At 33.6% G+C, this 121,896-nt stretch overlaps 8 protein-coding genes and 3 long non-coding RNA genes across 14 annotated transcripts in view; 5 read left to right on the top strand and 6 right to left on the bottom strand.

The window, feature by feature from the left end:
• The first annotated feature begins 3,567 nt into the window (after positions 1-3,567).
• LOC128180371 (cysteine-rich venom protein latisemin-like) lies at positions 3,568-15,771 on the top strand. 3 transcript variants are annotated; one of them, XM_052848431.1, is made up of 12 exons: positions 3,568-3,709; positions 5,937-5,999; positions 7,212-7,255; positions 7,702-7,780; positions 8,014-8,105; positions 8,294-8,387; positions 8,854-8,996; positions 9,844-9,929; positions 10,743-10,825; positions 13,533-13,637; positions 14,159-14,278; positions 15,048-15,771. In XM_052848431.1, the coding sequence occupies exons 2-12, from the start codon at positions 5,957-5,959 to the stop codon at positions 15,161-15,163; spliced, it is 1,005 nt and encodes a 334-aa protein (XP_052704391.1). In that variant the 5' UTR covers positions 3,568-3,709; positions 5,937-5,956; the 3' UTR covers positions 15,164-15,771. The 3 variants fall into 3 exon arrangements, with proteins under 3 accessions (XP_052704391.1, XP_052704392.1, XP_052704390.1); XM_052848432.1 differs by having other exon boundaries at positions 3,596-3,709; positions 5,885-5,999; XM_052848430.1 differs by lacking the exon at positions 3,568-3,709 and having other exon boundaries at positions 5,834-5,999.
• Positions 15,772-15,908: 137 nt separating this feature from the next.
• LOC128180368 (leukocyte elastase inhibitor-like) lies at positions 15,909-17,630 on the bottom strand. Its single transcript, XM_052848426.1, has one exon. The coding sequence runs from the start codon at positions 17,452-17,454 to the stop codon at positions 16,330-16,332; it is 1,125 nt and encodes a 374-aa protein (XP_052704386.1). The 5' UTR covers positions 17,455-17,630; the 3' UTR covers positions 15,909-16,329.
• A 6,080-nt stretch (positions 17,631-23,710) lies between these two features.
• Positions 23,711-25,618, bottom strand: LOC128180370 (leukocyte elastase inhibitor-like). The gene has a single exon (XM_052848429.1). The coding sequence runs from the start codon at positions 25,491-25,493 to the stop codon at positions 24,369-24,371; it is 1,125 nt and encodes a 374-aa protein (XP_052704389.1). The 5' UTR covers positions 25,494-25,618; the 3' UTR covers positions 23,711-24,368.
• Positions 25,619-28,423: 2,805 nt separating this feature from the next.
• On the bottom strand, positions 28,424-30,494 carry LOC128180369 (leukocyte elastase inhibitor-like). Its single transcript, XM_052848427.1, has one exon. The coding sequence runs from the start codon at positions 30,198-30,200 to the stop codon at positions 29,076-29,078; it is 1,125 nt and encodes a 374-aa protein (XP_052704387.1). The 5' UTR covers positions 30,201-30,494; the 3' UTR covers positions 28,424-29,075.
• Positions 30,495-34,864: 4,370 nt separating this feature from the next.
• On the top strand, positions 34,865-37,356 carry LOC128181833 (uncharacterized). The gene is made up of 3 exons (XM_052850374.1): positions 34,865-35,025; positions 36,164-36,248; positions 36,914-37,356. The coding sequence occupies exons 1-3, from the start codon at positions 35,002-35,004 to the stop codon at positions 37,300-37,302; spliced, it is 498 nt and encodes a 165-aa protein (XP_052706334.1). The 5' UTR covers positions 34,865-35,001; the 3' UTR covers positions 37,303-37,356.
• Positions 37,357-42,105: 4,749 nt separating this feature from the next.
• On the top strand, positions 42,106-46,667 carry LOC128181428 (uncharacterized). Its single transcript, XR_008243318.1, has 3 exons — positions 42,106-42,165; positions 42,642-42,697; positions 46,519-46,667. It is a non-coding gene; the product is annotated as an uncharacterized LOC128181428 (long non-coding RNA).
• Positions 46,668-46,698: 31 nt separating this feature from the next.
• On the top strand, positions 46,699-49,026 carry LOC128181426 (uncharacterized). The gene is made up of 3 exons (XR_008243317.1): positions 46,699-47,174; positions 47,287-47,405; positions 48,983-49,026. It is a non-coding gene; the product is annotated as an uncharacterized LOC128181426 (long non-coding RNA).
• An 18,825-nt stretch (positions 49,027-67,851) lies between these two features.
• Positions 67,852-71,710, bottom strand: LOC128181850 (uncharacterized). The gene is made up of 3 exons (XR_008243372.1): positions 71,475-71,710; positions 68,879-68,956; positions 67,852-68,187 (listed from the first exon to the last, which is right to left on the bottom strand). It is a non-coding gene; the product is annotated as an uncharacterized LOC128181850 (long non-coding RNA).
• A 4,098-nt stretch (positions 71,711-75,808) lies between these two features.
• Positions 75,809-94,075, bottom strand: LOC128181406 (uncharacterized). 2 transcript variants are annotated; one of them, XM_052849802.1, is made up of 3 exons: positions 93,955-94,075; positions 77,638-77,761; positions 75,809-76,319 (listed from the first exon to the last, which is right to left on the bottom strand). In XM_052849802.1, the coding sequence occupies exons 1-3, from the start codon at positions 93,973-93,975 to the stop codon at positions 75,928-75,930; spliced, it is 537 nt and encodes a 178-aa protein (XP_052705762.1). In that variant the 5' UTR covers positions 93,976-94,075; the 3' UTR covers positions 75,809-75,927. The 2 variants fall into 2 exon arrangements, with proteins under 2 accessions (XP_052705762.1, XP_052705763.1); XM_052849803.1 differs by lacking the exon at positions 93,955-94,075 and adding an exon at positions 79,426-79,547.
• Positions 94,076-99,468: 5,393 nt separating this feature from the next.
• On the top strand, positions 99,469-116,049 carry LOC128180908 (cysteine-rich venom protein Mr30-like). Its single transcript, XM_052849100.1, has 13 exons — positions 99,469-99,599; positions 102,701-102,756; positions 103,119-103,197; positions 104,093-104,184; positions 104,879-104,969; positions 107,620-107,759; positions 110,675-110,766; positions 111,329-111,411; positions 112,836-112,940; positions 113,084-113,203; positions 115,229-115,426; positions 115,550-115,596; positions 115,691-116,049. The coding sequence occupies exons 1-13, from the start codon at positions 99,551-99,553 to the stop codon at positions 115,715-115,717; spliced, it is 1,179 nt and encodes a 392-aa protein (XP_052705060.1). The 5' UTR covers positions 99,469-99,550; the 3' UTR covers positions 115,718-116,049.
• A 4,159-nt stretch (positions 116,050-120,208) lies between these two features.
• The window catches only part of LOC128180906 (uncharacterized), a 4,723-nt gene continuing 3,035 nt past the window's right edge, over positions 120,209-121,896 (bottom strand). The window contains exon 4 of the mRNA XM_052849098.1: positions 120,209-121,896. This exon is cut by the window's right edge and continues 316 nt beyond it. The gene's annotated coding sequence lies outside the window, so the exon portion shown is untranslated.

Genomic DNA, 121,896 nt, shown 5'->3' with positions numbered 1-121,896 from the left:
TGGCTAAAGTGAATTGTATTTAAAAAAAACCTGTCCCGTGCTACATGTACGATAACGGTCCTGGTAAGTCACATCAAATGGCATTTCCTTTAGCATGTTTCTGACAGCACTTACATGTAGTTTCTATCGTCCAGGTGCAAAGGGCGTGGACACATTATTTTGGTTTTGATCGTGTTCTGATTATAATGTGAGCTCTCTGATTTGAGATAGATTCCAACATACCGATTAAGAGTTTTAGGGCATCACGGAAAAATATTTAGTAATTACAGAAGGATTCTCATGGTCTTGAATGTAATATCTGAATTAATTAACGAATAAGTACAGTACCCGCAACGTTATTTTTTACAATCCTATCCTTTCGTGTTGTGTATCAATCCTATCGTATCGTGCGTGTATACTGTTCTATCGTGCGTTAATTCTATCCTATCGTGCGTCTTTACTGTTCTATCGTGCGTTAACCTATCCTATCGTGCGTTAATCCTATCAGGTTTATCGTTTAATTTCAACAATTCTTCCGTTTATCCTATCGTGTTAATCGTTTCGTGCCTTTTCATAAGGAAGTAAATTTATTACTAAGTTGCAACTCGTTCGGTGCGCCGTATACGAATATTTATCGAACAATAATTGTAAAATCCTATCCAATATTCCGTCAGAAAACTAATTTTAATTTTTTTTAGATCAAAATTAACCAATTTTATATGTAAATCATATCTGTTAACATTGAAAAAAAAAACGAAGTTCTTAGGAACAAAGTAACATATTTACCTGTATATCGAATATATTAAATCGTACACAGAGTGTATACCTGCGTAAACATTCATTTAACTTTTATGCAATATAATTTTGTTGCATCATATTTTACAGAAACAAAACTATTTCGAGTTGTATTTTGAACCCGTTATTTTCCGTGTGACATTTGATTTCAGGCTGAAATGTTCTCGGCAATCAGCTAGGGTGTGTGGTAATGAAAACAATGTTAACAAATCGTACGCGGAATGTGTATCTGCGTAAAGATTTATTTAACTTGTCTGCAATAATTCGTTTTTAATGCATCATTTTCTTATACAGAAAGAAATGTACTTATGATAGATTTTATAATTACTTTATACAAGAGTTGGATTTATATAATTAAACCCGCTATTTTCTGAGTGATTTAATCTCGGGCTGAAATATTTGCGGCGATCGGCTAGGGTGTTCGGTAATGAAAACAATTTTAACGATACAAAAAATTTATTGATCATTAAAGCTCATAATTTTAGTTGAAAAAAAAATTAACTGGTCATTTTTATACATTCTATAAATGATGCAGCGATGATTAACAACTCGGCAATTGTAACTAAAAAGAAATTCCACGTAAATCTTTATTTGCGATCATACGTTTATCATGAACATCGTTTATCCTTTCCTATCGTGTATCAATCCTATCATATCGTGCGTGTATACTGTTCTATCGTGCGTTAATCCAATCCTTTCGTGCGTGTATACTGTTCTATCGTGCGTTAATGCTATCCTATCGTGCGTGAATCCTATCCTATCGTTTATCTTGTAAAAAAATAACGTTGCGGGTACAGTAATCATTGTTTTAGTATAATTATAAGGTCAACATTTTGGTCGGGGCGTGGTCAAATCCAAAAAAGCCCAAAGGATATTATGACAGATTTGATCACGCTCTGACCGAAATTATCACCTAAAAGGCTTATGATATTCAAAGAATGATTCCCTATTACTTATATGTTTATAATTTTCAGCAATTGTGCGATTAAATATTAAAATTATGACATGTTAATGTGATTTTCATTTTTTTAATAAGGAAAACTCCGCTTGCGCCACAAAAATATTTGAATTTATTGGACTCTATAATACAAAATCTATTCGTAGTATTATCACAGACAAAGACACTGAAAATGTAAATATCAAGTTATCTTGTTTTTATGCAAATAAAGGAATTATCTTGGCGTGTAATGATAGCCTTATCACTCTCTATTTTCCCGCGTTTTGAATGATGGTATGTTTTGGCCTATGATTATACTGTCTACATGTGCTGCCCCTAGTCTCCATTAAATCGGGGAACCTGTTACACCTGGTACTTTTAAGATCCTTATATACAATGGATAACCCATTGTCAGTGCCATAGAACACAAAACATACTTTCTTAACTTTCATATATAGCATGAAATCTGATTTTCAACTAATTTCTAGTTTGTCTTCTAATTCAGTATGTTTCACCTTGACCTTTGTTTACTTTCAGTTCTCGTGTTTCTGTGTCTTCGTGATTTTGTAAAGTTTCTTGGACGTCTATGAATTCTTTCGATTATTAAGGTGCTTAAAGATAAATATTTACAATTTAACTGTCTTGTCTGTGATAACATTACGAATCAATTTTGAATCTGAAACCCAGTCGCTTCATAAAACATGAGTGACACAAAATAGGCGTGTCTATAGCATAACCGAAAAACGCCGCGTAGAAATACATAGCATGGGCATCATAAAAAAAAATAGTGGTTATAAAATAATGTTGTTTTAATGTGTACAAATTGGAAATAATATAACTATAAGGAATCATTCTTTGAATATTGTGAGGTGATAATTTCGGTTGGAGGGTGGTAAAATCCATCATAAAGCCCTTTTATTAGATTTGAACATGCCCGCCCGAAATTATCACCTCATAATACTCAAAGAATGATTCCTTATTCCTTAATTAAATGAAATTTCCTATCGTTATCATTTTCTGGTCAATGGTCTTGGAGTTCTCAAACTTGTCAAACAAAAAAAATTGAACGAGCTATCTCTCTCGATAAATTTATGAGATGGTAAGTCACTGAAAATACACAAATAAACCATTTTTTTGCATAGAAATTGATTATAAATAGTCTGATCTGAAACCATGTCCAGATCTCTTTTAAAAGATAAAAAAAATCTTCTGTAATGTGTCAATATTTTTATTGCAATTGTTCGAAGTTTAACCACTTTGACAGAAATTGCAGCAATTAAAAAGAGGGAGTAAAAAAGTAGCCATATCAAAACCAAATTTTGTGAATATTATGGTGACTTTTTGTACATTATGCGAAACGAATTTTGTTTGAAATTGTTTCAGATTTTGTGTCATTGAACATTATATGAAATATGGTGTCGAAATGTAATGAAAATGAAGCATTATATTAAAATTTTATATACACCTGTTATGCCTATACTTCTGGGTAAGATGATATATTTTATAATAAAAATTCGAGTTTAATAAAAAATAAAACCTGAAGTAAGAGATACTATAAAACATAATGTATAAAAAAGTCATAAATGCTTTCAAGAAAGTACCATGCATGTTATACATAATAATAATGTACATATACATAATAGTACTTTATAACTTCATGAGATGTGCAATAAAAAGAGAGAGAAAGAGATGATGTAAACATGTAGTTATTTTCTTACAAGTTGAGTTTCCTGCTCAGTTTAGTAGAGTACACCACAACCAATCTGTTGAACATAGAAATGTGAGAGATTTCTCGTCATTAACATAACAACAATAGATAAAAGTGATCACTACCGTGTGGCTTGTTTGGGGATAATCCATTGAGCGGAAATAGCAACTTTGTTGATGTGACGCCCAAATCGAGTTCAACAAAAATACATATACTTAACATACATATACAATGCTCGTCTTAACATCATAACTTGCATCGAGAGGTCTCAGAGGATCCGGAAAATAATCGTAAGTATTCTTTTTCCCCTTATTTTCTTAATTTGAATATGAGAGAGAGAGAGAGAGAGCGAGAGAGAGGGGAGAGAGAGAGAGAGCGAGAGAGAGAGAGAGAGAGAGAGAGAGAGAGAGAGATTGATTACATGATAAGTAATTTTATTGGTGGGGTTTCCGAAGAGTTTAATTTTTATTAACGCTGATAAAGTTAACTAAAACCTAAATATTTTTTTCTTTTATATAACTGATGATAACTATCTCAACGTTTGCCTTCTTTACTTCCTCCTCCTGACTAAAAGCATCGCCTATAAAGTTTTTTTTTTAAGTTTTCTACATATATCAAGCGACCGGAGATTACTAAGTGTATATAACTAATAGATAATATAATAACCAGCTATTTTTGTTTTGACGATGAAAGCAACGAGAAACGGAACAATGACCAGTGAACTGATATATCTAGAACTCTCCCATTTTGACCTTTGTTGATCAGCTGCTAATAGAGATTCAATGTAAACGGATGTGTGTGAGGGAGACTGGCTTCTTATTTCTATCGTTATACGTGCCCTAATCCGACTGTGTGCTCTTATCATTATACAGGCCAGTTTACTTTGCGAAGGGTTAAACAATTTACCAGCAGTTCAAAGAGATATTTAATATGAAGGTATAGATGACCATCCACATTTTTGGAGAATTGTGTAAAATAATTATACATAATCAGCAATGTTTTGTTACATGTAGATTTATAACAATTTCAAAAAACAAATTTATTTGGCAATATCAGGTTATTATATCGGGAAAATCAATTTATTTTTTAGACTTACCATACATCTATCCTTAAAGGATCAATTGTATATAACAAAAGAATTGACCTATATATCATTCTATTGAAAACCTTAACACAATATCCTTTTATAAATAAGGACATTTCATGTCTCATAAAAGTGTTCTAATCATACCAATATTTCATTAAAAAATATGTTTGTATCTCACCTTAATAAACCGATTAGTTATAATGGCCAAAACGTATGTAACAACATTTATAACGTATTCATACTTTTTTGAAAATTGACATTTAAATAACATACACAAAAATAAAACAAAAAGTCAGAGATGTTATTGCAGTTTCAATAGGCTAGCTATACTTCTTAATGCAGGCACGTAGCATCGTTTTTGAAAGTGGGGGGGGGGGGGGGCAGTCTCATCCAAAAAATCTTGTTAGCAAAAAAAAACAAAAAAAAAACTAGGTTGAATTGACTGGGGGGGGGGGGGGGGGGGGGGGGCTGGCGTAGTATATCTATAACTTCAATTTCCTTATTTTCATACCAATTCCTTACATACATGTACTACCAAAAAAGGGGGGGGCAACTCCATGATTATTTATTTTTTATATGTAAATTTTAAAAAAATTAGTTGCTACGAGAAAAAGTGGGGGGAGGAGGGGGAAGCCCCCCCCCCCCCCCCCCCCCCCCCCCACCCCTAATGCTACGTGCCTGCAATGGTCGTGTAAACCCAATCATTTTTTAGAGTCAACGGTTCCGTCCTGCTCAGAGGTGAACGTTTAAATATGAGATCGTATATTTGTTAACGACTCCCATTGATAGTACTTCCATTATAACGTACATGTAATACCTTCGCCCTTTCAAGGCCAGCTCAATAATTCAATGGTCAAGCCATTTGGAGCGACTATTTTTATTATTTTGTTGTTTCTCGTGATAATATAAGTTAAAGGAAGTCTATGTGGATTTTGAATTTACGTTATTTAGATTACCTACGGTAATTTGAATAGTGAACCGATCACAAAAGCTGAAATGCTGCTTTCTGCTTTAAAACGTACGATTTTAGCGTGTATTATTATTTATTTCATTTCATTATTTGTCAACAGGGTTAAATAATAAAAATGAATGAATATTTACATTACCGTAATGAATTACAAGGATTTCAGAGACACACTAATCAAAATTAACTAGTTTCTCCGCATGATACATTACACACATGCATCTGAATTCATGAAAATATCAATTTTTTATATCAGTCTGTCTGCTTCCGAAAATAAAACCCCGCACACACCAAAAAAACAACAAAAACAATTGCTAAGTAAAATCAATATGACACGGAAGGATGGCTTCAAGTTGATTCCTAAGTAGATGTTAAAAAATGCCAGTTATTTTCAATTGGGGCTTTACTTTCCAGACAGGAACTACATGTTTTTGGTTATTTCTATTTCGACGAATTAATGTCATAGGGGGCAGCTGTTGGACCAATATGAAAGAAATCCTTACCCCAGTCATTCTTTTGACTTACACAGGTAAGATTAATTATTGACTTACATGTATATAATAGGTAAGAATACCAATTCATTGTATTGATATCATACAGGAACATGTAGATTCTGTATTCAATGGTTGGTGACATAATGTTCATGGATTTGTTATTTGTTTTGGGAGGAAGTACTTATCGATGTATTAGTCGACTTAATGAAAAAAAAATGTGGTGACGAAACACAGTATCATACAGTGTTATAAAAAGTAAAATCATGACATGAACTTTAGGAAACAAATTAATTCATAATTAATGATTAGACAATTTAAAGTATAGCAGATTAAAACAACAGCAAAATAAGATACATGTAACTTACGACGGATAATCGTTTTTCAAACGTGTTTCATTGCATATATTAAATAAATATTTTTAATAGTTTACACATCAGAGTGATCACAAAACAATAGTATTTAAAGAAGAGGAATGGGTCCAAAAACTGTGCTTAAATGAATTTGAAAAAAACCCACCAAAACACTATATCCAAGTAATTTTTACATAATCCAAATTATACATACATTTATAATATATATAGATTAGTAAGGTTGAGAGATATGTTAGGTTGTGGTTTTAATAAATATATTATGATTTCAAAACCGAACAATAGAGATTGTTATGCATGATTTTAATAGAGCAAGACCACTTAATGTCACTCGGAGATGAATATTCCAAACATCAAAGTTTGTCACTGATTCATCATAAAGAACCGTGGAACATTTTGTTTATTGCTTGCAATTTCATGACAGTCACAAGGCATATATTTGTTTATTTTATTTAATTACAAAAGTTCTAGATTGAAACGATGGCTGTTGATATCATCTCCGGTGATTTGTAATGTCTATTAAATTTGATTTATTGACTTTAGAATGATTATTTCAACTTTTATGTTGTTTGTGTTTATTAATAATAAAACAACATATTTTTCATAAGGCAAAATATTTAAAATCTCTCTCTCTCTCTCTCTCTCTCTCTCTCTCTCTCTCTCTCTCTCTCATTTAGACACGTAGGTTACATGTCAATCACATTCATAATATTCCCTGACCCAACCATAAACCAACACTAATTATACCAAAGCATCACACATATCACACATAATTAGAGCCCGATGTCTGCGTACGCGGGGGACACTCTGACCACCTGGACAAGATGAAAACGTCCTACAAAATACCGTTTGTTATGAAGCACCTGTCTCTACTTGTAGGTGTTTTGTTCTTTCCTTGCTCTGGTCATCGCATCGAAAGATCTGTGAGTCTTGTGTTTATCTTTTTTCCAACTTTATTCTTTTATTTGGTGGTTTGTGTATCTCTATTCATTGACTTGTTTATTCTGTATTGATGTGTATAGGAACTTCTGCATACTTAAGTAACGCACACTTTCAATCGCCCATCTTCGCAAGCCAAGGGTTTCTGATCCGCACCGCGGATCAGAAACCCTGGGCTAGCGAAGATGTCAATCGCCATACATTGAACTTGCAAAATCTAATTAATCAGTAAAAAAACTTTTAGTTTCTTGACCAGTGACCATCTACTCAAGTTGTAAAATATATTTTAAAAAATTATGAAATATTATTATTTTCCAAAATTATTTTATTATATATTAATTGTTCTTATCATGAATTATTAAAAAGTCGAAATTATTATTGCTTGAATGGCTATTGCTGTTTGTTTTTATGCTGAACAATTTGTTTTCAGACTAGTTGTGCTCAGAAGTACCAGGTAATTCCAAATCATTCTGCGTGTTTACAAAAGACTGCCATTGCTACTGATTCCGGTAAAGTCTGTTTGTCTGTCTGTCTGTCTCTCCTTCTCTCTTTCCCTCTCTTTCTGTCATCTTATTGTGTCTGTATACATGTCTCTCCTTCTCTCTTTCCCTCTCTTTCTGTCAACTTATTGTGTGTGTATACAGATATATCGAGAAAACATAAAGAAATCAAGAACTGTAACTCTTACAAATTATGTTGACTGTCAAGCAAAAAGATAAATGTTGACTCTTCTTACCTGCAGGTATTTCTGATGAGGACAAAAATGTAATAGTCAGTAAACATAACGAGTACAGATCAGGTGTAAACCCGCGTGCTGTTGCCATGGCAAAAATGGTGAGTAAGAGTCACAAAACACAGCCCCCCAACCGTTAAAATCGAACGTGATTTGTAATACTTGGAGTTGTAAGTTTGACCCATTAAATTTTCAATTACTAGTACTTAAATTTTGTACATCTACATTCATTGTAAATACCTTTATATGTTAACTTATATCAAGATGGTTCGTATGATTTTAATTTAAGTCTTGGGATGATGAAATAGCCATGATCGCTCAGAAGTACGCTGACGCCTGTAAGGGTCTCGTTCATGATGGAGGTCGACAGCGGAGTATTCCGGGTGAGTGAATCGAACGCAACTTTCCGTGTCGTGTTGCCTACTCGGGATGAGTAAATCGAACGCAGTTTCCTATGTATTCCTATTAGTAAGCTAATCATTTTATCGTGAGAAAACAAAATAAACTGTTTATATGTTACTTAATGTTGTCAAAATTTAATGAAGATATTATGATTGTTACTGATTTAATCAACAAAGGCACTAGTACTGTTCTCTTTAGTTTCTTTTGACATCTGCATGTCGAGAAAAAACAACGTTGTTATAATCATATTGAGTCTATTCAATTGAAAACGTTACCAGTTCAAAATTGACTGCATGTATAATACACTTATAAATTTAGACTCACAAATACAATTAAATGGTTTGACACGTATACATTATCAGCTCAGGTAAAGGACAAGTGATGATACAAAAATTAATGTTAAACATGGTTTAGAGGAAAATTGATCTTCGTCCTTTCTACATCAAGGTCGTTTCTCTGTGGGTCAGAACCTGGCCAGTGCGTCCTACGACCTGGCTTGGGCAGGCGTGATCAAGCTGTGGTATGATGAGGTCAAGGACTTCACCCTGGGGGGAAACAATGACTTAAAGAAAGTGGGCCACTATACCCAGGTATAACAAAAATGTGTATGTTTATAATTGAAGGACTGGGTACGTTGTATAGACAGTATTGCCAAACCAATTGCAAGTAGCTGCCTTTCATAAAAACTTTAAAACTAATGGCAATGTATGCATTACAATGTGTTTTTGTCTACTCGGAATTTGCTATGTTAGGTTATAAATTGAAAACTAAAACGTATAATGATAAACAGATAGTAGAATCGAAAATATTAAAATTTATCAAAGTGGCAATGATTTTTTTTTCATTTACATAATCAGGATCGTAGCATCGGGGGGGGGGGGGGGGGGGGGGGCCTGCCCCCCCCCCCCACCACTTTGTCTCGCAGCAACAAATTTTTAAAAATTTACATATAAAAAAGTGAATTATCATGGAGTTGCCCCCCCCCCCCCCACTTTTTTTGGAAGTATTTGGTTTTTTTTGTTTTTTTTGCTTGTCAAGAATTTTTGGATGAGTCTGCCCCCCCCCCCCCCCACTCTCAAAAACGATGCTACGTGCCTGATAATATATATACAAGATGTTTAATAAATATTAAAAACATAGTACGTTAAATGCTTCAACATATTTCAAATTGTGTCCCTATATAATTTTAATGTAATTCTCAAAGTACGTTGCAGAGAATATTTGCTATACCAATTACATCATTTATTTAAAAAAGAAAACAGTTACGTAACCATTTTGCGAAATCATATTTCATAATATTAAAATTTCCCAAAAAAAATATAATTATATTAGTTTGTCAAGTTATTTAATTTAAACGATGACGATGGCTTACCTTTATAAATTGATTAAGCATCCACATATAACTTACATGTTTTAACAATTATGGTATATTTCTAGGTTGTCTGGGCGACTTCCATAAAGATAGGTTGTGGGTTTGCCGTCTGTGGCTCAACGAGGAGTTACGTGTGTAATTACGGACCCGGGTCAGTAACCTCAACACAAACTTATAAGTTCTGGCGTTATCTCTGCCCATAATATTGTTTTTCTGTGTGGTTGTCTGTCTTCCTGCTTTGATGGCATTGATATTTACACGTTGTGTCGCTCGAATTGTCAAGTCGTATATAAAAAGTCTAAACATTCGGTACATATAATTCAATAACCATATCCTTTTTTTTCTTACTCAATGTAGTACTGCTTGCCCATTTGTACGTAATTTCTTAAATAATTCGATCTAAAATATCTCTTTTGTTTACCAAATTCTCATATGACGGCAATAATTGTCTGCTCAAAAAACACTTTTCTCACACAGACAGCATTAATTTTCTTTCTACCAGAAAAAAAAATACTCCCATACTAGGATGTAGGCATCTTGAACAAAATTCTATGATACACTGCCCCCCCCCCCCTGCTTTTAATTAAATTAGATATACATGTAGTCAATTTTGTCCCAAAGTTACATGTATCCTGTACACATGACTATTTTCTTTACTGTCTCATACCTTCATACATGTAACAGTGCTAGCGTCCAAATATTGCTTGTGCGTCTGTTAGTTTGAATATATATCATTTACTCTATCAATGAAAAAAATATATAATTTATTTCCCAAAATCGTTTTATAGTTTGACAGTTCATCCCAGATAGGTTAGCACTATTTTTGTTTTGTAAAATTATATGTATGAACATAAACTTGCGTATTATTAGAGAGCAGGCGATGATAAATTTAAATTGTTTCGTTTTTATTCATGGCATGTTTTATACATTAAAAAAGAACAGCTAAATTCTTCTGATTTTGCAGAGGTAATCTGGACATAAATAACCCGTATGAATCGGGATCGTCATGCAGCAAATGTCCAAACAGCTGTAATGATAATCTATGTGGTAAGATATTACGTAAATTACACATTAGAAACGCAACGTAAATTAATTTGTTCGTGTGTATCTTTCAATTCTTTTTCCAACCTTAAACTAACAATATGAACAGTGATATCTTTTTACACACATATTTAATCAAGCATTAATTTTAAGGAGGTTGGGTGGTCAACATATTAAACATCAAATCTTTCTTAAAGTTTTGAATATGATTTTTTTCTAAGCCATCAAGTACTTTTTGTAAAGAGAAATTCCAAATATTTTACTTTATAAAAAATTAATATATTTCCGATAATTATCATACAAAGCTCTTTTTCTAAAGGAGATTTGTATAGTCTTAAAACGGCCTCGACTATCCAGCTCTCTTAAGGGCTTTAGATGAATCATTGATTAGAAATTTCAGTTTAACTGATTTAGAATAAAACAGTTATCTTTCGAAATGATAATTAAAATGAATATAATGAGCCAGGATCCTTCGTAAGGTGGTATGGGACACCGCCATATTGTGACGTACTTCCTATCGAAATAATTTTTAATCATTCTCTTTCTATACACTGTGCCGAGTTTTTGTTTTCACCACTTTTCGCTTATACTCTGTCCCAAGATATTTTGGAATCACATTTGGCTTAATTGCTTGATATTTATAAATAGCTCAGGATTCAAACGATGTTCATTCAAAAGTATGAAAAATTTCCAAGATTTCTCAGTCAAAACGCCCCTGTTAGCTTATCAGGTTTCAATACAATGCTAAAAAGTGTGATGTCTACGGAGATTTTGTATTGCAGCAAGCCCAGATGATAACGTTGAAATATTGCGCGATGTATTCCGAGTGTATTCCGAATGGAGAAAAGATGTAAACATTCCCCATTATAAATCTCCGTAAGGAATCTGTTTTCGTTCCTGTGAATTTTTCCAAGTGAAAGATGATAATGTGTCAATGAAATTATCTTGGAAAATATCCCTTTCAACTATTTCAACTGCACTTCTTTCACAGGTAAGTGTATTTTTATTACAAATCGTCCAAATGTGCTGCATGAATATCTTGGGACAGACAATAATAGCTCGCTTTGCTCGCCGGCGCTGCGCGCCGGCGAGCGAAGCGAGCTCTAAGAACCAGTGTGCGCGGGAAAAAGAACGAGCTAAACCTATAGTTCATCAAACAAAATTTTTTGTCTACGTCCCATAATGCTCTCTAATGTTTTCACCCGTGATGCTATGCCAAACATGGCCGACTTTTAACTTGTATTTTACAGTGGCTTAAAGTTTGAAGACACGTTTTGAGTACCGCATATGCTATGGCGAGACTCAAAAGATTTGTTACATTCTTCCATACCTCCGTATTGAGTCGAGAAACGTAAACAAAGACGATCAAAGTCATGGATGACGTCACAGTGCACTCTCGCTATATTTCCCGCGATAAATTTAGAGGTGGATCAAACATCTGTAATGCGTGTACTAGCTATTCCAGAATAGACTGCGATACCTGCCTCATTGACGGATGATTTGTTTTTAATTTTTTTTGATATAGAGATTTTATGTATATATAATTATATTAGCAAGAGCCATACTTAACTGTCATAACGATCCATTTTTAAGCTAATTGTGCATGCATGAGTAGGGAGGAAATAAACAATAGGACATTTTGAAATATATATAAATAAAAAGGATTAAAATGAAAAAATAAACAGTTAAAAAAAATTATGTAGATATTGCATATAGTCAGACCATTAAATTTAAATGTGGGAAATTACACACCTATAAACATGCAGGTACCGCTCTCTCTCTCTCTCTCTCTCTCTCTCTCTCTCTCTCTCTCTCTCTCTCTCTCTCTCTCTCTGGGAAGGGGCTTGCGCTATATGTATCATAACCATTAAAATTAGTACATTTGGCATACTTGTTGTAGAGCAATACTCTCTCAAAAATTCTTTGACGTTCGTTGATACCTAAATAAAACTTTAAGTTGACAATGATGCAAGGTACATGTATGTGTAATTCTTGCTTCGCTCGCCATAACGGTAGCATTAGTATTATTTCGGTAATAATAAATACCTTTGTGCTTAATCTACATTCATCTTCAATATGAAAAATGTCCAGATTATCTGTTTTGAAACGCCCCCTCTAACGCTTCAGGTTTCAATACACATCCCAAAATAAAAAGTCTACGGGGATTTTGCATTGCATCAGCCATTAATAAGCCCGGATGATAACGTTGAATAATTGCGCGAGGTATCCCGAGTACTTCCAAATGGAGAAAAGATGTAAACATTTCCCATCATAAATCTCCGTAAGAAATTTGTTTTCGTTCTTGTGAAATTTTATGAGTTAAAAGGGATAATTTGTCAATGAAGATATCTAGGATATTTTCCATTTCATTGATTTCAACTGTACTTCTTTCACAGGTATGTGTATTTTTTTTTTAAATCATCAAAAAGTGACGGAAGCAATTACTTGGGACAGACTATAACAATTGGTACCTATCAGCGTAGCGTAACGGGTTAGAGCGTTAGCTACTAAGCTATTAGTCATGAGTTCGAATCGCACTGGGGCTTTTATAATTTTCTTAAAGCATACTTCTGGGTCAAATTATGTTACATTTGAAAATTCTAAAACAGTGAATTATACATTATGATTATAATGTACGTTAATACAAATTAATATCAACAGGTGTCCCATACCACCTTATATTGAGTGTTAATCATATCTGGACTATTTTCAGATTGTCAAGGCAAGGCATGTGAGAATGGAGGAACTATGGACTTTAATGCGTGCGCATGCACCTGTAAAACACCAACCACTACTTATGTCGGTCCGTCCTGCCAGTGTAAGTACAGACTGAGTAAGAAATTACAAATCTCGCGCCACGTGAGATTTCGTCAGATATTGTACTTCTGGAAACAAGCGGCCATAATACAGCGGCGTGTTATCTGAATTTTTTTTTTAATTCTGCAATACTTAATTGTACCTAATTGCTTTATACGTACATGTACGTGCCTGTTTATATTTTTTTTTAGAAGTGTCTGACCATATTCTTGATATCCTAGGGCTATTGGCTTCTGTCAGTGTACACGTAGAGAATGCAAATTGCTTTTGATGTTTATATTCCGTGTTCAATTTCTTTTTAATGTAAAAAAAAAACATTACCTAAATACATTTAATTATTTAGAGATACAAGCTCAAATATTATGATTTATAGGTTTATAAAAAAAAATGTAAGGGCAATTTAAACTGGACGGAACAAAAGGCAATCATTTCCTTGAATACTAGCATGTTGTATTATTTCCATAATCAGCTCAGTCTGTAATAATAATAATGATAAATTTTCGTTGTTGTTCTTTTTTTCAGTGAACTGTACCGGTCAAAAGGACCGTTCCTACGTCTGCGGCCCTCAGTTCACCCCAGCAATGTGTGACAGGTTCACTAATGTCCCCCAGGACTGTCCCACCATGTGTAAAGTGTGCCCATGTAAGTCCCTGACAAACACTTTTACATATTGCAAAGCGTGCCCATGTAAGTCCCTGACAAACACTTTTACATATTGCAAAGCGTGCCCATGTAAGTCCCTGATAAACACTTTTATATTAAATGCATTGTATTATGTACCCAAGTAAGTCCTTGATAAACGCTTTCATATTATAATTCACTTGTATATACTAGAATACACGTATACTGTAAACCAACTTTTAAGGTGGTATGGGACACCTCAATATTGTGACGTGTTTACTCTCGAAACAATAAAATCAAGTATATTAATTTTATGAATATTTCCTTTTCCGAAATTGTTACTTAACAGCTTAGCGCAATTGGTTATAGCGTTTATTACAAATCTGTAAGTCATAAGTTCGATTACCGCTGGGGCTTTAATAAGTTTTAACTTTCTAAGAAAAAATTGAAAACTTATTTCTTGGTTAAATATTGTGAAATTTGAAAATTCTAAATCTGTGAAAGTATATTGATATTTCTTTTCTTTTGTCCACATTAATATCGACAGGTGTCCCATTTCACCTTAAACGCGTACAAGAATTTTACGCGACGTTCTCGAGTATCTCGTCATTACAAAATAATTCTCACCGCGACAGTGATATTTGTTTTATGGAACGATGTGGAATAGAATGGAAGCTTTTTTTTAAATAAGGTTTTATAAGTTTTGGTATGGAATGGTTACGGTGATACTGTATGGTTTTATGACACGCTCTGGTATAGAATTGTGACAATAAGTACAATTTGTTTACAGATGCTGGGATCGGATTCGCGGCACCTGACGGGGGACAAGAACCAGTCAAGTCAAATACACGGTTATCGATCTTAACAACGATGATTGTATTGATTTCATTTCGATTAATTTTCTGAAAATGAATGTAAATGTTTACGTTTGTTCATATCGTGTTATGTTTTTGTGTCAGACATTTTTGTATGAAATAACTGATACAGTTTTTTAAGGGGGAGGGGTCACTATAAATACCTCTGGACCACACTTGTCAAGATTCATCGGTAAAAGAAGCAATGGGATAAAATTGAAGAATAAATAATAATAATAATAATAATAACCTAACAGATTCTTACCCTTACACCATAAATCCTGATTCTATAGGGGGGGGGGGGGGGTTATCTCACAATTATATAGAGGCCCCCTTGTTCACCAAAACTATGTGCATATATGTACGTTATTTGTCTGCTTACAGACAGTAAACTATAAAAAATCAACTTTAACTCAAATTTGTACCCATAATACATGGCCCCTGGTAAATAGGGTCTTAACTTTTTAATGTTTATTTTGCTTTGTATCTGTAGTTTTATCAGAAAATTAAAATGTTGAAATCTTTACGACCGACACACCAAATCTGTTGGTCGGGTCACCCTTAAATCTTAATTTATGTTACTTTGCTGCTCAATGTAACGTCATGTATCTTTATAAATGTACAATATATTATGACAATAAAGAAAAAGAACAATTATTATTCTATTGTTCTGCTTATATTTAGCCAATATTTAAACGTCCTTATATTTTTCTGTTTCCAATTACATGGTTTTATACACATTCGATACACACAATCATAAAATACTGTTTTTTGCTGTAGCGTAGCCTCAAAACTTTTCATCCATGGCTTGCTATTCAACCCTGAATGAAATATTTAAACTATTAAACAATGCCAATTTTGTTTACATTCAAGAATTGCAGTTACACGTACCATCTAAAATATCCCAAAAGTATTAATCATTGGTTACTGTATGTGTTTACAGTTTACTTCAGGAAATAGAGTTGTCGAACTTTGCCTAAATCCAAAGATTATTTTAGAAGTGAGATAATAAACAAATTGATATTTCTCAGCCTTTTATAGCACTGAATATTATGAATAATTCATAGTACAAAATATATGTGAAAACAATTATAACAAATTAAATGTACATGTCAAACATTGAAAGCTATAAGCAATTTATACAAGATCATGTATTATTACAATAAATTTTGATAATAGAATTTAGTTCGTAAAAATTATGGTTTACATTTCATGATATTAGTTGGTTGGTTTCAAGAAGCGACCGATAAACAATACAGTTCCGGTCGAATTGTCTCTGATCAGGAAGAGGAAGGGGTGGTCCGCTTTAAATACTTTTGGTTCTGGCGGCATGCAATGCAGCTCCATCATTACTGCTGTAGTAGCGGCAGCTTCCGTGCTCTCCTCGTTGACCTCAACAAACGCTTTGTGAATGACGTCAGATACATGAGTGCCATCTGGCGGGTTTTTCATCATGGCGCCGAAGTCGGCTTTTCTTGAAAAGATATCGGTGATTCCCATCCCACCAAGAACTTTATCCAGTTGAAACGAGCTTTCTAGTTTGAATTTCGGTATGGATACAATGACATCCTCACGGTACATTTCCTTTGTTAGTTCCCGAAACGTGTCAGCCGACAAGCTTGATTCCAATGACGACAACCCGTCAACCTTGTTCGGAAGAATAATTAGCATACTCAGTTCTCCCCCTTTGTATGGAAGATCCAGAACTTGGCAATCCAGTGATTTGGACATACCAATTAGCCACTTTTCCTTTTCCATATTCATCATTTCAACCGTGCCCGACTCTGTCTCGGATATTCGAAATGGTTCGCTCTTTGTATTCGAGGCCTTGAATGCATTTTCCCAATCCCCTTTGAAGTAAATAGCATTGGTTAGAACAATTAACGAAAGGGAGTTAATTCCTCCCTCTGGAATCAAATCTTTGATTTTATTGTTGGTCTGGTCTTCAACCCAGGTGTTGATTCGTTTTCTCGACCCTTCCGGGTTTCCCACAAAATCCAACAATTCTATTTCGCTGTTGTAATAGTCCAGCGATTCCTTTTTATACGACTCTTTAATCTCCAGACCGAGTTTGGAAAATATCCGGTTGGCTATTGCGAGCTTTGCCCCGTCCTTGGTCTTTACCGTCAGGGTGGCGTGTAGCTTTTGATACGCCTGGTGCAGGTTAGGAACTCCCGCTACTCCCAATACCTGTTTTATCTGCTCCTCGGATTCCCCTTTGGCGCCCAACACCGTTAACATAAGAGCCGCCGATACACTGTAGGGTGACATAAACAGATTCCCATCCCCTTCGCATAGAACTGGATAAAGTTTAAAAGCGAAGTTTGTGACTGCACTCTCCATGACTGATCTTGAAAAGATCAAGTTGAAATTAGAAAATCTTGTAGAGCCGATAAATTCTTTCACTTCCTGTCTCTTTCCGTGTTTATCTCCGTTCTGGCGTGATTCCGTGGGATTATGCGGATTTTGCAAAGTGCACAGATCGTCTGCCACTTTTATCAGGTCGATACCACTATATTTTGTGACGTCGGCATAAATTTGCATACTAAATTAGGCATCTGTTTACTTTTATCGACAAACCAATCATGTGAATGAGTTGCAAGGCATTGTGTGCTACTACAAGTTTCAGTATATGCAAAGCGTATTGAAAATATATACCATTTTGAATTGTCCTTTGGAAACTCATTTTGAATTATTTTTCAGAATTTACGAACGTTATATAGACAATTATGTCTGAACTTCAATTTCTATGCTCACATTTAAAAAATATTGCATATGAGGACTTATATCAACCTATTTAAATACCCCATTGACATTGTTCAAAAGAGGTACGTCCTATTGAATTAAAAGCAGCGAGTACTGTTTGTTTCATGCGTATCCCCATATTTGGGACAACATTAGTAGAACGCGCGTTGATATTTTCTTCAGGGACATTCATCAGAACGCTTAACGAACAAACTACTTTATGCTGCATATAGCTTGCGCTTCTGCGTTTGTATATTTGTGCGTTTCTACTTCCGCGGCTATTCACGTATGTTAAAAATGTACAGTTACCTGTATTTATTTCTAGTGCATAATGATAAAGTCACCAATACAAAAATGTGATGGGTTTTTTTTTTATCAACATATGTTTGTACTTGTATGCGTATGTTTGTCAGTCCTTTGATACTGATCATTTTTGAAGCAACAATTAATCAACTAAAACAACAGTATTTTTTAATGTTAGCATGGAACAAAGTTAATGGTACGTAATCTTTCCTTTTTTACCTTCTTAAGTAAAAATCAAGACGTACAAACATTCCGGCAAGCAATTAAATATTGTGTATAAAACAGACAAATACCACGTGCGTTTGTTGAATCGAAAACACGTTATAGACCGTCATGCATTGCAACTCATTCACTGGATTGGAGAATCTGTTTGCCGAAAATACTGTCACGTGTTAAATAATGCTATCCATATAAGGTAGTGTACCCGACCTGTTTATAGTGTGCAATAAAGCTGTAATTTTATTTACCTGTGTGCTCGATAAACATGTGATACCTGCACTGCCTGGTCTTCCCTCACTATTTTATTTATAATCTATGGAGGGTAATCGTGTTCAAAAATCTTGTAAATCCGAATATGCAATCGTGTTGATGTGTGAGTCTGAGTATGAATATGTGTAATTCTGATCGTGTAACCTATAAAACTCGGGCATAAACACGTGTAAGATTTGACTCAGTTCCTTCGCATAATCAAATTTTGCAACTTTATTGTTTACATTAGTTAATTAAACCTTCAACTTTGCACACTTTCAGTCCGTATTTTCTGCATTTGTAACTTCAGGCTCGGCAATAGCACATCTGACATGATACAAATTGACAAATGTAAAGTCTACAAGTTTGTCGAATTTTGACATGACCTTATATGGAAACAGTGACGACACTGATAGAAAAAGGCTAGCCGCAGGTAAAGGCATGCCGTAATCGCCGGAATAGGGACGGAATAAATAAAAAAAAAATATTAAGTATGCCTATAATTATATTAACTTTGTATAACAACATTTCATAGAGTATTATTTTTCGGAAAATTAAATTATGAGATTGGTGTACATATTATCAAGAAAATGTATAAAAGAGTAAAGAATTCGATCGGCTTCAGATATTCTCTTAGAACTGAAAAAAAATACATTTAATGACTTTGTTTGAATACACGTGTATAAAGATATATACGCAATTTTATTCATAGGCGTCGGAACCGGTGGAGGGGGGGGGGGGGGGGCTTAGCCCCCCCTACTTTTTTTGCCAAGTTAGACCTAACCATTAGGAACATAGCAACAGGGAGGATTCACCCCCCCTTTTTTTTTCTCGCAACAAACAAAATTGTTCCTTAAAAGACTTTAAAGATGATGAAATATTAGTGATATTGAAAATTAGAGTCACAGTAGGTATACTAGCACAACCCCCCCCCCCCCCCTCCCCCCCCCCCACCACCACCACGGATTAGGAATTTGATGATTAGGGGGGGATTGGGCAGGTAAGATTGGAGTTATAGGTATACCTCCTCCACGGATTAGGATTTCATGATTATGGGAATTCGAATTCTTGTTAATATTTTTTATGATTAGTTTAGAAAAACAAACTATTTAAAGACATTGGTTTTGAGATTGTGATTAATATGAGACATAAGAAGCGACACTCTCTTAAAAAATGAATAAAAATTCCAAAGATAAGGTTAACTGTCGTTAAATTAAAATGTGTATAAACTATTTTAAGAAATCTTTCTTTGCATTGTCGGCAATATATAGGGAAAAAGTCTATCATGCAGGTAAAAATTGGCATTTTAAAAAATTATTTCAATCAATTATTACGGGATATGAGTATGGTGTCCTGAATGTCGGTTCAATACAGACTCACTTTGTGAAGTTGGTTGATAAAATATTTCTGGAGAGCTATTATAATACAGCTTTACAGCCACTTGTGAACTAGTTGCAAATCTGTAGCTCCCTGCCTGAAAAATTCAGATGGAGGACCTGGGAGCTACATGTACAGTCCCTCCCATAGTAAAACTTTAATTCACGGCGCACAAAAATTATTATTGAAGATTGAGTTATTATTTATCTTTCACTTACACAACAACAAAAAATATAAATACATGTAAAGTAACATAATTTTTTCCACGAAAAAATACCAAATCTTTGCAGGTCGTTTATTCTAATTAATTCAGAAAAATGACAAGAGTAAAGCTGTCAATGTGACAGCAAACTGGGTTTTCTTTTGTGTGAACAGTATCCATAATCCATTTGTCAATCCTGAATTGATAAATACTACATATCCAAAGAAATGGGGTACTCTTTTTGCAATGTTTTTGCTCAAAAATGACTAAGTTTAACAGCTGATATTTTTTCATAAATTATCAGAAATCAAAATCCTAGCAATTTGCATACCTCTGATATATGTATAAATGATAAATGATCTGCAAAAGAACAACTTCCTATGTCTTGAAAACTGTTCGAAGAGTTATCGGTACAATAAGGGTACCTTTTTTGACAGCCACTCGCCCGCCCGCAATTTTTACTATTTCAATAATCGGAAACCCGGTTAAAATTCTCTCTCAAAATTCTTAGAATTCAGATGCAGTGGAGTAACATGGGACCTCACGGCGGTCTTCGAACCCCATGCCGCTCAAATTATACATGTAGTTACCCACTTAGGAAATTTCTTGATCCGTCTCATTTCTAGAAAAGAGTTCGCATTTACTTATATTCCAGTTTAAATTACACGTCAATTTTTTTTTTTTGAGAAATAAGATATTAGGCATTTCCTTTTATAATACCAGATTTATATTACGGAAATTAGCGCATTCGTCACATCGGCAACGGTTTTTTTTCCCCTACATGAACCTCTTCCTGTTTGGTCCAGTTTTAATCATACCTTAAAATTTTTTCTAAAAATAATACCGGTGTTTTCGATAGAAAAGGTGTCGTTCATTAAAAGCTTATTGCAACAGTTTATCTAAATATTCTGTTTATTTTTCGTTCATTCGAGCGGTTACAGCATGCCTTTTCCCGCAGCAAGGCAGTTGCCATATAAGGTCATGTCAAAATTCGACAAACTTGTAGACTTTACATTTGTCAATTTGTATCATGTCAGATGTGCTATTGCCGAGCCTAAAGTTACAAATGCAGAAACTACGGATTCAAAGTGTGCAAAGTTGAAGGTTTAATTAACTTATGTAAATAAATAATAAAGTTGCAAAATGTGCATAATGTGAAGGATCTTAGTCAAATCTTACACGTGTTTATGCCCGAGTTTTATAGGTTACACGATCAGAATTACACATATTCATACTCAGGCTCACACATCAACACGATTGCATGTTCGGATTTACAAGTATACATGTCTGGATTTTTGAACACGATTACCCTCCATAATAATCCTCCTTCTTGTTTACAATTTTCTTCCATTTTGACCTGTAAATGGGGCTCCCCACAGGGTTTCGGTGTACATGCTCTCTAAACGTGCATAACACGTTTATGGGCCCAGTACTGTACAGCGTTGATATTTTAATCAAGGTACTGAAGAACTGAAGGGAGTTGATTTTGTCGATGTTTATTTATTTTAAAATCAATGATATGTTATTTTGCATGACAAGTATATGTATACGTAGTTTCTAATTTAAATTACGCATATTTTTATAATATGAATTTTTGAACTTTTTCGACTAGAATGTCGAGAAACCTCCATATGAATCATGTTAAATAATATTTAAAGATAAAATTAATTCAATCAAAGTATGTATCAGTGGTAGATATATTTCTCGAAAATTGTATGGATATTTAACTCTTGTCTCCTTCAACCAAACGCTCGGCTGACACCGTAAATCTCCGACAAGGGTTTACGGAGACAGCCGAGCGTCGAGTTGAACGAGACTATATTGAACTCTGGCGTAGGAATACATACGAATACAAAAAATATTTAAATTGTTCGTATCATTTAAAATCTGACTATTTTTAAGGTATTTGGAAATAAGTTTCCTTGAAAAACAATGCTTTAGCATACATTTCATCGAATTCATCAATTATTTTCAAGAACTAAGTCTTGTCAGGAGCAATGATTTGTGCTGAGGTCCAAACACTGTTTCACTTTCGGTTTGTCCGCGTGACTGCATAGGAGAGTTGATTAAAAATCAACTCCCAAAAAGTGTGTAATAAAAAAGAATTTATAATGTAGTTAATCATTATAAGTTCTTTGCCAAAGTAGCCTTTGTGAAACAAAGAAGATTGCGGCTAACGATATTTGTTTTTTTGTTTCTTACAAAAGATCCACGGTAAAAATTCAATTGTTTTGTAAAGATGTATATTTGAATAAAAAAAACTAAAGTATCGACAGCTGAAAATGAACTTTGAACTCAACAAGTGCAATTTATATATATATATATATATATATATATATATATATATATATATATATATATATATATATATATATATATTAACGATAGTCTAGACTGAGAGGCATACACATGTGCAGCTCAACATGTAGTGATAACATATATAGCATATACGCTTGCATCTATTTTTGTATATAATACTTAATTATTTATAAAAAGAGATCTACTTTAAAACATTTACTTTTGCAGTTTTAGCTCGTACATGTATTTATCTCACGCCATTGCTTTTATCCTTTAACAAAAATTCCTCAAAATGTTAGCACTCACTTTCATTGGTATAGACATAGACTTCTGATTAACTAAATAGGCTTAATGTTCTGTAATTTGCCATAATGTTTAATGTATAAAAGAAAAAAAATTGTGTACGAAAAAAATTCAAAACACTCTCTATTTACAATCAATTAATTGTGCTAGTTTCGTTAATTTCTTAATTTTTGTTGTAGTTTTTTGTTTTTCTTTTGTTTTTTGTTTTTGGTGGTGGTGGGGGGGGGGTCTTCTTTCTCTTTTGGAAGGGGGTAGGGTTTAAAAAATAAGGCAGACTTTTTTTATACATAAAGCAATCGGAGGGGGTAGGGTTTAAAAAAATAAGGCAAGATTTTTTTTGGGGGGGTGGGGGGAGGGGGAGGGTTTAGTTTTTGGTTTGTTTTTTATTTGGTACACTCTACGCTCAAACAATTTTAGAGTAAACATCTGCTTATTAAAGCAAGCATATTTGTATTAAGAAACAAATTTCAAAATTCCTCAGAAATTTATATTCAAGACAAAAAATTGAATTCTTTCTTCATGATCATCGTTACATAAAAACTTGAAATCCTAAAGAAAGTAACGAATGTAAATTTAAATTTTAAACACCTGCTTCATATGACTTAAAAATATTCTAGTTTAAAATTGATGGAATACATCTTAATGAAGTAAAACCTGGGACCAGTGCTTACATGTATATGATGCAAAGTGCAACATTTTTATATTTTATATGCTAGTGTCTAAATAAAAGCTTTAAATATTATTAATGAATACCTAAAATTAAGATTATATATTATACTATTTAGACAACAGAGAGAGAGAGAGAGAGAGAGAGAGAGAGAGAGAGAGAGAGAGAGAGAGAGAGTTATACCAATTAATAATATATACAAAGTAAATATTAATTTTAAATTTAAGAAATGCGTTTATTCATTCGAGAGAAACACAAATCAGCTTTATTATCTACAACAGTAATTAAGGACAGCGGATTTCATGGCACAAAATGTCCGACATTATATTGATGAATGTATTTACAGTTCTTGCTGAAGATTTTGTATTTTCCAAATTGTATATGATAATTCTTTGCACACTTCACTATGCAGTCAACAAAAAGATAAGAGAACCAAGCTGGAACAGGCAAATATGCCGACGGACAACTCTCAGAAAACAAAGGATAACTCCGGTACTCGATCCGGGGACCAATGAGTCCAAATTCCAGTAACACGTTTTCGTATGATAAATACGAATGCGACATATCTATCTCCCGAACTTGGAGAGCTCTTCGTTCTCTTCCGTTTAGAGCCATGTTTATACCAGTTTTTCTAAAATTATTGGTTACTTCTTTATCAGCTGTACGTGTTTACAGTTTACTTCAGGAAATGGAGTTGTCGAACTTTGCCTTGTATTGCAATGAATATTATGAATAACTCAAAGTACAAAATATATGTGAAAACAATTATAACAAATCAAATGTACATGTCAAACATTGAAAGCTATAAGCAATTTATACAAGATCATGTATTCATACAATAAATTTTGATAATAGAATTTAGTTTGTAAAAATTATGGTTTACATTTCATGATATTAGTTGGTTGGTTTCAAGAAGCGACCGATAAACAATACAGTTCCGGTCGAACTTTCCCTGATAAGAAAGAGGAAGGGGTGGTCCGCTTTAAATACTTTTGGTTCTGGCGGCATGCACAGCAGTTTCTCAATTATTGCTGTAGCAGCGGCAGCTTCCGTGCTCTCCTCGTTGACCTCAACAAACGCTTTGTGAATGACATCAGATACATAAGTGCCATCTGGCGGGGTTTTCATCATGGCGCCGAAGTCGGCTTTACTGGAAAAGATATCAGTGATTCCCATCCCACCAAGAACTTTATCCAGTTGAAACGAGCTTTCTAGTTTGAATTTCGGTATGGAGACAATGACATCCTCACGGTACATTTCCTTTGTTAGTTCCCGAAACGTGTCAGCCGACAAGCTTGATTCCAATGACGACAACCCGTCAACCTTGTTCGGAAGAATAATTAGCATACTCAGTTCTCCCCCTTTGTATGGAAGATCCAGAACTTGGCAATCCAGTGATTTTGACATACCAATTAGCCACTTTTCCTTTTCCATATTCATCATTTCAACCGTGCCCGACTCTGTCTCGGATATTCGAAATGGTTCGCTCTTTGTATTCGAGGCCTTGAATGCATTTTCCCAATCCCCTTTGAAGTAAATAGCATTGGTTAGAACAATTAACGAAAGGGAGTTAATTACTCCCTCTGGAATCAAATCCTTGATTTTATTGTTTGTCTGGTCTTCAACCCAGGTGTTGATTCGAGTTCTTGACCCTTCCGGGTTTCCCACAAAATCCAACAATTCTATTTCGCTGTTGTAATAGTCCAGCGATTCCTTTTTATACGACTCTTTAATCTCCAGACCGAGTTTGGAAAATATCCGGTTGGCTATTGCGAGCTTTGCCCCGTCCTTGGACTTTCCCGTCAGGGTGGCGTGTAGCTTTTGATACGCCTGGTGCGGGTTAGGAACCCCCGCTACTCCCAATACCTGTTTTATCTGCTCCTCGGATTCCCCTTTGGCGCCCAACATCGTTAACATAAGAGCCGCCGATACACTGTAGGGTGACATAAACAGATTCCCATCCCCTTCGCATAGAACTGGATAAAGTTTAAAAGCGAAGTTTGTGACTGCACTCTCCATGACTGATCTTGAAAAGATCGAGTTGAAATTAGAAAATCTTCTAGAGCCGGTAAATTCTATCACTTCCTGTCTCTTTCCGTGTTTATCTCCGTTCTGGCGTGATTCCGTGGGATTATGTGGATTTTGCAAAGTGCACAGATCGTCTGCCACTTTTATCAGGTCGATACCACTATATTTTGTGACGTCGGCATAAATTTGCATACTAAATTAGGCATCTGTTTACTTTTATCGACAAGCCAATCAGGTGAATGAGTTGCAAGGCATTGTGTGCTACTACAAGTTTCAGTATATACAAAGTCTATTTAAAATATATACCATTTTGCATTGTCCTTTGGAAACTCATTTTGAATTATTTTTCAGAATTTACGAAAGTAATATAGACAATTATGTCTGAACTTCAATTTCTATGCTCACATTTAAAAAAATATTGCATATGAGGACTTATATCAACCTATTTAAATACCCCATTGTCATTGTTCAAAAGAGGTACGTCCTATTGAATTAAAAGCAGTGAGTACTGTTTTTTTTCACGTGATCCCCCATATTTGGGACAACATTAGTAGAACGCGCGTTGATATTTTCTTCAGGGACATTCATCAGAATGCTTAACGAACAAACTACTTTATGCTGCATATAGCTTGCGCTTCTGCGTTTGTATATTTGTGCATTTCTACTACCGCAGCTATTCACGTATGTTAAAAATGTACAGTTACCTGTATTTATTTCTAGTGCATAATGATAAAGTCACCAATACACAAATGTGATGGGGTTTTTTCTTATCAACATATGTTTGTACTTGTATGCGTATGTTTGTCAGTCCTTTGATACTGATCATTTTTGAAGCAACAATTAATCAACTAAAACAACAAAAAAATTTAATGTTAGCATGGAACAAAGTTAATGGTACGTAACCTTTCCTTTTTTACCTTCTTAAGTAAAAATCAAGACGTACAAACATTCCGGCAAGCAATTAAATATTGTGTATAAAACAGACAAATACCACGTGCGTTTGTTGAATCGTAAACACGTTATAGACCGTCATGCATTGCAACTCATTCACTGGATTGGAGAATCTGTTTGCCGAAAATACTGTCACGTGTTAAATAATGCTATCCATATAAGGTAGTGTACCCGACCTGTTTATAGCAGGCACGTAGCATCAGGGGGAGCCGGGGGGGGGGGCTGCCCCCTCCCCCCACTTTTTCTCGCAGCAACAATTTTTTTAAAATTTACATATAAAAAATTGAATTAACATGGAGTTGCCCCCCCCCCACCCCCACTTTTTTTGGAGGATGTAAAAAATTAAAAAATTGATATGAAAATAAGAAAATTAGGATTGAAATAGAAATTATATACTACGCCAGCCCCCCCCCCCCCCCCCCCCGATTTCCTTTTTTTTTTTTGCTTGTCAAGATTTTTTGGATGAGTCTGCCCCCCCCCCCCCCGCACTTTCAAAAACGATGCTACGTGCATGTATAGTGTGCAATCAAGCTGTAATTTTATTAACCTGTGTTGCTCGATAAACAAGTGCTACCTGCACTACCTGGTCATCCCTCACTATCTTATTTATAATCCTCCTTCTTGTTTACAATTTTCATCCCTGTAAATGGGGCTCCCCACAGGGTTTCGGTGTACATGCTCTCTAAACGTGCATAACACGTTTATGTGCCCAGTACTGTACAGCGTTGGTATTTTAAAAAGTGTATAATAAAAAAGAATTTATAATGTAGTTAATCATTATAAGTTCTTTGCAAAAGTAGACTATGTGAAACAAAGAAGATTGCGGCTAACGATATTTGTTTTTTTTTTCTTACAAGAGATGCCGTAAAAATTCAATTGTTTTGTAAAGATGTATATTTGAATAAAAAAAACTACAGTATCGACAGCTGATTTTTTTTTTTGTATATGATACTTTATTATTTATAAAAGGAGATCTACTTTAAAACATTTACTTTTGCAGTTTTAGCTTTTACATGTATTTATCTCACGCCATTGTTTTTATCCTTAAAAAAAAATCCTCAAAATGTTAGCACTCACTTTTATTGGGATAGATATAGACTTCTGATTAACTAAACATGCTTAATGTTCTTTAATTTGCAATAATGTTTAATGAATAAAAGAAAAAAAATTGTGTACGAAAAAAAATTCAAAACACTCACTTGTACAATCAATTAATTGTGCTAGTTTCGTTAATTTCTTAATTTTTGTTGTTGTTATTGTTTTTCTTTTGTTTTTTGTTTTTGGGTTGGGGGGGGGTGTCTTTTTTCTCTCTTTGTTTTGGAAGGGGATAGGGTTTAAAAAATAAGGCAAGCTTTTTTTATATATAAAGCAATCGGAGGGGGTAGGGTTTAAAAAAATAAGGCAAGATTTTTTTGGGGGGGTGGGGGGGAGGGGGAGGGTTTGGCTTTGGTTTGTTTTTTATTTGGTACATTCTATGCTCAAACAATTTTAGAGTAAACATCTGCTTATTAAAGCAAGCATATTTGTTTGTAAGAAACAAATTTCAAAATTTCTCAGAAATTTATATTCAAGACACAAAAATTGAATTCTTTCTTCATGATCATCGTTACATAAAAACTTTCTAAAGAAAGTAACGAATGTAAAATCAAATTCTGAACACCTGCTTCTTATGACTTACAAATATTTTAGTTTAAAATTAATGGAATACATCTTAATGAAGTAAAACCTGGGACCAGTGCTTACATGTATATGATGCAAAGTGCAACATTTTTATATGCTTGTGTCTAAATAAAAGTTTTAAATATTATTAATAAATACCTAAAATTAAGATTATATATTATATTATATAGACAAGAGAGAGAGAGAGAGAGAGAGAGAGAGAGAGAGAGAATGACTACTAGTATATAATCAACATTATATCAACAATCTTAAAAAATACCTATTAATAATATATACAATGTAAATATTAATTTTAAATTTAAGAAATGCGTTTATTCATTCGAGAGAAACACAAATCAGCTTTATTATCTACAACAGTAAGGACAGCGGATTTCATGGCACAATATGTCCGACATTATATTGATGAATTTACAGATTTTGTAATTTCCAAATTGTATATGATAATTCTTTGCAAACTTCACTATGCAGTCAACAAAAAGATAAGAGAACCCAGCTGGAACAGGCAAATATGCCGACGGACAACTCTCAGAAAACATAGGATAACTCCGGTACTCGATCCGGGGACCATTGAGTCCAAATTCCAGTAACACGTTTTCGTATGATAAATACGAATGCGACATATCTATCTCCGGAACTTGAGGAGCTCTTCGTATTCTTCCGTTTAGAGCCATGTTTATACCAGTTTTTCTAAAACTATTGGTTACTTCTTTATCAGCTGTATGTGTTTACAGTTTACTTCAGGAAATGGAGTTGTCCAACCTTGCCTTGTATTGCAATGAATATAATAAATAAGTCATAGTACAAAATATATGTGAAAACACTTATAACAAATTAAATGTACATGTCAAACATTGAAAGCTATAAGCAATTTATACAAGATCATGTATTATTACAATTAATTTTGATAATAGAATTAAAAATTATGGTTTACATTTGAAGATATTAGTTGGTTGGTTTCAAGAAGCGACCGATAAACAATACAGTTCCGGTCGAATTTTCTCTGATCAGGAAAAGGAAGGGGTGGTCCGCTTTAAATACTATTGGTTCTAGCGGCATGCACATCAGTCTCATCATTACTGCTGTAGCAGCGGCGGCTTCCGTGCCCTCCTCGTTGACCTCAACAAACGCTTTGTGAATGACGTCGGATACATAAGTGCCATCTGGCGGGTTTTCCATCATGCCGCCAAAGTCGGCTTTTCTGGAAAAGATATCGGTGATTCCCATCCCACCAAGAACTTTATCCAGTTGAAACGAGCTTTCTAGTTTGAATTTCGGTATGGAGACAATGACATCCTCGCGGTACATTTCCTTTGTTAGTTCCCGAAACGTGTCAGCCGACAAGCTTGATTCCAATGACGACAATCCGTCAACCTTGTTCGGAAGAACGATTAGCATACTTAGTTCTCCCCCTTTGTATGGAAGATCCAGAACTTGGCAATCCAGTGATTTGGACATACCAATTAGCCACTTTTCCTTTTTCATATTCATCATTTCAACCGTGCCCGACTCTGTCTCGGATACTCGAAATAGTTCGCTCTTTGTATTCGAGGCCTTGAATGCATTTTCCCAATCCCCTTTGAAGTAAATAGCATTGGTTAGAACAATTAACGAAAGGGAATTAATCCCTCCCTCTGGAATCAAATCCTTGATTTTATTGTTGGTCTGGTCCTCAACCCAGGTGTTGATTCGAGTTCTCGACTCTTCCGGGTTTCCCACAAAATCCAACAATTCTATTTCACTGTTGTAATAGTCCAGCGATTCCTTTTTATACGACTCTTTAATCTCCAGACCGAGTTTGGAAAATATCCGGTTGGCTATGGCGAGCTTTGCTCCGTCCTTGGACTTTCCTGTCAGGGTGGCGTGTAGCTTCTGATACGCCTGGTGCGGGTTAGGAACTCCCGCTACTCCCAATACCTGTTTTATCTGCTCCTCGGATTCCCCTTTGGTGCCCAACATCGTTAACATAAGAGCCGCCGATACACTGTAGGGTGACATAAACAGATTCCCACCCCCTTCGCATAGAACTTGATAGAGTTTAAAAGAGAAGTCCGTGACTGCACTCTCCATGACTGATCTTGTAAAGATCCTGTTGAAATTTGAAAATCTTGTAGAGCTGATAAATTCTATCACTTCCTGTCTCTTTCCGTGTTTATCTCCGTTCTGGCGTGATTCCGTGGGATTATGCGGATTTCCCAAAGTGCACAGATCGCCTGCCACTTTTATAGTGTGCAATAAAGCTGTAATTGTATTTACCTGTGGTGCTCGATAAACATGGGATATCTGCTCTACCTGGTCATCCCTCACTATGTTATGTATAATCCTCCCTCTTGTTTACAATTTTCATCCATTTTGACCTGTAAATGGGGCTCCCCACAGGGTTTCGGTGTACATGCTCTCTATACGTGTATAACACGTTTATGGGCTCTGTATTGTACCAGCGCTGGTATTTTAAAAAACCGTGTAATAAAAAAGAATTTATAATGTAGTTAATCATGATAAGTTCTTTGCCAAAGTAGCCTATGTGAAACAAAGAAGATTGCAGCTAACGATATTTGTTTTTTTTTTCTTACAAGAGATGCACCGTAAAAACTCAGTTGTTTTCTGAAGATGTATATTTGAATTAAAAAGAACTACAGTATCGACAGCTGAAAATAAACTTTAAACTCAACAAGCGCAATTATAGATACATTATAATTAACGATAGTCTGAGAGGCATGCACATGTGCAGCATGTAGTGATAACATAAAATAGCATATACGCTTGCATCTATTTTTGTATATAATACTTAATTATTTATAAAAAAGAGATCTACTTTAAAATATGTACTTTTACAGTTTTAGCTTTTACATGTATTTATCTCACGCCATTGTTTTTATTCTTAAAAAAAATCCTCAAAATGTTAGCACTCACTTTTATTGGTATAGACATAGACTTCTGATTAACTAAACATGCGTAATGTTCTGTAATTTGCCATAATGTTAAATGTATTTAAAAGAATAAAAATTACATACGAAAAGAAATTAAATTACTCTCTATGTACAATCAATTAATTGTGCTAGTTTCGTTAATTTCTTAATTTTTGTTGTTGTTTTTTGTGTTTGTTTTGGTTTTTGGTGTGGAGGGGGGGGGGGGGCTTTTTTTCTATTTGTTTTGCAATTGGAAGGTGGGTAGGATTTAAAAAATAAGGCAAGCTTTTTTTATAAAAAGCAAATTGGGGGGAGGGTAGTTTAAAAAATAAAGTAAAATTTTTTTCTTGGAGGGGTGGAGGGTTTGGTTTTGGTTTGGGGTTTTTTTTTTGTACATTCTATGCTCAAATAATTTTAGAGTAAACATCTGCTAACTAAAGCAAGCACATTTGTTTTAAAGAAACAAATTCCAAAATTCCTCAGAAATTTATATTCAAGACGTGTATCAGTGGTTTATCGTAACAAAAAATTGAATTTCTTCTTTGTGATCACTGTTACATAAAAACTTGAAATCCTCAAGAAAGTAACGAATGTAAAATCAAATTTTAAACACCTGCTTCATATGACTTACAAATATTTTAGTTTAAAATTAATGGAATACATCTTAATGAAATAAAACCTTGGACCAGTGCTTACAGTTATATGATGCAAAGTGCAACATTTTTATATGCTAGTGTCTAAATAAAAGTTTTAAATATCATCAATAAATACCCAAAATTAAGAAGATATATTATACTATATAGACAACACAGAGAGAGAGAGAGAGAGAGAGAGAGAGAGAGAGAGAGAGAGAGAGAGAGAATGGCTTATAATAAACATTTTTTTAACAATTTTCAAAAATACCTATTAATAATATATACAATGTAAATATTAATTTCAAATTTAAGAAACTCGTTTATTCATTCGAGAGAAACACAAATTAGCTTTATTATCTACACCAGTAAGGACAGCGGATTTCATGGCACAAAATGTCCGACATTATATTGGTGAATGTATTACAGTTATTGCTGAAGATTTTGTAATTTCCAAATTGTATATGATAATTCTTTGCACACTTGACTATGCAGTCAACAGAAAGATAAGAGAACCCAGCTGGAACAGGCAAATATGCCGACGGACAACTCTCAGAAAACATAGGATAACCCTGGTACTCGATCCGCGTACCATTGAGTCCAAATTCCAGTAGCACGTTTTCGTATGACAGATAAGAATGCGACATATCTATCTCCGGAACTTGAAGAGCTCTTCGTTTTCTTCCGTTTAAGGGGGGACTTAGTGCCATGTTTATAACAGTTTTCAGCATACACTGTAAGTGTGTCGTTCCTATATAAAACGGTTTTGTTGATACTGAAAGAGAAAATAAAAATGTTGAATCATTTCAAAAGTTTAAAAGGTACTGAGTCGGCCTTTATTACATGCATATAGGTTTGCATTTTCCAAATATCTAACAGTATCTTAAGAAAACCTTAATTACGTAATTCACAGCGCTATAGATACTGACAGGACTAAAATCTACACAATCCAGTTCTATCCAGTTTATCGATTGGTCGAAACCTTCAACAACCTAAGTAAAATCACGGAGTGCATGAAATAATCATTATGATGTCGGACTCAAATAACCAAATAAGACGACTTGGCTACTTCTTTTATCGAACGTACTGAAGTGCATTAACAATAATTTAGTTAACTCTACCTACTTTTTGCGATTAATTTAATAATCTGTTAAAGGAAAGATGTAAATATAAAGAATAAAATGCTTTCCTTGATGATTCAGGCGGGTTATGAAGGTAACGATCATTGCAGAAAAAAATATACACAACCCTCTAATTTTTTTTTAAAAATGTCAACTCGTTCACTATATTTACGATTATCAATTCACACAGTTATAGACATCCCACCCGAGACTTATTTGACCGAACTGACTACATATACATGTATAGTAAGATTTTCGGCCCCGCCCACCCTCACCTCCTCCGTGCCTGCAGTCGGTTCTCAGCACACGTGAGACAGGTGTGCTATGAAGGAGTCTGATGACAAGTAGAAAGACGCATAGACGATGCGGAGTCTGTAAATAAATAAGTAAGACTTTTAATAACATCCGAACACAGTGCTGAATAATTAGGCCAGTATTCAAGGCGACGTTTTTTTAAAACTCAGATCTGTCTAAGAAGTAGATACTGAAAAACATAGTAATTATGCTGTTTGATAGACTATTGATTAGAGTTATTATAATATAAAACCACATTTGTTTATAGTTATTCTAATATTTTTCACTATTAAACTTAAGCTTTGAAGATAAACGTCCAGTTGGAGAAATTGTCGATAAGGTAGTATTCCATACAGGATATATAGGAAATCTTGAAGGATTTTTTTTTATAAATCCTACAAACCAAAACTTTTTACATGAATGAACGAACTTAACTGTAGCAGAAGATACTACATGTAGTAAGAAGAAAGCTTACCTTCATATTTCTGAAGGAACAAATAAAAGTCACTAATTATTTAACGTTTTCAAGTCCACAATAAAATAAAAGGATGGTGATGGATCAGCGGTATTTGACCCAAGTTCTATTTCCACTAACAGTTAAACAATCAATGAGGCGTTAAATTCACGTTCTTTTATGACGAATTTGATGATGGATACTCCTAAATGGGTTTCCAGGTCATTAGGACCACAAAAATGACCTATTGCGATTGTTGGGGGGAAGGTCCGTCGTCGTGTGTCGTCATGTCTACGTTGATCATTGATCTTTTTTAAACACATTTAATTAGATATAGCTGACCAAACTTTATTTGATATATAAGAACTAATCTGTTAACTGAAAAACAGAAATAAAAATTGTGAAATACACGTCTTAAGGCAGAATGGTAGTTTTAAAAGAAGTTAATTGTTACAATTTTATCTCGTACATGTAACCTAATATATACTATGGATAAAAACAAATGCTTTCTTATAAGAAGGGAAGAGTTCCTTATTTTGGAAATCAACACTTACATGTACATGCACTATCATGCATGCGTCCTGGTAATAAGATTCGATTCTTGATCTATTAATCATATATTAAAATGTATATTGTGCATTCCCCCCCTCTTCCTCTTTGCAACATGCTTATTATGTAAGTTACTCGGGCCACCTTATCTTGATCAATTCCTTGTCGTAGCCAATGAAACAGTTAGAAAAAAAACCTGGAGCGACAATTCAAATGTCCACCCGTTTGCAACAATATTAAAATGAGAGAGAGAGAGAGAGAGAGAGTTTGTGTAGAAAATTCACAAAGAAAAGTCAAAATATTAAGTCGGAAAAAGGTGTTCAAATATATGGACACTTACAGTGTTTAACACATACAATATTGGTTTTATTAATAACCGATACAGTTTCACCTAGCTGTGAATATTAATGAAAGTGTATACAATAAACAAGAAGTGTCAATAGTTGATGTTAAAAGTTCAAATATAGAGGAGGCTTTCCTAAGGGGAAGGGGGGTATAAAGTTAGGAAGAGAAATGACCATTATTGATTGCTTTTTTACCCCCCCCCCCCCCACCTCTGAACTTAATTACAGAACACAACCCATAGAGTTTTTAGGATTGACCTATCATCAAATAGTTTATGAAACCTGAGGTGTGGAGCGCACACATAGTTGCAATGTAGTCCACGGCATTCATTAACATACTAGGTAAATGTAATTAACCTCAGGTAGATTTAGTGATTAACCTCAGGTAGGAAGTACATATATACCACCGATCGAACTTTGCTCTCGATCATTCATCGACAGGTACTTGTAACTTTGTGATAGATGCATTCTGCCTGATTTGTTTACGTCATAGATCTTTGTTCCAAACAGACTTTATAAGTTATCCTGGGCGTTAGGTCTGTCTTTGTGCAATAGAAAGCTTAAGACAATGGGGAAAAACACCGGTGCATTTGTGAGTACTATTTCGAATTCATTTGTCGAATTTTTATCATTATTTTCATTTTTTCCATTAAATGCTTTTAATGTATTTCCTAATCAAAATAAAAACTAACACAAATTCTCATGTGCACACATAATTAAGATCTGCAGTTGCGCGTGCCAAGATTTTACATAAAAATAATGTTCGTATTAATAATTCAATGCAGCCATATGTTTTGGTATCAATTTCATTTTCTTAACTTTGAGAATAGGTATTATAGATTTGTTATCTTTTTAATAAACAGATAGGGCCTACTGATTTCTTTTAAAAACTACCTGTCCTGTAAACTTCTTATTTATGGCAAGTGAAAGAGTATTGATAAAAAAGTACTAAATGTGAACATAAAAAGTCTATATTTCCTTGTGATCCATGACAGGATTTCGCATACAGCCATGTTATCAATACGATCTTTCAAATTTTATTTTTCATAGGTCAATAGTATATTCCCTATAAATGATAAACAAGATACACCACGGATACACATAATTAACATTGTATAGCATGTTGCGGCCTATAAAACTTACAAGGGACTTTTTATTACATAAGGAAAGTATAGCGAGCATAAAGTGAGACTATAATAAGACTAGGTTTAAAAGTGAGATTGTCTCAGTTTTTGTGGCCCCGGGATCATGAAACTAATCTCACTTTGTTTATTTATATTAATCCATTTCTTTGACTTCCATATACCGTTTCCGCCCATCAGTTACTAATCTTGCTGAAGTAAACTGGCCGGTTTAAAACCTTGGTCTTTAAGGTTTATCGTCTATTTGATAAGAGAGACAACTCTCACTGGAATATTTTACTTTTTCTACTTAGATAACGATTTCTCTTTAATGACCATTGTATATTAAAATCGAGGGCATTTTAAATTTCATTTTTAACTTCCTCTCGAAATCATTGAAATACATGTACATTGATATATGATACTATAATTTGCTTCTATTTTTACTGAAATAACAATACACTGTACATGTACCATCGTCTTAATTATGTAAAATATTTCTCAAGAATTATTTATCAAAATATGATGTTTGGAAGAAAAAAAACCCTCTTTATGATTACACAATTTCAAACTTTAATGTTCACGTTGCCATATTACTTCATATTTCAGGTGTTGTTATTTTCCTTAGCCGTCCTTCACGGCGCCTCTTCGTGGCTTTTCCCAAAGAAGACAGCTAACTGCCAACCCGTGGGAAGTAGGTCTTTTAAACTCACTGCAATATATACAGGATTGTCTCTTAACCTTTTCTTTTATGTATTTCTTTTGCAAATGTATGCAGTCTATTCATTTGATAGTTAGATATTTAGTATTTAGTACTCAGTATTTATATCCAGAGCTCGAATGTTAACAAGAATTATGAAAACCCTATAGGTTTTTGATCATTCAGAAAGGTAGATAGAAAATTCAATAGCACAATTAAAAGGTTAGTTTTTTCATGATGTCCATTAAGATGCAAAATGAGGATTGTGCTAATTTTGTTCTCTTAGAACCATTTTAACAAGACCTTGGACATTCAGTAGGGCGTAGTTTAATATTCCTTGCGTCAAAACAAGTTAAAAATGACGTGGTTTTAAGCGAAATTTGCTTCAATTAAATAGTCTTATCTCAAAAGGCATAAAATTCTTGTTGATTTCAAAAGCCATGGCTGAGTGGCTAGCAATGAAATAGGCAGGCCTACGTCACATTGCTCTTTGATATAACTATCCAAAGTCCAAGCCCGTGTTAAAATGGTTCCAACACATTCAACAGGGTTACATATAGCCTAGGGCTGCACTGGTACATGAATATAGTAAGGTTAGGATATGAATAAATTACTTGTTAACTATTTTGTAGTTTCAAATTTTTTCTTTTAATTTTCAGAGCCATTTTATTTCGGAAAAACAAATATATGGTGCATGTCGTTATTCCCGCGCAGGGTCTCACGATCGGTACATCGCAACCCATTTGGAATATCTCATCGATGGATCTGGTATGACGGATATTACTTAGAGTTTGGGACCCGGCCCCATGCCAGCGTCGTCATCAGAAACACTCATCCAATGGTCGGAGACTTCTGTCCAATCAAGCCAGAGAAAAATCCAGCGGGATTCAGTGTTCTTCCGGTAGAATGCATCATTGGATGCGCACGCAACTACGAAAGAGTTTTTGGGAAATTTAGCAAAACGAAAAATAACTGTCACATGTTTACAAACAGAATGGCGGATATTCTTTGTCATAACACAGTGTGTCCTAATTGGTGTATGGCGTAAATTAACGTTGAAAATAAATTGGAGTAAAATTTTAAAAAAATGTTACCCTTATTTGTAGAAGCCCTAGTTTTGCAAGGTCCATGTTCGTTCATGTAATTCTTTGAAAACAACTCAATTTTTTTTCCATCCCTGGCAAGTTTGGACAATTTATAATTAAGTATGGACAAATTTGTTTAATGACCTTTTCCCATGGACGTGTTTACTAACTTATTTTATCCGTTTTCTCTTAAAGTTAGCATTGTTGTATGCTTTGTTACTTATAGGCAGCTTTGTTATTTCCTTCCCTCGTATATAAGTATACTCCACGGACACCTAGCGTTTAAATACTCATATATTCTCTTCGCAGTGAAAACACACATACTCAGCTATATTAGATAGGAAAGATATTTAATTGTTTCATTCATAACTAAAATTAATAAATGACGTCTGTGATACTCTTGTGTGACTCTACATGCGATTACAAGTTATATGTTAATTTAAAGCTGATTGGTCCCATTTTGTGTACGCTTTCAAAGGCCCTTTCAAAATTGGCGCACGAGCAGAAGCGACAAAATGTTCGTGCAATTGAAAAATTGTGGTTTTCATGGATAACTCTTGGCCACAAATTCACATCCCCAAGAACATGTAGTTACTCTAGCAATTCTAATATTTAAGGAATAAATCTAATTTCAACCTATTAATATACGATATAACATAACTTGGGGCAGTTTACGCTTTATAAACAGCGAAGCGGTTTATAAAAAGGCGTAAACTGTTCCAAGTTATGTTATATCGTATAACATAGGTACAAATAAAATTTATTCCTTATACTTAAATTTGCTACTATTTAAATAAGATAATAAGGCCCATTAATTAGTTAAAATATGTTAATTTGTACAAAATTTAAACGTAACGTCAAGCGGATTAATATGTTTTGCACGCGCATGTTATTGTGACGTAGGCAAGATATGTTATACGATATATATGAATTTGTTTAGCGAATCAAATGAGGCGTTACAATCAGAATTAAATTGTATTTATTTTAAATTACGTTAAACTTTTTACCAACGAAATTACGTCCCCTGGAACAAGGAAAAATTTGGCTAACCACAAACATTGAACCTCACGAATGAAAATGATTCCACAGTATACCGGTATATATAATTATTTATACATATGGGGTATATATAAACCAAGCAAACAACAAGGATGTATTGGTGCAGCAGCATCGATGGTCAATTGTGGTTTAAAACAGAGGTGCTTGTGCAGGTTATATATACACAGGTGGCAGAGGATGGCAAATGGAAGCTGATAAATCGTGCAATGATAGTAAAATGTTGCACGATTACATGGGACACGTTGAGCAAAATACACGCATAGACAGTTGTGATTCATCTAATAATTAATCAGCGGTTGTCTTATAAGTTTAAAGGGTGTGTCTGACTTTGTGACAATGATATGTAGTGTGTATGTGTATATATTTACATCTACCAAGTATTATTCCCTCTATTTCTGACGAAACTTATAGTTAATTCATAGATCTATAGAAACAAGCAGACTGAAATCTACACGCCCCGTTTATCGATTGGTCGAAATCTAAAGCGGCGGAAACTTAGAAGAAATTGGCAGGTCTGAAATTGACACGCCCTGTTTATCGATTGGTCTAAACCTACAGCGACCTACGCGTATACGAAGTACCACGGACTGCACGAAATAATCTTGATGATGTCAGACTCAACGTCCTACAGGAGACGATTTGACTATTTCTTTTAGCTAATGTACTCAGGTACGTAAACAGTAATTTAGTGAATTTTAATTACTTTTCATAATCAATTTATTAATTAGTTAAAGAAAGATGTAAATATAAACAATAAAATGCTTTCTTTGATGATTCATACGGGCTATGAAGGTAGCGATCATTGCAGAAAAAAATTACATAACCTGCTAACGCGGATTATTTATTTTTTCTGCAATGTCGCTACCTTTACATCCCGAATGAATTACCAAAGAAGGTATTTTATTGTTTAAATTATAACCAAAGCAGTAGACTCAGTTCTCTCGACACTTAGTTACTGATGCTTTCACTCTACCGCTATCGAAATCCGGAAAGTACCCAGCAGCCCTTTTGTAAAAGCTGGCGACCGTCGACAGAATTTAATATTTCTAATATTAGATAAAAATATTAAACACAAAAGCAGCACTGCATTTTGAGTACAACATTGCTTCGAACGATCATAAATTTTCATGTATTTTAAGAGATGTAAGGAAAGAAGAACTACGGAGATATCAGATCTTTTTACAAGGAATAAGAACTACGGAGATATCAGATCTTTTTACAAGGAATAAGAACTATGGAGATATAAGATCTTTTTACAAGGAATAAGAACTATGGAGATATCAGACCTTTTTACAGGGAATAAGAACTATGGAGATATCAGACCTTTTTACAAGGAATAAGAACTACGGAGATATCAGATCTTTTTACAAGGAATAAGAACTACGGAGATATCAGATCTTTTTACAAGGAATAAGAACTATGGAGATATCAGACCTTTTTACAAGGAATAAGAACTATGGAGATATCAGATCTTTTTACAAGAAAATAAGAACTATGGAGATATCAGATCTTTTTACAAGGAATAAGAACTACGGAGATATCAGACCTTTTTACAAGGAATAAGAACTACGGAGATATCAGATCTTTTTACAAGGAATAAGAACTACGGAGATATCAGACCTTTTTACAAGGAATAAGAACTACGGAGATATCAGATCTTTTTACAAGGAATAAGAACTACGGAGATATCAGATCTTTTTACAAGGAATAAGAACTATGGAAATATCAGATCTTTTTACAAGGAATAAGAACTACGGAGATATCAGACCTTTTTACAAGGAATAAGAACTATGGAGATATCAGATCTTTTTACAAGGAATAAGAACTACGGAGATATCAGATCTTTTTACAAGGAATAAGAACTTTGGAGATATCAGATCTTTTTACAAGGAATAAGAACTATGGAGATATCCGATCTTTTTACAAGGAATAAGAACTATGGAGATATCAGATCTTTTTACAGACGGTAATGTGTTAAATGTGGATTGGGACATTTCCATATCGTGACGTATTTCCTATCGAAAGGAACAATATAATCAAGTATATAGTTTAATAAGTATATTTTCGCAAAATTGTTACACAATGGTTTATAAGAGCGTTGTCCTATAAGTCATAAGTTCGAATCTATAATTTGTACCTTTCCAAAAACTTTAAAAACAGATGTTTTGGTCAAATAGGTGAAATGATACTGATTATAATGTACTTTTATCCACATTATTTAATAACTAAGGATGTCCAATACAACTTAAACATTGAAATTTTGTGTCAAGGTATTGTTGCACATATTTTGCCCCATCTCCCAAAGTCTGTGAAAAAATACATTATGTACATGTCAAATTTTTTTTTATTAATCTTTACATAAAGAGAAATGATTTATAAGAAAAAAAATAGGCTATCGATAGATAAAGGGAAATATCAATACTTATTTACACGCACATGCACATTAATCAGTGACAGAAGGTTTAACAATTAATATATGTGTACTTAGAAATGTTTCAGGGTAAAGTTTGCTGTTATTTAGCTTGTTAAAGCCAGAACCGTAGTATCAATTTCCAATTTCGAAATGAGAGGGACAGACCTATGTGTACCCAAAAATCTTGGCTAGCAAAAGAAATAAAAGAAAAAAAAAGAACGAACAGAATAAAAACGTAAACAAAAAAATCCATCTCACTTCTGCCAAATATAAATCCAAATCTTATATCTGGCGTGTACGTAAACTTTCTTTTTCAACTTCAAAAAGTATTTGGGGTGCAAGCAAGATAAATGGCTCCTGGAAATAAATTGGGTGGTACAGGCAACCCTAATGTCACCTCCCCATTTGCAATATGTTAAAAAATGGACCATATGTTGTCATATTTACATCTACCATGTATAATTTCCTCTTTTTCTTACGGAAAAATATAGTCAATTCATAGCTCTATAGAAACAGCCAAACTAAAACTTACACGCCCCATTTATCGATTGGTCGAAATCTACAGCGGCTGAAACTGACATGACTGAAATTGACACGCCCTGTTTATCGATTAGTCTGAATCTACAGCGACCTAAGGAAACTCACGGACTGCACGAAATAATCATGATGATGCCAGACTCAAAGTCTCACAAGAGACGATATAGCTGTTTTTTCACCCGATCCTTACCGTTATCATCTCTTCCTAAAAGAAATCTATCAAGTTTTTTCATCTTTTAGTAGGAGACAACGGAATTCCGTGGTTCCGTACAGATTGACAAGAGACTTTTAGTAAAAGAACTCTGTCTCCTTATATAGGCCTTATGCGAAGAGCAAGACTTGATAAAGCGCTGTTAGAAAAAGAATCCGTGACGGATTGAAAACAACTGTTAGAAGAAGACAACGTTCTACAAGCCGTAATTTATGGACGAACCCGATTTAAAAATAATTCAATATGTGCTTTTTTACAGAACAATGAAATGATTAAAAAAATTATTATTCATAAATAAACTTCTCTATAATACGGAATACAAACTGTACCGCAATCCATGGTACATAGGAAAACTTGATAGGCTAATATGTACAACATTTGCGTTTTTCATAGAGTATGGTTTAAATGAAACTTTCTTAATGCAAATAAAATCATTAAAAATGTAAAAACATTTGACAAGTTGAATGATTAATTACAAATAAGACCCCCCCCCCCCTCCCGTTGTTAACATCTTGACTTTTCACTTTTAATATTCTCCCCGTACTATGTAGTCGGGATCGTCTTCCTCCATTTTGACCTTCGGATTCAGCAACGTTCCTAGAAAAGGTGATGCATAAAATAGTTGTTTTCATATATTTCCATGGATATAAAACATTTTTAACAAACTAATATCGTATATACATCTGTACCATATCGTTCACAAATTGTGGAGGTTTAACGTTAGCATTTCTGTTTCAAGGTGGTTCAAACACATTGTAAATAATCCCTCTTTTTGGGAAATGGATCTATTTGTACACATTGTTACCTACATGTCATTCATTTATCAGATGAGTGGAATCCACGAGGCTATATTGGGGCATTGACCGGATATAGCTTACCTTTATTCAGACAAACCGAGGGTGGCTGCAGAATACAAAAAATATTGTCCGGGGGGGGGGGGGCATGAAATACAGATGTGAACTGGGTTTTTTTAGCTCTCCTGAGCTTAAGGCTCAAATGAGCTTCTTTTTTTTTATCTGTTGTCTTTTGTCATCATCTTTGTTGTTGTTGTAAACTCTTCACATTTTCATCTTTTTCTCCAGAACCATGCACTGGGCCAATTTCAACTTATACTTCATTTGGTACAAGGAATAATTAGGTGAGGGGGTTTATTAAAATAAATGGTTACATCCTCTTTCAGGAGAAGAAAAATCAAGAATTTTTGACATTTTGGTATTAAAAAAGATTCTCTTCTCATGAACCATTGAGCCAGAAAAATGAAACTTGGTTGGAAGCATCTCCAGGTAGCGTAGATTCAAGTTTTTTGAAATCATGATCCTCAGGGGCTACAATGGAGGTTAATTTTTTCTACATAGAAATACTGTATAAAAATCTTTAAACATCATTTTCTTTAAAAACCAATAGGCCAAGAATGCTGTTACTTGTCGGGTAATGTAGATTCATGATTTCCAGGGCTGAGGTGCCTCAGTCAGGTGGGGCTACAATTTAGGAATGTATGGAGAAAAATCTTTAAACATTTTCTACTTTGAAACCAATAGGCCAGGAATGCTGTAGAACCATTTTAACAAGGCCTTGGACTTTCAGTAGGAAGTAACTATCTATTTCTTGCGTCAAAACAAGTTAAAAGTGACGTTGGCTTCAGGTGAAATATACACCGATTGAGTAGTCTTAGCTCAAAAGCCAGACAAATCGTGTTAATTTCAAAGAGCAATGGCTGAGTGGCCTACAATGAAATAGACAGGCCTACGTTACATTGTAGTTTGACGTTTGACACCAACTACCCAAAGTCCAAGCTCTTGTTAAAATGGTTCTAACTTGTGTTGAACCAGTCCCAGGTAGTGTAAATTTAAGTTTGTTCAAAATTCCTTGAGTAGGCTTGGGCCACAATGGGGTGAGGGTCAAATTTTTACATAGGAATATATAGAAAAAAGTCTTTAAAAATCTTCTTCAAAAACACCATTTGGCCAGGAATGCTGTAATTTGTGTGAAAGCATTCCAAGGTAGTGGTTATTCAAATTCCCCAGGTGTTGGTTGGGGCCACAATGAGGGCGTCCAGTTTTTACATAGGAATATATGGAGAAAAAAATTCATTTAAAAAGTTCACTCCCAAAACCGAGAGACCAGGTATGATGTTCCTTTTTGGAAAGCATCAACAGATAGTGATGATTCAATGATCCCTGGGGGTGAAAGTGGGCCACTATGGAGAATCAAATTTTTATATAGGAATGAATATAAAAAATCTTTCATAATCTTTTTTAGCCAATATGATATGATTAAAAATCATCTTGTTACCATAGGGGCTTTATGTTTCACATATGAATATCTTAAGAAAAATTATAAAAATTTGTCGAAATACAAGCATCTTTTCTACTACATTGTCCAAAATTTTTGTATGACTCCATACAGCTGATTGTTGCTCAGGTGATCAATGTGGCCCATGGGCCTCTTGTTTTTTATTTTGATTTTATTCATTAGGATATTCAGTGTTTTGTGGTTGGATAGAAAGTTAGTTCATGAGTGAGATAGGATTTTTTAAGAATATTTTCACGAGTTGTTTGGGCACCAATGTGTAATTTTTCATGTATTTTTCATGTATTCCACATCAATCATTATAAAATGTATTTTATTGTTTATACCGTACATGAATTTACATATTAATAAATTTATCATAGAGAGTAAGTAAAATTACCTAAATTATTGTTGATACACGTCAGTGCGTTAAAGAAGAAATAACCAAAACGTCTTAAGGTAATGATCCATACCCCATTACATAAATAAAATGTGTACAGATTTTTTTCATATTTCTTGAACATGTATCACTATCAGATGATAGGTCCTTATAAAATTTTACCCAGTTCACTTGTCCTGACCTACTTGTCCATTAGTTTTATAAAAGCTAAGGCCATTGCTACATGGTGCTTAGATTCATAGATTAAGTATATCAAGCCTTAGCCTGGAATTCGACTTTCAGAAAATCATTTTTTGACTGATATCCTATGTAAAATTAATGAATTTTTTTTTCTCAAAAGAAATGATTTCATCAGTTTAACTGTCTTATTTATTAATAAATAGATAATTTTGGTTACCATTGACCTAAAATTAAATAAATCAATCTGTTGATCATCTTGTACATGTATTATGTAAATCACATAAAATGGTTTCTGTGGATACAGGAAAGTATTATGGATCGAGATCAGTAGTTAGAAATTTATTAAGCAACATAATACTGATAACTCTATTTACCTCATATGCTTTCAAGAGAAAACCCTAGCTATTTACCAGGTAACTCTTGTTATTTTTTTTAAAGACTTCCAAAATTATAATGAAATATAATTCTAACAACAATATTTAGATAAAATATATTTACGTTCGTTTCTAAGCATATAATGTAGAATAAAAACAAAATAGCTTTAAGGCGGATCACTATACACCCTGAAATATTTTCTCAGATCAGCAGATAATTACTTGATTACGATAAATATCATAATGGATAACAGGATCAGAAGTGTTTGAGTCAAATAGGCAAAAAAATGTGCGATTTTGGATGAAAAATTACATTTTCAAAAATTTAATTCAGTTAACATGAACAAAAGCCCCAGGTGGATTCGCACTCATGATATGCGGCCCAGAAGCCCAATATTAATACTTTAACCACTGAGCTACAACGATATACAAACCACTCGAACGATATAAACAGTTTTTGAAAAATTAAAACGCCATCTTATGACGTAGTGTCTTAAAAACTACAAGTGTAGGTGTAGTGGGATACCGTAACAAGTATGCCTAGATCAAATTATTTCCCTTTTTGTGTTTATCTCCCTTATTACACTGGAATTGATCACAGGCAGTATGGACCTCCAGTGATAAATGTTCAAAAATTTTAGAACAATCATTCAGGTTTTATTTAACCTTGCAACATATTGAACGCAATGATGTTTATACAGGAAAAAGTAAGCAATCTATATTTTCAAATAGATTATGCTATCAACGCAGCCCAGTCATCATTTAATGTTAATTAGGATATGTGATTGCAGAAGTAGTATTTTTAACAGATGTGTTCTAAATGAATTTCAGCTTGGTTTCTTTGTAATAAATATATTTTTAAGGTCTCAATTAAAACAGGAAGAGACATACCAGTAATAGCGTGTGAATTACGCCAGACGTTTCGTGCATATGGATGATTACTTTTACATTGGAATTTGAGGGTCATTTCTTGCAGTCCATGATTTTTCTTATGATTGAAAGGTTTAGACCATTCGATTTCAGTCCTGTCAGTTTTACAGAGTTATATGATTTACAATCAATTTTCATAAGAAATAGATGAAATTATACTTGGTGGATGTAAATATTATAGATTGATATTAACCACATTAATTGATTTAATTATTTTAAGCAAAAATATATACTTCTAGTTAGTTTGACCTCTGCCATATCATAAAGGTAATATTTTAAAGCTTTAAACATGTCATGTTATGTTTTCTATAAGAGCACAATTGATCATAACAATTAACCTAAATATACACCATGGTCTCATTATTATACCATACATATAATATTAGAATTATTTTAACACACAAATTGTATTGGTATATCAGGAACTTTGAACAAACACATCATTTATCATATGTTAAAGAAGAAATCAATTAAAACATCTTAGTGACAGCATCATTTAAAGGTAACTCAGATGACCTATTGCAATCTGTGTTTGACCATTGAGGTCAAGGTTTCTAATCAATACACTGTATGTAATTGGTATGTAGTCCTTGTTCCCTGGAGGAGAGGGAGAGGGTAGCATGAATCAGAAGGTCTTTTACTTTTAAAATGTAAATGCTCTCAAATTTTTTAAATTGGTTTTATACGTTAGAGGAATCTTTTATCTGCTCACGTCAGTAAGTTGCGGGAAGGAAATGATGAAAATCCTTATTCTTAACCCATATTTTCTATTTTATATGTATTCAGATGGAGGGGCGATGGATAAAATTAGGACCAGCAGATATCAAGCAAAGACGAATGCAGGTTATGGGACATGCTGGCAGGGAGCTCAAAGTGGATCTTGATAGGAAGTTAGTTGTCCCCAACATCAATGAATTAACCTGTATACAAACAGACACAATACTAGTGTTCCAGCAGTCAAAGACATTGGTTGCAATATACTGACAGTGTCACTGTAAGAAAAATTGTGAGGAGACATATGAAACTGATAGACTCTGATGCTTGAGTATGCAGACTTGATGGCAGACTGCAAAGATGGTGCTCTTGGCTGTCTTTAATAGAGGTTGGTTGCAGAGGGTTCCCTGCACAATCTATGGGGAACTCCGAAGCTGCTCACAAAAACAATTGGGAAGAGCATGTAAAAAACTAATAAGAGGACTGGAAGAAACAGCAGAGAGGTCATCTTCCTGGTTTTGGCACCATCCAGATCTTTGCTGGATGTCAGGTCCATCAAGTGGTAGATTGGAGAATGTCATTGCCCGGCAGGGTCAAAACATTTTGAGATGGTTAGAGACAATATTTTGGCGATCTGAAACAAGCACATTAGAAGCGGAACATATTTATAGAGATTGGCATACATAAGAGTGCCAAGCTGACAGATAGATAAAAGAAATCCATCTTTTGTAAGTGTATACCATCTATCCCTTGTGGCTCAATCAAAACATATTTGAAGTCATTAATTGTATACATATTGATATGTTAATCAAATTGTACGAGGTAATTTTTTTCTTACAGATCCCAATGCCATAATTGATGATCATTCATCATAACTGCCTAAACAGCTACTAGAGATCCATTTGTTTTCAAGCAGAAAGAAATTCTTTGTTAATAGTATTTTGTGGAAAACAATACCAGTAAGTTGTTTGTCAATATAGATTTTATCCTAATGATAGGTAACAGTAAATATTGGTGGATTTTTTTTATATTGCAAATTGCAAAAAATTATGATGAATTTTACATTTATTAATAACTGATCTATAAGAGATTTACCTGTCATAGTAACAACAACACACTATTCATTTAAGGTGTGATGCCAATGTTCTAACTTTTTTGAAATCATAAGCGATAAACCATTTATTTGCGTATGAACCATAAATTTCTATAATTTTTTTTTATTTAAGCCCCTCTATGCGGGCTTCTTATAGTGATCAGTCGGTCCATTCTTTGGTCTGCCTGTCCATCTAATATCTTCTATCCCCTTGTCCTAGTCTGGCTCATACTTCACTCACAGAGTGCCAATGGTCAAAGGATTAACAGGGACCTTGATTACAGTCCCTTAAACGTTCTACTTTCCCACGTGAACATTGAGTGTATGCTGAGCAATATTTTTAACAGTGAGCTCACGCTTAATGGAATTTGGTGAGCGCTTATGAATGGTTAATGATGAATGAATTAACGCAGAGTGGAAACAGAGTGCAAACGCAAGAGCAAAGTGAAGGGTAACGGTATGTGAACGCAAGATGAACGATTTATTTGGGGTGCCTTGGGAGTTATCCTTACAATGGGTATTAGGAATCAGGAAAAAATAGCAAAACAAACTACATGTATGTATTGTTATCAGCCTCAATATAATATATTCTGCCTGAGCGATAAGTGAACATAGAATGCAAGGCAAACGCTTTGTGAAAACATGGTGAGCTAACAGTGAGCGCTTTGTGCATGGTGAGTGCGAACGGAGCGAAGCGGAGAGCACAAGTGAGCGCACAGAAAATGAGAAAGTAGAATGTTTCAGAGACTGTAAACCTAGTTTCAAGCTCAAATGTGAAGGTCATAGCAGAATGATATGAATCCAGAATTGTCTGGTGCATATTTTCTCTCCTCTCCACATAAAGAGAGCTTTTAGGTTAATGGTGTGCAGTGACTGAACCAAATTAATGGGAAGGTCATAACTTATCTCATTATAATCAGTTGTTTAATCTTGCTCAGATTGAACAAAAATGCCTGTATGTATGGTAAGGGGTAATAACATTGAATTTAAAGTTCTATGCCAGCTGGAAAATTTATTAAGTAAGTTACAGTACAGGTCAAGTTTCAGCAAAATTCTCTGAAATATTAATTTTCATCCTATTGTCCATTATTTGAGCAGGGCCCTTTGGGATGGTCACCATTTCAATGATGTCTATAGTTAATACTGGTATATAGTTAACATACCGTATATCCGGTAATTTTCTCGATGATCTAATTTCACTTTTTTCGCGATGTCTTTTAAATTGCCAATTTTTGAAAACGCAGAAATTATATTCTTTAAGAAACTAGTTAAATCGCAAAAAATGACTGGCGCAAATTATAAATGCTCCACATTTTCCTCATTTTCGCAAATTTTGTGACACGCGAAAAAAAACGGATTTACGGTATACAGTAGTTCAGTATTGAGGTTATCTAAATTTATATCTGAACCTTATTCATTGATGGTTTAAAAAATATATTTCAGGTTGCAATGTTTCGTATGACATCTCCTAATATCCACAGCTTAGTATGATCAACAGTAAGAGGAATGGTGAACGAACAAGCCAGTTTGGAACTCCCTTTCATCTCATTTCCAAGAAAAGTGGTTCAAGCGCACAGAAGATCATTTGGTGTCAAATAAAGTACATGAAATTTACCAATCTGCATACAGAGTCAATCATTAATCCACAGAAACAGCTCTCCTTAAGGTGCATCTTGAAGTCGTGTCATTGATTCCAACTCGTGTGCAGTACTCTTGGTGTTAGAATTCCCTGCAGACATTGACTTGATCGACCATTCTATCCTCATTGATTGCCTTAAATTTTTCTATGGCATATGTGGCGACACTTTTTGGGGGATAAAAATCTTACCTTAACAACAGATATCAAATACCTGTGGCTGCAGTTATCTTACCTGTGTCATCTGATTATGAGCCAATATTTGGAGTTCCACAAGGATTTGTTTAAGCTCCTAACTTCTACAATGTTCTCGAAAACTATGAGCAATGGCACTCTATCAAGACTTCAGAGAATATGGAATACTGCAGCTAGCTTAATAATGAGGACTATGAAGCAGGATCATAATACACCAACCCTGATTTCTCTGCACTGGTTGCCAGTAGAGTTCCAGTCCCAGTAAAACATTATTGTAACTGTATTCAAAGCCTCTATGGATGTCTCCTTTTTATTTTCAAGGCCTTGTCAATTTTTATATCCCAGCAAGATCATTGCGCTCTGAGAATTCCATGTTTAAAAGCTATCTAAAGACTCACTGCTTTTAGGATGGCCTTTTACTGTTAACAATATTAAGGGTTATTTTTCTTTTGGGCTATATTTATGACTCCATTGTTTGAATTCTTTGTTATGCCAGTAGAAGCCTTAAAGTATTCAGAACTTTTACTATTACTATTTTTATTTTTCTATTTATAATCTTTAATTCTTATGTCAGTTAAATATCATTTATTTGTACATGCATTTTAATGTTAAAGCGCTTATGGGTTTTTTCATTATATTTAGTGCTTTACAAATTCTATAATTATGATTTTAAAAAAGATCAGTTGCCATATTTTATGTTACAATCTTATATTACAGTCAACAATTTCATCATTTTTTGCCTTTTTATTCATGGTAGAAAAAAGCAATATGATACAATTTGATACAGTGTAAAAAAAATTTCAACCGATTTATTTTTAATAGTTGTAACATTTTACAGATATTGTTCACAGGCGCTCTCTGTCTTTATTTATGTATAAAAAAAATTATATGCATGGATCCAGAAATCTGGTGTGTTTCACTGTATATTTTAAACTTTGATGCTGTTTGAAATATTATCTTAAGAACATTCATAATGATTATGATAAAGTGTAACATTATTAGATTTAGTTACTTTATAATAAAAAAAATATAAATACCAGTGATTTTTTTTATCTGCATGCATTCCTGCACAATTATATTTTCATATATTTACACAATCATGTAATCATTATAAAATTAATCAGCATAACAACATGTTTATAATCTAAAAAAAACTTGAACCTAATATTAAATATGGTATAACATAATTCCAGGTTAATGGTCTAGTATGTCAAAAGTCTCTTACTGTAATATTGCAGTGGAATTACATGTCATACTGTGGTATCTTGCTTGTACATCATGAGGGAATGACAGCATGGTTGGAAAATCACAGTGATTGGACTTTTACACACACACACACACACACACACACACACACACACACACACACACACACTCTCTCTCTCTCTCTCTCTCTCTCTCTCTCTCTCTCTCTCTCTCTCTCTCTCTCTCTCTCTCTCTCTCTCTCTGTTTAGTATGCTTTATACCAGTTATATATACCAATGATAATACCAATTTTTCCATGATTTCACACCTTCATAAAATCAATCGTAAAGGAAGTGATCGCAAATTCAGAAATATAAAGATCAAGTATGCTTATTTTAGAGTACATGTGCAAAACTATGCACCTTTTGAAATACCAAATAATCATTTGCTTTCTTTAAAAATTTAAAGCATCATTTGCATTCAACTTTGAAGTACAGAGCAATTTGTTGTATAATATTCCATCGAATCAAAATTTTGTACACTCTGTAATATTCAGATTAAATTACAGAGGAGATCTATTTCATACTAGAATTTTACTCTGTAAGAACCTTTTACATCTAGAAAGATTATGTAATTAGTCGTATATAACACTATTTGAGTCTTATGGGACACCTCCATATTATGACGTACTACCGATTGAAATAAACAATAAAATCGAGTAGGATTTTATAATTTTTTTCTTGGGTGAGAGGTGTACCAAGACTATGGAATTCATGAATTTGAATCCGCTTGGGCTTTTATAATTTTTGCATTTCCAAAAATTTTAAAAGACATACTTATAATGTTCTTTTATCTATATTATATCGGCAGGTGTCCCATATCACCTCGAAATAATCCACAGTAAACACACTCTGATAATACAGTCTCATTAATTGTATCTTTAAAGACAAAGCACCTTTTCAAACTCTTCAGGAATAAATACACAGCATAACAAGTGCTAACTCCACTCCAAAAAGCAGCTTTAATTGGTCAAACTCTTAGTCAAAGCCCCCTTTTGTGACTATTTCGGAATAAATACAAAACCCTTATTCACCGAAGCAGGTGTCATTGGTTTCACCTTAATTAATGATTACTCATCATTTAATTACATTTTAATTACTCGTCAGAAATAAATATTTAACATTTACTCCACACAAAACTTGACCATAGTCAAAATTCAACCCTACGCCTATAACTTTAACCCCCCCCCCCTTAGCCTTAACAGCCCCAATTCCTCCCACCTCAACCCTAACCCTGACATCAATCCTTACAGCACCCCTGAGCCTAACTTCAACCCTAACCCTAATTTTCAACCCTAACCCTAATTCAACCCTAACCCTAACTTCAACCCTCAGTTAACCCCAACCTTACACCAAACCCCATCTTCAACTCACCATAACCCTAACCCTTACTTCAACCCTAACCCTAACTTCAACCCTTACCATAACCCTAACCCTAACTTCAACCTACCATAACCCTAACTTCAACCTACCATAACCCTAACTTCAACCCTTACCATAACCCTAACTTAACCCGTACCTTAAACCAAACCCCCAAAAATTCAGCCATAATCCTAACCCTAAATTCAACTCTCACCATAATCCTAACCCTCACTTCAACCCTAACCCCAACTTCAACTCACCATAACCCTAACCCTAATTTCAACCTTAACCCTAACTTCAACCTACCCTAACCCTCACTTCAACCCTAACCCTAACTTCAACCCTTACCATAACCCTAACTTAACCCGTACCTTAAACCAAACCCCCAAAATTTCAGCCATAATCCTAACCCTAAATTCAACTCTCATCATAATCCTAACCCTCACTTCAACCCTAACCCCAGCTTCAACTCACCATAACCCTAACCCTCACTTCAACCCTAACCCTAACTTCAACCTACCATAACCCTAACTTCAACCCCCACCTTAACCCTAACTTCAATACCAACCTTAACCATAAATCTAGCTTCAACCTCCCCCCCCCCCTTAACCCTAACTTTAATCTCCATCTCAACCCTATAGCTAAGCCTAACTTTAATCCCCCACGTACCTTACACCTAACCTAATTCCACCCCAACCTCCACCCTAACCCCTAATCCCTATCTCAACCCTTATCGGAACCGCTATCTTAACCCTAACCCTTAACCATTTACGGGTCCAACACACAAGAATGGAGAGTGCACTACTGTTGAAACTTAGCTTAGCGAGAGACATTTCAATTCATACGAAACGAAGTATTTCATATTAGACAGACGGCGGCACCCATAGTATCAGTTACTTAGAAATACTATCATATCATCAGTTTTAGTAAATGATTTACCAAATGAAACAGGAATTTAGGTGGAAGATGTAATTAGAAAAACAAGAGGCCCATGGGCCACATCGCTCACCTGAACAGCAGTTCCTTGTACATGTAACATTACATTTCGTAGCATACGCTTTTTCTATTTTAAACATTGAACCCCTTTCTGGGGACCCAGTTATGGTCCGAGGTTTATGGTTGGCTTGAACAACATAAATAGTAACATAGGAATGAAAATGTGAAGCACTGCGGTGGGACCGCACATACACAACCTGAAAAACTGAACATAGCAGAGTTCCACTTCAAGAGGAATAACTCTCAGACTGTACAGAACACAAGATAGATAACTCTTGGTTCCACTACATTAGAGTTTACACAATTTGAGGATCCTTGCATAGTAATCTCACAAACTGTAGCATTATAGTTCTCGAGAAAAACTTTTTAAAAACATTTTCAATATATCTTTCTATGTTAAACTTTGAACCCCTCTTGGGGCCACAGTATTAGTCCAGTGCTAAAGTTTTAATTATTTGGAATCTACATTATTTAAGTATGCTTGCCTAGTTATCTCACAAGCTGAAGCATTATAGTTCCCTAGAAAAAGATTTTTCAACATTTTCCCTCTATATTTCTATGCTAAACTTTGAACACCTCTTGGGGCCCCAGTATTAGATTGAGATCACGGCTTTTATAATTTCGAATCTACACTATTTGAGGGTGCTGACGTAGTTATCTGACAAATTGATGCATTGTAGTTCTCGAAAAGAAGATTTTTAAAAATTTTCCATATATACCGGTACTTCTACATTTAACTTTAAACCCATCTTGGGTCTCTAGTATTAGTCCAGGGGTCACTATTTTAAAACTGTCGAACCTTCATTATCCAAGGTTGTATGCATGATAGTAATCTCACAAATTGAAGCATTGTAGTTCTCGAGAAGAAGATTTTTTAACATGTTACCTTTATATTTCTTTAATAAATTTTGACCCCATCTTGGGGCCCCAGTATTGGTCCGGGGGTCACGATTTTACCAATTAGGAATCTACATAAGCAAAGGATGCATGCATAGAAATTCCACAAACTAAAACATTGTAGTTCTTGAGAAGAAAATTTTTAAACTTTTCCTTTATGTTTTTTAAAATGTTTAAATTTTGAACCCCTCTTGGTGCCCATCAATTGTCCGGGAGTTACAATTTTTTGAATCTACATTATTTTAGGATGTACATGTATGCATAGTAATATCCCAAACAGTTGCACTATAGTTCTTGAGAAGAAGATTTTAAAACATTTTCCTACATATGTTAAAATCTAAACCCCTACTGGGGCCCCACTTTTTGTTCGGGGGTCACGGTTTTTACAATCTTCACTATGTATACAACCTTTTGTGTATGTATTGGCATTTTTGGTGAAGTGGTTCTTGAGAAGAAAATTTTTTAAACATTTTTCATATGTAGTTCTATGTTAAACTTTGAACCCCGCCTGGGGCCCCAGTCTTGGTCCGAGGGTCACGATTTCTACAATTTAGAATCTTCATTATACATACAAGCTTTTGTGTAAATATTGGCATTTCTGGTGCAGTGGTTCTTGAGAAGAAGATTTTTTAAACATTTTCCTAAGGTATTTCTATGTTAAACTTTGAACCCCGCCTGGGGCCCCAGTTTTGGTCCGAGGGTCACAATTTTTACAATTTAGAATTTTCACTATGTATACAAGCTTTTGTGTAAATATTGGCATTTCTGGTGCAGTGGTTCTTGAGAAGAAGATTTTTAAAAAAATTTCCTATGTATTTCTATGTTAAACTTTGAACTCCGCCTGGGGCCTCAGTTTTGGTCCGAGGGTCACGATTTTTACAATTTAGAATCTTCACTATATATACAAGTTTTTGTGTAAATATTGGCATTTCTGGTGCAGTGGTTCTTGAGAAGAACATTTTTTAAATATTTTCCATATGTTGTTCTATGTTAAACTTTGAACCCCGCCTGGGGCCCCAGTTTTGGTCCGAGGGTCACCATTTTTACAAATTAGAATCTTCACTATATATAAAAGCTTTTGTTTAAATATTGGCATTTCTGGTGCAGTGGTTCTTGAGAAGAAGATTTTTTAAACATTTTCCTATGTATTTCTATGTTAAACTTTGAACCCCGCCTGGGGCCTCAGTTTTGGTCCGAGGGTCACGATTTTTACAATTTAGAATTTTCACTATATATACAAGCTTTTGTGTAAATATTGGCATTTCTGGTGCCGTGGTTCTTGAGAAGAAGATTTTTAAAGACATGCACCCTAAACTTACTGTTTCGCAATTATCTCCCTTTTGAAAAGGGCTGTGCCCTTTATTTTAACAATTTATAACCCCCTTTCCATAAGGATGCTTTGTACCAAATTTGGTTAAATTTGGCCCAGTGGTTTTTGAGAAGAAGTTGAAAATGTAAAAAGTTTACAGACGGACGGACAGACAGACAGACGGACGGACGGACGACGGACAACGGGTGATCAGAAAAGCTCACTTGAACCTTCGGTTCAGGTGAGCTAAAAAGGAATCTGTACTAACATAGGAGACGAATATCATTATTTTGCGTCCAGTTTTTATTGAAAATTTCAATGGTATATGTACCATTGAAATCTCTTAAATATATGTTCGTGTTTAACAATGTACATGTACATGTATCTATGGATACAATTGTTTTATTGAATTTGGAATGGGAAATGATATCGAAATAGTTTCGTAACATGTTATAATAATGACATGTACTTCGAAACCAAACAAAATAAAATGAGATTGTGTCAGCAACATGTAGTCATGTCGAAACATTTTGAAAATTTTGTATGTCCTAAAAATTAGCCCCTTTTATCTGTTCTGCTCTTCAGATTTCAATTTTCTATAAATTATAATTAAATTTTCTATACGCGATATAAACAACAACTGCATATATTAATACACATCGCGTACCATCTCTACTACGGTGTGAATAAGTAAAGTAAAATTAACAATAAAAAAAATGTTCAAGAATAACTGAATCGGAAAAATGAAAAACGTGCACGTATATTTCATTCAATGATAAACGTATTCAACACACAAAACACATTCATTCTGTTCTTGTATAGCGTTTCAATTGAAGCAAGTGACTTTTCCACTCTCACGCAAAATTGTTGTGATGTTTATGGGGAGTACGAAAATCATCACACTATCAATAACTTTATAGAATAAAAAGTGTTATCTACTTGTACAAAGTGACAAACAGAAACATTTGAAGACTAAATAGACAAGAAGACACCAGTTAGCCCTAAAGTCACACGATAGTCTGTAAGTTGTTTTTATTTGTAGTTTAGACAAATATGAATAATATTTATTAACTAGATTCGATCTCGTTGCGAGCAACGAGTGGGTCTCCCGTCCGATTTTTGAATAGATTAGATCAAACTTATCAATTCAAAGATAAAAACTTACATCCAAGCGAAAAATAGTAAAAAAAAATTTGCGGCACTTGAGGCTTGAACTCGGGTCGCCTTGGCCATGTCCACGACTCTATCGACTGAGCTACTCGGACTCTCGCTTCGGAACTTTGACGCTTAATTTCTCGAGAATGCCTTGATCGATTTTAAAATAAATTACATATTCTAAATCAGTAAGAGGGTCACTATCGGGTGTAAAAATTTGAAAAAAAAATATTCAAAAATAAAAAAGTTGAAAAATTCAATTTTTCAAATTTCCTTCCGGTGACGACCGGAAGTGACGGCTGACATTCTCTTGACCGAGGTGCACCAGAAAAACGATAGATCTATCATCTCTGAAAGTTTCAGCCCTATATCTTTACTCGTTTTTTAGAAACCTGAGAGACAAAATTGACTTTTAAAAATCGTAAAACGGCGATAACCTGCGACCGGAAGTAAATTTTGAAAAAATGTCACGGGGGTACAAACTTCAGATAGCGAGGCATCATCAGTGAAAATTTGAAGGAAATCGAATCAGCCATTTCCGAGAAATCGCCTGCACAAAATGTGTAAGGAAAAAAAGAATAATAACTAGATTCGATCTCGTTGCGAGAGACGAGTGGGTCTTCCGTCCGATTTTTGAATAGATTAGATTCAAATTATCAATTCAAAGATAAAATCGTTGATCTAAGCAAAAAAAAATGAAAAAAATTTTTGCGGCACTCGAGGCTTGAACCCGGGTCGCCTGGGCCATGTCCACGACTATAACGACTGAGCTACTCGGACTCCGCTTCAGAACTTTGACGCTTAATTTCTCGAGAATGCCTCAATCGATTTTAAAACTAATTACATATTCTTAATCAGTAAAAGGGTCTCTATAAGTTGTAAAAATTTCAAAGAAAAATATTAAAAAATAAAAAAGTCGAAAAATTCAATTTTTGAAATTTCCTTCCAGTGACGACCGGAAGTGACGGCGGACCTTCTCTTGACCGAGGTACATTAGAAAAACGCTAGATCTATCATCTCTGAAAATTTCAGCTCTATATCTTTGCTCGTTTTTGAGAAACGTCGCAGACAAATTTGACTTTAAAAAAATCGTTTAATGACGATAACTTCCGACCGGAAACGAATTTTATTAAACTGTTCCGGCGGTACAAACTTCAGATGACAAGGCATCATCCCTGAAAATTTGACTGAAATCGAGCAAGCCATCTCCGAGAAATCGCCTGCACAAAATCGGTAAGAAAAAAAAAAAGAATAAGAACTAGATTCGATCTCGTTGCGAGCAACGAGTGGGTCTTCCGTTCGATTTTTGAATAGATTAGATTAAACTTATCAATTCAAAGATAAAATCGTAGATCTAAGCGAAAAATAGAGAAAAAAAAATTCCAGCATTTGGGGCTTGAACCCGGGTCGCCTGGGCCATGTCCACGACTATATCGACTGAGCTACTCGGACTGTCGCTTCAGGACTTTGACGCTTAATTTCTCGAGAATGCCTTGATCGATTTTCAAACAAAATACATATTCTGAATCAGTAAGAGGGTCACTATAAGGTGTAAAAATTTCAAAGTTAAATATTAGAAAATAAAAAAGTCGAAAAATTCATTTTTTCAAAATTCCTTCCGGTGACAACCGGAAGTGACGGCGGACATTCTCATGACCGAGGTGCACTAGGAAAACGCTAGATCTATCATCTCTGAAAATTTCAGCCCTATATCTTTACTCGTTTTTGAGAAACCTGACAGACAAAATTGACATTTTAAAATCGTTTATTGACGATAACTTCCGACCGGAAGTGAATTTTGAAAAAATATCACGGGGGTACAAACTTCAGATAGCGAGGCATCATTAGTGAAAATTTGAAGGAAATCAAATCAGCCATTTCCGAGGAGTCGCCTGCACAAAATGTGTAAGGAAAAAAAGAATAATAACTAGAGCAAAGCTCGTTGCAAAGCAACGAGTGGGTCTTCCGTTAATGTCAAGAGTAAAGCTTGATGTTCCTGCAAGAAGCAGAGTGTTTAAATCAATAACAAGAGCAACTTAAAGTAAAACATAAAAAAAATACGAATGATACTATGTACGAATTAACAAAAACCTTTACGATTCTAAGAACGACTTAACAAACAAATAATTCCGAAGGTGTCAAAGTACTTAAATAAAATCGAATTATTTTTGGTACGTGTTTGAACTTTACGCTATTTTTGAAACAAAAATGCAGAATCAAAATTTCCGAAAAATCAATTTTTAAACCCCGATATCTGTTATGCATCGTCCGATTTAAAAACGGATTTTAGTTTTGTACTCATCATGAAATATACCGTAGGTTACATATGTTTAATTTTTAATATTGAAAAACAATGAAAAACTAAAACAAGAGGCAAATGGGCCACGTCGCTCACATGAGGAACAATAGGTATGATAAAATCAGCTTAATGGAGTCACAATGCAAACTATCTGGACAATGTACAATAATACATGTAGATCCGGTATAAATAAAATCCATCCCCCCCCTAAATATTCTTATGTTTATAATCATTAGTTCCTTTTCTAAAAGGATGATTTTATATTGATTTTATAGTCATATCGCATGTTGAGTATTGCAGTTCTCAAAAAGATCCTTAACAAAAGTTTATATATGGGATATAAACCTACATCAAACTCTGAACCTTCGTGTGAGGCCAAAGAACTGTCCTGGGGCCAAAGTCTTAACAATTATAAAGAATCATCTGCCTGATTAGTTTCTTAGAAGAAGATTTTAAAATATTTACTCTATATATTCCTATGTTAAACCCCCCACCCATTGTGGCCCAAACCTATCCCTGGGGTCATGATTTTCACAACTTTGTATCTACACTACCTGAGGATGCTTCCACATAAGTTTCAGCTTTTCTGGCTGATTAGTTTCTGAGAAAAAGATTTTTAAAGATTTTCTCTATATATTTCTATGTAAAAATCCATTCCCCCATTGTGGCCCCACCATACCACCTGGGACTATGATTTGAACAAACTTGAATCTACACTACCTGAGGATGCTTCCACTTTAATATGAGCTTTTCTGGTCTAATAGTTTTTGAAAAGAAGATTTTCAAAGATTTTCTCTATATATTCCTATGTAAAACTTGATCCCCCTCTTGTGGCCCCTCCCTACCCCCGGGGACCATGATTTGAACAAACTTGAATCTACACCACATGAGGATGCCTCCACACAAGTATAATCTTTTCAGGCCGAATAGTTTTTGAGAAAAAGATTTTTGAAAAATACCAACAAATTTTCAATAATTCTCAATTATCACTCCTTAAAAGAGGGCGTGGCCCTTCATTTGAACAAACTTGAATCCCCTTCACCTAGTGGTGCTTAGTGCCAAATGTGGTTGAAATCTGCCCAGTGGCTCTTGAGAAGAAGATGAAAATATGAAAAGTTTACAACAACGACAACGACAAATTGTGATCAGAAAAGCTCACTTGAGCCTTGGCTCAGGTGAGCTAAAAACAAAATAAAGGAAACAGAATTGCATACTTTTATTGAAAAACAAATTTTCACAGCTAACAATTGTAAATTACTTTAAACAGCCATAATTTTGTTTGTTATAATTTCTTATCAAACACAAACCACAACAAGGCATGTTGCTTTATTAAAGTTCCATTACAGTAACTGTTCATGAATTATCCGATTTAATTTGAATTACTGGTAAATAGTCTGTAGAACACATTAAGGAATATGCATGTGGGTAGAGGTGACAGGTTAACCTCAAGAGCTGAAAAGAATCAACAGGTAAAAACCATGTGGCCACCAATATCTGAAATTAAAAAAATAAATAAGCTGTGTTAATACATGTACCAGTACTAATAATAGCTGTGTTTACATTAACATATGCATAGTATTTCTGAAAAAAAAATACACTGACCATGCAGTGTAATTAGTATGACATATCCCGATACGTGACATTAGATGGCACAGGACAGTTTTTTTGATACATTTCATTGTAGCGTGGGGACGTGTGTCTTCGGAACCCTGTAACTAGAATTTCCTCAGTTCCCATTCGGCACAAATACCTTTAATTCACTCTTTATAAGGCCAATGACCAATTTCTGAAGAAAATTAATAGTCAAAACCTGTAAAATTTTCTACATACTGGTTTTTATGAGATTTTGACCCTATCATATTTTGCTAATTTTTCAGCTTTTAAGACCTCCCCCAGCCAATTCCCTGCAAAGGGTTGACCTTCTGTACGATGTGCATGTTGCACCATCACATGTCAGAAACTTACCGGTGTATAGTTTATAATGTCCCATCCACCTACTTTTCATGTTATTTACCCTTCCGTCTGTAACTTTCATTTTCAATGTCTAAAGTCAACACAACAGTCATAGCCGCAGGTTTCGCATTTTACCTCTGAATCTCATGTACCTAACATATGGGGCCTACATATTGCATATCAATTTCAACAATACACATCCCTCTAACTAATTCTAAATCATTAAAAATCATTTCATGAATTTTAGCAACACTCATAAGCCTTCAAGTACAGCAACTCTCAATTTTAAAAAAATATTGACGGGAACTTTATCCGAAACTGTCCCTTGCTACCTTTAACTTACACTAACATTCTCTGAAAAGTCATCTTGTCTTAAACTTACAAAGCTTATGCTATTCTGAGAAAAAGTATACCTCAGTTTGCCAATTCCATTAAGGATTAAGAAAAATATGGCCATTTAAGTGAACCCAGCATTTCCACTTTCCTCTATTTAACACAGATTCATAGGGCTCTCCATAAATAAAGCATCTTTAGAGGTCAACTGTTGTTCAACCTCCCTAAATAAGAAACCTTATTCAAAACTACATACATATACATGATATTATCATGACAAAAGCATCACATCACTTAGAAATACCCTTACATGTATACCCTCCCCCTATTTTTTGATTTTCTTAAGAAGCATTAGTTTGAACACCTTAACCTAATATTATGAAACTTGTGGCAATTCTCTTGAGTCATTTCTCACACATATTTGAAAACAACCATCACTGATATTGAAAATTGATCTTTTCTTGATAAATGGATGAAATGTAACATTTTTTTTCACAAAAAGACATGCCGCCATACATGTGATTTCTTGTTTTCATGAAACAGTTAGCTTATAGTCATATTTAGTGAATATCTTATTTATTCTGGTTTCTAGTCTCCTTTTAACTTTGCTAAAATAGTGAGACCTACAAGTGTGATGTCTGCTCTTAATTAAAATGAAACTCAAACACAACCGGGTACCTGGGGAAGGATGAGAATTCCATGATAAATGTTCAAATTTTACATGTTTTCCTATATTTTTGATGCATATATACAATAAAAGGGTGAAAATATTTTGTTTCTTGATCATTTCGAGAGTAATTATTATAGCAGATGTTATTTCAAGGTCAAATGTACATTTACATATCCAACATGTAATGGTTATGGAGACAATTGGAAAGAGGGGGTGGCTTTTTGAATTCTGTAATTATATCTAAAATATCACTTTTGGATAGGAAGGAGCAGATACTTGAGTTTTTTTACTCAAGTTGATAACTGCATTTGTCTACATGTGAATTTTATTTGAAAGAAAAATATGCTGTTTTAAAAAAATTGAGTTATATAAGTCAGGTTGCTTAATGTTATTTCATGAAATCAGACAGCAAAATTGCTGCAAATTTATGATTAAATAATTCAATTGATCAAAACTCTTTTACAGTATTAATTCTTATCTCGGTAATTAACTTAAGCCTATTAATTGTCATCATGATAGGAAATACCTATACTTTCTAAGCCAATTTACTCTAGTGGTGGTCATTCTACACATTGATTAACCGGTACTTCCCTTGTATATTATAGCTAATAAATCATGTAATGACATATATAACTAACAAAATCATCCATTTTCCCAAAATAGACAACTTTTGGTACAAAATCCACTCAAAATTACAGTTAAATGAGAAATCTGAAATACCATGTAGTCTTGAAACTTACACTAACATTCTCTGAAAAGTCATCTTGTCTTAAACTTACAAAGCTTATGCTATTCTGAGAAAAAGTATACCTCATTTTGCCAATTCCATTAAGGATTAAGAAAAATATGGCCATTTAAGTGAACCCAGCATTTCCACTTTCCTCTATTTAACACAGATTCATACAGCTCTCCATAAATAAAGCATCGTTACCTAATCTTTTAGAGGTCAACTGTTGTTCAACCTCCCTAAATAAGAAACCTTATTCAAAACTACATACATATACATGATATTATCATGACAAAAGCATCACATCACTTAGAAATACCCTTACATGTATATATAAAATATTATGAAATTTAAATGCTTCTATTCTGATCAATTGAATTTTTAAGCAGCGTGAAATTAAAACCATAGCAACTGATACTTTAGTAAAAATCATGAAATTTTAACACGGTGGAATTAAAACGACCTACAGTATTTCATCCGAACAGCCTCAACATATAATTTTCTGCTATACCATTTTTTATTTAAATGAATTCTACTAAGTTTTTTTTGGCAAATAAATTTAGCGAGGATTTTTTTCTCTTTCCTTATTAATGACAGGTTTTAAAAACAATATTATGTTTAGTATGTATAAAATTCTATAAACAATTTAACAAACCTTTGGATTTTAGTTGCACAATGAAAAAATGAGGGATTGCACGATAATACATGCTCATTTTGAAATTTAAAGCATTGTTGATTTCTTTTACTATAGAGATATGCACAAAATGATGTTTCTCTGTGATGCTTTGCCAAGATTAAAAGCATGAGAGAGAGAGAGGGAGAGAGAGAGAGAGATCTGAGGCACATGTAGTAAAAATTATTACATACATTTGTCTTACTGTAAAAATTGTTTACAATGTAGATGTGTTCTGCATGTAAAGTTTACCTAAAATGAATCAATAAAATTCAATATATATAAAAGATAAACTAATCTCAAAGAATTTACAATGGTTCTGTGAAATAATCAAATCTTGAGAAGAATGTTTTATAGATATCAGGGAACATTAACTTAAAATCTGAACTTAAAGCTCTTTTCATCTTGCACTCTGTTTTACATGCTCTTACGCAGGCGATAATCATATATAACGGCGAGCCAGACAAAAGTTCTAATTTTAATTAGACTGAATATTTACCATGTCAAATATATTTATTTAATTACGCAAAAGCCTGTCCGAGTTCTTTAATTCATTGATTAAGTGGAGGTGATATGGTAAAGATCTGCTATATTCAAATATTTAGGGTAAAGTTATCATCATGCAAACATGCACTCTAATTACAACATTCTACTCTTGTGTGCCTTTGGACCCCCACCCCTTTTAATTGCACTGTTTTACAGTGTGTGGTGTGTTGTTCAATACAAAATAAGACATACATATACATAATTATAAATAGAAATTCAAAAGAGTAGTGTGCAAAACAAACACGTGAAAATACATTGGACAGATAATATCCCGAGATTTCTCTGACTCAAATGCCCGCTTTTATATTGTTACGCACGTCAAAAGCGGAGGTTAGAGTCAGAGGAATGTCGGATTAGATTGAAAAGTGCACAAACACTTTGAAAAGAAAAAGTCAATACGACATATCCTGTATTGAAACATACCTTTATAATCTGTCATACGTTAGTTGAGCTGAAATTTCCACTATCGCCGTCTTGCAGGCCATTCTTCTGACACACCGCTATCAGCTGCTGTTCGCAGTCAAAACATGGCGAGTTGACATGGTGAATCGTACGATAATTATTTCGATTAAAACTAATAAGACTAATAAAAACTAACAACGTAATTATCGACGGAATTAACGAAATTGTTTCAATAAACACTCTGATTAACTATATAAAAAAGGAGTTCGGTTTAATGACCTCTACGAAATCTTTTCAGCAGGAGTTACTTTAAGTGTGAATTTTGCACTATTTTTTAAATCAATAACGAGGAATCAACATTTCCGGAAAAATCAATATTTAGACCCCGATATCTCTGCTATGCAGTATCCGATTTTAAAACGAATTTAAGTTTTGTATTTAGCTTTGCAAACTATAAAATATGCGTATAATTTTATGATTTTTATAAAGTTTTATGATCAGTACGAATTGTTACAGTAGAAATTACTTTCAGTGTGAATTTTGCACTATTTTTGAAACCAAGAACGCGGCATCAAAATTTCCGGAAAAATCAATTTTTAAACCCCGATATCTCTGTAATGCATCCGACGAATTTTAAACGGTTTTCAGCCTTAGATTCAGCCTAAAAAGCTCTACAAAATACGTATACGTTTTTTGTTTGAGCAAAAAATTCAATTTTTTGAAAAATTTGATTTGCTTCCGGTTTCGACCGGAAGTGACGGATTTTTATTATATAGCCTCATTACAGAGGTAAATCGACCAAATCATAACCATTGAAAATTGCAAGCCTCTATCTTAAAGCGTTTTTGAAAAAAATCCCGGACAAAATGACTTTTTTAAAATTTTAAAAATGACGTAACGTCAAAACGGAAGTGACGTTGTCTTTAAAACTTTAACATTTTTGAGGGACGATAACTTGCTAAAATCTCTGGAAGTTTCATTGTAATCGGTTGAAAACTTTTTGAGTTATGAAGCAAAAAAGGAGTCAGAAAAAAAAGAAAAAGTATAATAATAATAAAAAGAAACCGAAGAAAAACAAAAGGGTCTTCCGTTCCGGAAACGGAAGACCCTAATAATAATACGAAAATTGAAAAAGAAACAATAGAATAATAGTAGGGTCTTCCGCTGAAGACGGAAGACCCTAATAATAAGAAAAGTGAAAAAGAAACAATAGAATAATAGAAGGGTCTTCCGCTGAAGACGGAAGACCCTAATAATAATAGAATTGAAAAAGAAACCGAAGAATAATAGAAGGGTCTTCCGCTGAAGACGGAAGACCCTAATAAGGTCAACAATTAACACATACATAATCTCCGGGATAATGCAGTGACCGAACTTTGAACAAATGTACTTTATAACTAAATTTAGATGAATATTTGGTGTGTTTTAGTAAGGAGACAGTTACAGCTGACTTATTTTGCTATTCGAACACCACTCATTGACTCTTCCTCAAGTGTGTTAACATTTAAACGTTCGTATCGGTAAAAATTTGACTACTTAGCAATTTCCCATGCACATATCGTTTGCCCTAAAAATAATCAGATATCCGGATTGTGAAAGGCTATAACCATTTGGATAATTCCCCCGAATAAACAAATTATTTTCTGCTAACCTCCGTATCCAGAAAAATTTTACTCAGTAATTGTTGTGCCGAAAACATTTTCAAGAACGAGTGAAAATGTCTTGAGATCAAGGCAACATTTTGACAGCACTGCTCACTTGAATACTAACATTTATTACTATCGGGAATACTTCATTTAACTTACCGGTAAAATAAATGATAGGATATATTTCAGACATTAATAACTGTCCTCTTTAGGAAAAGTGTAGATGTAGAATGAAGTGCAATTGAAGATGCATCATAAATTACAAGAATGCATGCAATTTCCACATTGGCAATGCTCCCAAGGAAGAATTCCACATACATATCTTATTAATACAAACAAACACAGAACATCATTCTGATTAAATTCTTGCTGATTTATTAGTGTTTATGTAACATATTTCATAGTACTTATAAGCACAGTCTATGTAAACTAATTAATTCTTAAAATTAAGAAGTCATGTTAGGCCACACCAATATAATTTTTTGTTCGTTTGACCCACATGATCGTATTTAAATAAAAACTAATTTCAAAATAATATCATTATAATTTCCCGCATCCAGAAAATTCTGCACTGTTTTCTGTTCTAAATCTGCTTTATTTTTATTTTTTATTTTAAATCATTTTTATTCATATATCAAGAACAAGAAGAAAAAATATAATCGCCAGCACAAATTTATTTATGTACTGCCCAAATATGTTGGCTACAAAAAATTATAATTTTATCAAGCAATCGCTCACCAGCTTGTACCTCTTTTTATTGGATGTCTGATGAACAAGAAATTACCGGGTATATTGGTGTGGCCTTAGTAATACATACAAAACTTTCAATATTGGTTATAAATCTAAACCCAAAAGTTATAATAAATCAAAAAATAATTCCATTCAGCTTTGCTAATATAGTAACACACATAATAATAATGCATGTAATTCATAACTTATCAATATAATGGTTTGCAAAAAAAAAAAGCACAGCAATACAGCCCATCAATATAAAAATCATATCTTTTTCTAGTGTTGTATAGTCCATGTAAAAGATCAGAATATAACACATTACATGAATGTAAAACAAGCAAGATGATTGTAAAATATGAAGAAATATAACAAAGGAGGACTTATCACTAACACATAAATTACATGCACAACTCCAAGATTCAATTATCAAAAAGGGTGAAATAGTAAATAAATACTTTTCTCTAAGTTACTCTGGATATTTTTTGTAAGTACAGTGTATAACAGATTTTTTAAGAAGCTGTGATACATAAAAGACAATTAAAAAAAGAGTTTTCCATAAACTCCTGTAAATAAAAATTATGATTTTTGTTTGTGAAATAGATGTATGATACATGATAAGAAGCTATACGTCAGATCTTCTTGAAATAAAAAGTACAAATGATCAGCATACCAAACAAAAATTCTCCCAAACATTGCTATTAAACATGTTAAAGATACCTTACATACAGTCCTTCATATTGAACTCAATAAGTAAAAGCATGCCATAAAAAATATAAACAGCACAGATATTGCATTAAGTTTATACATATTGTAAATGACATGTACATGTATTTTCACAAGAAAGAAATAATGCAGACCAATTGTATAGAGTTACAATCTACAAATCATATAGCAATACAATTATCAACCTGAACATGAAAAACAAGCATTCTGAGAGTATTGCATAAGCAATACAAGTCCCCTACCGGTTTGTGGAAATTGTGAAAACAATTAATATAATGCACTGTTATGCAGAATATCGAACCCGAACATTAAAAAATTTGAATATAAAAAATTAATATTCTCGAAAATATGTCAACCAGACACTACAAAAGTGTAAACTTGATCTGTAGTTTGACATTTTGAAGCTGTTCAGCAAATTTCATATTATTCCTCAAACGCATAAAGAAAAAAAGTGTGGAAAACTGAAGTGGGACAGACAGACGAACAGACGGACTGACGGATGCAGAGGAAAGCTATAGTCCCCTCCGGTGAAAACCGGTAGGGGACTAATAAAAACATTGCTTTCTACAACTGACTGTGTTGAATGCATATATGGAAAAGTCATTGCAGAATAAGTATATATATATACACTGTCAGGAGTTGAAATTAAAAAAAAAAAAAAAACCCAAAAACTTAAAATGCAGATCAAAGTATGCATTTACATCCACTTTTAAACCTTCTACTAAAGTTTGTTTATGCTAGATAATTAACTAATCAAAATCTTTAAGAAAATATCAAATCTTGCATTTTACACTCTATTAATAATTGAGTAGTCTATAAATCCATTAGGATTTGTATTATACATCTTTCACAATCTGATGGACAATGAACTCTCATAAGAAATAGCATGATAATCTTAGTATGATTAACAACATTTATACTTATTCTTTATACATTGTATTATCTAAACACACACGACAGGTATACTCTTGCTTGGGAAGGTTCCTCAAATGTCAAGGATTAGCGTACCAAGAAGCTCATCCAAGTTGGATCGCTGTGATCGACAGTGGCTGTGTGTGAAAGGGTATCGTAGTCATTCACTTGGACATGTGGATTTTCTTCAGACTTTCCAGCCTCCTCCCGCATCATTGATGACCTTGCACTATCGACCCTGCCAACAAAAGTTACTGATATAAATTGTTATCACTTGTTTACAAATTATTGTAAAACAAATGAAGCTAGTTCATTTCATCTGATTGGCTCTTCATTCATCTAAAATGACTCCAATATATACTGTGTCCAAAGCAGAGATTGGAACAGGATCTTGTTCCAAAATATTAGTTCAATGATTAATTTTCTGGAAATCCTTCCGTTTTTATTTTTTTGTGCGGTTAGGTGCTGATTTATTTTTTTTATCATATTCTTCTCAAAGTTTTATTACCCAACTTTTCAATTTTCAAAATACATGTGCTTCCACGCTAAAATCATCTGATAATGCAGAGCAAGGTATGGCTCCTCTATTTACATATGACCCAAAGTATAGTACAGTTGAACTTTGATTTCTCAAACACTGATATCTCGAATACAATGGATATGTTGAAGTGATCTGTAAGATTTATTTGAGTATTTTCCCTCGATATCTCAAATACTTGGATATCTTGAAGTTTTTAACAGTCCCATCTATAGTTCAAGATAAAGAAGTTTGACTGTATATCACATCGTAGTAAGGAAGGGTATGAAATATTCCTTTACATGAAATATACCCGGTACATAATACAGTGATTAATCCTGAGGAAATGCCCAGAGAGGTACAAGGCCTAGCTAAGTATCTTCCTTTAAAGTTTGACAAAAACAATGCTTACTTGGACCTTTGGACACTGCAAAATGAGGCATGGCATCTTCTTTTGATGTGAAGCATGGCAGAATATCCTTATCCAGATCTAAAATATACCAGCAGACAATTGATGAATTCCAATGAAATTGAAGTAGAATTGAACAAAAGAACAAAACAATTTAATTCTAACTTGGACCATCTGATGTTGCATGATTCAAAAAGCCATTTTAGCTTACTAAAAACCCTGTCGCAATTGGCGCACTATACAACACTTTGTGATCAGAATGTTTTGGCTCTTGCATACGTTTCATGATGTCTCACATTCGTTGCATGCATTTTAGTAATTGCGTCCAGTCTCCTCAAATAAGTGGACATGCACACTTAATTCAGACACGACCGAATGCAATCCAAATTATCGTAATGCAATGCACAAACAGAAATACAAACGTCTTGCAATGTTTTTGTCTATTCACACTTGTTAACAGTCAAAAGAGAAATCGCAGCTGCCCATGCATATCTAAGTGTGTTTGCAACCATGCAACCATGTTGTTCAAATGATCACTGAAATCTCGGTGTGATTTTAAGGGTTTATTAAATAACAAAGATTCACCTTTGAAATTTTGAAAATGCCAAAAATTCATGATTTACCATACATATTTTGGGAAAATGATTTTTTCCTTATGTTTGTAAAGGGCAGACAACTTTATAAAAATAGTTTTAGAGCAAAAAGCTCATATAATTTACTGCATAATACATACTCCTGAGTTTGGTTAATGTTTTTAAAATTTGTATGTAACGTAGTTTAGATCTTTCTGGCGGCATAATCTTGTTATGTTATTCAGTTCACTTCCACAACTAAAAATATACTGCCAGAAATAAGTCAGGAATTTTCTTTTTCAATGATTAGATATGATTAAAGAATTATTTTTCATAATTACTTATCAAATTGGTTATGTAAGTTTGAACGTTTCATTTGATCTTCCAATAACAAAAAAAATTTTAAAACCTGTGATGACAATACTTAATTTGTGTTCATGCGCTCTGACAAGGCTAAGTTTGTTTACAGAAAATTAAACGTAATGCTGGCTTCCAATGCAAACATAAGGGGAAATTACACTAAATGTGAATATTTGACCATGGATGCTGAAGCAACAATACCTCCTTGACATCACTAAATCTCCAAGCACAGCGTTGGAATTGAACAAGCGGTATACATACCCAATCTGACTCACATGAGCGTTCGTACATGTACCATGTAACACATCATCGCATAAACGCCGCACATCCAATCGCATTGGCACACATTTAAATGTCCAATTTCCTGATCAGTAGAGTGGTCCTACTGCATTATCTTACAAAACTTGTTTTCATTGTACAACAGTTGCATATAGATATGTGATAGAACAGGTTGCAAGTTATTTTAATTATTGGTTGTTTGAATAAATTTATTATTGCTGCTGTATGTTTCCGTATTATACAGTTATATTCAAGTTATTTATTTGGTAAAGTCACTTATGGGTTTCCATACATATAAAGTAGAGAGATTGTTGTTCATGGTCTAGTAATTCTTGACTTTGGTTGGTTGGTTTTAAGGTTAAAGGTTTAATTCTTTGAAGGTAGAGTAATTTTGGGGTGTTTGATTTAATTTCTCCAGTGACTACTGTTGAGAGCGGTCTGATATATTAATATTATTATATTCAAGACAGACTTGGGACTAAGACCTAAAGTAAGAGAGTTTATTAACTTTATTAACTTGTGTGAAAGATAAATAAATTATTAATTAAAATAAAGGGTTAGAATGCTATTTATTAAAGTAATTATTTTATCAGTAATCAATTATTTATTTGGTTGATTTGTAGAGTCATTCCATAAGCAAGTAATTAATACAGCGATGTCAATGCATAAGTTCTGATACCATATATCTGGTAAGATCTATGTTTTGTGTGACTAACATATAAATGTATGTGGTGTCCAAATTGTCTAAACTTTGTCTATACTAATTTTGACCTTTATATCTAAAAGTCATAATTATGCATATATGTGATAAATTTACATATTGATTATTCTTAATAATAATGGTGAAATATGAACAATTGATTTGATTTTAATTTGATCTATTTTCCATTTCATTAAAGCAGTAAATGTGACTGAATTATGAAATGGAGCTATTGTACTTGATATATGTGTTTGTGTGGTCTTGTGATGTGTATGTTTATGTATGTTTGTGTATGTTTCAGAACTATATCTCATTTGATCATCACAATAAAACCTGTTACGATACATGTGTGTAGTATTTAAATCCCGTAACAGATACAATAAATATTGCAATATTTAATGTGTTTACCTCACATAACAGTCACTTCAGATAGTGCAAATTTGGTATGAATATTTCTTTTTCATATGTGATTATTTCAGCAACAGTTTACAATCAAAATCTAGATTTTATTTTATTGCTTCTGCTCATGCATCAATTGTGAAAGGGTCTTTACAACTCTTTGAATTTAGGGGAAAAAACATAATACAATATTTCATGTACTGTCTTACAAAAAGGACAAAGTCGTATGGTATCAAACAATATTACGGTAAATCATCCTTTTTTTCATTACCTGATAAACAACACCCACCTGTACCTCCTCATTCTGTAAAGCTGCATGGGCCCAACTTTTTCTTGTTTGTCACCAAGACCATTTTCTTTTTCTCAGCCATTGTTACACTGCAAATTTAAAATATTTATAGGATTATCTTGCTAATTGGTGTAACACATCTAGGTGTTTTCCAAGTACATGTACAATATAAGTAAGGTTACTAACTCAATACTGTGTCAGTGTGAACACTTGTAGATGTTTTGTGCACATTTTCTGCTTCTAGGATTCCAACCCTGACCCCCTGAATCTCTTGTCAGATGCTCTATCAACTGAGCTATCAAGTGCCCGTATTCGAACCGGCATGACCGTCACATTTCTTGCACCTTAAATGATCTTCACCCTCCAAGATCACCCAAGGCTCTTCCCCTGGCAGAAGTTCACCTGTCAGTTCCAGGGGCTGGTCAAGCCACCAAAGGTAACGGGATGGGAGAAATAAAGGACCAGACCGGGCATCGAATTGTTCCCCCCGAATCTCTAGTCTGATGCTCTACAAAGGGTATTCGAACAGGTCTAACCATCACAGATACAAACCACAAAATATTATTGAATTGTTGACCATCTTAAAGGGCCCTACTCAAGTAGTAGACAATAGGATGGTTTGTATAGTCTCATGTATGGATTAAGTTGATATAATGAGACCATATGACATGTATGGACTGTAGGTTGTAATGGTCCTGAGTCTCGTACATGTAGTTGGTATAATGAGACAATGACACATATTTAGGTTGTAATGACCCATGATCTTCTTGTAGAAACTATGTTTTCAAAGCCTAAATAATATTACCCAAATATTGGTTAAGTATGAGACAGATTGGGCAAAGGGGAGAGAAGATATATACTCCAGACAAGAGATCTTGGATACACAAATGGACGGAAAGATGGATGGACAGACAATATGGTGCCAGCAGAGCTTAATTGTCTCTAATAAGATGTCCCTTTTATAATGTACTATTCTGTACTGACAAACAGATCGTTAATCAATCACATAGTTTAACCATAGGATCCTGGACATGTTTTTTTAAAGGATTTTACAAACAAAAAGTTACCGTCCAACCAGGTTTGTTGATGATAAAGACACTGATATTTGCCTTGCATGGGTATAGTCCACCAATGCATTTTCCATAGGCGGTAATGTTAACGTTAGGGATAGCTCAGGCAATATTTTTGTTCAGCAACGAGGGACCTCTTGAATGAAAGCTCATCAAATTGTCTCTTTCCTGTTAAAATTTCGTGGTTTGAAGTCGGATTCGTTTTCCGGCAAAATTCGCTGTATTGAAAAACTCTGAAAATGAAAGTCAAAGTATGAAATTTCTCAGTTTTGGAAAGGGTGTACATCAAACAATTTCAATTCTTTCCTTCAAATGATAATTCAATTTGACACATGTTTTTAAAATTGCAAATCCTATTTTCTGACATGTGTCAAGCATTCCGATTTAAAATGTCCCAATAAATGTATATACTGGTACACTCTGCAAGTATAGGGACTATTTTGCTTAAAGGCACTACTTTGATGTCCTACCGATTCTAAAAATAGTTTGAGGGATATACCCGCATGATACACCGATAGATGTCTTACCATATGGTTAACATTCATGGTGTCCAATATTAGGTTGTTATGTAGAGAACATGACGTGTGTTGGATGTTATAATAATGTCTTTATTGTGGCTGCTAATAATAAGCCATGCATGACATGTATGTAGAATGCTACAGTATGGGTCTCATTTTATAACGAGACTTTGAACGGTCCATGGTCTCATGTATGAAGTTGTAATAATGAAACCATGTCGTGTATGTAGGTTATGTAATGGTCTGGTGTCTCATGTATTACGGGGTAGGTTGTTTTAATGGGACCATGATACGTTTATATGGTTGTAATAGTCTGCGGACATGTGGTTGTTCTGTGGTAGAGTCAGGTATATGGCATTCCTACTAGCTCTGGCTAGTGGGTTAACCCTTTAGCTCGATCGGAAGAGTGCTGGACTTGCATGCCAGAGGACCCGGGTTCAAAACCCCAGCAGAGGCAATAAGTGTATCTGTTACAATTGGCGCTCACGTTGGGACCTGGGTATTCTCTGGCGGGTGAAAGAGATTGTCTCTAGTATTTCGCCCCATAGGTGTTGGCACTCCAGGAGAGTAGTGATGCCTCTTTCCTTGGAGGGGGACAATGTGGTAGAGTCAGGTATATGGCATTCCTACTATCTCTGCCTAGTGGGTTTACCCTTTAGCTCGATCGGTAGAGTGCTGGACTGGCGTGCCAGAGGACCCGGGTTCAAAACCCCAGCAGAGGCAATAAGTGTCTCTGTTACAGTTATATGAGACCATCACATGTAAAGAGGTTGTCATGGTCCCTGGCCTCATGTATATAGTTGTATAATGAGACCATGACATGTTATACATGGTTGTTATGGTATGTGGTCACATGTATGTGGTTCTTATAATAAAACCATGACATGTATACATAGTAATTTGTAATGGTCCGTTGTCTATATGTAGAGACCATGTATTTTGTTATTATTTACAATTATTTTGAAACATTATTTATAGATATAAAAATAGTCTAATTCACACTTTGCAAAAATTGCTTTGCCTCAGGAAAAAGGTTAGCTTGAGGGGAACTGGAATCTTGCTGACTCCCTCAATGATATACTTTTACTGTTTTCCTATACAGATACAAACAATCAAATTCAAATAATTATAATTCTTCGTGTATCCAACAAGTTATAACGTCAAAATAAATATAATTAAATTGCAAGCATGATGTACTGTGACAAAGAAAAGTTATGCTATATGAAAAGATGAAGACTTAGAGCCAATCAAAAAGGACATTGCAAATAGAATTAAAAGATATTGTTATGAATCATTACGTTTCAACTTTTGGTAAAGTTGGACCTCCAAATGCAGGAAGGATTTTTTATGTCTAGGCTAGCATGGACAGGGTCCATTTAAACATTATATTGACACATGCAATCAGCCTTAAAACACATAATAATATTTCCATTTTCGATATGCCTGATAAGTAAATGATATATCCATTCATTCAGCTTACCCATTCTTTTTCGATTTCATGCCATATTTCTGATTGTGACGTCACACGTGAGGCATTGTACCATGTACAGTACCAAGTATGGTTGAAATAGGCCCAGTGGTTCTGGAGAAGATGAAATGTGAAGAGTTTATATGACAACAACAACGACAACAATGACTTAAGGCTTATGATCAGAAAAGATCATTTGCGCCTTTAGCTCAGGTGAGCTAAAAACAAATGTGTTTCCTGCACCCCCCCCCCCCCACCCCAAAAAAAGACAGACACCATTTTTGAATCCTGCAACCACCCTCAGTTTGTCTGAGTAAAAGTAACCCATTAAACCAAAGCTATATCCGGTCAATGTCCCAATATAGCCTTGTGGATTCCAATCATCTGATAAATGAATGAAATGTACTGTACAAAACCGATTGAAGGATTTTTTACTATTTTTAATTAATCATTCAACTTGTCAAATGTTTTTACATTTTTAATGATTTTATTTGCATAAAGAAAGTTTCATTTAAATCATGTACTCTATAAAAAACGTTAAAATTAATGTTGTACATATTAGCCTATCAAGTTTTCCTATGTACCATGGATTGCGGTACAGTTTGTATTCCGTATTATAGAGAAGTTTATTTATGAATAATAATTTTTTTAATCATTTCATTGTTCTGTAAAAAAGCACATATTGAATTATTTTTAAATCGGGTTCGTCCATAAATTACGGCTTGTAGAACGTTGTCTTCTTCTAACAGTTGTTTTCAATCCGTCACGGATTCTTTTTCTAACAGCGCTTTATCAAGTCTTGCTCTTCGCATAAGGCCTATATAAGGAGACAGAGTTCTTTTACTAAAAGTCTCTTGTCAATCTGTACGGAACCACGGAATTCCGTTGTCTCCTACTAAAAGATGAAAAAACTTGATAGATTTCTTTTAGGAAAAGATGATAATGGTACGGATCGGGTGGTTTTTTTTAGCTAACGTACTTATGTACATTAACAGTAATTTAGTGAATTTTACTAACTTTTCATAATCAATTTATTAATAAGTTAAAGAAAGATGTTAATATAAACAATAAAATCCTTTCTTTGATGATTCATGCGGGTTATGAAGGTAGCGATGATTGCAGGAAAAATTAACATGTATTTTTCCTGCAATGTCGCTACCTTTATTTCCCGAATAAATCACCAAAGAAAGCATTTTATTGTTTAGATAAAGCCAGCGATGTTTTGCAGATACATGTTACCCTGTTAATGTAAAGTACCACTAAGAAGTAAAACATGTCACAAGTTCCAAATCTATTAGATATACATATAACGTATACAACTGAACTGACGACACGCACTCTTTGGTAAAAATTAATTTGCTTCTTCTATTCCGGAACACCGCAGACAAGTTCATAAGTCACAAGCACCACAAAGGACACGTGACCTCGTGACAGAGGACCTCCATCATCCGGTTCGAAAAATAGTGACAGTTGTTGTTCAGCAGATTGTACTGTCCGAACACAATATGGTACTTGGAGGCACACCTCCTAATGCAGTCAAACGGAAGTTTGGAGAACCCCGCGGGCGGATGCATGATTTTGGGCCCACAGTGGGCGTTTTTTGGGCTGTGGCGCCGGAGGGTGGTGTCTTTGGTGCCAAACTCGGCAAACCAGCCATCGTAGTAAATGAAGCTATGAACAAAATTGTGGACGGGGAGCTGAAGAGAGCGCTTCTTCCTGTGAAGCCCGATATGTGTCAGGTAAATACAGGCTAGGTTGTTAGTACCGTAGAAAAAAGGCTTCGAACCGGCTGCAAAAAAGATAAATACATGCTATTAATATAAATTACATGTGTATACAGAAAAATACATACAAGAAACCTCTTTGATATGTGATGTGTGCATTATAAAGAATTTAACTTCCTGTATGCCTATGTACACGTGGATCTGGATATTTTAAGATTGATTGAAGACTTTGATGGTTTGGAACAGTATTTTTAAACAGGTTACAGTAGCTATAAGGGTGTCTTTGGAACTCTATAACTGAAGTCTCCTCAATTTCCAATCAGCACGAGTACCATTAAGGACACACGAGACGTTCCTCAATTTTATATAATTTTTCTTGATATGATATTCCTTATTTATTATAACATTTTAACCTGTTAATTCCCAAATATTCAGGGTACATTACCAGGATCTTTTCGGAGCTAGAATATTTCGAATTTATCTTAAAATGGCATGTTAAATGAATTTGAATGCTAATAAATAAAGTAAATTTATACACTTTATATTTGAATTCTAAAAGTATCATATAACATGAAAATATAATTTTGGAATTACATGGTGGAAATTTCACATTGTGGAGATTGGAAAAAAGTGAATATTGAAGATAGGTCGCGTCTGACCTTAACACCATTTTATGAGGAAAATTACCAGACAAGACGTGCACATTTTCTACGCAATGTTCCAGAGATTTTGATCCTTTCATTTTTTTTTTTTTGGCCGATTTTTATGATTTTTCAATTTTTTAGACATCCCATCCACCTACTTTTCGAGTTACTTTACCTTCCGTGTGTAATTTGCGATTTTATTGTGTAAGGTCAGCCAACAAGTCATAACTAGAGGTTTGGGATTTTAGTTAAGATTATTATGTACTTAACGTCAGGGGCCTACATATTTCATGTACCGATTTCAATAGGAGACACCCATCTTACTTATGATAATCATTAAACATTAATCAATTCTCAATTTAACTAAAATATGACCAGGTACTTGATCACTCTCTTGCTACCTATGAGTTACAAAGTCCCCAAACAAACTTTGGAGACTTGCATGTATTGTGTTTTTAAAGTAATTTTTGTTCATTTATTTATTAGAAAATCGACAAAACTTCTGATATATAATTGTACCATGAAACGATTGATATCAATATCCTCTAACTTATATATATTGATTTAGTTTATTGTGAATCAACAGCAACTGTCTGTTTTCAAAATTGAGATTCACATACGGTAATTATATCATATTTGCTGTTTACATAAGGTTGGTTCCAACATTCCGAAATTTGTTCCAGTTCAATTCGCTGCTATTTTGCCGGTTCTTGGTTTGACTTCTACAGCGCATACCTACCTTCCGGTACTGAGCAGTCGGTACGGATCGGTCTGAGAATATGGTGAACAACAAGAGGTGTTCCGAATGTCCTGGAGGCCAATGCACCAATCAAAACAGTTAATAGTACCATTCGGATACCCACCTGAAATATCAAAACAACTAGTATACTTGTACCTGTTTCTAATGTTTACCAAGCAAATCTTGTTTTTATCTAATCTCTCATAAAGAAATAAGATTGTGTGGTTCTTTCCCTAAAATAGTAGTGCATGTAATACATTTCGGTGAACCCGACGTATTATGCAAAATTAATCATTTTATTAGTTATAATCTACCTAAAATAAATGGTTATGATACCTAAGAAGTTGTCGCTCACATGTGCAACAATAGCCTCCATAACTGTGGATAGATTTTTTTTATGGAATACAAAATACAAAATATGTGGATTTAGCAGAGTAAATTTTGTTTAAAAGACCAGTAGTTCTCCACATATGCTATGTTAAATAGGAGGCCCCTTTTGTTGTTGAAGTAATCTTTGACACAACAATTTAGAATTCTAACTATACCATGACGCTTTAACGCATACAAATAATATTAAAATGTACATACTGTAGAATTAAATTTCTTGAAATAAAAAATCTTAAGATAGAGTTTAAAGTACACGTACAATATGAAACTATCGTAATTAATATACATCTGTATACAAGGTTATTTTCGCCCTTTTACACTTGCAAGTTATTTCGCCCCATCTTGGATTCGCCCAGATGCAGTTGCGTTAAGAGAGATATTATTTGCAACATATAACTCGCCCAGTCTTAAATTCGTTCTCTGACAACGAGGGCGAAAGGGGCGAAAATGAAACGGGTGCGAATATTTCCCCATATACAGTTTATGTGTAGCTTCATGATTTCACATACTTTGTCACAAACAAATCTAAGCATTTATTTTAAAAAATTTGGTTGAAATGTATAGTGATGTAATCCATGCATCTCACATTTTTGTCTCAGCTGTCGGTTGTAGGTACGATACTGTAACATCGATTGTGAAGAAATAAATCACTCGAACCCTACATGTAACCCTGCAGACTAAATTTGCAAATTACTACTTTTTAAAAGAGAATTTTGATATTTCCGCAAAAGCAATCTTTTATTTTAGGTCTTCCGCCCGAAAGTCTGATATTTCGAGAATGTTTATTCGTGTTACATGTAAACAAAGAGAAAGGAAGGGAACATAGATAAACTTTCATATCCTTGTTAAAGTTTCTCTGTAACATTCTAAAATTTCACTAAATTATTCATGTAAATACATGTGGAAAGCGACGGTGTGTCAGTGTGAAGATTATGATGGAGAATCTATTCACGGCAATAAAATATTATGACAATACTCTCCTATAATCTCATATAATCTTCCATAAACTGAAAAAATTTGTGTATTTAACCAGACTCTTGAAATCAAGCGAGCGATCAAATGGACGAATCGGTAAATTCAATAAAAAATGTAGGTTTGATGTATTGCTGATCATTTGTATTTCTTTTGATTTCGTCTTTGTTTTCAAAAAAACCATGGTCATTGGCCAAAACACGTTAATTTATTATATTGAATTCACAGTGAAGAATTTGACAAACAATTATGTGGACCAGCGTTTATAAATGAAATACTACTCGTATAATAACTATTATCCTCTAATATTTTAATACATTTAAGATGAACAGGGTACAACACACATGATTATAAAGGCTGTCGTAATATTTCAATTTAATAAAAGATGAAAAAAAAAACTATTATAAAGAATGTTATCTATGCACTTACCATATTCCCGTCTTAACACTTTCCTGGCAATCTAAAATAACCCCTGTCCTAGAAGATGACACCGACTTAAAATTCTACATTCAAATCTAACACCATGAACTTAACGAGCAGATATACCTCACATGATTTATGGTTATCAAGTATCTTTATGTAACTTTCATTGACTTCAGTCCTTTGTTACTCTGTCTCCCTAAATAATCAACATTAAAATGTTAATTTCTTGTTTTATTTGAGGGGAATTCCAGTGAAAAAAAATCGAGGAACGAATTTCTTGTTTTCTTTCAGTGCTTCAAGATATAAAGTCATTGCACTTTTAGTGTTTATGATGTGTCACTTCTCACATTTACATTTTAAAAGTTAATTAACAGCATTTAGTAATTTTTCATGAACTCTGTCTGCCTCTCTGTCTCTGTCTCTTTCTCTCTCTGTCTGTCCGTCTGTCCGTCTCTCTCTCTCTCTCTCTCTCTCTCTCTCTCTCTCTCTCTCTCTCTCTCTCTCTCTCTGGAGGCAATGTTTACTGATGTGTAATTATGCGGTTGGTCTTGTTTATGAATGTAGCACTATTTATTTGTAGACATTATAAAATTTAATCATCTTAATACTGACAATGAAATTTTATAATATGACAGTTCTAATTTATCGCATGTAAAATAGATTTTAAAATACAAGTAAATTAGTGTAAAGGAAAAGATTAAAAACAAAATACATGCAAATTTATTTCACAGAGAGTTTTATTTTTAAATCCAAATAAATCTGGTCTAATATGCTATCATTCTAACAAATATTTCAGTCCCATTTTTATTTAGGCATTACTTAGTTATGAATAATCAATCTGTTACGGAAAAGGACGCGTAATGACACTTTTTAACATGCAACTGGCCATCTGTCTTGTTTAATCTTTTGTAAACAAATTTGACTAACAAGTGCACCGAATAATTAAAAAATCCCAAACCCGAAACGGAGTAAACTTCGTCACCTGTTACTTGACGTTGTGCAACTTTTGTTTTTATTTATGATGCATGCAATTAAATGTTGCTGCAAATTATACAGTCACATTTCAAAACACGTTTAGTTACAGTGGGTTCTCGGTAACTTTGCATTCCGACAATCAATTATGTTCTTGATTACATAAAGTAGTAAATATGACACTGATTTCCACACCTATCTTGGTTTCATCTTTTCGTGGAGGTTGTCACTGGGTGGAGTGTCACTGAAATGCAATATCTGACCCCGGGGGCATAAAACTTAGATAAGCTCTGATCTCACTTTCCCACTATATATTCTTTGTGGAAAAGTAAGACTGGTTCAAAAATGATATTTTCCTTGTGGAAAAGAGATCGAAATTGAGTTCAACTAAGTTTTATGGCCCGGGGCGAGAAGACATTTTGTACTGATATGATCATTTATAACGAATATTTATATGTCTTTGATACTGTGATATTCATTTAATCCATTAAAATCCATGCCTTTGAATATCTATGAAACCATAGTATAACTCCAGAATACGTAAGAATTTTGGAATGATTTTGTTTTAAGTTGGGTGTTTTTTTTTATATAAAAAGGAGTAACGCTACGTGTAAAACAAATGATTAGAGAGGCAATTCAATTTGAGAAAATTATGAATTGCGTACCTAAAATGAAAAAAATCTTTCTAAATGGCAATGTTACGAAGATCGAAGAAAAAAATAATCAAAGTACTGAAGTACTGACGGGAGTTGATTTTATCGATTATCATTTATTTTAAAATCAGCGATATGTGATTTTGCAAGGCAAGTAGTATCAGTAATCGAAATATTTTTGAGAAATTGTATGGATCCAGGCAAGATTGAACTCTAGTTTTGTTCAACCAAACGCTCGACTGTCGGATAATAACGGAGACATCCGAGCGTCTGGTTGAACGAGACTAGTACATTGAAGTCTAGCGTATGAATACATACATGTACGACTTAAAAAAATATCTAAACTATTTGTACCATTTAAAACCTTACTATTTTCATAGTATTAATAAATAGGTTTTCTTGAGAAAACAATTGCTTCAGAATACATTGCATCTGAATTTATCGATTATTTTCAGGAACTAATTATTGTCAGCGGTATTGATTTGTGCTTAGGTACAAACACTGTTTCACTTTCGGTTTGCCCGAGTAAGTGCATAGGAGAGTTGATTAAAATCAACTCACAAAAAACACATTTTGTAGCGATATAAAATTATGTTGCTAGTGTTTATTGACTAAAAGTCGATATAATCCTTCAATATAGTAATGAAAATATATAGCCTCGACCAAATTTATCACCCCGTAATACTCTAAGAATGAATCCTTATTTTTCATTCAACATAAATTCATTCTTATGTTAAAGATTTACCAAATACGCATTTAATGATTAAGAAATGCACGTTTAGGCCTGAATTTGAGAAGTACAAATATGTTACTACAAGAATATTTAGCGGACGTAAAAGATCAACAACTAGAGCAGAGCTCGTGGCAAAGCCCCGAGTAGGTCTTCCGTTGTTGCTGCGAGTTCAAAATATATGTTACATGTATATGGTGTCAAACGATTATAATGACTATACTTTCAGTTCTGCTTTTGTTATAAAAACGTGTTGTGATTGAAAGCCTGTATATAAAACGTGTTTTGAAACAAAGAAAGGAAGAAAATATTTTAGGAAAACTATTTGTCGAGCAGAGTTTATGTAATCGTTTCAAACATTCTTTAAAAAGTGAGATGTTTAATGGCGAGTTAAATTTTCAAGGGTAGCAAGCATTGTTATAAACAGTATGTACTCATGATTCATGTCAGGAATTGTATTTCTTTTTTAAACTGAACCCGCCTACAAAACACGTAAACCTTTCTCAAAGATAACTTCTATATTAAAATATTTCTAAATTTTTGAAGACTATGTGCAAGTTTAGAATTGCGTGCTGACAAAATTTACAGACCCTAAAACGTACTACTACACCAAAAAAGCGTGCGGCCTACATGCGAGAAACGTTTCGTGTAAACCTTTTAGAGTTTCATGTAAACCGTTTAGCGTTTCGGGCAAAGCGTGTAAATCGTTTCGAGCAAAGCGTGCGAGAACCGTGTGAAACGTTCATCAGATTTCATTCGGAACTCTCTGACAAGTTAATTGTTTCAAAATGGCGCGCGTGTTTTACATTACTTTAACAAAATTGAGCGAATTTTTAACAAACAAAAGAAAGGTATATATATATATATTAAAAGACGACTAGTAACAGATAATTACATGTATATTTAACGTTTTCATGCGATGTTTCAGTACTGAATCAATATTAAAATTCGCTGTACATAAAAAATATTAAATACAGTTAGTGGAACATGATTTCTATTGAAACAAACCTAAATCAACTTTAACTTGCACGATCATGTTTTGATAAGCATGTATTTTTATTATTTATTTACATCGATAACTCTTACTGAGACCATTCGGCTGTGTACAAGCAGCACACATAACCTCGGACATCGGGTGAGACCTGCACCTGGCTAAACCTGTCAATCAAACTCTGTGTATTTGTTTTCATTGGATGGTCAGGCGTCTTTCTTTTGTCAAAAGCCAATCGAAAATTAATGACTTCAAGGTAATCGGAATACGTATTTGATGAAGCACACAATTTAAATGATAGAAAATTTATTAATTATTTGAACAAAATTAAATGTAAACATAGAAAGGTAATAAAAAAATTAATTATTATGGGAATCTATACGCATGGTACTCAATTCAAATACCGTAGATTATATAATGATTTTATTATTTTATGTAGTAAAATCACCCTTCCAACTGTTACTCAATTACATAAGAATTGATGACCTGGGGCTATAAATGTTCTGAGCTGTGTGCGCTGAAGCGACACAAGATTCTCGGTCGCATGCGGCAATTGAATTAACACAGACTGGCCGAATAAACAAAGGGATGGGAAAGTGAAACAAAATGTTACACATAAGAAACCACCAAAAATGATTTTCGACAGATCTTGCTATCTTTTCTCCAATTAAAAAAAAAAATCCAGCGCGAGCACCAGTCAGCGGGGCGGGAGGAGGGGGGGGGGGGGGGCAGCAATGAGTTCGCTTCCACAATGAAACTACAGTAGTGATTGATATGTGACCGATGGAATCTAATCTAAAGTTGTTTAAACTCATGTGAATATTTTTTAAAATAATCATCGAATGCCTCAATTCAGGGCATTCCTTTATCGTGCTAGCACCTACCGGAAACATGTAACATGGAACTTTGATTATAATTTGATTTGATTTTTAAACTACCTTATACGCTATCGTATAAATCAATGCTTAATCAACTGTACAAGTAAAATAAATTTATCTTTTCATCTTAAACCAATATAATAGTTGAAAACATAATAAAATATAGTTGTGTCCGTGCAAAATATGAAACATAAACGCGTCATAAGGTACATGTAGAAGAACACGAACCGACCGCGGATCACTTATCCACTCGCGCCGGATCTCCTCAGCCATGTGCGAGGGATTATCATCATTTAAATGTTTAATATTTGAGGGGGGGGGGGGGTGTTGATTTAAAACATTAATTGTACAGTTTTTAAAGTAGTTTACATAAACAAACCAACCATTAGTTTATGTCTAACGATTTTTCCGATTTGGAGTAATATCGTTCATTAATATTCATTTACATTCAAATATTTAATTAAATATATACAAGTAGGACAAACTTTTATAACATAAAATTAAAACAGTTCTTGTATATACGGCTATATTAACTCAAACACGTTCATATGCATGTAAGTGTAAGTCGCGGTGTGCGAATCTTGTGTATTAAATAACCGCTTACCGCTAGGTAATGCAGCCGTCGCTGATCTCCTCGGCCGTGGGCAAAGAATATATTTCGTAAAGGTACAACGCACAGAAACGCACAGCTCACAACCAAGGAAGATTGGAAAAGTTTGCAATATTATGACCTTACTCTATCAAATAGAAGTTATATATTTTAAACTTAAACACCACAATTGATCTTTGTCTATTATTGCTTTAGAGGATGACATTGCTTTTGTTAATTAAATGAACTATTTCTTACTTGACATCCAATCGTTTAATCAACAAAAGATTTTGTGTAATCAAAACTAAAACAATTCTTGAGTTCGCGGCTAAATAAACTCATATATGAGAGACGCATCTCTCGTGTATTAGATAACCGCTGACCGCTAGGTAGTCCAGCCGCGAGCATGGTGACCGATTTTCTCGGCCGCGGGCGAGGGAGAGCTTACGTAATGGCACACACACACACAGCTCTGATTCAAGGTAGATTTTAAATGCATGGAGTTAATAAATAAAATGTAATGCATAGAGTTTTTTAATTCCATATTTTGTGGTTAAAAAGAAAAAAAAAAGAATGTTTTGTTTTCCAATTGCCGTTTTTAATGATTGTGCACTGTAAGAACTTAACAACAATGACTTAAACTCCTAAAAAAAAAGCATGTACTCCAACAAAATAAAAATTCTTATAAATTAATGCCTCCTGTATAAACCAGCATACTTTCTGCGGCAACTTTATGCCAGTTGTACGCACAAAGACTTTCGTTAACTTGTCAAATGAAAACAGGTACATGTCAACATGTAAAGCTTTTTACACTCATACTACACAAATCACTTACAAAAAAATATTGTTACGACCTTTATGAGATCCCAACAAACAACTTTTCCAGCGACATCCATATCAAAATCCAAACTGTTTTTGAGTTATTAAGCAAAAACTTTTAGGGGCTATTGGCCCTTAATTTAAGGGGCCAGCCCTTTTTTATTGGTGTCAAATGAAAGCCCTTGATATTTTGCACAACTTTTATTCTACATGTCTTAACAAAATATTTTTCGTTAAAAAGATATACAGGAAAATATGTCTAAATTTTTGCACTTTTTGGAATCCTGTTTTTTGACCCCCTACCTTTTCCTAAATAAGGAACGTAATCCAAAAACAAAAACTGATGTATACAACTTCAATGTCTTTGTTATTCAAATTCGTTGGATTCCCATTCCCTGCTATCATAGTCTCGGAGCCTTTGTCTGGAAACCAAAGGCCCTAAAAAATTTTAAAAGGGGAATAACTCGTTAACGGAAAGGGAATTCTAACTTTTATGAATTGATGAAGATAGTGTTTTGTAAAGACCATTAGCCCTGAAAATTTGAGCAAAATCCGTTCAGAAATGAGCAAGATATGAAGCCTCAAAGTTCGCGTCTAGGAAGAAAAAAAAAAAAAAGAAAAATAAGAATAATCTTAACCCGCACAATAATAGAAAGGTCTTCCGTTGGAAACGGAAGACCTTAATTAGATAACTAATCGATCGTTCGAATGATCTACTTTTTGGTTTTTGTCAATTTCATTTTACAGTTAACACGTAAAGAGGTTGGCACCTGAAATACTTGTTATGTCAATAATCCAAAAACAACTAAGATATGAAGATGGAGACGTAAAATGTTCATTTGTTTTATTTTTTTTTGCAATTTTTTTGCTATCCTTTTTGTGTGGAAATATAGGGCCCAAAAAAGAAATGATAATTTTTCCAAAATATTTGCTTAAAGTTTGCATGGAAATTGATTATTTGAAGAAATCAAACACATGTTTATAGTTTGAAGTATTATTTAATTATGATTTTGATACAGTATGAAGTTGAACACATGTAGTGACTACAAAAGTAATATCTAAGTCAAAGTTTGAAAAATACTGCTCTACTGGTAGCTTCAAATACTAGTAGGCAGTACATAATGAACACAACAACAGATGTTAAGATGGGTACACATTTTGGAGTAATCAAATTATAACGCAATTAAAAAAATATTAGTATTGTCATCTTTACAAAACTTTGCAACCAAAGAGAAATCCATTTAATGTCTCATACAAAAGTAAAAAAATGTAGGGGTCACATCTCAAACATTTGAGATATAGCATGAAAAAAGCTAATTTTAGGCCAAAATTTAACTTAATTTTTTCTTAACTTCCATGAAATATAAGCTAAATATGCCAAATTATATTGATAGAAATATCAAAATATTGTTCAAATATGTTTTTCAGTACATCATGAATATATCGTAATACGCAATCTAGAAGTTTGGTCTGTGCTGAAAAATATGAAGCTAAAGTAACAGTACTCTAAAACTATTGAATTAGGAAAAGTGTACATTTTCATGAAAACCTTCCGTCACAAAATATAGTCCCTTACCAAACCCAATAAAAATGTAATTTTATTTAAACAATCTTATTCAAAAAAGTTTATTTGGCATTGTTAAATATAAATAAACTACTAGAATTAATATGTGATGCAGACTTTTCAGACTACAGGTGACCCCAAATGGCTACCTAAAACCTGAGGAGCGAGCGGACCTCTTTAAACGATTAATTTTTAATCGAAACAGTTGTTTGCAGTGAAGCCTCTAGACAAAAATTTAAATTTCGAGGAAATGTGACAATAGTCCTAGTTTTTTCTCTCTCAATGAAGCAGACATAATAATCTCCTTTGAAGACAAAGCGAAACCGCATAACGGGATGCTGTTGAGCTTTTTGCTTCAACAATTGCATTAATTAGTTCTAATTCGGGAAATGAGTATGACATATAGGGCTATGATGACAAACAAAATTCTCGGTAAAATCTAAAGCTCACGAACAATAAATTTGTACGGCGGAAATTAGCATAACTCTTCATGGTGTATGGTTTGTTGGTCTCTACTTTTATGTTAATGATTTCTCTTTTATCAATTACGTTTCCTGTTGCACTTTTGTTAAAAATGGCTATACATGTAGAACGACCAAGCCAATACGCAATCATGTTGAGCTTTTCAATTGTGTCTTCTTTGTTGAATGAGTTTCAATATTCATATCAGATATATGTATCTGTTGCAGATTTACCACAATCAATTGATATTAATAATGTATTAAACTTTCCAATTTAAGAACAATAATACATATATTATACCGAAGAAAGCGTTCTTATTTTATTGGCTGCCATTATTCAAAATATCTCAGTTTAGATTAAATAACTAAAAGTCTGATGGTCAAGCGTGAAAACATTGAATTTATTTAAAATATTGACATTTTCCAGTGCCTTTGCCTGTGATAACACTACGTATCGATTTTGTACTATATAACCCATAACTGCAAATGCCTCCAAATTGAGGCTCCTTTAAATATTAAATCGTACGATTGCTTTAATTATTTAAATAGAAGTAATAAGGAATCATTCTTTGAATATTATGAGGTGCATAATTTCGATCGGGGCGTGATCAAATCTATCATAAAGCCCTTTGGGCTTTATTGAATTTGATCACGCCCCAACCGAAATTATCACCATATAATACTCAAAGAACGATTCCTTATTCCTTACTGTTACTTTAAGAATACATGTACACTAGGGCCAGTCGAACACCGGTCCCACTGAAAAAAACATCAAGTCGAAGCTTGCACTGACAATTTTTTTTACAGAGGAAATTCAGATAGCTGGATGGCCGTGCCTTTATTTAATTTAGACGATATCACTGTCCTTTATTAGGAGAGCCTTGTGTAAAGATACACGAAAAATTAATCTTAAAGCTAAATAAAAAGATTTTTTTTTACACATTTTCTTTGAGTTTATGGCTATTTAAATCGTATCTAGTATTTTATGGTATACCTGATGGTTAATTTTTTGACTGTCTTGCCTCCTTCATTAAAACAAAGTTGTTATTAATTATTTTTTTTTTTTGCAATCTCGCGGAACGATTCTAGATGTAAAGACTATATGAAATATTTTAATTTCCAACGTTTAGTACTAACTTCTTTATTATTTTTTTCGACAGATTCTAAATTCATTTAACACACAGTAAAAAATTTACTAATTTCAACAGTATATTTAGTTAAGTTGAAATTCTAATTTGATACATTTAATTTTAAACTGTTGATAGCGAGCGCAGCTCGCCGGCGCGCAGCGCCGAAGCGAAGCGAGCTCTAGCGGCAAGGCATGTGTGAATAGAAAATTCGGACTACATGTAGTTGCACATTCATTCAACGGATTTTTTTGGCGTCAGTAAATCGGACCAGTAATGCATTGTTTTAATCGTCCCAGTAGTTCCCTGTAATCATGGCAATTTTTATCACTTCACACTCTCACGAGAATCAGCAAGACAATAAAAACAATAACAAGTTGTTGTCCTTTAAAAAAGGACTGCAATACGTGGCCCATTTGCATGTGTTTCCAACGAAAACGTGAAAGCTTTAAAATTTTTACAGATTCCACCGACTCTAGCCCCCTGTTTTAACCACTAAATTTGTACGTTGTATTACGTATATATATGTATAGTTGACTTTTAATCTCAGAATTTAAAGGGTTCATACTTCTAAAATAATTATGATCTATATTAATGAAGATTGCATGTATAGTATCAGGCATTCGGCGAATTCTACTTTTTGCGCACACATTACACTTCGCACTACTTTGTGACATATAACTACGTTATGCAGTGACAGCTATACTATAAATGTGTAAATCAATTTCATATGTTGATGCATCTTTCTTGAGATTTAAACCAGGCTAGCTCATGCGCAGGCTGAATTTTCCCCATAGCATCCGGTTTAACCTCGCTTATATATTTTCTGCGTGGACCTCAGGGTCCACGCAATAATTTTAATCGGGAAGTACTCTAGCCTCACCATCTATAAAAGTAAAGTTAAGCTACATGTGTTTTCGGAAAACAACAAAACATTAATATGTTTTACGGTGCGACCGTTGGGGCGAGCGCAGCAGGTGATCAAAAATGAATTATGATAAATCAATAAAAATAAAAGAAGTGACGTAAAGTAAATGAATTTGAATGCAAAATGAAATAAATATACCTAATTTCCAGTAAATTTTCATTATTCATAATTCATAAGATTTTTTTTTTTATTTATGTACCAGTCTGATTAAAATCAGATCTTTGTAACGCTCCAAAATTCTGATAGTCGCTGAACAAAGTGTAGCGACATCAGAATTTGTCGGAGCGGATCAAAGATCTGATTTTAATCAGATTGTTTATATACTGGTCGCACGTCAGTATAGAATTTATCTCAGATAAAATGTTAATTGTTGAATAATAAAGATTTTAACATAATGTACATTGCAGTTTATTTCCTCTTCTCTTGCAGCAGACATTTTTCTTAAACTTACAAATAAAAATTGACTTATCACAGAATCCCCCCTCCCCCGTTTAGAAAAAAAATCAAATTTACGTATAAAAAAAAATTTGTTGATCACATAAGGAAAATGGATCCCCCGGGAGCATGTAATACCGTAAATAGTAGTGAAAATAAAGACACTTTTGAGCAGCTAAAGAGCTAAAGGCATACCACGCACTCCCCATTCCTCACCCCGATTAGAATTTTCCTGATTTTGAGAATTTTATTTTTCTTTTTACTTTTGAAGATTTTTTGAATGATGTTGCCACGCCCCATTTAAAAAACGTTCCTGGAAATTACCGTAAATATAGTGAATAAAATAAATGTGAGCATTCATCCAAATGAGAGCAAGTTACAGCTGTTTCCTATCTCTGAAGAAATGTCCCGATTCGTTAGCTCTGCAAGAATTTGAGAAGATTTTGGTATTTATACCGAGCGCAGCGAGAGGCGGGCGAAGCCCGCCTCGCGAAGCGAGGATTAATGGTAACACGTATATATAAGAAAATCAGTGAAAAATGAAAGTTGAATCAAGGGTACTAAGGCCAAAAAAATTTTTTCCAGCCCTGGGCGCCGCCATATTGGCAGCCATTTTGTTTTTAAAAAGTTAGTTCGATCATTGATTGACTGGCACTTATCGATGTTTATTGCCCCTAAACTCGATAAATAAGTTCCAGTGTTTCAATAGAAGGTAATTTGAATTAAAAGAAATTAAAAAGGAAACCAGATAAGTTTCAATAGCGCTTCAATCAAGAAACACGACTTGTTCTATGTATGTCTTACCAAAATATCAGATGGAAAATAAAAACATTAACGTCAGGGAACTGATCTTTTTGATACTGAACAAAGTATTCAATTTTATTACATTGGCATTCATATGATTTAAATTGATGAACAATAAAAGAAGAAATTTTAAAAAATTCGGAATCGCGTAACTCTCTTCGGCTATTTCCGAAGACAAAACTTGAACGTTTTACGTCTGAAATATGACGTCATAATGCAGACTGAGCACGCGACGTTTAGTTTAACTTTGACGAATGGTATGAGTAGGCAGGCGGATCCTACTGTGTGCGTTTTATCATACAAAATTCAAACTACATTGTGTTAAATCTGCGCTCGGTCCAACGGTCACACCGTTTACATATTATTTCAGCAGATTTTGAATAAACACAAATCTGATTATTCTTGTTGATAACATCTTTTTTTATCTTTATTTATTTATCTAGTTCATCCTTGCAATCATGTAATATTAGATAACTTTAACTTTCTTAGAATTACTAGTCTGTCCCGGTTTTTTTATTCCGAGATAAATTGACAATTGTCAATTTATATTACAGAATTTTTTAGTAAATTGAACAGATTTTTAAGTTATCAAAAATTCCCAAGCAAAATAACAGTAATTTTGTCGCATAATTTACCTAATTGTCATGTACGAGCCGATTTCGAAAGTCTACGGGACATTTATCAATTATCTACGTATTGGTGTAATTTTTATTGTATAAGTACAAACTGTGACGTATTTGCAATAATATTGTATTTGTTTCTACATGTAGGGAGAGGGCGAATTAAGTTTTTATAACTTGTGCCCAATCCCATTGTAATATATAATGCAATAAAATATGTTCAAATCAAATCAGCAGATTTACAATAACTACTTAGAGTAGTTTCCCCTTATTGTGACGTCAAAGTTCACGTCGGTCAAGTGTAGTCTGTATCTTTGAAAACAAACTAGGAAAAACTACGGGAAAAATATTGTTTTGTTTACTTAAAAAGCATGATGCTGTGGAAATTACACAATTTATCTGTTTCTCATAAGTTTTGTTTGATTCTCGCGAGATGGTATCCAGTATAGTGAGATCGGCCGACATTGAGGAATTGCATTGTGGGTCGAAATTAACTGACGTCGAAAAATTCTGTCGGATCAATGTGCAAGAAATCCATTGTGACGTCACTCGAAAGGACGATAACTCCGTTAGTCTTAAATGTAATGGAAATTGGCGTTGTGTTATTTACAATTCACACATAGTCTTTTATCTTGTTCTCGCGAGAGCGTGAAATGGGAAACCATAATTACAGGGAACTACTGGGTCGATTAAAACAAGGCATTACTGGTCCGATTTACTGACGCCAAAAAAATCCGTTGAATGAATGTGCAAATAGTCCGAATTTTCTATTCACACACGCCTTGCAGGTAGAGCTCGCTTCGCGCCGGCGCGCGAGCTGCGCTCGCTATAAATTATGCTATTTGATGCATGCTGTAGTTTCGGCATAACATTATCTTATTTCATAATACTGACATTTTATCACATGCCGATCATTTTTTTTAAAAGAAATACTTTGTTTCTGTAATGTTTACCGACAACTTTACAATTACAGCGCCTTTGAACTTATATGTGCATATGGCATGGAATCCCGATCCCGATTCAGATAAACCTGTGCTTGCCTGGTTCCCTGAGCAACCCATTACGCACAGGAACCAGGCTAGCTCATGCGCAGGCTGAATTTTTTCCATAGCATCCGGTTTAACCTCGCTTATATATTTTCTGCGTGGACCTCAGGGTCCACGCAACGATGTATGAGCATACTATATGACATACAGTCAGTGCTACTGTCCTTTCTGATATATTTCATTTTGTCAAATAAAATATACAACATGACTACTTTTGTTGTATATTTTATTTGACAAAATGAAATATATCAGAAAGGACACTACCTCTAAAGTTCACGTCAGTACACTCTCAATCAAAAATAATCGAGTGACGTCACACTGGTTTACACATTGATCCGATAGATTTTTTCGGCGTCAGTAAATTTTGACCCACAATTCATAGTACCAATGGTTTCCAACCTCACGTTCTCGCGAGAATCAAAGTACAACTTTTGAGAAGCATATATAAGATGTGTAATTTTAAGAACATTATGCTTTTTAAAGTAAATAAAACAGCATACTTCGCGTACTTTTATTTCTAAGGGGAGTTTTAAAGAGTCAGGCGACACTTAACCAACGTCAGCTTTGGCGTCACAATGAGCACTGATAAGGGGAAATTACTCTAATTGAAGTTATTGTAAATCTGCTGAAATGACCAAAATCCTCTTAAAATCTTGTAAAGGCTAAGCTAAAGAACAGCTGAAGAATAAGGACATTTCTTCAGATACAGGAAACAGTTGTAAATTGCACTCATTTGGATGAATGCTCACATTTATTTCATTCACTATAAGTATGGTAAATTCCTGTAACGTACACGTAGCATCAGGCACGTAGCATCGTTTTTGAAAGTGGGGGGCCAGACTCATCCAAAAAAAATCTTGACAAGCAAAAAAAAAAAATAAAAAAATAAAAGGAAATTTTGTAGTTTCCCAAAATCTTCAAAATCCTAATCCGGGGGGGGGGGGGGGGGGGGGGGGGGGGCTGGTGTACTATATAACTTCAATTTCACTCCTCATTTCCTTATTTACATATCAATTTTTTACATACTCTTTAAAAAGTGGGGGGGGGGCCAACTCCATGATAATTCCATTTTTTATATGTAAATTTTAAAAAATGTGTTGCTGCGAGAAAAAGTGGGGAGGCCAGGCCCCCCCTGGCCCCCCTGATGCTACGTGCCTGAGCATCGCCTCTTTTAAAAAGGGAGTGGGTGGGCGGATGGGTGGATGGCAGCCTAATCATCCAAAAAGTCTTTGCAAGCAAAAAGAAAAAAAAATCATGAAACTTCTAATCCTTCAGCTCTTTATAGCAGTTCAATGGTTTTTTTATTTTCACTTCCATTTATTACATGCAGGGGGGGGGGGGGGGGCACCATGTTCTTTTAATATGATAAGCAAATATTTTTAAATGTAAATTAAAAAAATAATAATCAAACATTAATTTTTTTTAAAAGTGGAGGGGGCAAATCCATGATAAGTCGATTTTCTATGTGTAAATTGGAAAAAAAAAGGTTAAATATTATTTTTTTAACATGGTGGTAGCTCTATGATGAGTCAAGTTTTATATGTAGGTTTAAGAAAAAATGTCTTCTGCAAAAAAAGGGGGATGAACTGACGTTACAATCACTTTAAAAGAGGAGATACAGTGCAATGAATATTTATATATTAAAAAAATCTTTATTATTCAACAACATTGTATCTGAGATTAAACTACTGTTCTACTTATAAATAAATAAATGATACCAAATCTTATAAACTATGAATAATGAAAATTTACTGAAAAATAGGTATGTTATATTTTTTTGCATGAAAATTTTACGTTGTTAATTTATGCTGTAATGCTGTGCTCGCCCCAACGGTCGCACCGTAAAACATATTACTATGCATACCATTGTGTGAAAAAGCATTGTAATTCAGTTGAAATTATTTTATTATACACCTACCTTACGGAAGCCAGCCTGCATTGGTTATCGGACCTTCCCGGCAGAGCTCGGAAAACATTCTGCTTGTCGGAAAGGCCCGAAACGTAGCGATTGTGTTTGACTGTCTGAGTAAGCAAGTCGGATGTTGGTGTCGGTAGCTTGTACACGGTAGTTACGCAAGGTGCTCGATGACTGCTTGAATGGTATGCCCAGTCTTCATTTCAACATCCGCCATTTTAGGAAATAACTTCCACTCTTTCATATACATATACACCCAGGCCTTATATAATGACAATCAAATCGTTGTGAGTTGATAATTAGTCTAATGCTCACGAGTCAGTTACATATAAATGAACAATATGGGACCTTATCTTCGAAACCGCTGGTTTTACATATTAAGTAAGTTATTTTTCATTGAAACATTATTAAACAAGTCCGAGTCTTAATATTTAATTATTGTTTTATTTAAATGTGATCACTGAATTAATATTGTACAATGACAATGAGCTTAAAGTTAAATTACATGCATGGTTATTTTGTCTATAAATTATCCTGAAAATTCTGCCAAGCTTTACATAGATGACAATTTACTTGCATTAAATTTAGTAAAATTACATTTAAGAATTCCTTTGAAATTGAAAGTTGTGAGAAAAAGCCGCCTTGTGCATGTACATGTGGCGATTGATCTTAGTTACTAAACATTAAAAGATGATACGTAACGTTCTAATATCATTGAACGATACATACATTCATGTATATGATACACTAGTAATTTTACCAAGTCTTTAGATATTGTAAGGTCTTCAATCCTTTCAAATAAAGTTTCACTTACATGTATCCATAGACGTCGAAACCCCCGGGGGAGGGGGGGGGGGGGGGGTGGTAGGGGCGTAGCGAAATGATATTTTAAAAATCAGGTGATAAAAAGCAAACATATTCTAATTTATCAATATTTAAGAAATAAATTTCATTTTTGGAGGTTTATGATGTTTTGAATTAGCCAAATTGATATACTCCTGCGGTGATTTTATTTATATCAAAACAGGCTTGGGGCGAATTACATTGTAAAGTAATGCATTACATTACTATTACTTCATTAATTTAGGCATTAAATAACCATTACCATTTACTTAATTTTCATAAAGTAATGCATTACATTACCATTACATGAGTAAAGTAATGCATTACCATTCCCATTATTTTGTGAAAAGTCGACAATAAGTTAAAAAAAAGTAATTTAAAAGCTGATTAAAAATCATTTGCAAATGTTTCATATATAAAACACGCTTTAACATTTTTAAAGGTTTATGTTCACTATCAGGTTCATTTTAATGACTTGAACAAGATTGCTGTTGCACTTTATGATCAGTGAAATTTCAAAGGTTTCATCTTTTAACTGCATCCTGTCGGGTTTGAAAATCTAAGATATATTTAAGTGTCCATGCAATAACAGATAAAATACATGAATCTTGTATTTTCTATCAGTCCAAACTATTGTACTTAATATACAACACAGCAGAGAGAGAGAGAGAGAGAGAGAGAGAGAGAGAGAGAGAGAGAGAGAGAGTAAAATTATTTTCAAATGGGTTATAATACTGGAATTTATTTTTAAGCTTTCAGAGACAGTGACTTCTTTTTAATGCATTCTTTTTTGCTTTCAAGGGTGTATGTCTGTTCTCTATTCTAATGGAACACAGTTAAGAGAAGGGTGGGGATTGGGGTGTTTAGCACCTCTTAATACACTGGAATGTTTTGGTACTACTTAGATAGTCCTGGGGGCATTGTGTGTTGTTGACACATTCTTCATTGAATGCACAACTAATTGTAGTTAATTTGTCAAATGATATAATATTCCTTATAACAATACTCTTAAAATGTTATGAAATTGTGTTAATTGTAACAGCTAGTTATATTGACAATTTAAGAATGGATTTTTAATTAATTTTTTTAATCATATGGCCAAGTATCTTTATCTCAAGAATGACTTTTTCTTCTTTAAAACAATTTTTAATCAAATACAATTTCAATTATTCAATTCATCACAATTTTAAAAATAAACATGCATAGAAGTAAAGTTAAGCTACATGTGTATTCGGAAAACAACAAAACATTATAAATTATGCTATTTGATGCATGCTGTAGTTTCGGCATAACATTATCTTATTTCATAATACTGACAATTTATCACATGCCGATCATTTTTTTTAAAAGGAATACTTTGTTTCTGTAATGTTAACCGACAACTTTACAATTCAGGCACGTAGCATCGTTTTTGAAAGTGTGTGTGTGGGGGGGGGGGGGGGCAGACCCATCCAAAAAATCTTGACAAGCAGAAAAAAAAAGGGAAATTTAAAGTTCCCAAAATTCTTCAAAATCCTAATCCGGGGGGGGGGGGGGGGGGGGGGGGTAGACTCAACTATACTTCCAAAAAAAAATATTCCCTACCAGAACATTTTTCCCTCCAAATCAAGAAATTCCTATTCCGTGGGGGGGGGGGGGGGGGGGGTACCTTCAATTTCAATTTTCATATCAATTTTTTTCTAACTTCCAAAAAAGTACGGGGGCCAACTCCATTATAATTCATTTTTTTATATGTAAATTTTAAAAATTTGGCTGCTGCAAGAAAAAGTGGGGGGGGGGGGGGGGGGGGGCAGGCCCCCCTGCCCCCCCCCCCCCCCCCCCCGGATGCTACGTGCCTATAATTACAGCGCCTTTGAACTTATATGTGCATATGGCATGGAATCCCGATCCCGATTCAGATAAACCTGTGCTTGCCTGGTTCCCTGAGCAACCCATTACGCACAGGAACCAGGCTAGCTCATGCGCAGGCTGAATTTTTTCCATAGCATCCGGTTTAACCTCGCTTATATATTTTCTGCGTGGACCTCAGGGTCCACGAACGATGTATGAGCATACTATATCATACACCTAGTAGTGTATAAGCCCTGATACACGTGTTTTGGACTAGGTGAGACAGCAACCGAAAGCTAGGGCTGTATCGCCCTCGGGGCTGATATTTCTCTGTCTCAGCCCGTCGTCAAGGGGGTGTATTGCCCTCAATTTGAAATCGATAATTTCCATATATATCTGCTTTAAATTAAGACTTGTTTATGAAATAACGATAGAATTACGAATATATAATACAAATTTTCACCTTACACGTCTGAATAATTTTATTTATTACCGAAAATTGAAAAATAATAATTCAAAAATAGCGCCAAAGAGTGATGTGTATCCAAGTAAGGGGAAGTAACCTACACAACAGTTGTGTATTTAGAACAATAGCACGCTTTATTTAATATCAATCAACGTTTAAATTATGGAGGATATAGAGAAGGATGGAACGAGACTTAATCTTAGAAAACCAGAGATTAGACTGTAAGAATTAAGGGGTTAAAGTAATGGACGTGCTTACATGTATGAACGTTCTCAAACAACTTTCTAGTTGCTTTAACAGTATGGATCTTTATGAATGGAATCTGACGGGAAACTTACGAAATCCCAGTGAAAAAAATTGGACTCATAACGAAGCTGCGTAGGAGGGAAGTTTCTCTCTCAATAATTTTGAATTCTAGAAGATAGTGCTTCATTTCAGACGCAGGCTCCCTTCTACAGTATTTCAAATGACGATGGTTTGTCAACAAAGTCCGACAAATCTTACAATTTTAATACATATAAAAAGAAATAAAAACGAACAAGTTTTGTAAATCCGAAAAAAAATGTATAGCTTCTTCATGATACATTATATTCCTTATTTGGAATTTAAATTTGAATTGAAGTCTTTGATTTTAGATATATGATATAAACAACATCACACTTTTGTTTTGATCTCGGCCCTGGTATCAGCCCTCGGATGGTATCGGCCCGCGCCCTTCAGGCTTGGGCCGATACCAACCACTCGGGCTGATACCAGGGCCGAGATCAAAACAAAAGTGTGATATTCTATATATACGACATACAGCCAGTGCTACCTCTAAAGTTCACGTCAGTACACTCTCAATCAAAAATAATCGAGTGACGTCACAAAGGTTTACACATTGATCCGATAGATTTTTTCGGCGTCAGTAAATTTTGACCCACAATTCGTAGTACCAATGGTTTCCAACCTCACGTTCTCGCGAGAATCAAAGTACAACTTTTGAGAAGCATATATAAGATGTGTAATTTTAAGAACATCATGCTTTTTTAAGTAAATAAAACAGCATACTTCGCGTACTTTTATTTCTAAGGGGAGTTTTAAAGAGTCAGGCGACACTTAACCAACGTCAGCTTTGACGTCACAATGAGCACTGATAAGGGGAAATTACTCTAATTGAAGTTATTGTAAATCTGCTGAAATGACCAAAATCCTCTTAAAATCTTGTAAAGGCTAAGCTAAAGAACAGCTGAAGAATAAGGACATTTCTTCAGATACAGGAAACAGTTGTAAATTGCACTCATTTGGATGAATGCTCACATTTATTTCATTAACTATAAGTATGGTAAATTCCTGTAACGTACACGTAGCATCGCCTTTTTTTAAAAGGGAGTGGGTGGGTGGATGGGTGGATGGCAGCCTCATCATCCAAAAAGTCTTTGCAAGCAAAAAGAAAAAAAAATCATGAAACTTCTAATCCTTCAGCTCTTTATAGCAGTTCAATGGTTTCTTTATTTTCACTTCCATTTATTACATGCATGGGGGGGGGGGGGGGGGGGGGGCACCATGTTCTTTTAATATGATAAGCAAATATTTTTAAATGTAAATTAAAAAATTAATAATCAAACATTAATTTTTTTTTAAAGTGGAGGGGGCAAGTCGATTTTCTCTGTGTAAATTGGAAAAAAAGGTTAAATATTATTTTTTTAACATGGGGGGAGCTCTATGATGAGTCAAGTTTTATATGTAGGTTTAAGAAAAAATGTCTTCTGCAAAAAAAAGGGGATGAACTGACGTTACAATCACTTTAAAAGAGGAGATACAGTGCAATGAATATTTATATATTAAAATAATCTTTATTATTCAACAACATTGTATCTGAGATTAAACTACTGTTCTACTGATAAATAAATAAATGATAACAAATCTTATAAACTATGAATAATAAAAATTTACTGAAAAATAGGTATGTTTTATTTTTTTGCATTAAAATTTTACGTTGTTAATTTCATTTTCATTGATTTATTATAATTCATTGTTTGATCATATGCTGTGCTCGCCCCAACGGTCGCACCGTAAAACATATTACTATGCATACCATTGTGTGAAAAAGCATTGTAATTCAGTTGAAATTATTTTATTATACACCTATCTTACGGAAGCCAGCTTGCATTTGTTATCGGACCTTCCCGGCAGAGCTCGGAAAACATTCCGCTTGTCGGAAAGGCCCGAAACGTTGCGATTGTTTTTGACTGTGTGAGTAAGCAAGTCGGATGTTGGTGTCGGTAGCTTGTACACGGTAGTTACGCAAGGTGCTCGATGACTGCTTGAATGGTATGCCCAGTCTTCATTTCAACATCCGCCATTTTAGGAAATAACTTCCACTCTTTCATATACATATACACCCAGGCCTTATATAATGACAATCAAATCGTTGTGAGTTGATAATTAGTCTAATGCTCACGAGTCAGTTACATATAAATGAACAATATGGGACCTTATCTTCGAAACCGCTGGTTTTACATGTTAAGTAAGTTATTTTTCATTGAAACATTATTAAACAAGTCCGAGTTTTAATATTTAATTATTGTTTTATTTAAATGTGATCACTGAATTAATATTGTACAATGACAATAAGCTTAAAGTTAAATTACATGCATGGTTATTTTGTCTAGCTTTACATAGATGACAATTTACTTGCATTAAATTTAGTAAAATTAAATATTAAGAATTCCTTTGAAATTGAAAGTTGTGAGAAAAAGCCGCCTCGTGCATGTACATGTGGCGAATGGTCTTAGTTACTAAGCATTAAACGATGATACGTAACGTTCTAATATCATTGAACGATACATACATACATGTATGTATGTATGTATGTATGTATGTATGTATGTATGTATGTATGTATGTATGTATGTATGTATGTATGTGTGTGTGTGTGTGTGTGTGTGTGTGTGTGTATGTATGTATGTATGTATGTATGTATGTATGCATGTATGTGTATATGATACACTAGTAATTTTACCAAGACTTTAGATATTGTAAGGGCTTCAATGCTTTCAAATAAAGTTTCACTTACATGTATCCATAGACGTCGAAACCCCCTGGGGGGGGGGGGGGGTGGTAGGGGCTTAGCGAAATGATATTTAAAAAATCAGGTGATAAAAAGCAAACATATTCTAATTTATCAATGTTTAAGAAATAAATTTCATTTTTGGAGGTTTATGATGTTTTGAATTAGCCAAATTGATATACTCCTGCGGTAATTTTATTTATATCAAAACAGGCTCGGGGCGAATTACATTGTTAAGTAATGCTTTACATTACCATTACTTCATTAATTTAGGCATTAAATAACCATTACCATTTACTTAATTTTCTTGAAGTAATGCATTACATTACCATTACATGAGTAAAGTAATGCATTACCATTCCCATTATTTTGTGAAAAGTCGACAATAAGTTAAAAAAAAGTAATTTAAAAGCTGATTAAAAATCTTTTGCAAATGTTTCATATATAAAACACGCTTTAACATTTTTAAAGGTTTATGTTCACTATCAGGTTCAAATTTAATGACTTGAACAAGATTGCTGTTGCACTTTATGATCAGTGAAATTTCAAAGGTTTCATCTTTTAACTGCATCCTGTCGGGTTTGAAAATCTAAGATATATTTAAGTGTCCAGGCAATAACAGAGAAAATACATGAATCTTGTATTTTCTATCAGTCCAAACTATTGTACTTAATATACAACACAGCAGAGAGAGAGAGAGAGAGAGAGAGAGAGAGAGAGAGAGAGAGAGTAAAATTATTTTCAAATGGGTTATAATACTGGAAGTTATTTTTAAGCTTTCAGAGACAGTGACTTCTTTTTAATGCATTCTTTTTTGCTTTCAAGGGTGTATGTCTGTTCTCTATTCTAATGGAACACAGTTAAGAGAAGGGTGGGGATTGGGGTGTTTAGCACCTCTTAATACACTGGAATGTTTTGGAACTACTTAGATAGTCCTGGGGGCATTGTGTGTTGTTGACACATTCTTCATTGAATGCACAACTAATTGTAGTTAATTTGTCAAATGATATAATATTCCTTATAACAATACTCTTAAAATGTTATGAAATTGTGTTAATTGTAACAGCTAGTTATATTGACAATTTAAGAATGGATTTTTAATTAATTTTTTTAATCATATGGCCAAGTATCTTTATCTCAAGAATGACTTTTGAATTCCATTTCATACTTATCTGTCCATTTTATAAAAGTCTACGGGTATTGTATTTAAAAAAATATTACTGGTCTCGTCCTTCAATGTTTACGTTAGTTCAACTCCTTGCCATTCATAATCGCAAACAATTGTGCCATCTCGCAATGTTTCTGCGTGAGGCAGGTAAAAAACGGGATGTCGGATAACTAGTACATCCAACTGATGTATTATTACTATCACTATTATTATTAATATTACTATTATTATCATTATTATCATTATTATAATCATTTGATTTATTGATTTATAGGGTCTCTCCTCCTATGAATGTACATGTATGAATAATATTTTTTTAGAATATTGTTTAACGTCAATAGCGAACTGTTTGATTTTGATTGGATAGAGTGTAGCATTATATATTTATAATTATGTACATATGTTTCAACAGCTTATAATTCATTTGAATTTAGCCAATAAACAATACAAAATGTTATGAAATTGTGTTAATTGTAACAGCTAGTTATATTGACAATTTAAGAATGGATTTTTAATTAATTTTTTTAATCATATGACCAAGTATCTTTATCTCAAGAATGACTTTTTCTTCTTTAAAACAATTTTTAATCAAATACAATTTCAATTATTCAATTCATCACAATTTTAAAAATAAACATGCATAGAAGAGCATAGTAATGCAAAGTAATGCCATGTAATACCAGCATTATACTAGATTTTGGAAAGTAATGCATTACATAAACATTACTTGTAATGCTTTTGTGGCATGATTACACCTTGCAATGCATAACCATTAAATTTAGCATTACCCCAAACCTGTATCAAAATGATCCTACATGTACTTGTCATCGTAGAGTAGTCTCTCCGTCTCTTACCTTTGTCAAAGTATTTGTTAAACCTAATTGATCATGAGCTAGACTGATATCAATAATGCTGGCCACCTCGTACCAGTATATAACACCAGGTACCGGTAACTCTACACAAGAGAACTACTGAAATTATATCGACACATGGACATGCAACATATATAAACAAAAACACTTACAGGAAAACAAAATCGGACATAGGGTGAGGTGGGTGGGATTGGGGTGAAGGGATCTGTGACAGAGGAGCAAGGACACTTCTCGTTTAACCTTTTGTGTACCTAGATTCATCTAACGGCTTACTAATTTACATTAGTCTTATGCAAAATGAGAGAGGATATGAATTGTGTTGCTTGTACATGTACTCGCTCTATCCTTTAGATTCATTAGATCAATAACATTATGAGGACTACAATAAGCATTCCAAAGCAGTCGCAGTACGTAATGGAATTTCATGTTTACCGAAATGTTTGAATATTACTTGATGACTGAAAAAGAGTAATTTAAGAACGACTGCATGACCTTGTCAATAAGTATTATATTTTTAGGTGTTATGGTATTTACTTGCGTAGCGGATGACGTCAGACTCAAAAGAAGCACAAATGTGAGTGATACTCAGTTATTGTACAATACTACAAATAAACAGTCAGGCATTCAACAAACACACATTTTCGCAATAAATTCGTGAATATTCTCTATAGTAGCATTTCTATACAAAAAGTAATTAAGATTAATTATTTCTAAAACAATAAGTAATTAAAATAAATCATATTTTACAACCAGTAGTTAAATTATTAATCTTTTCTTTACGAGAAGTAGTTAAATTAATCATTTCTATACAACAAGTACTAGTTAAATTAATCATTTCTATACAATAAGTAATTAAAATTAATCATTTCAATACGATAAGTGATAAAAATAATTTTTTCCTATACAGTGGGAATGATATATTTTGGTCTGTTACAGGCAAATTGTGAGCCTCGTTTTACCACCATTGAGAACCACTCGGCCTGCCTGAACAGATCTGCCCAAGCTACCCAAGCCGGTAGGTACAACATGGATACACGTGTCTGAAAAAAACTTCATCTTTTTTCTAGCTTTGCTATCATATAATTGAATGTGCAATAATATTATTCTTTTAATTTGTATAGACTAAATTTTAAACACAAGTTTAGCGTATCATGTGGGATATTGTTCATTTTTTTCGTCAGTTTTTTCGGTACTTTGATTTTCTTGATCAAACTACTACTTGTAAGTACACGTAAAGAAAAGAATTTGATAGACGCCATTGTAATAATATTTTTTCTTTAACTTATAATGAAATGGATACTTTTAGATCTTTCTTTCTTAAATACATGTACTAATATTACTTTTAAAATTATCACTCAAATTAAATCCAAATTAAAACCTTGCTCGAACTTCTATTTTAGCTTTTCAACTTATAATATGATCACTGATGTTCGACAAACTGGATAAAGATTGAATAAAATAAAATGTCAATTTTTCTACTTTCTGTTTTTAAACTTCATTATTAGCACTATCAAGTGAAGATTGTAATAAGATTTGGGCAAATTTCTTCTTAAAAAATAATTGAAAATAAACGCATGACTAAAATAATATAGACACAAGTGAATAAATCATTTAATTTACTTAACTGTTACGCAAAGTCAATGATATTAAGTGAATCACATTTTGAATTCAATCTAGCTGATTAGTACAACATTCTTCCATCCGCTCACGTAGAAATTACTGAATAATGCTGAAAGTTACTGTTAATAAATACGTTATGACAAGAATTTATAGTGTATATCAAATTGCTATACAAAAAGTCAAATGAACATTTAGGGTTTATTTTGTTGTTGTTGTTGTTGTTGTTTTTTTTTGTTTTTTTTTTTGTTTTTTTTGCCCGTGCTTTGAATGATTTTGTCCCATGCCACTAGGTGTCACTGAACAGGAAAAGGTGGATATCGTCAATTTGCATAATCTCCTGAGGTCACAGGTCAACCCACCTGCTACAAACATGATGAAAATGGTAAGAATTATTATATCACTATTGAATCTAAATTTGTTAATATTGTTTATCTGAAATAACTGAAAAGCCAAAAAACAAACAAACAAAAAAAACAAGTAAACAAAGCAAAAAAAAAAATACAACCCCCCCCCCCAAAAAAAAAAAACCCAAATAACAAAACAAATTAACAAGAAAAAGAAAACATTAAATAAGCGAACATGCAAATGTGAAAAAAAAACCATTTTTGCAATTTAAAACGGGCCAAATATAGTCATATTTATTTCATCCTGAGTTTACAACTATCATTTTGGCCATTTCAAAACATCATAAATCTGAAAGAATGAAATTTATTTCTGACACATTGAGAGATATATAATTTTGCTTTTTTAATCACTTTTTGTTCATTTCTCCCAACCACCCCCCCCCCCCTCCCCAACCCGGTTCCGACGCTTATGAAATGATAATTATACGAAAGAGGAGTGACTTTTTTTGTATTTTGTTTTTCTCTCAACATTATTACATAAATATTTTATTTGACAGATTAATAAATATAATTATATACTACAAAAATGAGCTTAAATACTCAGTAAAAAAAAAGAAAAGACCCAAATCACGTTTTGAAATATTGTTTAAATAGATATCAGACTTTACTTTGACTTTGAACAGATTTAGCTCTTACATGTATTAGTAAGTTCTTTTGCACTGATTTTCGTAGAGTTGGGACAACGATGTGGCGCTAGTGGCGCAGAAGTGGGCGGAAAACTGTGATATCAAACACGATGGAAACTATCAACGGCGGATTCCAGGTACAGTGTTTTAGTATAGATAATAAATATTTAAGGAATAAGGAATAATTCTTTGAGTATTATGAAGTGATAATTTCGGTCGGGGCGTGGTCAAATCCAATAAAGCCCTTCGGGCTTTATGATAGATTTGATATTTAATATGATAGATTATATTTATATTATTTCCAATTTGTACACTTTAAACAACATTATTTTAAAACCACTATTTTTATGCGGCACAGGCTATGTATAATAATTACTACGCGGCGCAACTAGTACCGTTGTTCGGTTATGCTACACTACACGTCCATTTTCTGTCACTCATGTTTTATGAAGTTATTGGGTTCAGGGTTCAAAATTGACATGTAATGTTATCACAGTTGAAAATGTAAATATATACATGTTTATGCAAATAGAAGCCGTCCCAAATCACAGCATGTGCTCCAATCGCAACTTCTCGGGCCTTTCCGGCAAGCTCGGAAAAACACCTCGAATGTATTACCTAGGCGTCCATGACAACCCCCCTTTTCATAAAACTTGATACAAATACAACACATTTTACGATCTGTTGAGATGTAAGCTAGACTTTATTAAAGTAAATGATATACCCTAAAATATAACACAGAAGCTACTTATAAGGCTGTCTAGCCGATAGTTATTTTAATGGAAAGCGACTCCATTTTGTATAAAATTCTAACATCCGGTGATGTTAATACATTCGAGGTGTTTTTCCGAAAGGCCCGAGAAGTTGCGTTTGCATGTGCTCGTGCACAGGGTTGCCGTCCATTCGCCATTCTTCTTTTTGATGTGCAGATGGGTGAACCCTAAAAAGAAATGTAGAATTGGTTTAATGTTTTTTCTTCTTTTTTTAATTTGCAATATCCTGCAAGTGTTCAGGGGTATTTTATTAATAGGAGAGTCAATTCACTGGGTTTAAAATCAGGTAGGCGATTCTGAAAAATTTAAGGATGGTAGGTGGGGGGGGGGGGGTAAAGGGAATGGAACTGTCCATATGTTAATGTATACCTGTGGTCCATTTGATCGTTCGACGCCACGGTTGTATTTTTTTTTTTATAATTTATTTATTGATAAGAACAAACAAAGTATACAATAACTTCAAGCACAAAAATCTAGTACTAATTATATAAAAAAGCATATTGTCGAATACCTAAAATACTATAATGGTTAATTATTTCCGTCATATAGTTTTATATTGCTTATGAAAAAAAATACCGACTATAAAAAAGTATTTAGAGTTGTATAGATTCCATAGATAATGTTTGCGTATACTACACATGTATACAAAAATAACACAGGTGCAAGGAGCTAGTAAAATCAAAGTACTGAAGTGCTGACGGGAGTTGGTTTTATCGATTATTATTTATTTTAAAATCAACTATATGTAATTTTGCATGCATGGCAAGTAAATTCCTAGTATAAGCATTTGAATTACGCACATTATTAATAATATGAATTCTCCTACAGGAAATTCGTGAAAATCCAATATCAACAATGTTGTGTAATATTCAAAGAATTAGTCCATCAAACTGCGTATCAGTAATCGAAATAGTTATGAGAAATTTTATTGATTCAAGCAAAATTGAACTCAAGTCTCGTTCAACCAGACTCTCAGCTGTATCCGTTAATCTGCGACAAGCAAGAGTGACTCTCTGCTTGTCGGAGATTTACGGAGACAGCCGAGCGTCTGATTGTCAGAGACTATTATATTAAACTCTGGCGTAGGAATACATAAAATGTACGACTTCCAAAAATATCTATATTGTTTGTACCCTTTAAAATCTGACTATTTACAAGGTATCTATAAATTAGTTTCCTTGAAAAACAATGCTTAAGAACTCATTACATCGAATTTATTGATTAGAAGTAAATGTTGTCAGCGGTGTTGATTTGTGCTTAGGTCCAAACACTGTTTCACTTTCAGTTTGCCTGAGTAACTGCATATGAGAGTTGATTAAAATCAACTCCCAAAAAGTGTGCACAAATAAGGCTATATTAGCAATGTATAGAGATTTAAATTAATGTACAAGTAATATCCTGGCTAACCCGGTAGTCAACCTTATCTACATATAAGTAAATCACATAGTCTTGGCTGTGTGATGGTCATCCAAGATGCATAAGTTATTATTGGTTCGATCTCCGGCTGCAATGATATAAATGAGTAACAGTACATTATAATTTAACATGTATTTGCGGATCGTTCAAATTGAAAGTTTCTCAATTGGCGGGAATCACATTTTATATGATATTTGTCTACGCGAACCTGTAATCTATGTATCTCAAATTTGAATGAATAAACAAAAAATATAATTATGACAAATGCTTGTTTGCAAAGAATAATCTCCGATAATTAAGTTTAAATAACAAAATTTAGAAATAAAAAAATACTGTTTAGAGGGAAAAAAATGTTAATTCAAAATGTGGTTTTCAATTTCGATAGGGATTAAACAGATTATTATCAGTAAGTGTATGTTGTATCGTTGTATATATATAAAAACAACATTCAAGCCATCATGTTTTCATTTTAATTCTACTGAAATGCATACTTATCACCCTTTCAGATATCCGATTATTCCACAATTAAAATTTATGTTAATAATTTTAAAATTGTAGCTCAAATAAAATAATATTTTTTACAATTTATTTCATTAAGCTCGCTTTTCCTCTGGTCAGAATTTGGCATACGGTGGCGCCAAATTGACTTGGAATAGCACGGTCAATCTTTGGCACAGTGAAGTGTCTAAGTTTACATACGGAGGGACCTCGAACTCAGGAGTGGGGCATTATACTCAAGTATGTCATGTCTTTAAGAAACTTATTAATTTTTAGCTCACCTGAACGTAAGGTTAAAGTGAGCTTTTCTGATCATCTGTTTTCCGTCGTCTGTTCGTAGGTCTCTCTGAAAATTTTTCATATTTTTGACCTTTTATATCGAATTTTTTTTTTAAATTATCTTTCCAAGAACTACAATGCTGCAATTTAAAAAGATTCCTATGCAAACATCCTCACATACATGTAGTGTACATTTTATATGGTTAAAACCATGACATTAAGATCAATACTGCGGCCTCAAGAGGGTTTCAAAGTTCAACTAGAACCAATAGGGAAATTTTCTTTCAAAAAAATTTTTCAAAAACTAGAAATCAATGCACAATTTCTAATATCAGTACATATGTACTCTAAGGTAGTGTAGAGTGTACATATAATCGGTTACCCCTGGACTAATACTGGAGCCCCAAGAGGGTTTCTATAAGTTCAACATAGACAGACATAGAAAAAAAATTAATAATAAAAAAATAATATTTGCCGGAAGATTGATATCACTATGTAAGCATTGTGGCAACGCACTTTGAAAAAATTAGACACTTTGAAAAGAATTTCAAAGTGCGTTAAATTTTGGACAAATGTTTTCAAAGTGCGTTAACTTTTTGACAAAATCAACGCACTTTGAAATTTTTTTTCAAAGTGCGTTATGAATGTACATCAACATTTTTTAGTATAGACACTCTTAACGCCCTTTGAAAAAATATTTTTACATCACAAATTCTGGAACTGAATTTTTAAATTTGTTGTTAGTATGATGATTTGTTAATACTCGTGAATCTAATATAACGTATTTAGAACGTGGATGGGGGTGGGGCTTAACCAAAGATACAGGTCAAATACCAGTGCATCATTTAATTGACTACAAAAAAAGGTCCCCTACGCCTCATTTTTCCTTCCAAAACATATGATATTCAGTAACTTTGGGTAAACATTTAAGATCGGAAAAAGAAATATGCTCTGTATAGGTAGATGAAGTGTTATTAAAAAAAACGAGCTGGCCGAACAATAATTTCTCCATTTGTATGTTAAAGAATCTATGTGTTTCAACAGTAACCCTCTTTTCGTATTCTAATCAAAAAACTCTCTTCAATAAAAAAATATTAACATTAACGAACATTAAATTATTGTAAACTTAAAAACAAGCAATAGAATGTGGGTTAATTTTGTCGCATTTGATCTTCTCAGAGATCATATTGTTTTTGATAAACATAATTCAGGTATCCTTTTTTCACATCATATTTGCAATAAGCCAGTTGAAATATATTAAAAAATATTTTTTTTCAAAGTGCGTTGACTTGGTCCCAAAATTAACACACTTTGAAAAAAATGTTCAAAGTGCGTAATTTTTCAAAGTGCGTTGACAAGCATCCTCTTATCTACACACTTTTTTTTTTTTTTTAGAAATAATTATAAATAGTTAAATGCAATTTTCAATTTTGTTAAATTTGATACATTGAGGCCAAGGATAATTAGTTAGTTGGTGTAGCGCTGATCTCATGATAATAATTCATGTCATAATGTGACATACGAAGTCCAAAAAATATCTTCTCTTTATATATTGCTTGTATGTATTCTCAAATCTTTGATAATATGAGAATAATAGCATAAAGCCGCGATTAACGGGAAGGATTTTTTACAAAGAACAGATACAGGTACCTGACGAAGTTATGTGATTTCCGAAACTTAAGGAGGCCAACTAAAGTTTTCATTGCGCATGTTTTTGCGCATTACTTCTTATGGATTTTCTTCGATATAGATATGACCGTTTCCTTTATATTCCTACAGCAAATGTACCTTTATTTTGAGTTGGCCCCTAAAAGAACCAGATGGTTGATTTTTTGAAACTATGCAAATAAACTAGAGTTGGTTTAAATGACAAATAATTGAAAAATAAAAAAGTTTTTCTATTGCAGTTTTTCTCCAAAAAATCCCAAAATCGGCCTCCTTAAGTTCTTATTTATGATTCCACTGCTTTGCCATAGTATGGGAAACCAACATCGAGATATTAGTATATAATACAAAACACGGGTAGTGTGTTGTACTAGGGAATTTAAATTAAAAAAATCCAGCAGACTAGATGCATGTTGTGTAAACTTTCTATTCTAATCATTCTTTAATTAAGTGAAAAATTAACATTCGTGGAAATCAATCCAACGATCGCAAAATAAAAAAAAGACCTATGCGTTACCGCTAGGCCTTGCATACAACACACGAATTGTCTTCTCAATATATACGAGTATATACATGAATGTTATAAATTAGTCACTACATGGAATATACCTGCCTAATTTTCAGTACATAGTTCATGTTAAACCATAATTAGTTCATTGTATTGACTGTCTACAATATCTTTAGAACATGTTTTTCATCAGATTTCTTTGGTTAAAAGTGTTATAAATACCCAAAATTCCAAATTGTTACTGTATGTTAACTATTTTCTTAGTATATATCTTTAACATGAAGATTTTAAAGATGTCATGTAAGATAACTAAACGTCTTTTAACCTGGTAATTTTGATTTCTTTAGAAATATTTTAACTTAACTATATGATTGCAAAATCGTTATTTTGTTGGCTAAATTGCATACTATATTAAGTTCGCTTTACCTCTTATGAAAGATATATAAGAACTGATGTTAAGGTGACCGGTGTGGCCCATAAGCCTCTTATTTCATTCATTCGTTAACCAATTAATTTATGTTTTTGTACTATATCGTACATGTTTTAAAAAATAAACAGCAAGTTAAAAAGTTCATTTCCCGGTGAACTTTTAAACATTGCTTTTTATTAGTTAATATATTTAATAGTTAATATATAAAAAAGTTCACACAGAAATGAATGTTTTCGCTATTCTATATTTTCATAAATTTATCTTTTTATTAAGGTGGTGTGGTCATCCTCCATTAAGGTTGGATGTGGATACGCCTACTGTAGCACAAGCAATACGCACTATTACGTTTGTAACTATTCTCCAGGGTAAGTCCCACTACTGACCAAAAGTGTTCTAGCTTGCTTGAAGATAATAGTGATTAATGTATTAGTTAATGTTCAATGTTCTACAAATAAGATAAATATCACTCTTCCTCCTCGGATTTTCTTTGATCAGTTTTTTTATGTTCTAAACTGTGGTTTCTGGCATATATTTATGCTGATATTTTGGAATATAACTATTCTAGAACCGAAAACGTTAAATTCAATTCGATGTACAAATACTAGTCTATGCTGCTTAATTATAGTTTTAAAACCTTGCGTTATTCGATATTATGTTTCTTTCCAAATATTAGTTTTGTGGTCAAGCAGTTGTGATTAATTCTTGATTAATGTATTTACATTGATTGCATTGTATTTACTGTGTTTAATTCTTGTTGTTGTTTTTTTTTTAATTCGAAACTGACAAAAATAAATGAATTTCAATCTTCATTTTTCTTGAAGGGAGGTGTTAAAATATTTTGCTTGTTAGTTTGTTTGTTAGTGTTTTATCCTTAATCCTTTGTCACAGACCTGTGCATGCATGTGAATGTTCATGTTTGTTTCCTAGAGGCAACTCCGTTGGCGCCATGCCCTACAAAAACGGTACCAGTTGTCAAGATTGTCCTTCAAAATGCAAAAACAATCTCTGTGGTAAGAAAGAAAAAGAACCATACAATATACGTTATAAACACAGTACTGTGGTTTCATTAATATTCAAGGGTATCAATTTTCGTGGATATAGTAAAAGAAGAGTTTCAAGGATACGGAAATCCGTGGCCAATAACCGTGTCAATACTAAATGTTAATTGAAATTGCATTTCAATGAACATTTAATTTCGTGGATCAACTTAACATCGAAATCCACGAAAACTGGTATTCAACGAATATTCATTGATGAAACCACAGTACCCATTCCTTGTATTCGTTCCGTCCTGCACTAGCTGAACAACATGCAGAAATATGGCACAATCGTCTGTTCATACCTCATTCAACCATATGCGAATGTTATTTTCATTTAAATTTTAGACCACGTGGCTATATTTGACCCTTTCAGTTTCGCAGAAAAAACGTGTCTCGTGTTTACTGTCTTTTTCATAGAATCTAGGTACATGTAGTCAAACATAAAATCTAAAGGTTTATTGATTTTAAACTTTGTCTTAATTAATTCATTGATGGATAAAATGTATTCTAGAAAGAAATGAGACAATACAAAAAATAAGTTTTTTTCTGCTGTTGCAACAATTAACATGCTTAGTAAGTTAGTATATATAGACCCCCCCTAAGGATTAATTTTCGCCTGACCTAGTAACAGCATCAATAGTGAAACAGACTAATAAAGTCTATACTTTTTTATGCAGAATGTTCCTTGAAAATTGCTCTATATACTAAGATTTTATGCAAAACAAACACAAATAATTTTTTTGAAAACATGGTATTGCACACCACAAGCATCAAACATGGCTATGATTTTATTAAGCAACCAAATGTTTATATTTTCAACCATTCTACACGTTGTTGAACACAAACGATAACTCTGTTCTGAATATCATCGTTTAATTTAAATAACTGCTAGATGATGAAATAAGACATACATCTCAAAAGATGTTCATTTTTTTACATCGATCAAAGTAGGATGTGATATGAAAAACGACCAGTACTTACGTAAAATGTATTTTGAGAATATTATTCGAACACATACATCCACTCGAAATTTCACAGGAACTAAACAAATCGCGTTGAAATCTCGTGAACTTTTATTCGAGCATCTCTGAATTTATTACATACTTAGCAACGATAAAGCAAACACTCCGAACACATTCGTAGGGGTGTCATTTGAGCTAAACAATACCATTAACCAAGAATAAACTTACTGTGTTTGGCTATTTGGTCATTGAGGTACAGGGGTGCTTTTCATTTTCAAATGTCATTTCCTTGTGCTCAATGTTATTTTGGACATATACCAATTTTGTAAAGTTATCTGCCATCATCACTAGCAGCTTAATCGTCATTTATTCCTATAACAATTTTCCATACGTTTAATTATCAGAGGGTCGATGTTAATTATTTGTTTTCAGATTGTAACGGCTTAATTTGTGAAAATGATGGAGTTATGCACATAGACAAATGCACATGTTCGTGTTCATTGGGAAGACCCTACTACGTGGGAAACACGTGTTCAAGTGAGTCCTTCTCATGCTGTAAGCTTTTTGAGAAACTAATCTCTGGCATCAAACTTCGTTTTCTGCTGATGTTTATTCTTACATGTATATATCATATCAACACATTTGCTTTCACAACATGAGAAATAACTTTTACATTTCAGTGAACTGTTCGGCCTTGACCCCTGACATTCCTTGGTGTACAAACACCATAACGCCCTCGGGTTGTTCCAAGTACTCAAACGTACCGTACACCTGTCCAAACATGTGTGGCGTCTGTAATTGTAAGAGGTTTTTATTTAACTAAACGTTCGTTCCCTTATAGAAACTGAAAAGTCAACAAATACTGTAAACCAACTTTTATTCGCGTTTGAGAAATTTTGCAAGGTCTGCGAGAGCCTCTTTTTTCGTCGCAAATTTTCTCGCCGCGAACCGGGGCTTGCCGTACATGTATGTGTGTAATAACCACACGGTTGTAGATAGGGCTTTTGATCGCGAAAATTACCCGCTACGACCAAGTTCATCTCAAGATATTTGCGAAACGTTGCGAATAGAAGTTGTTTTACAGTTGCACATCAGATCAACCTTAAAGAAAGTGGGCGCGTAAGATGCAAATTTGGCAAGAATATTGGAGCGTTGGAAAAGTGAAAATTTCATTGCTTAGTTGATAAAGTGCACATTTTCAAATTTTTTTTTTAAATTTTGTTTCTTTGCGATGAGGAAGTTGGCAAAAGAACTTTTGAATTGGCATTTCGTGTTATCAAAATATGGGTTTGAATATATTATTTATAGCTGTTATTAGATAATTGGCTTGTCTCTGGACCTTCTCTCCACAAATTCGAAACGGTAAAAATGACATACCTCAGCATAAGATCTGCTGCTGCTGTTTAAAAAAGGATGGACGTTAAAAAACGCATCAATCTGACATTACGTTTGAATTTTGTACAATTTGGTGTCAATTTAAAGGCCAAATATTTACATTTACTTAATGTCCCCCTATCAAATTGCATTGATTATTTCAGTGATATTTACGCATAACACAGAAGACCTAATCACCAAATCTGGTGCGTATGAATAGAGTCTTCCTTAAGTATTTCTCGAAGAACATGACTGACTCTCCTCGCGACTTCAAACCAGATCACGACCTGATATTATAAATACGCTGATTAATATTTCATTGATTTAAACAAATTTTAACAGTAAAATGAATACATTTGATTAATTTCTTAGTATACCAAAAGTAAATTCATCAAATTACAGAATGAAAATAGAATTCTCTTATAAGTTATCAAATCTCTAGTATGCACTATTTTTGTCAGCATGATTCGGCTGTTCCAATGGCTCTTCCGTTAATTGCACATTACTCAATGAATAAGGCAGAAATTTTTAAAAATAAATCAGAAAGAAAATAAATGTTAAGAAACGTTAATATAAGCATTGAGTCTTTAGTGCGCGTTATTCAATTTGTTTGCAATCACCGTTGCAGCTATGAGACCTCATCTTTCAAAAAAAAAAATGATTCAATGATTAAATGAACATTTTCATCTGATAGCAAAAAAATTAAATTATAAGCAATGAATTCAATATTTATTAGTTTTGTACGATATTAAATGTTTTGTGACAGTTTACGCGTTTTTATAAACCGCTTCGCGATTTTTAAAAACGTAAACAGTCCCAAACTATTTCATCTCGTATAAAACTTATAAATTAACTATTTGGACTTTTTTTTGGAAAACATTTCATTGTCCTTTTGCAACGATGGCATAACCTTTTCGAAAGTTTGATACAGTATTTAAATGATTGTCTTTTTCCGAATTTAAAGGCGTTTAGAGCAAATAAACTATTAATACTATACTAGTACTCTACCGTTTTGCTTTCTGACGCGTAAACATGTAACAGGTTTCACTGGAAAGGCTGTTTACCGTTGGGACAAGTTTTGTTTAAACGAACGCATGTTACATAGTTTTTAAATAGCAGAAAACATGCTTCAACTTCCCAGAAATGGGTACCTTTAAATAATCAGTGGCAGCGTTTCGAGGTTATAGACATTTAAATCACAATTGATTCGTGTCGATCATTCCTGCAAACTTACTAACTTCAGCGCCCACTTTCTATTAGATACAAGTATTATCAAATAAGTTCTTACCATATACCCTGACTTGATAAGAAAAGATTCTAACCTATTTTATCTTTAACATTTGAATTTTTTATACAGATCAAGTTTAATATCATCGATCAAAACGGAAATTAAAACGACTCTCTAACTCTCGTAATTAAAGTCTTATTTCAATCAATTTTACCTTTTTAAGACGACTTTAATGCACAGCCTTTGACAATTACGACCGAGGCCACTACAACAACCGAAAAAGCAACAACTTCAAAAGAAACAACATCTACAACTACAACTACAACTTTGAACCTTCTGAACTCACGGGTTTCATCTTCTGATACTGTGACTTCGGGTCCGATGACGTCATCAGTGACGCCATCAAGTTCCTCAGGCACTGGTAATACATGTTTATCTTTTTTTTCATTTCTGTTTAAAAAATGTTAAACACTCAACTTACATGTATGATTTCATAGCAAAGTACATGTATTACTATAATTATTATATTCATTATATGCTTTAGGCCCTGACAGAAGTAGAACTCTCTCGATTATCTTCCTTGCCTTATTGGTGAGTAATCATCGATTACTGGGACTAGCTCAACTCTGCATGTATGGAATTTTGAATTGTTGTATAATTTTGTGGGTTTTTTTTTTATTTACAGGTATTTTGGAACTTTTTTTCACTATAGCACCAGTTGTCAATTCCAGAATTCGAAAGGTTTTTGAGTACTTAAATCGATGAAATAAACTGAACAAAAAAGTAATCGTATTTGTTTCATTAAATCTAATCTCATTACATTAAATCTAACTTGTTATAAATTCGTATTGTTTAAAAATGATAAACTGTTTAAGATTTTGTAACTTTAAAAAAAAAATTTTTTTTAATATAACAGTATTCATGTTCATGTTCTATTCATCTGCAAGTTTAATTCATTTTTTTTGTTTTTTACCTTTAATTGTACACTGTACAATATATAATCTATTTATAAATAAATGTATACATTTATATAAAAACAATGAATAGTGAAGTGGTTTGTTTTTTATTACTTTAAGAATCATCCAAAAAAAGTTATTCAAAAGTTTTTCAAAAAATCAAATAAATCATTTTATCATGGTAAATTTGTTGATTAAAAATCATTATTTTCTCGACAGTTGTTTCAAACACGTGGGTATTTTGAACATGACTTCCGGTGATATAACCCCCCCCCCCCCATATGGTACTGATATTTTTGTAATCAAGGTATTCTGGTGAATAAACATGTGAATAGCAAGTCCCCAAAAGCCTGAAAAATCGTCAAAATAAAAATCCAATTAAAGAAAAAATAGAGATTTATGGCCATTCACGTATAATAAATAAATGACGCAACGAGAAGTTGCGACTTTTAAATCGCAGCTATTTTCAACTGATTGCCTTTTGCTTATTTGAATTATTAGACATACCGTCATGTATATTAGAACGTTTAACAATATTTGATACCGGTGTTGTATAGCAGTTTTTCCCCCATAGTAGCTTTTCCCCCCGGAAAACCTACTATAAAGTAGCCTTTCCCCCCGTGGGGAAAAGCTACAATATAGTAGCTTTTCCCCCATAGTAGGGTTTCTCCCTACCGTTTTTGGTTCAGATTTTATAAAAAATATTTATGGAAATCTAGTAAGGATTAAAATCAATGTTTCTACACTCCCAGGTTGCATACATGTATATCTGCATTCATCTGTACAGGTTAAGTTTTGTTTTGCCGATTTATTATTTTTATAGACAATGCTGAAAGTTGAACATGTGTGTAATGGAATTACACATAGAACTTAATTTAGGTAATTTATTAAAAAAAGTTTTACACTTATATGCATAATTCTGTGTTCTGAAATTGTATTAAACGAGAATGATTTAAGAATTTCTTGATAAATTTATCAGACTGTTAGTCTATTTGTGAAAATTTCATCCAGGCTAAACCTTTGTTTTAGAAAAATTTTGTTTCCGATGTTTCAGAGCCCGATTTTTAAAATCATATTATAATAATTTTAGTGCATATTCTTTAGGGTCCAATGTCTCATAAACTACAGATGACCATATCACCATATTTTTATAGCGGCAGTGGTTTACCACTTGAAGATGACTCTGAAAATTTCAGCTCTCAGGGTAGGGGCCCTTGATGTTTCAGGGCCCGATGATTAAAACCCCATTATAATGATTGAATAGTGTTCTATAAGTAGGGACCCAAATCTCAAATTCTAGAGATGACCAACTAAATGTAACCATATTTTCACAGTGATAGTGGTATACCACGAGTAGATGACACCGAAAATTTAACCCCCCATGCAAGGTAGGAGCCTTTGTTGTTTTCGAGCCCGATGTTTGAAATCCAATTACATGTATAAAGAATATGTATTTTTTAGGGCCCCATATCTCAAAAACTATAGATGACCACATGAACATATTTTTACGGTCATTGAAAAGTAAAAACATCATTTAAAAATACACATTCACTCATATATTTCTTTATCAAAATGATTGAAAATTACGTTTAATTCTACTGCTTGTTTTTTAAATTTACGAACACAATTTTTTAAAAAGGTACGCGGGTAAAATTCATTATTCTTCAAAACATTTAATCAATTCATAAGATGACTAATGATATAATAAATAATTAGATAAATAAATAAATGAACTTTTATTTATAAAAAGAGAAACCGAAAATCAAAAATAAATAACCAACCTAAGCGCATATACGACTTTTTTACTTGTTTGTTGATTAGAAGAACAAGCTTATATTTAAAAAAAAGTCAGCTCATTACAATATATGTGTTGGTTGTTTTTTGTTTTTGTTTTGTTTTTTTAATTACCCTTGTTTAATTGTTCGAAGAAATAATATGGTACACAAGTAAATCTTTATTGCAAAAATATGAAACAAATAGTATATTTTTTTAGGTACATGTAATTGAATCGTATATCTTGATTTATATAGCATCGTTTTCAAAATTGTATATTTATAAATCACGTTGCAAACTTAAAAGTGAAAAAAATTAGCAAATAGTGAGTGGCAATATAAACATAAAGTTAGTTCAGGCTCCATTTCACATTTTCCAAAGTAACCAGCAAAGATACCGACATTGTTCTGGTTGTGAAGACATTTCATTGTTTTTTAAAATGTTAACAACATAATATCTCGTGTTTCGTAGAAATGTGCTTAAAAATATGAATATGCGTTAATTTAAAACGAAAAAGTAAACACTAACTTTACACATGCTTTTAATACATAATTAAAATACCCCTTAACCATGATTTAGAACCCCATCAATCAAAGTAAAAATAAAACTTTTCAGTTTCTCATCATATCATTGCATCCTGTCTCCCGTTTGATATTTAGAAGAAGAAATATATAATTGTTTTTAAGATCGTCAATTCTAACGGTATTAATTTCAAATTGATAGCCTTTTGGACGAAGGGGGTAATACATTTCCCTTTTTATTCCATTCCTCTACAAAATTAAGTCAAGATTGGTCAGTTAGTTCCCTGGGAGAAGCTTATACATTGATGGTAATACATTGGAAAATTAAATTTCCTAACCGGCGTATTTTCACTCAAATGTGTTCTCACGTGTTCAAAACGTCGAAGTCAAAACTGTAGATAAGCATCGATTAAATGAAAAAGATTCGAGGTATTCCGAAATCCGTGTAAAAAGGTGTTCCATAAAGTGGTGAGAACAGGTAAAATAAACGATGATGACACATGCATGTTATGAAGGCGCATGCCTTAGTTCATATTTGGGGTTGAAAAACCATGTATTTTATTCTATGTATTAATAAATGCCATAATTATCCTTTTTTTTTGAGAAATTAATATCATATCAGTTATTGCAAATTATTGTCACGAATGGTCCGCAATAAACATGGCCGGAAAGTAAAATTGGGGGAAAATCCACTATATAGTAGGCTTTCCGTGGGGGTAATCTGGCTATAAAAAGGGGGAAAGCCCGCTATATAGTGAGCTTTCCGTGGGGGGAAAACTGCTATATAGCCATTTTTCCTGGAGGAAAGATGGCTAGGGGGAAAAGGCACTATATGTCACCGGTATTATAAACATATACATGTAATTATGATCCGTTCTAACGACCCTTTAGTGGCTAATGTCTGCGAAGAAAAACCTACTGATTGCTTTGCAACTACATGTAGTTTTGCATAGTTTTTCATAAATTTTGAGAATTATAATAAAAATATTCTTGAAAATTATCATATTTTTTTTACCTTTGAGAAAGACTTTCTGATTTCATGCAAAAAAAATGTTGAAAATTTGTAATTTGACCACACATTCATCAAAAAGATAACACTATTGCATTTCAAACAACATTTTAGGGTTATGAATGTTATCATGAAATATATCCAATCTTGGGTGCAAAAATCTTTAGCTTGAACTTTTGAAATAATTACACTGAAGACGACATATAAAAGTTATTTATTTTACAAGATGACCAATAGAATAAGTTTATCACACGATAAGATGAAACAAACGCACAATAGATCAGGATACACGCACGATACGATAAAATTTTCATACACGATATTAACTAGGAAAAGATAAACTATTTTCAGGATAAGCGAAAAATCCCGTTAAACTATCGTCACGATTAATCTGATAATCATCACCATTGTAACTTACCATTGTCTTGTCGATTGAAGTTTTGTTTCAATTTATATTATATATCTCCCAAAAGATTTCCTTCTAAAATCTTTGATGTGGTCTGTTCTGAATGTTTTTGTTTGTTTGTGATTGATATAGATAAAGCACCCTTAAAAGATAGATGAACAGGAAGGGTTATGAGAGGGTTCTTAATAAACTCATCAAATCACGAGAGAAATATTGTTCACATCTGAGAGTATCTACACACTAATAACAGTAGATATATATATATGATGACAGGCACGTAGCATCGATTTTTAAAAATGGGATAGGGAAGATCTAACTTAAGATAGGTCCCTACTCAGGATTTTTTAAAGTAAGGATTTTTTTTCATTAAATTAAGTAGAATAATACCTTACGTAATAAAAAAGCCTCAAAAATACATGCCTTAACAATTTACTTTTATCAGTACAGTCTCCAGAAGATGCATACCCTCTTCTTCGATCACATGATTTCAACCAAAATCAGTATTTGGCTCATGTTTTAAAAAATATTTAAGCAAAACAAAGTTTCAAAAGTTTTAATTTATCATTAAATATGTAAGAAAGTAATTACAAGTGTGATTATCATCATTTAATTCATTAAAATGAAATTTTATAATGAAATGTTACAAAAATGCTATTTCAAAATTATTACATAATTGCACATTATTTAACTTATCTTAAAAATTTTATGGTTAAACACCCTTTTTTAAACTTCAAAATATTAGATTTATGTCTACTGCAACTAAAAAGCAAAAAAAAAATATAGTACTTCTCATGCTTCTTTTTTTTCTATGACCCTTAGAACACATATACCCCCTTATCAAATGCAGCTAAAAGTGTCATAAACACAATTTAAAAATATATCAGAAAACAGCATTTCATTTCGTTGCTTTGACAAACACTTAAAGTCTTCTTTCAAAACTACATGTCTTGAGTACAAATTAATTTTATGGATAAACAGTGCCTTTCATCTGCACATAAATAGGCGTCGGAACCGGGGGGGGGGGGGGGGGGGCTAGGGGGTCTTGCCCCCCCCCCCCCCTACTTTTTTTGCAAAGTTAGGCATAACCATGTTCCTAAATTTACCTTAAAAGATTGAGAAGTTGGAGTCATAGGCATACATGATTTGGGGAAAAACATTTCGGTAGGTAAGATTTTTTTTTTGGAAGAATAGGTACTCCCCCCCCCCCCCCCCCCCCCCACCGGATTAGGATTTCCATGGTTTTGGGAATTGTTTTTTTTTCCTCAATATTTCTGAGGATTAGTCTAGCCCCCCCCCCCCCCTACTTTCAATTTGCTTCCGACGCCAGTGATATATAAACACAAAAGTTCTAAAATCTCAGTACCAACTTTCACGATTTCCAACTATTAGACTCATTTAATATTAAAGCCTTAATTTATATACTGGTAGACATTATTTACACTTGACTGCTTCTATCAAATTCAAAATTATCAATTAAACATTGAAATTTAGAACCAAAAACGGTAAATCCGAACACATATCGTTTTCAATTTTAAAGCTTTTTATATCCGCTAAATTGATGACGCGTCTGAGTAGGGATCTACCTTAATACTTATCCTTCAACACAAGGCAGAAAATATTTGTTTGAACTACTGCCCTTGTAAATATGTAAATAATTATTCTAAGTTTGGGCTAATTAAATGGCTTGTATAAAATTACTTTATTAATGATACACGTGTTTGACATACTGCGACAAATCATAAGGAGTAATGCTTTTATTACAGTAATTATTGTAAAGGCTATTTTACTCGTTTCAACAATACACGTACTTTACCTGCCTTCAAATTTATGGGGTTTCCTTGAAGTTTGATTATTGAAAGAAAAAGTAAATCAAAACTGAACCCCTCTAAGAACCTGCTAGGTGAATATTATGTCAGCAATAACAGAACGCTGAAAGTTGTTAGGTTTGAGATTGTCGAACATAAGTAATCATTGTTTGAATGAACCAAAATTGTCGCATGTTTCAAAAAAGACAATATCTTTTGGACCTTAGTTTAATTTTTTTAAAAGACAAACATTAACTCAAATCATTTTTTGCCGAGGAATGGGTTTAAAGAATAAATTTTATAGAAATGCAAATATTGAAAACTGATTTCATATACAAATAAAGCATCTGTAATTTTTAGACTTCTACACTATACACTTTTCGTCCATGTAGTTATTCATGGGTCAGACTATATACAAGAA

Source organism: Crassostrea angulata, chromosome 4, assembly GCF_025612915.1.
Source record: "Crassostrea angulata isolate pt1a10 chromosome 4, ASM2561291v2, whole genome shotgun sequence".
Classification (NCBI taxonomy): Eukaryota; Metazoa; Mollusca; class Bivalvia; order Ostreida; family Ostreidae; genus Magallana; species Magallana angulata.
Note: the sequence above shows the minus strand (reverse complement) of the source record. Positions and strands in the feature narration are given on the sequence as shown.

Excerpts from the sequence above, each read along its gene's own strand:
- LOC128180371 (XM_052848430.1), top strand. The coding sequence starts at position 5,849 with ATGCCAGTTATTTTCAATTGGGGCTTTACTTTCCAGACAGGAACTACA. Across the intron at positions 7,256-7,701 it reads GTCATCGCATCGAAAGATCT|ACTAGTTGTGCTCAGAAGTA; the intron begins GTGAGTCTTGTG and ends ATTTGTTTTCAG. Across the intron at positions 7,781-8,013 it reads TGCCATTGCTACTGATTCCG|GTATTTCTGATGAGGACAAA; the intron begins GTAAAGTCTGTT and ends TCTTACCTGCAG.
- LOC128180368 (XM_052848426.1), bottom strand. The coding sequence starts at position 17,454 with ATGGAGAGTGCAGTCACAAACTTCGCTTTTAAACTTTATCCAGTTCTA.
- LOC128180370 (XM_052848429.1), bottom strand. The coding sequence starts at position 25,493 with ATGGAGAGTGCAGTCACAAACTTCGCTTTTAAACTTTATCCAGTTCTA.
- LOC128180369 (XM_052848427.1), bottom strand. The coding sequence starts at position 30,200 with ATGGAGAGTGCAGTCACGGACTTCTCTTTTAAACTCTATCAAGTTCTA.
- LOC128181833 (XM_052850374.1), top strand. The coding sequence starts at position 35,002 with ATGGGGAAAAACACCGGTGCATTT. Across the intron at positions 35,026-36,163 it reads GGAAAAACACCGGTGCATTT|GTGTTGTTATTTTCCTTAGC; the intron begins GTGAGTACTATT and ends TTCATATTTCAG. Across the intron at positions 36,249-36,913 it reads TAACTGCCAACCCGTGGGAA|AGCCATTTTATTTCGGAAAA; the intron begins GTAGGTCTTTTA and ends TTTAATTTTCAG.
- LOC128181406 (XM_052849802.1), bottom strand. The coding sequence starts at position 93,975 with ATGCAGGCTGGCTTCCGTAAG. Across the intron at positions 77,762-93,954 it reads TGCAGGCTGGCTTCCGTAAG|GTGGGTATCCGAATGGTACT; the intron begins GTAGGTGTATAA and ends TTGATATTTCAG. Across the intron at positions 76,320-77,637 it reads CGACTGCTCAGTACCGGAAG|CCGGTTCGAAGCCTTTTTTC; the intron begins GTAGGTATGCGC and ends TCTTTTTTGCAG.
- LOC128180908 (XM_052849100.1), top strand. The coding sequence starts at position 99,551 with ATGAACAATATGGGACCTTATCTTCGAAACCGCTGGTTTTACATGTTA. Across the intron at positions 103,198-104,092 it reads TGCCCAAGCTACCCAAGCCG|GTGTCACTGAACAGGAAAAG; the intron begins GTAGGTACAACA and ends CCATGCCACTAG. Across the intron at positions 115,427-115,549 it reads ATCAAGTTCCTCAGGCACTG|GCCCTGACAGAAGTAGAACT; the intron begins GTAATACATGTT and ends TATATGCTTTAG.